The following is a 103715-nucleotide window of genomic DNA, read 5'->3' on the forward strand; positions in this document are numbered from 1 at the left end:
CAAGGCCGGCATGGGAAGAAATCACATGTTTCTTTTTACCCACATTAAGGCGTGACATTATTACCATACTTCAATGGCTCATTTATGAATCAGATTTGATTCCTACAAGTCATTTTCTGTCTCCCTGTGTTGGGCATTACAACTCATTCAAGAAAACAGATCCGAAACACACACGCTGGAGTATACAGAACAAACCACAAAACTGCTTTAAAAATTCTTTATTCTCATAAAATGCATACGTAATCAGCAAATGTTCCTATAAATTAAGCTTAGCAAGTACAGGGCAACACTGTAGCAAAAAATCCTGCTTTAACAGGAATAATTAATCTGCAATTTTAGAGAGTGGCTTTCAAGGAAACACACATTTTCACTTTATTGTATGAAACAAAACAAAGCAATGCAAAGTGCTGTTTTGGGCGTGTGCAACAGTTACAAACGACTCAAAAGTAGTTGTTCTTTAGTATTATCTTGCCAGCACCCTACAATTAGGTGGCACAAGAGCCCCTGTTTCACTTGATTTTTCCAAGTTTTTTTGTTTCTCAAGTTTATTTATTACTTACATTTATAAACTACTCACCATCCTGTAAGATGATCCCAGGGCAGATGATGCACAATAACGCAATAAATTTAAAATGTAATTAAAATGGCACTAAACCCATAGAAACAGTCCAGTAGCACCATGAAAAAAAGCTGTACCCGCTCAACAACTTCCTAATGCCTCTGTGAAGAGAAATGTTCTAAAATCTATCAACGGTGATAGGTCTGCCTTCTCACCTGAGGGAGGGGGAGAGTTCCACACATAGCAGCCCCCAAAGGCGGCCTTATCTTGCATCACCACACAGCAAAGCCACACTATTTCCCCTTCTTTCCTTCCTTGATTTGTCAAGTTCCATAACAGTAGTGCAGAAATACTTTGGGAGTCACAGAAATAAGACACCATTGTGGATAAAACAACTGCTGCTTTGTCCTACTTTTTTTGCCAGGTAAGGCTAGCAGGACTAGTTAAAAAGAAAAATTTACTGATGCAAAAATGAACCAAGGGTCTAGAGTAACCAATGATGTGGGAGAGGAAAAGGCCTCTTACCTTTGGTGTGCCTGTTGACTTCTAAGTGGCTACAGCATGGTTCAATGTGGGCAAGTCACCTTCTGAATTTCCACTGAAACCACTGTCTTCTAGACAGTGGGAAGTAGAGAATAGCGTATTGGACTGAACCAGGGTTTCAGCCCCTCTTCAGTTGCAAAGGTCATTGGAGAACCTCAGGACCACACACAGTTTTTAATCTCTTGCACAGGGTGGTTCTGAAGATAAATGGAATAATCCCTGTACTCCTCTGAGGAACGGTGGGATACAAAGGTGAAGCACACATGCATATAGTGTCAAGGTAAAGGGTTCAGTTTAGTTCCTTAAGCATTTAATGAGCAAAACAATTCTTATTAGAATCCAGTTCCTATTAGAATATAGACTTTCCCCATGGCTTACATTTAAGATACTTTAGATATCTTAATTCTGCCACTGACTGGGAAGATCAGGAGAATGTGTGAATGCATGCATTGCAGAAAATATTCACATATGAATATTTTGCTAAGCATTTCCTGATTTTAAATTTTAGCCAGCATCTAGGAGCAGTATTTCTTCTTCTTCCTGGGACTAGAGAAGAATCGCACAACAAACGAAACAAACAGTCCTGGAAAATGTCATATTAGTGAATTCACAGTATTTGACAGCCTCTCAGAGTATACCGAAGTATTAGAATAAAGGATAAATAATTGAGTAAGAGGGAGAAAACTGCACCAATGAGCTGGAATATCCTTCTGGAGATACATACAATTTCCTGAGATTACACTGTATTGTGTCCAATATAATGCAATAGAAGAAACATTACAATGGACATAGTAAGGAGTAAATTACTTGAGATTTCACTTTGCTGTTAGGTAAAAGTAGAATAGCAAGTCATTCCAGTTTAGTCGAGTGTATTCAATTCAGAGAGAAAATGTAAAGTGGATCAATAAAAACTGGGCAAAACAAGAAGTCAAGACTTGTGCAAAGAAGCATCACTGGGTTTTAGGGCAGATTTAAGCACACAGATACAATGCAAATACTAAGTTGAGTATAGGAACTGCCTATACTGAGGAACACCATGTGAACTGATGTAGTGATGTAAATTTCTGCCTAGGACTTGCGCTGTCATGGCTCTTTCCCACATGCAAGCCATCACCTGATGCCGTGATCCTGGACAGACATATATGCATGTATATAAACTCTTTCAGCCAACTCCCCAGCCTCCAAAATTCAGCAATCTAGAAGCAATAGATTTCTGGAAAAAATGACGAGTTTAAGATTTCATTATGTTCAAATGACAAACTACATTTTAATATTACATGCCCAAGTCCCAGGCTCATATGGTTATGAGAAGCTTTTGCTGTTGTTTTCAATTAACGGCAATTTATTGTTCAGGAGTGCCTTACCTTGTATACTCCTCCCTGGTCACTTCAAACCTGGGGATAGCTCAATTGGTAGAGCACAAGACTCTTAATTTCAGGGTTGTGGGTTCGTGCTCCATGTTGGGCAAAAGATTCCTGCATTACAGGGGTTGAACTTGATGCCCCTCGTGGTCTCTTCGAACGCTACAATTCTATGAAAGACACTCTTAGTACTGCCATGATTCCAAGGTTCATCTTATGTTCATTTAAGTGTGGTAGCACATGGAATTAGAAATGTCCTTCCAATGAACATTAGGAAGGCATCTAAAGTATTGACATTTAGGTGCCTGCTTAAAACTCACCAGTTCATTCAGTCTTTCTCTGAAATCTAGTTATGTTGGTGTATTAATTTGACCTACTGATTTGTGATGCATCTTTGTTTTATGGATGTGATATTATTGTTCACCACTCATGCATTTTTCTTGGTGAAACAGAAAATGCTAAACAAACAAACAAATGAATGTTTTGTCCAAACCTAAAACTGTGGTTAATTTTAAGTATGGTTTACGGAAACAAGCCCACTTCATGAACCATGGCTTGTTTCCTTAAACCATAACCACAGTTTATTTGGGTTCAGACATAAAGCTAAACTGTAGTTTGTATGTTTTCAATTCTCTTTTTATCTATCACAATAGTGCTGAAGGATTATTTTGCTGATGAATCCAAAGCTTGTTCAATTAACACTAAATTATGCTATTGAATGAGGCCATTAGTTCTCACATTATGCTTCTTAAAGGAAGGAATTTAGAGGATAATTTCTGTTATCTTAAACCATGTATGTATGAGGTACACGGACTATGGCACATGTACAGGCTTTGTGTATGCCATGATTTCACAGGAATGCAGTTAGGAGCAGAATGTGGTGGTGGATACAGAATCTGGTTGAGTGTCTCAGGTTATTTTTCAAAAAAGCAAATCTCTGGTTTTCGGGATGAAATCCCAAAAGCCAGAAGCTAAATAAGATTTTCAGAGGTTGTTGTTGGGCTCAAAATTTCTCATCCTCTTCATGGACTGGTTAAAAAAAGCAATATTATGCATAAGAAGCCATCATCATAATTGTTTCTGTCTTTATTCATCAGCTTATCCCACAAAGGGTTTATGTACAATATAAAGAAGTAATTTTTTAAAAATTACACACAATATTTTACACACAATATTCTTTAGTACAGACTACACACAACCCTGGGTAACTGAGAGTACCTGCTACTTTGCTAGAACTGCTCTACTGTGTCTCCTGTTCAACTTCTATTTCTTATGCTGTAGAAACTGATTTTAAGTTAATGTTAAACTTCAACTTGGAAAAGGATGTCATGGAAAAATATGTTTACATCTCCATCATGTTCTGTACACCATGTTCTGTACATCCTTCTGCTTCATAACTACACCTATATACTTACCTTATTTGCATATGGTCCCCACTGTCAGAACAGCACCCTGCCAGTCATGATGCAGGTCAAGAAACAGACAAAATGGGTTTTTTCCATTAAACAATATAAAGTATTTATTTTGTAGCTCCATTCATAACACAGCAGTAGGATTTATCTGAACTATTAAATATTTTATTTTAATTGAAATTAATATATCTCCTATGCTATATAACAGGTGTAACCATCTGCCCATTAGATTTAATGAAGAACCATTCTACTATAATGGAGCACTTGTTTATTGAAAGAATCAAAAGACAACATCGGCAGAGTTCACTACTGCAGCTATCAAATGTCACAATTCAGCCTAAGGCAATCCTAATGACTGCTCATTCCGTTATATGAGATTTGTAAACATAATATTGTCTATTTTTGAAAGAGCAGTTCCCAAAGAATGCAAGCTGCCATGGTTATTATAGATGCATTTGATCATGGACTCCCATGGATACTATCAATATGCATCAAAGTATCATACACAGTGAAGTCAATGTATGGCGAAATCATCCTCATCCTCAGCATGAGGATCACCCTTGTCTTCTCCTGCTTTTGGTCACAGAGTCTGGAAATAAGTGATACAGCATTGTATTCAACAGAGAACTAAGGTGAACATCCCATCAGTTAAAGGATTCCTCCTTGCATAGTGGGAGTTCCTCCTGTCCCTCTGTGCACCTCCTAAATCTGTTCTGGAGGTTCCGTAACACTTGTGGAGATTTGTGGACAGGGCAGGGCAAGGCATGCACAGAGGGAGGGAAAGAAATCCCATTGTGCTAGCACAATAATTTGAGTACCGCCCACACTGTCCCGATGGAGGTAGCATTTGTGTAGCTGGATGATGGTCACACCCAATTTTGGAATAAGGCCCTATGCTGCAGGAGGCAGCACAATCAAGAGTGAAGCATACTGTAACCGAATATAGAATATACACACTTAAAAGTAGTTGGGATGAAGGTGAAGGGTGGAACCAGCATGACAAGTGAGAAAATGTAAGGGGAAGACGTTGCAGTGTGCCTTCTCCAGCCCCAGGTAAGTAAATGTAAAGAGATTTGTAAAGTTGTAAATTTACACAGCAGTCAATGTATATTACCCTATCACATACACTCTGGCGGCCCACAACTCCCACAATTATAAAACTACAACCCCCAAACTAATGAAAATATAGTAGAGAGAAAAAAGAAGAAACCAGAAAAAGTAACGTGAGAGAGAAGGGTGTTGGGATTGTGTTAGTGCAAATCAATAGGAGCGCTCATGCTTAAAAACTGAAATAAAATCAACTTTTCTGCCAGATTAAAGCAAATTGAATGTGAAAGACACTTTGGTCAAGTGATATGTGGAGAAAAGGTTGGATTTTTGTGTGCAAGGATACTGGTTTATCCATCTCTGTATTGCAAAAACCATTTGTCAGAATGCGGAGAGGCTGTGAAAACACTGGACAGGTGTCTGGAGCAGTGATGGACTGGATGCGAAACAATAAACTGAGGCTGAATCCTGAAAAGATGGAAACACTTGGGTGTTTTCCATGAATCAGAATTAGGTGTATACCCTTTTTCTGGGAGATGTTGCACTCCCCCTGAAAGATCAGCCTGAGAGTGCTCCTAGCTCCCAACTTGTCACTGAAGTTTCAATTGGCTTCTGTGGCTAGGACTGCTGAAGCCCAACTTAGGCTGGTTTGCTGGCTTTAGCCGTTCCTGGGCTGGGATAGTCTGCCCTTTGTTGTCCATGCTCTAGTAACCTCCTTGGAGTATAGGTGGCGGCCATTTTAGGTGTGTTCAACTGACGCGCGATCGTTGACACGCAGGTTCTTTTGAACCCAAAAGAAGGCGGAATGAGGGCGGAACATGTTTATAGACACTCTGCCGACATGCACAAGGGCCAGGAGTGGAATTCCCATGAGAAATGGTCGGCACTGGTACTTGACGGTCCGGGGGCTCCAGGGGGTGCAGAATGAAACTGCTACGTTAACAAGCAGGGCAGCCGGATGGGACCGTAACAACAACAATAATGGTACTCAAGTGGTATGTACCAAGTCATTGATCAAAGCATTCGACCCTCCTACTCAGTAGTATACCAGTGAATTATAGTACTGACAACATTTCCCCACACTACTCATTTTAGGAAGCCAGACAGATATGGGAAGTATTCAGCGTTTCTCATAAACACCTCATTCCAAGCTCAAAGATCAAGGAGTCCACTAACTTTTAATACTAAGCTGATAGTAAAATGATGCGAATTGCTCTTAGTGAGGGCAACCAATGTGCCATTTACACAAAGAATATTGCACACATTATTTAATACCTACCCTGTTTTTCAATTACAATTCTACAAAGCTGTGACAGATTATTCAGAAGCTGAATAATTATCACTTTGAGGATGTCAAACATGTGGAATGAAAGCCTCCAGAAATTACTTTTATAATTCATTAGTTTATTATTTTTTTGCTACTATTCAAATAGTCATCAATGACCCAAGTACATGGGTCCAAGTACATGGGTCAAGACAGCCTTTTCAGAAGTGGTGCCCAAGATCTGAACTGCCTCGCAAGGGACAGCTGCCTCATCCCTCTTCTGCTTTTAGATAGACAGTGAAGATCGTTTTATTGCAACAAGCTTTTGTAGATTATTTCCCTCATATTATTTCATCCTGTCAATGCACTTTTAATCCATTTTCAAGACTGGCATGGTTTCATTTATTTCATCATTTTTTCTGACTATAAGTTGTCTTGAAAATCATTGTTAGAAATGCAGGACATACATGCTGAAAAATAAAGCCAAGGCAATGGGTCTCCCATGTGGTCTGTCCACAACTGTTCTTCAGAGGCATTCCATGAAGTCTCAAAGAAAGTAAAAGGAAAAAGAAAAGAAAACTATGAAAAAATAGGTGTCACCCTTGTTGGTCCATTGGAATATCCATTACATACTTCCAGTCATATTGGTCCAAGTAAATACTATTCCAATTGTTCGTCTCTTTCTTCCCCTTCTTGCCATTTCTCCCTTCTTGCCAAAGGGGGTGTATGGGGTGTTAGGGGAGGGGCAGGACCTGGAGGGGGGGGGAAGACACATCATGCTCCGTCTGGGGTAGTTTGTCCATCTTTGGTCCCCACCTTGCATTCAGCTCTCACATGTGGCTCCTAGAAGCTGTCAGCACATGACCTGGAAATGGCTTTGACTGGCCGGATAAACCAGGTGAGGGTAGCTGATGGGTCTCAAACCCTCGGTGAGTTAGGGACTTCTCCTGCATGTGAAGACAGGCTCCAGTGGATTGAGTGGACAAGACCAAGAGGGAACAATGGTCAAGAAGGTGGTTTCTGTATGTGATGTAGAGGGAAGTGAGGGGCAGATGGGGCTTGTCAGTCTAATGCAGCACATCTGGGAGAAGGAAAACACCTAAACATCAGCTTCCTTGCGGGATATCTTCGGGAGAAGAAAATTCTAAGGAGGAAACCCTAAACAAATCTGGAGTGGAGTCCCTAAGACAGCAGGATGGCATCTTGTATGTCTCTTTCCGGCAACTCCTGCAGCCAAGCTGGTGTCAAATGTATTGCTCTGCTTTCCATTGGGACCACATAAATGAGGCCAAGAGGGGAGTCTTGTTGTCTTGGCAGCCCAGGACCTCCATATATGCTGCCCACGCTTGTGCCCTGGAGAGGTCACTTTGGTGCTGCTTATGCAGCAGTTTGACTTCACCCTCAGGGGCGCACTCCACTTTCTCGCTTGAGATACAGATGCAAACAATCGCTACATATCGTATGTGTGGCAAGTTGTCCATAGGTGGTGCTATCAAACCACAGGAGTCAAGGAAAGGTGAATGAACACGTAGAACAGGAATAGAAGAATTGCAACCACAAATATATAAATGACTCCATGTAATGTAATGAACTATAGTATGATGCTTGGTAGTATCAAAAGGCACCAAAGTTGTGACTGAAAATGATGGTAAACCAGCAATTAAAGTACAGTACAATTACTTATATCCAGATATAGTATGACAGGAAGATTCAGACCTGAGTTAGACAAGATGCAGTGAGAATCTTAAGTCTTCCATTTCCCCTCCTTCATTCTGCAAAAGAGCAGTAAGCCACAACAGCCACCTTAACTAAGTACCATGCGGAAGTAAGTTGGTTTATATATGAAAGGCATCACTACATAAAAACTCACAATTCAGTCACCTCTGCAGAGTTCAAACATGAGATTCTCCTGAGCATCTTTATCTGAAAGATCCAGTTATTATTCCAGCAATGTAGGTTCCCTTTGTCTTCTCAAAAAATTGTGAGTTTCATTTAGAAACAAAGAGTGCAACTCTTGAACTTCATAAGGTCACAAGAGCTTCTAATTTCCCATGTCTCCTCATAATTACTGTGAAATGCAGGCCCACAAATAGCTTGCCAAATAATAAAAAGTCACAGTGCGACAAAATAGGAAAGTATACATATGAATAAGCTTTTGTAGCCATTTAACATTCTGCACTGTATCCAAATATTCTATTGTTCATTCTGGGAACAGTTTCCAAATTATACATAATTAATCAGACTAGAAAATGTCAAGTAAACAAATATATTACAATGATAAACCATTCATTAAATACTAAACAGTGGCCCTCCTTCAATACAGCAAAAAATGCCCTCATCATTACTAATGTACCCATGAATAAAAATAATTTGCTAAGCAATCACAAACTGATTGGCTAAGAAGAGTTAATGAAGCATCTTTCAAGACCACCACCACCCTTTTTCTAAAAGAAAACTAAGATAGCAATGGTCTCATTCAAACGATTTGGCACCTTCTCCATCCATATAATTCATAACACAAACCACTGAATTGGAACTCGAAAAGGACAAAAGCAGTTCATTGCATTTGTTCGTTAGCAAGCATGCAAAACGGAGCATGTAACAAGACAGAGAGAACATTGTATGTAAAATCGCTTGACCATCCTCCCTGAGGCAAATCATTTTCTCTCCAACATAAAATAAAGCCGCCTTCTTCAGACAGTTGAAATGGCTTTTAAGCTCCATGCACACACTAATGCTTTCTGGCATTAGTGTGCACATTTAATTTTTTGTGTGAAGAATAAAATTGTTTTGAACAGGAAGTTTATAAGGAACACAACATGTTAATGACCAAGGGCTCCGACATTCCGCAAAGAGTTGAAGGGATCATCTTTTTAAGCAAACCACACAAACACACACACACACACACACACACAAAATAGAGCAGCCTATATAATATATGGTCGACTAAGTCATTCACTAGGTTCGTAGTGAAAGTTTATTGTTCTGTTTTCTAGTACAATAAACTACAAAGTTTGTACAGTAAAAAATAACAACAGCCACAAAGCAACAATGCACTTGTAATGCTGACATTCTGCGACAGTACAGAAGAAGAAATGTCCATGGCCTCATCTTTCCACTCTACTGCAGGCATAAAAGCTAGAACTACTAATTTTAACACAAAAACCTTTCACATTTAGATGCAAGCTCCATATAACTCGGGGGTGCTGGATATCACCAGGTAGAATTCCAAGGAATGCAATAGGGAAGAACACAAAAAAATGAAGTTTCGAAATAAAAGAACCGCACAACTCTCCAGAGGGCGAATGACAAGTTCCACGTCACCCTGTGTTCAGCTCTCATCAAAGCGAACTGCCTGCAGGGAAAAGGAAACTGTTACAGAAAAGTAGTTAAGTTTTGGGGACTGTGAGAAAAAAAAAGCAGACTGCTGTTCAGTAATCAGGCTTTCCCTCAATTTTTTGAACTGTGGCATTCCAATTCCCTCCAGCTACCATGCATCATATAGAGGAGATTGGACACAGACATGCACAACTGAGAAGTCTATCTATGGCCTAATGTCCAAATTATTATTGAGCGGAGAATGCTATCATTGTTCATTCTTGAGGTCATTCTCAAAAACTCACCAAGACACAGGAGCTCTTACCTCGTAGGCAGAAAAATTCTACTCGACAAATTGCGTCAGATGTACTTTGTGCGATTGAGGGCTCTCTCAGCAAAATGACCACTTTCATCGGTGATTTTCTCCCAATCCGTTTGTCCCACCACAAAACCAATGGCCCTCTTTCTGTCTGCATCCTTTTTTTCTTCAAGGTCTGCCCACCTTACCTACGAATAACACAGCATTGGGATGATACTCAGTTCCAGAAAACGAAGCGAGACATTTTTGCCAATAATACGGTTTTGCGCTCAGCGAAGGCTTCGGACAACTTAGAAAAAGGGAAGGCAACTTTACTGGTTCAGCCTTCTAGAATGCTCAAAGATTTGTGGCCCTCACAAGTTTGCAAGTAGAATTTATTTAGTGTCATATTTATTTATTAAATTTAGATCCCACATCTTCTTCCGAAGAGCATAGGAACTGGTGCTCTGAATGTGCAAAGCAGGGAGCCTTTCACGAAGACTTTTGCCCCCTCTTCAGCAGATGTGAAACTGTTCACAAGGAATTCACTGGGGGAAAAGAGTGAACCTGTCCCAGTTGCCAAGACAAGAGAGATGACATTCCTTCGCTCGGCTCCATTTGCGTTTAGTTTAGTAGTTGGGCAGGAAGGGGATATGTATAAAGATGCACATCCAAATGTGCGCCTTACTACTGTAAGGGAGTGCAGATGATGTCCAGATGTGATTCTTCCATCTGCATGGCATTACTTTCAAGGGGATGCATGGGACAAGGAAACTGACAGCGCACTGTAGCAAGTTGTCCAGGCAACCAGGATGTGCTCCCTTCCCACCACAACGGATGCAGGTGCGAAAGTGAAAGAATATGTGGAAAGAAGTGCAGGGTTTTTCCTGTGTCCTCTCCCCACACCCCCTTCCAATGTTTGGTACAAAAAATCAAACATCATTAAAATTTGGCTTAGCACTAAGTGGAACCAATCCTTCTTCAGGGAACCTGTACAAACTTCAGCTCTAATGTGTGTACTCAAGCCATACTGCAAATCTACCAAATACCTCCATATTTTCCATTTCCCTACTTATTTACTGTTTCCTCATCTTCTTACTAAGTAGCCTCTGCTGCCTTTAGCTATAACTGTGTACTACTAAGCTTTGCTATCTTCCCTGTTTTTACAGGAGCATGACAAGATATGGATTTTCAGAAGAAAATTTCGAGAAGAGAAATTGAATCTAATGGACATTAAAATGAAAGCAATGGCTCCACAGTGCTTCCAGACATAGATTAGCTGAACTAAACATATAGTTCATGCTTTAGGGAAAACTTTCTGGGTGAGACCCTCTGAGACATTAAACCAAAATTACTTTATTACCCTCTTCTTTCCAGGTTCAGAAGCACGGGTATCATAATCATCTGGAAGCTGAAGATAATCTTCCATTCTGCTGGCAATTGCTTCCCAATCACGCTTCCTCTTAGCACCAGTTCGCAAGCCATCCAATTTGTCTGAGAACAAACATACAGCCTCAGGGTTAAAGGGGAAAAGCACACTTGTGTAATGCCCAATACAAACAAGATGCATGGGAATGCTTTCAGAAGGGCAAGCTGCTATCTTATAGCAGTGATATATGCAAGTTCTTGGGTGTCTTCATGAGCAAAATGGCAAAACCCATTGTCACTTTTTTGAAGAATCAATCTGTGATGATCTGGGAGAAAAAAATTGTGCTGGATAATGATACAACAGGCCATATCATGTAGCGATACCTGAACATGTTTTTGAAAACGATACAAATTTAAATACTAAAGGAAGTTTTTAATACCTTGCGTACCAGTGCACCTGCCAGATATCTACATTTATTTTTGAAAGACTATAAGATGGCTTTTGAACTGCCTGTGTTGGAGTCAAGGACATTTGACTTGTGGTGCAGAGCACCAGCCATAAAAGGAATAAACCCACAAGCAGTTTCTCACTTTCTTCCTTTGCCTGAACGGATATGACTGTCCTCATGTGAAGTTCAGTATTACTGTTCTAATAAACTTTTGGTGTGGTCAATTTTTCCTGAACATTAATCTTTAAAAATGTGTATTATTAGGAAGCAGTTGCTATTGCCGAGAAGCAAACTGTTATGAATAGGTGAAATTTGTGTCAGAGCTCACAAATATTTTCTATATGCATAATTTGCTCCCCCCCAGGTTCATAATGCACTACACAATTCAAATAACGTACTACACAATTTAAAATTATTTACACCAAACTATTTTAAGTGTACAACAGTATGTTTAATGCTATAGGTTGTCTAAATGGTTCCCAGAGATTGCTATTAAAAATTAGCAAACCTCAAACTATCTGTTTGTAGACAAAGCTTTGCCTTGCCTATTTGCCAGAAAGCAGAAAATATCAATTTAAAGAACTGCAAAAATTAGCTTATTTATTAATCCAGTGAACCAAAGTAGCAGCTATATCTAATTTAACATCAAATTACAAAAGAATTTTCTGTAAATCAGAACAAAAATGTTAAGTATTAAATAAATTCCATTCAAATAATCTAAACGCCATTTTTCTATTCTTGCTGGAACTACTTCAAGCCTGAATGATGATAAATGCTATAAAATTTACATTATTTGGAAGGATAATATTTATCTGTTATTCAGCCACACTTACATTAACCTGTTTTTAAAAGTTAAACACGCTAACTATATCCAATTAAAATGGCAGTTACAGCTCCAAAGATACCATCTGCCAGTAGTCAGATATAAGTATTGTTAACATTCTGCAATAATAGAAGTGTTTTGAAATCTGAGTGTTATGCACAACATTGCTCAGAAAAAACACATTTTCTATCAAAGAGTTTAGAATCATGAATAGAAACAATTAATGTATAAATGCCATGTTAGCAGATATCTTTACATATTCATTTAAGATTAGAAGTATATAAGATATGTTGGAACTTGTACAAAAGAGGGCCAGGAGCCAAAATGTGCTTGTGTATACGTTGCAGATTTTTCTTTCCATATGTGATTCTACAATGTTGCATGAAAATATGTTCCAGAACATCACCCCATCTTCAAAGCAACATTGGGGGCGGGGCTATAGGAGGGGAGAAAATCGCTGCAGCTCATGCAGCTCCTTGGACACTCATCCAGGAATCAAGTTGTTCTGAATGAAAGCATAAACTGGCATATCTGATCATCAACACAGAAGAGTTTATTCCCTCATTCAGGTGGGATATGAATGATGTATGCAATAGAAAAGCGAGAAAGAGGTACTGAACAAAAAGTCCTTGTTCATTCAGCAACCTGTTTCATAATATTTCGTTCCGTTTCACGGTGTATTTTTAAAATGTGATGTAATTTTAAAAGGTATTACGGCACAATTTCTCCTGCTTATTTCCAATATGGAAGCCCTTCAAGCTTCTGATCAAATGCCATTCACATTGATATGGCTGTATTTTTTTCTGACCATGATGCGTATGTCTTATACAAATATGCTATAGTGAGTAAACGTCTGCTTAAGCTTTTTTTCTGTAGTTATTCCACAAGCACATCCATAGTACACTGAGGATTCCAATCACTGAGGTTTTTTCACTGCTTTAGTGACCTCGTTGCATTGTTATGTGTGGTGTTCTTTCTGTGGCCTGCATTTAACTTCTTTGTAAAATAAATTTCCACGAGGAAAGAAAAAAGTGATGTGAACCTTAAAATGCAAAATTCAACAAATACTTACCTCAATAAACATAAAATAAACAAAGAACAGCTTAAGATATAAGGTGCCAAAAGTGATAGCCATTTCACACATCGTTTTTATAAAACAGTGGAGACGAACATTAGATCTATGTTTTCCATGAAGTTTGATTTGGTACCAAAATAACGTGGAAAAAAATGAATCAAAAGAGTGACTGCAGATGTGAAGTTGTTAGATGGACTCATGATCGCTTAGCAGCAGTTACATTTTTAGCTGAGGTAATAATTCATTTGGAAGCAGGTATGCAAGAAAATTTCAGGTACATAGTATTCAGATGAATGCCAATGCAGCATTTTATGTTATAGGCAACATTTACTACAATAAAAGGTTTAGCGTTTTACATATATCTATGAATCAGGAATCTAACACAGTGACATTTCATTGAGGTTTATGAGGGAGCACTCACAGGGGCAAACATTTGGATCAGATCGCAACATTCAACAGCATTTTGTTTCAGAGCAACTTGGGAGCAGTATTCCTACACTACCTAAATGATTTTCTTTCTAAGTTGCCCTCGTAAAATAACTTTCACCAGGAGGGATGGGAGGTGGGTATGTCAACTATGAATATCGCTGGCCATGGTACTTCTGGTATGTTAAGTTGGGAACGGGAGGGACTGTGCTTTTGTTCCTATGTGACCAATCAGTTCCGAAAGGTACTCTGCTCCATGGAATTTATGCTACAGGGTTCTAAAAATATCCATCTTGAGTTCCTTGCTGTGTAATGTGCGTCTGAAATGACTGAGAGAGGTCACCTGCAGACCTGGTCTGAATTGCCATCAGTATTAACATTTGACACACGATTCTCTTTCCATCTACATCAAAATGGACTACAGAAGCTCTGAACATGTGTTTGAAATTGGGAAAGAGGTTGGAAAAATAAAGATAGACCTTCTGATTCGATTTAATCAGATGAAAGGTTAAACATTCTTTTTGTCAGAGTGGTCAACCAGACACTTCAGGGAATCCCACCAGAATGGCATGAGGCCAAAAGCCCCCCCCCCACACCCCTGTTGCTGGTACCCAGGAACTGGTAGCTTACTGCCAAGTAAGACTGAAGTACTGTTGGCTGGTGATGTAGTTGAGCAATAAAGGATTTGGACAGTTCTTGGTGGGCTTGAATTCACCCTAAAGGATTGGGTTTGCAGCCTGGTGTTGTTAGGTCTGGTCTTGCAGATAACTTGAGTACCCTTCATGGCTCATAGCACCTTTTAAGCAACCTCACTTGGTACACAAACCGTGGTTATTTTTTTGAAAAACAAGCTCTGACCAGAGTTATGTTATGCATGCCTTGATAACCTCCAGATTAGATCAGTGCTATTTGCTTTAAGTGAGATATCCTTTCAAGATCATCCAGAAACTTCAAATAATTTAGAACAAAGTGGCAAGTCTTACCTAGAACCGATAAAGACTGATAGAAGGAACATTCTCAACAGCACTTAAAGAGGTTTCCTGTCTTCCCATTTGTTTCTAGGCACAATTCATGATGCTGGCTCTAATTTATAGAGCTCTAAAGCATTGGCTTGGGGCCAGGTTAGCTGAAAAACCACCTATTCCCTAACAAACCTGCCCAGTTATTGTCTTCACAGATTCTACTAAGCATGCCCCTACCTTTGAGTTGACATGGAGGGCAACAAAGGTGGTGCCTTCTGGCTCATTGCACCATCTGTAGAGCTCCCTCTAATGTCCATTTGCTTAGTACCCTCCTTCGACCACTTTCAAGATGCCAGCTAAAGGCACTGCCTCTTTGCACACCCTTTATTACCTTTGCTTTCATGGCTGTCTTAAAACTGCTTTGAGAGATGGTTAAAATTGCTTCTAACCCCCATCACCCCAATTGCCGACAGTTATGTTTCGACAAGGGACTGAATTATTTATTTACGTGAATTTCAATACCCTTGGAAGCTGCCTCAAATCAAAGCTGAGAGCTGAAGCACTAACATTTTAAAAGTAAATTAATGTAGGACTCTTCCTTATGTAAAAAATGTTACTTACGTAAAAAATGTTACTGCTGGAGGTTTTACATACAATGTTCTTATAAGACTATTGGTTTGTTCACAACAGTCACATAAAGACAAATTGTGCCTCTACAGTGAGTATGTGACCCCAACATATCAGTTCATGAACTTATCTACACACACCTCATTCAGTGTCCACCCAACCATAAGGGCAACACGGTAAGACAGATGTTTCCTACCATTTGTTACAGAGCAACGGTTAGAAATTACAGGAACCCCCAGGTACAGAGTAAGAAAGGGATGTTTCCTATATAATTCTGCCATTTCCTCCCCACTGAATGTAGTATGCACATCTGAATGTATTCTATGAAAATCACAATGTACTGCTATCTCCTGCTTCTCCACCTCCAGAATTACCATCAGAAACCTTGGCCACCAGTTCCAAGTCACTAAATATCTAATTTAACCTAATGGACTGAAAGCTCATGAAACTACTATAATACTGAGACGATAGTAAGGAACACTCTCTGAACTCGAACAGGGACTGAATATGTAAAAACTCTCAATTATGCGTTTGTATATAAAATTAATTGCTGAATGCAAAAGGAAAAACTTACTATAGTTACTATAGTTAGTCAGATATACAAGAGTATATGAGGTCAAAATGCACGCACTGCCATAAAAAATCATGTAACTATTTACGAACCATGTTAAATCCATCAAGATTTTACACTACGCAGGTATGACAAAATATGACACTGAATTAGAGAAAGTAATATATACATTTCTTGCATGTGAAGACTTTATTGGTAGATTCTTTTCAACTACTTAGCTCTCCAGCATGAGATTTTGGCTGATATTAGGAATTTATGATGCTCTTTTGAGATTTCAATAGCACATCCAACAGAACGTAGCAGCAGAAAAGGTGCCACAACTGAAAAGGCTATTTTATGCAAACAGTACAAGCAATGAAATAGTCTCTTTATACTACACCCTAACACTGAGTATGAGCGGATACACTATGTGTGTACGTCTTGTGAGCATGCACCAATATTCAAATTCAAACTCTCAAGGGTCACCATACACACTTTGTTTTCCAGCTTACGCTGCATACTCTCAGTGTAATCCAAAGCAGAGCGATAGCTTCTCAGATAGCATGTTCAATTAATCAATTCTAAATTGATTATGGAAACCCCTTTCCTGTGTTGTATGATTGACACCAACCCAGACTGATATAGATATCTGCTCTGCAGTTTAATATAGATGATTTTATTTACTGTTTCAGATGATTTTTTAACTTTAGTATTGCCATTGTGTATTACATTGACTTTTACAGCACTGAGACTGCTGTGATAAAAGGCAGGTTATCAGTGCTTTAAATACGTAGACAAATGCTGAATATGCCTGCAGTACCTAAAATCCTGGAAGTTAAAGGTATCATGGAACCTCGGAAGCCAAACGTAATCTGCTCTGGAAGGACGTTTGACTTCCGAAATGTTCAAATTCAGAGGCGCGGCTTCCAGCTGGCTGACAGCTAGGCTTTTTGCAGATCAGAAGTCGAACGTTCAGATTCCGAGGAATGTTTGAAAACCAGAACATTTACTTCCGGGCTTTCGACGTTCGGGAGCCGAAATGTTCGGGAATGAAGTGGTTTGAGAACCGAGGTTCTACCTTACAATGAAGGGAATGGGGTACAGTGGTACCTCAGGTTACATACGCTTCAGGTTACAGACTCCACTAACCCAGAAATAGTGCTTCAGGTTAAGAACTTGGCTTCAGGATGAGAACAGAAATCATGCTCCGGTAGCGCGAGGCCCCATTACCTAAAGTGGTGCTTCAGGTTAAGAACAGTTTCAGGTTAAGTACGGACCACCGGAACGATTTAAGTACTTAACCTGAGGTACCACTGTACTTTATTAGTATTTTGCCCAGCAAAGCTTTCAAGACTGATGCTGGAAAGCAGCACTAATGGTTTAATTCAATATGTTTAACAGAGAAACTGAAAAGTAATGGGAGTTCCTTTATGCCAACATACATCGTATTTTTTGGCATTATGTATATATTATTTCTTTGATTATTTCTTTCACAAATGTGCTAATAAAATTGATTTCAATGGTCAGGCCAATTTCCTTTTGAATAAGGTTTATTCCTATGAATCCTATGAAACAAAAGCTGCACTTCTACAAGGCTTTTTGATGCATTACTTAGGATGGTCAATTAAATTACTGCATTATGGCAGTAGTATATAAGGAAGCATGCTATTAAATGGTTGAAAATAAACGTAAGACAGAAACAAGATGAAGTATGGGCTTCATATCTTCACTCAGAAGTATTGAGGCTTAATTAAATGTAAAGAATGAACTGACACTTGATGTCATCACAAGTTGACCAAACTTTCTAGTAACAGTACTTAGACATGCTCGTGGTCATTTGTTGTCCCCAACGATGCTAAAGCAAAGCATAATGCCGAGCAACATATGAAAACTAATCAGATTAATATAAATGCCCCGTAAATAAAATTATAGTGTAAAGAAGAATATAAATTGATTCTATTATCCTCAGCAGCTCAGCAGGAAATGCAAATGCAACTCACTTATTTGAATGCTAGAATAAAAGTAACATCATTACGCAAACCACACAAAAAGCTACAAGTTAAAGGATTCGATTACCGTATTTTTCGCTCTATAACACGCACCTGACCATAACACGCACATCGTTTTTAGAGGAGGAAAACAAGGGAAAAAACATTCTGAATGAAACAGTGGATGTATCATTTTTGTGCTTCATGCTGTGGCCACAGACATGTGATCTGATGGTGAATTTGGGCTGACCCAATGCAAAAATCCTGAGAATCCCTGTGCATCCATGGTTTGTAACCACGTTTTTGCACCATTGCAGCCCCAGGCAACAGTGGGTGCGTGATTTTGGGGGGGCAGGCTGTAGCCATGGACATGCTATGTGCTCTGATGGTGAATTTGGGGTGACCCAATGCCAAAATCCTGAGAATTCCTGTGGATCCATGCTTTTTAACCACATTTTTGCACCATTGCAGCCCCAGGCAACAGTGGGTGCGTGATTTTTTTGGTGCAGGCTGTAGCCATGGACATGCTATGTGATCTGATGGTGAATTTGGGGTGACCCAATGCAAAGATCCTGAGGATCCATGCTTTGTAACCACATTTTAAGTGGGGAGCGAAGGAAAAACAAAGAAGGGACATTAGAGGGGTGTGCAGAGAAGCAGCTGGCTAAGAATGCAGGAGAGGGATTTAACGGGAGGGAGGAAAGAAAGGCAAAAGTTTCCCCCCACCCAAGCCAGCCATCTCTCTCTCTCTCTCTCCCTCCCTCCCTCCCCCCTCCCTCCCCCTCTCTCCCTCCCCCTCCCCCCTCTCTCTCTCCCTTCCCCCCTCTCTCTCCCTCTCCCCCAGCAGCACCGGAGCTTGCCTGGAGGGGAGGGGCTTTCCCTGCTCTTTGTTCCTTTTCAGCAAACACAGCAACGAAACAGAGGAGGGTGGGCAGTAAGACCCTGAGGCAGAATGCAGGAAAGCAGCCGCTTCCTCTTTTCAGGTTTCGTTTCTTTGTGCAGCGTGCAGCGCCGCGATTTGATTTTTGCATGATTTTTCGGCTCCAGGGACCACACATTCGCTCTATAACACGCACAGACATTTCCCCTTCCTTTTTAGAAGAAAAAATCTGCGTGTTATAGAAGGAAAAATACGGTATTTGTACCTTTTCCAACAATAAAAGGTAAGTGCATATTACACAGCTCAGAGATATTTGCATTTTCAGAAATGGCATACCCAATTCATATCATTTTGCCTTAGGCAAGTGTTCAGAGCTGCAAACAAGAGATGTGCAAATACTGTCATATATATTTTACTTGGAAAAAAGAAATGAAATACCCACCTAGTTTTGCTTCAGAAGTATCCATCTCCCATTTGCTTTTCGGAATGTAACCCTAAATCATATACAGAGAGAAGCTCGAAGGATTAGAGAGAGATAAGAGACATAACATACATTTTAATTTGCAAAAGCATTATACTGTAAACATTTCCTTAGGGCTACCTGAATGAGAACTGTGAATGGGAAGAATGTTTTTTAAAATGCAAACTATTGCAAACAAAATCATAATTCCATCATATCCAGTGCAAGATACCACTCTCAGTAAATAAAGGGCTCCTGAGTCAGTTTACAGCAACAACAGTAGAAAGACATATTACATACTTCTCAATGTGGCATGATCTGAAGTATATTTGTGACAAGTCACAGAGACCCAGGCACATCATGGCTCTCCAGATTTCCCCAACTCTGTGTGCTGCATCATAATGCCCTAAGTTTGGGGAGGGGGAGAGGGTGGAGCAGGAATGAGGCTTAAGAGGTTCTAGGGTTTGAGTAAAGAGTTTTACCCATTGTTATTTGCATTCTTTCCAGAGTATTTTCCACAAACATAGGATCAAATTGTTTATTCTGAAATAGGTATCTTTTTTCAACCGTACAGAAGAATTCTGCAATTTGTGTTCCGACTACATAGTGTATTTTTATTAAACAATTTTATAATGGCACAAATATTTAATATGAGAGAACATAAAAATGCCATGCGAATCCAGTTTTATTCCTTTGGCTAGCTTTAGATTATATTTTATATATGAGGATATCTCCATATGCTCAGCTTGAGTTTGATGATGTTTATGTTATATGGTGCTAGTCACAGATGGAATGCCAAGTGTAATGTGTGAACTTAAACAAGTCCGGTTCCGATCCAACGGAGCATGTCTGAAGTACTTCATGAGTAACTTGCTTTTTCAAAAATAAGAAGAAATCCCATCAACCAGCTATTTGGTAGCAAATGGGACTGAATACGGTGCATGTTCTTTCTCCTGAGCAGCTGACACTATTTCAGCTTTGTAAAGAAAACAATGTTTATGCAGCCCGGGCTGCTGGATTGGAAAGCGGTACTGAGAAATAAAACATGTTTTGTGAACAAGACTGCCCCATTCAGCTACCGACACACATGCACGGGCCCTAAGTGGACCAAAGTGAAAGTCTGTAATAACAAAAGTACAACCCTAAAAATCATTCTTTGTTAAGATTTTATGTGAACGGTGTGTCTCAACTGAATATAACAAACATTTAACTTCATCCAGATAGGACAGATGTACGGTTAGTTGGTAGAAAACCTGATCTAGAAGCAGATGTACAACCTGTTTTGGATGTACTCTGCATTCCTTTTGATGAATCAGGTTTGTAGCATGAAGAATGCTCCTTGATCCAGTGCTGATTTTCAAGGTTGTGACTTGGGAGTGTCATTTACCTACTTAGGCTGTTATACCAGCTGCTACCTTCCCTGGAAAATTCACATCTGGTTGTAGTCATTTATGCACCACAAAACTTTGTAACCTGCGCTACATGGGGTTGCCCTTGAAAAGTGTCCCAAGACTTTAAATAGTGCAAAATACCACAGCCAGGTTGCCAGCAGGAACGAGCCAGTCAGAGCATATTATTCCAAGTACTGGTTGATCTGCATTGTCTGCTGATTGGTTTCCAAATTGAGTTCAAGGTGTTTGTTCTTACCTTTAAAGCTCTACACATCTTGGGCCCTATGTATCTTAAAGGCCAATGTATCTCTGGTAAGTACTACCTCAAGGGCATGCACAATGCAAAGTTTGACGCTTGATAGGTAACGAGTTTGGTGAATGTCCACCAAATTTTTAGTAGTACTGCTAGTTCTATGAAATGCTCTCCCCAGAAAGAATCACCTAGCCCCAAAACGGTATGCATCCAGGTGCTAGTCAAAAACTTGACTCTTTGGGAAGACGTTTGGAGCCCGGTGATTCTGTTCTCTCATATATGAGTTATTCCATAGTCCCGTGCTTCCACTGAAATGACCATGTTGTCTATTTTTGTTCTGCCACTGAGTAATTTTGCTTTGGTTTTTACTGTGCTCTTTCTATTCACCATGTTGCTACCTGTCTGGATTATTTAAATAATAAAGCATGATATAAATATTTTAAATAAACAAACCTTGTAAACCCTTATAGGTAATTCAGTTCATCTAAATCCAATGAATGAGTCTGAATTCCATAAGTACATTTAGTTTCCTCATTTTAGAAATTCAGGAGTTTACTGCTTCTGTGAAGATGTTATTAATCTGATCCTTAGTTCAAACCATGAAAAGCAAACAACAGAGGCCGAAGACAGAAGTGAAAAAAGGCAGAGGAGGAACTCTTTCTTCTTCTGATAGCCCCACAACTGCTTTTCTCATTCCTTCTCCACCCACCCTTTTGAAATACTGCCCCGGTTGTTGCTTTTCCTTACAAAACAAATTGAGGGAAATGTACACAAAATTTTGTATAGTGTGTAATTTGGCCCTCACTTCTGCTATAAAGAAATGGCATAACACCAAAGGAGTAATTCCGATTTCAAGAATGAAAAGCAAAGAACCTCTCAAATGGCGCAATATCCCTATGTATTTAGAATATTTCCCAGCTATTAGCCATTGGGCCAAATTTCTTCAAGCTGTTTTCAATGGCGCTGAACCTTACCTGTGAGTTCTTCTCACAAAATGGGGCTCCCCTCTCCACTGCAACTTTCTGCACACCATGAAAAGCAGTTCCTGAGGGTTTGGAGACCCTCTGGAAGGGCATGAAATAAGCATGGAAAGACTGCAATGGGAAGGGAGAAGTGCTGAACATATGTAGTATCTTCCCTTGTGTAAGGAGAAGTACCTTTTGCTTGGCATCTTTGGGTCCAAACCATTGTCATAGTGGATCAGAAAATGTGGATCAAGAAGTGGTGAAATAAAAGAAAGTGCACAGTAAGAATAAATGGACTGTTATTCCAATGGAGGGCTGTAGAAAGTAGAGTCCCCTGAGATTTGGTATTGGGACAGGCACTTTTTAACAATGTAGAATTAGGGGAGAGACGTGAGGAGGCCAAGTTTGCTGATGTTCACAGTCATTAAAACAAAAAGAGATTGTGAAGAGCTCTGAAAGAACCTTTCCAAACTGTGATAATGGACTAAAATGGCAAATGCATTTCAATGTAAAGAAGAGTAAAGTGATACACGACGGTGCAAAAAATATAAATCTCACGTATATGTTCAAGCAGTCTGAACTAGTGTTGACTGACCAGGAACAAGACCTTGGGGTCGTAGTGCATAGCTCGATGGATATGTGAATATGTTGACCCAGTGTGCAGCAGCTGTGAAAAAGGCAAATTCCATGCTTCGGATCGTTAGGAAGGGAACTGAAAATAAAATTGCCGATATCATAATGCCGTTTCACAAATCTATAGTGCGACCGCATTTGGAATACCGTCTGCCTTTCTGGTTGCCTATCCTCAAAAAAGATATTGTAGAATTGGAGAAGGTTCAGGAAAGGGCAACCAAAATGTTAAAGGGGATGGAGCATCTCCCCTGTGAGAAAAGGTTAAAAACATTTCAGGCTCTTTGGTTTAGAGAAAAGCTGAGCCAGAGGCAACATGATAGAAGTGCATTACGCCATGTACGTTATGGAGAAAGTAGGTAATTCTCATCTCTCTCATAGCAACAGAATTCATGGACATCCATCCAACGAAGCTGAATGTTTCGAGATTGAGGAAAGATAAAAGAAAGTACTTCTTCACATAGTACACAAATTATGGAATTCTATCCATAAGAGGCAGTGATGGCCACCAACTTTAGAAGAGAGGCTTTAAAAGAGACTTAGACAAATGCCATCAAGGGCTACTGACCCTGATAGTTGTGTCCACTGCCAGAGGAAGTATGCTTCTGAATAGCAGCTGCTTAAGTGCTGTTGCTGGGGGACGGTCCAGGACGCAGGTGACCTTCCTTTGCCAAGGTCATAAGCCAGTCTTAGGCTAACAAGCTTTGGTATTTGTCCATCCATCTGGTGTTTGAAGATCTTCAGGAACAATGACAACCTCCAAACCGGTCCTCTCAGTCCCTCACTGAGCAGAAAACAACGCCCCAAAGACTAAACCAGACGCATCGATGACTACATATTTATGAACTGTTCTCAATAAACCTAACTTTTAGTTTAACAGTATAAACCACATTTGTGTGGATTTTTAATAGCTGCTATCCTTCATCCTAATAGTTGTTTCTCATTAACAGAAGGGGATTATTGGGAAACAGTCAGGAACAGACTGCCCTCCTGAGGAAGGCAACATCCTCATGGTCTTTTACATGGTCTGTAAAAGATCTGTGTCCCCCCCCACAAAAAAATATCTACCTGATGGTGCTGGATCTGCAGACTTTTAAACAAGAGAACTCAGTGGCTATACCAGATGAACAGACTTTGAGCATCTGTAGCTCTTACACCTTCTGAGGTAAATACTGAATACTCTATGAACATCAAGTCAAAACCACTGCTCTTTGAGTTGGAGTATATCATCCAAATAGTTCACCTTGCATATACATTTAGAGTTCCAAGCTCCAGCTTAATAGGAAGCTCAACCAGCAGTCCACTTTTGTACAAAGCCTTAGAACTGAAATTAAGACAGCAAAAATACTTACAATGATGAAGTACTACAAATAGAAATCATTGATTCTAGAGCATGGAAACGTCCTCATATAATTCAAAATGGACCTCCCCACAAGCATAATAATAATTATGTATCAACTATATATCTGATACACTCATTTCATAACCCTTTAAAATGGTTATATTCCTGTTTGGGTTCTGTAAACAAAAAATGATTTAAAATAAAACTCAAATACATTACTGTAAACATTCTATCCTTTCAAAAAATTTTTTGAAAAGTAAATAAACAATTTACCAACTTGAAACATGTCACTAACAAGCTTCTAAAAATGGCTCTTGGCCCAATATACCAGGGAGGAATTAGGAGTTCTGAATATATATGCACTGTCAAGCATTTTGATTATATCACCACTTAAACGTATCCACTATCATAAAGTTTCACTCATTTGAGTTATGGAATTATATCTCGTTGTACGTTTAACCTCCAGTATCTTTGTCTTGCAGGTTACCCAGACTTTTATTCTTGCCATCAGCAGAACTTCCAAAGATCTCAGGAGCCAGTTCCTGGATGCTTTGAGAGATATCAAAATGTTACCAGTCATTGCTGGGGCATCTCCTTTCATCTCTAGTTACTGCTGTTCAACTTCCAGGCAGATCAGTGAAGCCAACTGAATTCCAGATGCTGGGATTTGGCTGTTTGCGGCGCATATATACATATACATGTTGTTGTTGTTTAGTCGTTTAGTCGTGTCCGACTCTTCGTGACTCCATGGACCAGAGCACGCCAGGCACTCCTGTCTTCCACTGCCTCCCAGAGTTTGGTCAAACTCATGTTAATAGCTTGGAGAACTCTGTCCAACCATCTTGTCCTCTGTCGTCCCCTTCTCCTTGTGCCCTCCATCTTTCCCAACATCAGGGTCTTTTCCAGGGAGTCTTCTCTTCTCATGAGGTGGCCAAAGTATTGGACCTTAACTTCACGATCTGTCCTTCCAGTGAGCACTCAGGGCTGATTTCCATATACATATATGTGTGTGTGTGTGTGCGCGCACGCACATGAGAATAATCAAAGAAACACGGTCTCCATAAAACAGTCATGATCACCTCAGCTTTGCTTGTTCAAATTATTGTCACCAAAAAGCAGGAATATGTATCAAAGTCCAAAGAGGCCATTCCACTGGCATGCTGCTCGTAGTTTCCAGCTGGTTTTTCCAGTACCTTGAGTAACTCTTTTACCTTGATATTGGTTATTTCTTTGTCAGAGACGCATCAATTATTTCTTGACATGTCTCTGAATTCAGCACCTTCTCATGGTTCAATTATATATGAATCTCAGAAATCTCATAAGTAAGCTGCAGAACCCAAGAATAGTCAAAATCAACTGATGCATGGCACTCTGTCTTCTTCAGGAACTTCAATTCAGAATTCTTTTTGAGGTGAACTGGTTCAGGATCATGAAGTTCAGAAAGTGTTAATTGTGCCCTATTATTACTGAAGGGGAGGGAAGGTACCAGTGGAACTTCCTTGATGAGTTGTTCAACAGTGGAATGTAAGACCTGTAAGTGCTGTTCAACAGTCGAAACGACTACATTCCATATCTCAGAAATAAGTAACGGCACCAAAAGCTTAATTGGATTTCTTCTTTTTTAGTGGGGAGGCTTGGCCTGGTTAGGAAAGACAGAACAAATCTGGCACAATACACACAATCCAGCTGTTCTCTCTCTTGGACATCTTGGCTGGGGATTGTGCATTGCCATATGCTGTAGAAGAGCTGTAACAACAACCCACTTCCCACAGGCAACGGATTCTGTGTTGGGCTGTTGTCCGATTTCTTCCCGACTTTGGTGTTGCATTAGAAAGAAGGGCCTATCTGGTTGTCAGCTTCTTAACCAAGCAATCTTGGGTCTTCTAGCTTTCTTTAATCCATTAAACATGTAATCTCCACTCATGCAGAGCAAAGGAAACAACAACCTCCCTTTGGCTATGAGCCTTATGTTCCAATGTTCCATTCCATTGGAACACGTAATGATGGTGGTCAACAAAAGAGGTTTAAAAACTCTCTCAAGGCAAATGTAAAAAAATGTAGTATAAACACCAACAACTCGGAAACACTGGCCTGCGAGTGCTCTAATTGGAGAACAGCTTTTACCACAGGTGTCATCGGCATTGAAGACTCTCAAACTCAGGAAGAAAGGGAGAAAGGTGCATAGCAGAAGGAGCGCTTGGTAAACCCTCACCATGATCAACTCTCACCTGGAAACCTATGTCCCCACTGTGGATGAATGTGTGAATCCAGAATTGGCCTCCACAGTCACTTACTGTTACTCACTGTTAAAACCATGTTTATGGAAGACAATCTTACTTGGCTACGAGTGATCACCAAAGAAGTAGTTCAAATGTTTTAGCCATAAGTTTCTACAGAACACATTGCCCAACATGGAACATGAAGAAAACTATCCTTATCTGCCATAGTAAAGTTATGCAGGTCCTCCCACAAGTGCTTATGACCAGTCTCAGTGAAGATTTTTCCTGTCTCATTCCCATCTTTAAGAGCTTTTAACCTCAGGTGATAGAGATGACATATACGCTTCTGGTAGAAACATTCAGTACTACCACAGTCTTTTATGGCACAGTCTACAGCAGAGATTGCAGGGGACTGTTCATGCCCTTTTAAAGTATCTGAGAGACTCATGCACTTGAACAGCAATGACATGAGGAACATCTCTCAGATCTCTTTGAAGATATTCTTACCATTTGAAATCCAGTTGATTTCCAGTTGGAAATTTTGGTCACTTGGGACCATGCCCTGATGTGCCTGTGGAATATACTATCTGCATTTCGCCTAAAATGGCTACTACTCCAAAGCAGTCTCCATGCTAGGCTAAAAAGAGCATGTTTGTGGAACTTTCCTGCCCTTCAACCAAGGTGCTAGCAGGATGTGAAGATGGAAAGAGGGGCATAGAATTCAAGAAAGGATCGTTAGTGCTGTGTTTCAGCATATCCTAACGTTTTCTACTTTGTAGTCCCCTTCAAGAGGAAAGAGTGAAAGATGAAGATCAATGTCCCCCTCTCAGTCATCGGTGACTACATTAATGATGTGTCTTGCCTCTGCATCAGAGTTCCAGAGGAGAATTTGCCTCTTTGCTGACTGCTCTCTTATCAGCTGAATGAGAAGGAAATATTTTACTTAAGATCTTCAAAGGCTGAAATCCTGTAGTGGGGGCTTGCTTCTGAATAAACAAGCACAGGATTTCAATCCAAGAGCTATTTCTTATAGCTAGAAAAAGTTTAGTTAAGAACAATTCTTCAGAAAACAGCAAAACAAAACTAACAATCTGAACATCTCTTTCTACATTCAGGATTTCAAAGAAATTTTCTCCATTCTAAAATAATGAAGTATAAACCCAGAACTCCCATATTGTTGGAAATGGTATCAGCCGGGGGGAGGGGATTTGGATTTTAGTGCAGACAGAATCCCTGTTAGGCACTGAAATATGATAAATTTGTTGATGGGGTTGGGCTGATGTGTTTCCTACCAGTTCACTCTCTTCTTCCTCTGCATCTTTTTTGTTTTCGTCTTTCTGATCTTCAATGTTTGCATCAAAATCCTCCATCTCCACCTAGGACAAGGTACAATTTGAAAACTACACATTACCTGTTTGTTAGAGATGTTGCAGCACTAACTTTGTACTTAAATAAGAGAGACTCAAAAACATTTTTTTGAACCAAAGATATGTATATACTATACAAGTAAGATTTATCTTTTCTACAGAACTGTACTGTATTTATTTATTCTTCTATTTCTCATCTCAGAAATTGATGAGAAATTTGCAACTTGCCTTTCTGTTCCACACACCTTCTTTAATACTGATAACTTTACATTACAATACTTCTCTTTCTCTCCACATATATGCAAATATGTTCCTTTTAAAACCCCCTCAAAATTCCTACGCTTTCTTACAGTGGCAGACAACTTAAAAAGTCTTGAGCAGATGACTTCCTTTAGACACTTGTTTTGCCTGTATTAAGTGTGAAAATGAGTATTTGTACCCATAGTATACTGTATAGGATCCTAAGTCACTGGCCCATGCAATTACAGTAATCTCCTTCAGAAAGCTAAAATATTTACTCAAGAGTGAAAGAGAGAAAGACTTTACTTTATGGAATGATATCAGTCAAACCACTATGTTTTGCTGTGTGTTTCCTCATGGGAGCCCTGTGGCGGCCTTGGGAGTGTACAATTCTTCCAGATGTCTACTACTTTTCAATTTAAGATTTCACTAACAATGAATCTGTAGTCAAATCCTGTACCTGCTTTCTACTTTAATAACTACAGTGGTACCTCACTTACATACGCTTCAGGTTACAGATTCCGCTAACCCTGAAATAGTACCTTGGGTTAAGAACTTTGCTTCAGGATGAGAACAGAAATTGTGCTCCAACAGCGCGGCAGCAGCGGGAGGCCCCATTAGCTAAAGTGGTGCTTCAGGTTAAGAACGGAATGAATTAAGTACTTAACCCGAGGTACCACTGTATTCATCTTTTCTACAGCCATGAATATCATATACATGGATAAGTTGGCTTCTTGGAAATCTCACCTCTTCAATAGCAGCATCTTGTAGCAAAGAGCGAATGTCTAAACGTATCATATGACGGGGTGCTGTTTCCCAATGATCAGCCATCTGGAATTGGGAAATGAGAGTTGGAGCAGTTTCTACAATATTCAGTATAAAGAATGCTTGGGCTACTAGGACCAATGTGGTACCATAAAACGTAGTACCTTCAAAAGAGATAAGTTTGCCTCCCCTACCCCCCCCACCAGGATGAGTAATTCTTGTAGCTCTAAGAAAATGTTAGTTACCTCTGTGCCTCCAAAACTTTATAAAGTTACCTTACTGATCTCCTTGAGCTTGCGTCCATGGACATTTCTCTTGCAACAAGTTTGGTTGTCTGCAGTAATTTCAGCTAGGTAGACCTAGAAAGCATGGTGTTGGGGGGGGGGGGAGAGAATGTGCTCAGAAACATTTGATTCATCCCCAACATATTTTCCAAAGTAAGCTTGGTGAACTAAGGAGAAGGAGTGTGTGCAAATTTAAATGGAAAAGGCAAGGCTAAAAGAAAACACGATCAGCGCCAAGGATCCATTTGGACTTATATGTGGAAAACTACTGGCCTGTGTGCTCGTGCCCCTCAGTCATTTCTTGGATTTTATTGCTCTTTTCTAGAGAGGCTTTCAAAGTAATTAACAACAAAACAACAAATATATTATAAAAACAAAGCACTGTAAAGGCAGCATTAAACTACGTGGCAAACTCAAAACAACAATTCCCCAGTCAACTACAGCACCTGGATCAGGAACTTTTTATTGCCTTTCTTTAGGTGGAGACAAAAAAAAAGGTACTCTGATGGCAGGGAATTCCACAACTGGCTGCCATTCTAAATTGCAAAAGGGGAAAGTGGGCTGTATTATTTTCTTTGGATTCCCGCACAGCTTCCTACCTTCCACCTGCCATCATCCTGCTAGTTTTTTCTATCATGGCCTGGTTAGATATGCTTCCAAGTCAGGCCAGGATCTCTGCTTGGGCAAAAATCTAGTTTAGACCTTGCCCTTATGTTTCACTAACCTTGCACTCTGCTTCCAGCCTGCTTGTTGCCCCCCTTACCGACTGCTTCAGGGCATCTTAGACCCTTGAATGACACCTCAATTTCAACTGAGGCAATTAAGAGAGATTTAAGAGGCTACCTAACATGAAATCAGACAATTGGTCCATCTAGCTCAGAACTGTCTACTGGCTGAGGTTTGCCAGGGTGTCAGATAGGAATAATTCCCAGCCCTACCTGCTGATATCAGGGACTGAACCTGAAATTTTCTGGGCTCCAATCACACCCTTAACATTCTTGGCAGTACTGTCCTTATATCCTACAGGTACCCATGGTTTGAGTTTGCCTTGGCTGCCAGTGGCCTGGTGTTAATGCTCAGGGTTCAAGGGCATGGAAAACCTGTTTTAGAGCAGCTAAGAATGACAGAGATTATCCAATAACGTTTACCTCAAAACCTTTTGTTTTTGCAGCACTCCAGAACTGCTCAAAATGGCGTACTCTGTCATTAATGGCATCCAGGATGATAAAGGGGAAAAACCCATCATCCAAAGTCTTTTTGAAAGTTTTGAATAAGCTGGCACGATAGATTTCTTCCATATCAGCTTCATATTCATACTCCAAAATCTGCTCCAGAAAAAGAGAAGGTTAGCTAAAAGAAGAACAAGCCTTCTTGGTAAAGTCTGAAATTCAGTTACTGCTATCACATATGCTGGTAAATATATCACATATACTGGTAAATACTACATTATAAAATTGTAAGGATGTCATCATACTGCAGTTCCCATGACTGCCAATAGGTGGCCATGGGAACATTCAGGACTTCAAAGCACAACATGGTGCTGTCTGAAAGCTCTATGCAGCCCAGCTTTCCTATCTGTGCCTCCTGTTGTCATTGAACACTACTGCAGTGGTCCATAAGTAATGGAGAAGAAATATGTTGCAAAAGTTGGATCCAGACATGTGCTGGAGGAAGATGGCTTTTTGTGTTTTTTAAAAAACCAATTATTCCTCCCCCCCCCTACAGTCCCCCATGTCCTAAGAAAATATGTTCCAGAGGATTGGGAGGAAGGGCAAAGAGTTGAAAAATCACATTTCCCCTTCATCTATGGAGAATATCTGCTGGATCTTAGTGCCTTCCACAAACAGAAGGATCCTTTCTGTAGTCAGGTGGGACTCTATGGATCTAACACAATGAGTTAATCAACAACTGAAACGGAGTACCTTCTTTTTAACTCTTTTCTTTGTATCAGGGTCTCTCTCTTCTTTCTCTATTTCAGTGATAAAATAGTCGTCCAGGCTGAGCACTCTGGGTGCAGCTCCTCCACATTCAACTTCCTTATCCTGGGAAGGAAACACACAATTAATAAATAGCATGCATTTATGGTGCAAGTGCTTCAACTTAGAACATACAGCAGCCCCTCACTGTTAGTAAGAGGGAATTTTGTTTCCCCCTCTTCATTTCAAGTCAATCCAGCCACTATATATTTTAGAGCTCTGAATGATTAAATAAAGGAAACTGTGCACTCAGACAGCTGCGACCAAAATGCAAGTGCGTTCCACTCTTCAGTGAAGACTGAAGATGCCAAAGAAAGCTGCTGGTTATTCACTCACCCTGATAAGCTTAGCAACATGAGTCTTTCCACTGCCTGGCAATCCTCTCATGATAATGACAATCTAAAACAAAGAGAGCATAAATTAATTGTGTTATTATTTACATATTCATTGCATTTATACACCGCCTTTCTGCCAAGGCACCCAAGGTGGTTTACACTTCTTTATTGTAACAACTTCACTGTTCTCTCACTGGGAGATGCTGAGAGAAACATTTTGCAACCACAGAATCAACCAGGCACCACATTTAGCAGCATGAGGAATGGTAATGGTAGACCAGTCAACTCCTTTTCTTGCTTGCTACTCAAACGTGGCAGCCCCTGTGTGGGGATTGCTTTCACCCTCACAGGATAGCAAGTAAGGGGAGGAGAGATCTGGCTGTGCTTGGAGAGCAGAACTGCATCCAAATTCAGTCAAACTTTGGAAGGCATGTGAATCTGTCAGGGGAGATTACATATTACATAAACATTAGCTGAAGTGCCTATTTCTCATGCATTTTGTTGCTTAATATTAGAAAGCCACATTCACACTACTCACCCTCTCTGGTCTACTCTCCCTTCCAGGTGGCTTCAGTATATCATCCACATTTTTAGATTCTGGTTTCCTCTCTACACGAGGGGCAGGTGGTGGTTGTCGGGGTAATGATGGAGCAGAAATAGGCATTCTTTCTTCAGGGTAATTTCTGCGATCACCTTAATACGAAGTTCACACAAGAGGAAAAAAAAATTAACTAAAATTATGCACTGAATTAAGAGACCATTAGTTCCTAAGAGACTTCCACTACTGTTTCGAATATGCTTTGTGGGCAATTTACTCATTAGTCTGTACATTTCATTCATTTATTTTAAAGTGAAGTTTCTGAACTGGAACAAAAACAAAGAAGAACCCCAAAAGATGGCATAGTGCAATACAATAAAAATGAATAATATTTTCCCTTCAAGCTACAGACTTTGATACTGACTTCTTCAGTGGTTTAGGAAAGTTAATTAACCTTTGTTTCAGGAGAAAAAATGTGCTCCTTTGATTTTAGCCACAAGGACAAACAACAGAAATGATTATGAGAAAATAAATCTCTCAGAAATAGGATAAATTAAGGTGTGTTCTCATATGTATTGAATAACAGATATATTGCTTGAATTGGAACGTTTATCTAAGAACATGCAAGGGTCTAATTAGGAAAGCAAATGCCAAAAAAAAAAAAAACATTGAAAGGCATAAGAATTTTCTATTACCATGTGTAGCACAATTTCCAAATACAACTTTGCATAATCCTTTTTTTTTGGGAGGGGATAGATAAATAAAATCAAGAAATGCTTAATGTGCAGCACCTGCTTTGTACATGTGATAACCACATTGGGTGATTCATGAATGAAGAAACCTAAGAGTCTATCTGCATGAAAGTCTTACTACCTCGGGTTAAGTACTTAATTCGTTCCGGAGGTCCGTAATTAACCTGAAACTGTTCTTAACCTGAAGCACCACTTTAGCTGATGGGGCCTCCTGCTGCCACTGCACTGCCGGAACATGATTTTTGTTCTCATCCTGAAGCAAAGTTCTTAACCTGAAGCACTATTTCTGGGTTAGTGGAGTCTGTAACCTGAAGCGTATGTAACCTGAGGTACCACTGTATAAGAATGAGATAGATTATTCATATCCTTGTATATAGGACAATGGCTGCAATTCTACATGCATGTAGCTACAAGTAAGTCACAACGAACTCAGTGGGACTTACTTTTTAGTAAACATGCATAGGATTGCAATGTATATAATTATAATGGACTGTATCTAATGTTGGGTGAAAAGAGTTCTACTTGTGTAACAGGAGTTCACCTTTCTCTCCTTTCATTGTGCACCCCCAAAATCTTCTCCAGAGGGTCCCCCAATCCCTATAGCAGAATTTGAGGGTGCATGGGAAGACTGCAGGGGAGAAGAGGTGAGGGAAGTTCTGTTGCACAAGAGGAAGTTTACTGCATGAGCAAAGCAGTGTACTGGATGCAGCCCAGTATCTATTGAGCACATGCAAAGGCTTCAGATATTGAAAATGCTGAGTCTCAAACTTCATACTTATTGCAGGGAAGGGGAACCTGCGGCCTTCTGATGTTGTTGGACTCAAACTCCTATGATTCCACACTAGCCTGGCCAATAGTCAGAAGTTGGGTCTTACTGATATTAATAATTAGACAGACTGAACACAGTTCTTTATTTATTATAGATGTAGCTATACTGCCCTTCAATCAAACTCCTGGGGTGCTTCACATAAAAAAGTTCCATTGCATTGGAATGCAAATATGATTATTCTTAAAACCCCTCTCTTTAAACCAAGGAGGGTCAAATATATAAATGAAACTTCAATCACTGATAATACTTTTATCCTTAATTTTAAGGAACAACTAAGCAAGTTCATATCCCCAAATTCATTCTGAGACCTCAATATTCTAATATTTCTTCAAGGTTGAAGATTTATACCTCCAAACATCGGAGGCCCATGATCATAAGGTGGACGGTCAGGTTTTCTGTCATATGATTGTCTTTCAAATCCTCCCCGTCTTGAGTTTGAATGGTCTTTGTCCCGATAGGACTGAGCTCTTGAAGGAGATGGCCTGCTAAAGGAAGACAGCATATTGTAACACAAACTGCATGATTTCTTTGAATATTACACATTTAACAAAAATGTACATGAGATTCTCTGATAAACCAATTTCTGGCCAATCCTATACTTTGCTGCTGGATGCAATGACTATCCTTGATTAAGCACACCCCAAGTAATATATCCCTGTATGAAACAGTTACAATCTCAGCCATACACCTTTCAACCAATATACACCTTTCAACCAAGAGGGGAAGAAAATTGTAAATGTCTGTCCTGCCATGGCACATGCTCACAAGGCTTCAGCTCACAAGCAGGACATGAGTACAACAGTGCTCCCTTCACTTGTGATTCCCAGCAACTGGTATGCATACTCCCTCTGAGTGTGGAAGTAAAACATGATACTCACATGTACAAAAATCAAAAAGGAGAAGTGACAGTTCAAAAACTCAGCACCGCAACCTGTATGAAGACACACTTCTGAATCCTACTTATTCCTCCTATATTACATACCTGTCATCTCGTTGATAGCGTTCTTTGTCAAATCTTTCCCGTTCGTGTTCTCCAGCAATACGGTCCCTGTATGGCTCTCTCTCTCGCCTGAAGTCTCTGTGATCAATATTGACATTATTTTGCCGCTCAAAATAAGCATCTCTTTCCTTGAGATATCGATCCCGTTGGCCTGGGTGTTCTGGAAAATGAAGTCAAAATAATTTTAAGAGTTATTCTACAGGATCACAGAATGAGGTAGAAGCATCAAGTAGCAGATTTCTTGGGCTGAACTACTTGACTACAGTAAGCGATTGCATGTTTGAATGCTCCTTCATTTTAAACACGCCATTCAAGACAAAACACAAACAACAAGGAGAAGGCTATTCTAAACCTCTCTTCCCCAACGTGCTAGTTTTCTACGTACAGGGAGCTTTTTATATGAGGGGGCATTCCACCCTACCTTCAGTCTTGAATTCTACCACCTTAGTCTACATCAGCCATCCTCAACCTGGTGCCCCAACAACCATGGCCAATAGGAATTATAGATGAAAACATCTGGAGCGCATCAGGTTGGGAATGGGGATGGCTGTTGTTCTTCATAGTATCTAGAACAACTCTTTTGACTATTTACAAGAATTCAAGACGTGGTGAAAGCCATATTGCTTTAAAAAGGAGGTGGAATGCATGTATGTTTTAACAAGGAACCTACCAAATATCAAACTGATGCCTGCCTTCTACTTAAAAGAGACATCTCAGAGACACCAAAGTACACCCACCTTTTGAAAAGGGCTGCCTCTCATGAGGAGCTTCTGGACGCAGAGTTATACGCTCCCCATAAGGAATTTGTCCACCTTTACTACTGGTTATATCTGTCAAATACAAATTAGCAATAATAAAATTAAGAGATATTGCCCCAGATACCATCTTTGAATAAATGCATTCAGACCATCACCAGCAGCTTGGAAATCTTGGAGGCTGGGGAAGATTTACCATCCACTGCCCTCCCCAGCATTTCCCTTTGGCTTTTGTCAATCTCTGCAGGACGAATGATTATGGTAGTCAGCTGCAAGCCATATAGCCTGGTGAGGAGACCCCTCCCAATCTAAACTGCATTTACTGAATGCCCTTGGAGTGCAGTAAGACTAGATCCAAAAACTGGAATTTTATTGTCAGTTAACTTTTGTTTTGTTCTGTTCTGTAATGTATTTAAGTCCAGCTTATTTCTTTTGCAGTACTGAATTTATTCTGTTTGCTGAATTGTTGGTTTTTGTCCTATTTGAATGTACCAATATGTTTTGAATACCACTTCTCTCCATCCTGCCCCATTAATGTTTTGTATTCTGAAAATAAGTGGATGCCTCTTATAATTTGGTTTGGGTGGGCACAACTTGGTGTAGAAAGGCAACCAAAAATAAATTAAGCCAAACTAAATTAGCCAACCAATAAGTGTCATTTCTTCAACAAAGACATTGGCTCAGGGGACAATAACAGGAAACAGCTGCTTTTTTATTTTAAAGAAGAGCTGTATAAACTGCTTAGTCATCAAACAGCATTTGCCACAATGTGGTACTGTGCATTACTTACAAAGCTTTAATTAAATTAAAAACAGGCATTCCCCAGCTAAAGCTCTCATGAGAAAAACACCACGGGGAGAAAAACTAGCAATGCTGTAATTTATTGATGGCTAATTGTTTTGTTTCCAAAAAAACAAAATAACAGATGCCAATAAGGAACCTTAAGTAGAAACACACACACACACACAAAAAAAAAATCACAAAACTGGTTTTGATTAGTGGGTCCCCCACTTAATCAAATCTTGTCTGCAAGGAGGAACTGGGGTGTTTTGATATAGCAGCAACCTGGCACAACAGCATATGTTTCAACATAGCAAAAGCTTTAAAAAAGCAGAACTGCCTCCCTCAATCATTCCAATGTCAAACCAGTCCACTATTCTGTTTCCACGCTGTTCATATTTTTATAAACCTCCACCATGTTATCTTTTCTCTAAACATTTTAGCCTGAAATGTTTTAGCTGTTCCTTACACAGAAGATGCTATTAGGTTTTGTGAACCTTTCAGACACGCGATCAGTTTATGAATACCTAGGTAACAACCCATGTTACCAATATCTTCTCCTTTACATCACATTCTTGCAGTAAAATGGCAAGTTCTGACTGAACAATGGCAGTTATAGAGGCTGCAAATTGGCAGTTTATTATTTATCTGCATAAGGCCCAAAGTATTATTTGTTATTTCTATTGATTAGCCATCTCATAACACAAATACTCTAGATCATATTCTGTATAGGATGGAATAAAACAAGAGCCCTTTCTCATTCTAGTTCATAGACAGGCTAGACAATTTAAGGATCAGGGAATCAGACATAACATCAAATTTCTCTATTAAATTATCAATGTAAAGATGCCCCAAAGGGCCCATTTTTAATGCACAGAATGCAGACCAGCACACTCCTTTGATGAGAATGATATTGGCTATTTTTTTTATGCTACAGGCATAATCATTCTGTTAATTAGCATTATTAAGATAAACAGTATTCACCTTGCCCATGGCCGTGTCCATGCCCGTAGTCAACAGTCTGATGAATAATTGGTGGCTTGGAAAGTTGTGCTATACCCGACCCAAAGGAAGTTGTGACTGTTGATGAAGGTAATGAAAGATCTGGTGCAGGTAAGTCATTCTCGGATTTTAACCCTTTATCTTCACTGCTATCCCAAAGTCCCTGGAAAGAATCCTCATCCCAACGTTCTTGGCTCATGGCAGGTGATGATTTGACCATAGCAGCTGGACCTTGGGAGGCTGCTGCAGTTGAAATGGGAATTGGAGCACTTGGCTGTGTTGGTGGACCAGGCATTTTTACCGATGGGAGGGGGCCCTTTGTCGCTGGGACAGATGGCTTTGCAAGTGCAGCGCCTGGCTTGGCTGTTGGGGCAGCTTTCCGAAACATGACGGGTGGCTTTACTATTACAGCTGGCGTAGGCTTAATAGATTGCTCCTCTATTGGTATCTCAGCGTGCATTTCAGAAGAGGCCTAAATAAAAGGATATTTTAAAATAAAAGGTACATGAAATTAATAGCAATTTAAAAAATGTTGTCAGATACTGTCATAGCAAATGTGTACTTTGATACTTAAAACAGGCCTTTTGGGGTACAACATCGATAAAAGGGTACAAAGAAAAGGCTAATTATTTTTTTTAAGGTGGTTACATGGAATTTACAATATTGAAACTTATCATAAGGAATTTGTATACGACTTGTGTCTGTTGCTGCCTTATCAATCTCAGTTGCCCAATGCGCCTTCTCATCTAAAGTTCTTTTGTGGCCAGGTCAAGTTTTGTAAATCACCCAAATGTGGAGCAGCCATAGTAGTGGAAACAAAATATGACAAAACACAGCTACAGATAAAGTTGCGGCTACCTGGTGGTGATTTGTTATAAATATTATAAAAGTGCTGTTTTCCTTGCCATGAAGCAGTGGTAAGTCATTACTTCCTCCACATGGTTGTGTCTTTGAGATTTCTCTAAGTAGAGAAATTTACAAATGTTCAATCTAGCCCTCAGTTAATGTGCTTTTTCTTAGCTACATCTGACAGGCACCCAGTAACGCCCATCCATTTTTTGATAATATCAGGGATCAGCTGCTCTAGCATGCTCTATGTGGGGCCACTCCCTTTAATGCAGTGGAAAACTTGCCACCAGTAGAAACAAAGTGGTCCAGCCGAATTCAAAATGATGGTGATTTCCTAAAGTCCTTTATAGTCCAAATCCAGTACATCTTTGGGAGACCCTGCTCCTAGACTCTCCCTTGTCTCCTGAAATTTGCAGGAAAGGTGCACTGGAATCACAGTGAGAGTTACGAGGATGAAGATCTGATTTCTTCATAATGATGCCCCATTCTCAAGAAAGACCTGCTGCAGAACCACTGCTGCCTCCGACCAGGGATACAGAGCATAGCCATAATGACTGGTAACTAGTCCGGAGGGGTGGGGAAGCAAGCTCAAGCATAAGTTCTTAAAAGCTTCCATTTAAAAACCATTTAAAAACAATATTTTCCATAACAAGACTTAATTTACCTGAAAGTTATCCTTCCTAGCTCTAGGAATTTCCTGTGGTGGCAGTTCAGGAACAAATTCATTCATCTTCTTCATATGTTCTTTCTGTTCTCTGCAGTCAAAAAATCATATTATTCATCTTAAATGTTCTTTTAAAAACCACAAAAAGTATACGCATTTGTCTTAAACAAGATTTTAAGAACCACCAGGTTTACTTATGTTCATCTGTGGCACCAACACTGTGGAACGCCCTCTCTAAGGAGGCCTGCCAGGCTGAGAAGCTAGTGAATTTTAAGCAACAAACTAAAAATTCACTATTTTGTAAAACATTTAGACTAGTATTTCCAAAAGTTTACACCCCAATCCACCTAGAGCACTTGAAAATTGCTGAGCATCTTGCTGGACCACATAATTATTGTTCTGCTTATTATCACAATTGTAATGCACGGTGAAAGATTATGTATGCTTCTAAATTGGGTTCTTATTGTTTCTTTTGTTTCTTATATAATATTTTATTGTACTACAACTTGGATTTTATGGAACTGATCTGCCCTTAAATATTTTTCATCTCGTTTTGCTTGGCAGTTTGCAATTTTAGGATTTTGGCAGGTTTTTTTCTGCTTCAGTTGATTATTTTTAGCACATTTTGATTTGTTACTCTATTGTTTTAATATAGTACCGTTAGCCACTTTAGGCTGTCATTTGGCAAGCAGGAAACACAAATGTTTCCAACAAAATGTGCTACTTTCCTCAGTGCCAAAAATGAACATTTGATCCTTCACAGAGAGCATTTAGCTCCCAAGGTACATTTCTTTTTCACACCAGCTCAAATCTCATTGCAATTTCTGAGGATATCATTTTGGTGTTAAGAGAGAGAATTCAAGCCTTTGTGATCAGAATTCTCACATATTCCAAAAGGACGTCTGCAGACCACTTTCCTGCAGTTCAGTAAATGGTGAAACACACCACTGTTGACAACAGGAACTAGCAAGAGAGATTTTTCTACATATCAGTGGAAGCTGCATTGTACCGATTGGCAGCAGCTCTCCAGGGTTTCCCAGCCCTGCCCAGAGATTCCAGGGATTGAACCTGGGACCTCTGTATGCTCTAGCACTTGTTCCTGTCTCAGAGTTATAAATGTCACAATTACATGCACTGCTTGAAAATCTAGATTTGATGTATCAATGGAGTGCAGTGTAATAGGACTGCCTGGCAACTTTACACAAGAGTAACTTAAAACCAAGCACAAAAATATGAAGTGCCCTCCTTTAAGGCAATATTAGTGTGAGTGGACTTTGTACTGCTTCGTGTGAACTGATAGACAATGCTGGGCCTTTTGTTTTCACTGGCTCCCTTTTCTGAATTTCTTAAAAATACTGCAGGTCTGCATGAACAAGGTTTTCCTGCCTGAATATTTACTACTCAGTTTTAAGGATAAGCATGATCACAGGGACGCGGATGGCGCTGTGGGTTAAAGCCTCAGCGCCTAGGACTTGCCGATCGAAAGGTTGGCGGTTTGAATCCCCGCGGTGGGGTGCGCTCCCGTTGCTCGGTCCCAGCGCCTGCCAACCTAGCAGTTCGAAAGCACCCTTGGGTGCAAGTAGATAAATAGGGACCGCTTACTAGCGGGAAGGTAAACGGCGTTCTGTGTGCTGCGCTGGCTCGCCAGATGCAGCTTGTCACGCTGGCCACGTGACCCAGAAGTGTCTCCGGACAGCGCTGGATCCCGGCCTATAGAGTGAGATGAGCGCAAAACCCTAGAGTCTGGTAAGACTGGCCCGTACGGGCAGGGGTACCTTTACCGTTACCTTTATGATCACCGCCAGCTATGTTATCTGACTTTTTTCTAGCAAAGGTATGCTATGCGCAGAACTGTTCTTGATTCCATGGGAGGTTCTTCAACATTAAAAACACACCTATTTTAACTTATTAGTTTAAGACTGATAAGAAGTCTGTTTAAAGCATAGTTATCTCAATGACCCTTGACTTATTAAACTTGCATACCCTTCCATCATCTAAGCTGACCAAAATGTTCAAAGCTATTTACCACCTCATTATATGCATTTTTGCAATTTGCAAGAGGGAATGCAAGGCGGAGGGGAGATGAAAAAGCAACGTTTTTGCAAAGCAAAATAAACAAGAACAGCAGCCAACTCACCGTAGCATTTTTAGCTCTTGGGCAGCCTTCAGGATTATTTCATGTTGCCTTTGACTAAGGACCATTACACCTCCCAACGAGGGTTCAGAGGCTAAATTTGGCTCGTCTCCCAGCAATTCAGATGAGCGTGGTGGCAGAGGTGGTGGATCCAGACGATCATCTAAACGTGGGAATCTGTCAATTTCATCTGAATACCACCTATCTGAAAATCTTTCCCTTTCCCAATCACCCCTGTCGGGTGGGAAATCAGATGGCTCCCTCCATGTGTCATGTCTCTCTGGATACTCTCGAATTCTGAGCTCCCCCCGGTCTCTGGAATCTCTGTCGTAGAAATCCCTCTCTCTCTCCTCCAGCCATCGCTCCTCACGGTACCTGTCTAAAGGAGGAAGTGGAGGAAGGGGTGGCAAAGGTGGGAGAGGAGGGATGTCCAGATCACTAAGCGTATCTCTGTCGCCCAGTGGTCTAAGGTAATCTCTGTCCCAGTCTCTTTCTGAATCACGATCATACATATCCAAGGGTCTTCGGACCCTGTCCAGATCTCTGTCTATCTCTCTCTCTCTCCCCAATGGCCTTTCCCAGTCATCCCAATATGGTTCTCGCCTATCAAGATCAGCAGATATTGGAGGTAAAGGAGGCAGAGGGGGAAGAGGTGAAAGAGGTGGCAATGGATGACGGTGTGCTGACAAGTCATCTCTCTCATATGGATCAAGAGGATCATCATGGTATCGCTGGTCGCGCTCAACCCAGTATCTGTCTCTTTCCCAATCCTCCAATCGCCTGCGCTCTAGAGGAGGAATATCTTGGTATTCAAATGAGCGCTCCTCTTCCATGCCTGCCTCTCCATAAGACCATGGAGGCCTGGGTGGTTCTTCACGAAATGGAGGCAAATTATCCATACCACCTCCAAGGCCTGTGTCACACCTGTGCATATCCCTCTCCCGGCTACTAGGCCTTCTGACTGGGTCTCTCTCCCGGCTACCAGGTCGCCGTCCTGGTCCCCTTTCACGGTTACTAGCCAGCCGGTCCAGTCCCCTTTCCTGACTACTGGGTTGCCTGCCAAAGCCCTTTTCCCGGCTATCTGCATGGCCTCTCTCTCTGCTGCCCATCTGGGGAGCTGGTTCCCTGTCTCTAGCTGGTAACCCTCTGTCTTGGCTTCTCAATTGCCTTTCCAATGCCCCTTCCTGGTTGCTTGACTGTCCACCCACCCCAGATTCCCAACTGCCCGACTGGCCCTCTGGCATCCTGTTGTGGGGTCCTGGCCCACTGTTTACATCTCTGCCACCTATATCTCTGGTCAGACCTCTACCTCTGTTTGGTACTCCCCTTCCTCTGGCATCATCAAATCGGCCTCGGCCCCTACCTCTATTGTCTTCCATTCTACCCTGGCCCCTGCCCCGACCTGCTGGCCCTTTGGCCTGGTTATCTCCCAGCTTGAGTTGTCCCCTCTCCCGGCTTTCCAGTTTAGATGGCTCCTTGCTCTGATTATTTTCAGAAGAAGTCAGTTTGTTTTCTGCAGAATTCAACTCTTTATTTCCCATCGGCGCTGGTAGTAACATTTTCTTCTCCCCTGGAACAGTGGAACCTGGTGTCTGATGGAGAACACCCGAAGTAAGAGGTTTTTTTGATTCTTCTGTTTGCAGTTCAGTCTCTGCAGAGCTTGGTTTCTTTGTTTCTGACAATGTTTCTTTGCCCTCTTTTCTGGATGAATTTTGCTGTGCTTTAGACATGACTGTACCTGGCTGAACAGAACCAATAACCTTTGTATCTGGTCTAGGTTTAGATTTATTTGCCACTGTCTGATTATTGCTCATATCAGTAAAAGATTCCTTATGTTCTGTCTGATGGTTCTGTTGTCCCAAAGGAGGCCTAGGCCCCCGCCACCGTGGTCCACTTGCTTGGGAAGCCTGCATTTGTGAAGTGCCTGAGGGAGTATAAAATGCTGCTGCTGGGCCCCGGGGGATTTTCCCCTGTTTGCCTGAAGATCCATCGACAAGCTGATTTTGAAATCTTGGCCTTGGACCATCGAAACGTTGCCCTTGAAAATGAGGTCCTTGCTGTCTTGCAGGTTCAAATTTATCGAAATCTCTTCCTCGAGGTGCATCAAATCTGTGTATTTAGAAACGAGACATTTTATTCAAGTAATAGATTTTGTGAGACTTCTATATATAAAACAACTCCATAAATCCTCTTGGAAACAGCTGCCAAATTAAAATCTCATTAAGTAATAACGATACACAAAATTCACCAAAATATTAGATTTGCTGCATGCAAATGGAGCATGACAGGAACAAGTATTGGATTCACCCATATCTATGCTCATCTTCTCCATCTCTTCCTCAGATAGAAAGGAATGTCTGACTCAAGGGTTAGACTCAAGAACCACCTTATTTGGTTCATGGGGTGAAAGATGTAGACACATGCAGTATTCTACTGAGTCAGGTGTCTTCATCCTTTGGGAAAAGCAGATAGAGGTTGAGGCACAGGTAGGTGTGAGCCTGGGATTTACTTCCTGTCCTTTTAGGTGTAAGAAGTAGTGTCCGACCAAGTTCTGGGCTTCAGAGAGCCTAGAAGTCTCACACTTCAGAAAACATAATTTAAAAGCATTTATTAAATTATAAACTGAAGATGACAACTGAGATTACACTAGTGTTACAAACAATAACAATTTGCAATACAATATCTCCCTCTTATCTCTGTTTTGTGTGTGCAAACAAGACACCTGCAGAACAATCACTTTTGCTGCTTACAGGTGGGCACTGAAGATGATTTTACTTAGGCAGACTTTTGCTTTGTTAGGTAGCTTCTAGTTGTTGGTTTTTTTGTTTTTTAAAAAACTATATATAAACTGTTGCTAATTTTGTGTAAAGTGGGATATTATTAAATAGAGCAGCAGGAACAAAAGCACAAACTCTGCTTTTGGTTTGTTTTTTGTGAGACCAGAATTATACATTTGGCAGCAGACCTGAGTGCCCTGTGAACAGCAGCAGTTGAGTGACTGGGAGAGGGGGCTTAACTCTGGCCCCAATTCCCTTTTCACTGACAACCTCCCTCGTGCTTTCCCCCAAGATGCATTTGAGGCATCATGGAGGAAAGTAATTGCCATACTGGGATGTGCATGGATTTACTCCTTCCTTCACCCTGCAGCCCACACCTGAGTACACTCTGCATGTAAGTTTTATTTTTAATTCTCCATTTCCCCTGAGTATATGGATGCCTCCATCTTGTTTGTGAGTGAAGCTGTTTTGACTACAAAGCTTCTGGCACTTAACCTCATTAGCATTATGAGGACTGGTACTACAGGCTCCCACAGATTTGGTTCAAGCATTGCCCCTCACCAAGAGAATTATCAAGTAAAGAACAGACAATTCTATTGGTTTCTAAGGACACTCATGGTGGCTAAATTCCTAATGCTTCAATATTGGAAGGAAGAGTCCACCTGCCACCCCTGTGCACCATAATCATGGACAGAGGACATGACAACAGGCAGCATATGAGAAGGTGACCTTCTGTAAACATAAGGAAGATGGGGAAGCCTCCAACTAAAGGTCTATTTACTTGAATATCTGGTCACTGGGTTTGTTCTGGACCACCAGTTGCTCCCCCTTTCCCTTTGGAACATTCAATTAAAAAGCTACTAACAACACACAAAATGAAAAAAAAAAAAGACCTGGCTTTGGGTATTTCAAGAAATACTCTGGAAGAACGTATGAGGTTAAAATATGGTAAAGCATAAGATTAAAATAGGCCAGGGATACCATTGGGCGGGCAACAACCACTAAATGAGCACAGTCACATGAAATACCATGTCCTACTGGCAAAGCACACAGGATTACATAACAATATTTAAGAGTGTTTCTACTGTACTATCATCCAAAACAGCATTGCTATACAAAAATGAGACAGAAAGAAAACCTACCTTGACACCCTTGGACCTTCATGGTGCTGTCCCCTGGCAGAATCAGGAAACCCGGCTGGCCTCCCTGGTCTGCTCTGATAGGTAGTAGTGGTGCTGGCGGTGGATGCAGATGAGAAGGACACTGTAGAGTGAGGTTTTACTTCAGCAGAAGTTAGTTCTGATGAAACAGAACCAAATGGCATTGCCTGTTTGCCCGGAGGCGCATAAGAACTGCCTTGGTCTGAAGTGCTAGCAGATGATGTCACATTTGAGTGGTAATTCTGGGTGGCAGATGTATCAGTAGTTTTAAAAGAAAAGGAAGCAGGGGTGGGAAGAAGAGGTTGCCTGGTTGCATCCATTGTAGCGTGGGTCATGGCAGGAGAAGCCGTAGCCTTAAACGAAAAGGAAGAAGCAGAAGGGGTGGGAAGCAGGCCTGGCCTGACAATATCCACGGGTGTATCATTACCTTTAAAAGGAAAAGCAGGGGTAGGAAGCAGAGGTGGCCTGGTTGCCTCCATGTTCTGGGAAGTGGCAGGAGACTCAGTTACTTTAAATGAAAAAGAAGCAGCGGTAGGGGTAGGAAGCAGACCTTGCTTGGCCATCTCCGTAGTCTGGGGAGTGGGAAGTGACTCTTTAAATGAGTAAGAGGCAGGAGAAGGAAATGGAGGTGGCCTGGTTGTCTCTGAGGCCTGTGAGGTGGCAGAAGACTCAGTTACTTTAAATGAAAAAGAAGCTGCGGAAGGAGTAGAAAGTAGACCTGGCCTGGGCATTTCTGTACTTTGGGTAGTGGGAAGTGACTCAGTAACTTTAAAAGAACCAGGAGTAGGGTACAAATTTGGCCTCGGTGTTTCAGTGCTCTGGGTGTTCTGAGGACCAGATTCTTTTGAAATAGGCATATCAGACTTTTGTGGGCCAGAAGAGAATCCAGTGGAAGGTGGAGGCAGCACAGCTGAGGGCAAAGGAGGCTGCCCAACGGACATACCACTTTGTACTGTTTGAGAATATGCAGAAAATGCAGGCGGCAAAGTTACACTCCCAGTATACTGACTGCTCATGTTCCGAAGAGACTTCACTTTCTCCTGAAGGTGGGTGTAAGTGACTTTCATCTGTCCCTGCCACATTTTCCACTGTTTCTCACACTCATGAAGTTGGTCTTTGTGAGGGTAGGCCTGAATTTGATCCTGCCACTGCTGAAATTCACGTTCCCACTCCTTGTAAAGTGGCTGGAACTGTTTGTTCTGTGTTTCATAATGCTGTAGCTGCGTATCCACTGACATTGTCTGCCAGAAAGAAAAAGTAGTAAGGAACACCCTTTACGTTAGTTCAATGTACTCACAATGCTTTAGACACAAACATATCTTAATTGTCGCATAGCAAAGCACAGGCCTGTACACTGAACACTGTTCATGCTTTCCAACATCTTCCATGAAATTGTTGTGCTTTAAAGGTGAAGTCATAGATTTGGGCCTTTGAACTTTATTTTTCTTTAATATCACAGATTCACCCCCTACCAAACTAAAATGATTCTACACTCTGACTCTAAATATATTGCATGATTAAACCTACTGAAAAAATGGAAATTCTTTCTACATAGTCTATTTAGATTAGTGAACATATTTTTTAGTTTTCTTCTCACAAGGAAGATGCTTCAATATACAGTATTACTTTTCTTCTTCTTGGTTCAATTTCTTGCCTACTCTTCATTGATTCACTATTACAGGGCAGGTTACAACATAAAACAAGACTGTAATGTTAGCTTCTTGTCTGCTTTTTCAGAAGTTAACATGTAGTCAATGAGCAAAGGTCCACATCAGAGTTGGGGAACTTTCTTCTCTGATGGTTCAGATCTGTATCTGCCTCACGGGTCAAAATTTCGCAGTTTGCCCATCAGTCATAATGATGTCAAGGTGATGATGCTCTTTGAAGGCGCACCCCCAGAGCAGCTCCAAAGAGGCTTGCTCCAGCATCACAAATGAGTTTGCATTGAAAGCCCTGCTTAAATGGAGATCCCTCCCTCCACTTCAGCAGGGGCTTCAGTGCAAGTCCTAGAGCAGGGCACAATCTAACCACTCACTGGTAGATCAGGATCGGCTGATGGGTGATTGAAGCATGCCTTGCTCAAAGCAAAAGAATAATCGGGAGCTCACTTTACTCCTCCAGTTGTTCATTTGGAGCCACCTTGGTAACTGCTCCACACCTGAGGTGTCATACAATGTGGTGGGACGGAAGGCTGCGCTTTACCAAGAACAGCTTGCTGGGCCAAACTGGGACCTCTAACAGGCCAAAGCTGACCTGTGGACCACCATGAAGAGTCATGAAACTCTGTTAGCACCATTAAATTGTATTAAGTATCTCACTCAAGTGGGAAAAATATGGATCAAATCATATTACTTTAATGACTCACTGGCAAGTGCGACAACTGTATGATCTGTTGGTAGCGCTGTAGAATTTGTTGCAACTGTGCATGCTGCTGCATTATTCTCTGATACTGGAAACCCACTCGCTGCTGGGGATGCTGTTGCCATTGTGTGGCTGCCGCCTGTAGCTGCTGTAATCTCAAACTTTCCTCAGGATCCTCTGGTGGTTCAATGCTCAACTGGAGGAATAAGCAAATATCAAATAATAGAAAACTTGTTCAATCATACAGCACATCAGTTATACAGCTCTAATCATTGTCAGTACTGGGGAAAGTAGTTGTACATGCCCGAAAGCAAGCAAATACAGAGGGTTTTGTCCCATCCTCCCCTTCTTCAACAAGTTAAATAGTCCAGGCACAGCATAATGTAAGTGCATGCCTATGGTAGAAAGTATATCTGACCACAAGTCAGAGCAGGATTATCCCAGTTCCTCCTTTTCAAATACAGATTTTTATTTTTATTTTTATTTTTATTTTTAGTGAGAATCTCCGACCAAAAAACAAAACAAAAAAACAAACAAAACAAAACAAAAAAACACACAACACTACTTCCCAAGAGCACTACTTTTGGTTGCCAGAACACATAAAAACTAAACAGGTATTTTACAACTATCAGAATTTATTGCACTATCATATCTCTAGATATGCTAGTGAAATAAATTCTGATAGTTGCCCTATTCAATGATCTGTTGTGCAAGATACTGGATGATATACAACTAAGGACTCAGCTATACAGTTACAAATAAAACGTTTTAAGTGTGTTTCAAGTGCAATATACAATGTGGCACTATATGGCGATGGTGAGCCTTATGGAAAATTCAATGTATTTTTTAAAACACTTTTTTAAAAAAGGCATTTTCAGAACAGTTTTTATATGTGTATAGATTCTACCTAAGTCATATTCAGAATAGACCCACTGAAATACTGCATTTTTCGCCCTATAGGACGCACCGGCCCATAGGACGCACCTAGTTTTTTTGGGGGGAAATCAAGGAAATTTTTTTTATTTCCACCCCCAGGTTTGCACAGCCATCCCCAAGCTAGAAGAGGGAGATGGAGCGCTCCGTCTCCCTCTTCTGCCTTCAGGGACAGCCTCTCTAGCCTCCGTGGGGCAAGCTTGCCTCTCTCCACCCTCATAACCAGGTCGGGGAATAGCGGGATGGCGGCGCTCCGCCTCCCCGCTCTCCCCCGAGCTTGTGGGGCTCCACCCCCAGCCTCCAAACTGTCGGAAATCAAGCCTTTATCGGGAGAAACTGGCAACTCTCCCAGGCACCCGGCTTGGTCTCCTGTTGACCTCCCTGGCTGCATTCCCCAGCAGGATCCAGGCTAGGTCACGATAGGCAAAACTCCGCCAAACGTGGGAAGAACACCCCCCCTCCCTCCTGCTCCCCCGGCAGGGAAAAGGAGATAGACAGAAACGTATTTACATGCTCTTATTTCTGTCTTTGCAGCATTACAGAAAACATGACTGCTCTCTCCAAACTCCAGCAGTCAGGTGACAAAAACTTCCTGTACTTCCTGTACAAGAGCAAGAGGAAGAGCTCAAATTACACTCTGAGCTAATTCCGGTGCATTGCCCTGTGAACTGACTGTCCCTCTGTTTCCCACGGAACAGTCCCAACATTCCATCATGTGATGTTTTCAAGCTAGCAGTTTGCAGCTGCATTGCTTCTATATCGTAACACAAACTAGGTCGGGGGAATAGCAGGGTGGCGGCGCTCCTCCTCCCCGCTGTCCCCCAAGCTTGTGGGGCTGGCAATGGGGAGAAGCAAGCTTGCTTCTCCCCACTCCCAGCCTCCAAACCAGGTTGGGGAATAGCGGGATGGCGGCGCTTCGCCTCCCCGCTGTCCCCCGAGCTTGTGGGGCTGCCCGATATCTGCACCAATTGGGATGTAGGCTGCTATCCGCAATCCTGGAGAGCCTGCGGGGCTCCCCAGGCTTGCAGATAGCTTCCTGAAGCCTGGAGAGTGAGAGGGGTCCGTACGCACCGACCCCTCTTGCTCTCCAGGCTTCAGTGAAAGCCTACATTTGCCCCATAGGATGCACACACATTTCCCCTTCATTTATAGGGCGAAAAATATGGTAAGTAAATTAGTTACTTAAGTCTACTGATTGCAAACCATAAATCCTCACTCACAGGGGAGTGGCCTCCACAAGACACCAGGGCATCACATATAACCCAGAATAATTGCAATTAGATTACAATGGTAAATAGCTGAAACATAACTCTGTCCAATAAATCTATGCATAGCATATTGACAAAACTTTAATTGTTTAGCTTAAATAAGGACTTATTGCCAGATACAAACTTAGGTAAGTACAAGCTGTTGGTAATCTGAGATATTAAGACACATCCACAATGCTTTTATATTTGTTGGAAACCACCCAAAGTGGCTGGGGGCAACCTAGTCGGAAGGGTGGGTTACACATAAAAAAAAAAAAATTATTATTATCTAGGTTGTGCTCACAGTAAAAGTTACTACACAGAAGCAGAGCCAGTAAGGTCCAGATCTTTTACTGTTGCAGACTGAGCAAAAAGAAAAATAACTTCCAGTTTGCAGGCTTTTCATATACAGATACAGAGTGTCCCTGTTGCTCTAATTCCAAGGCTTCAACTGCAACAGTAACATCAACACAAAACTAGCTAGCATACGTTAATCACATCAATATAGCTAGAGTTCCAAGGCCATTACCACAGCAACTGGCTCATTTGACCTTACACCTCACACATCAGGTGATTTATGCCCATGAAGGAAATTCCTTCCTTCCTATGCCCAGCTACTCCAACACAAACCTATACCAGTTAGCATAAGAATCTCATGCACTGCAAGGACTCACTTAACTCAGACATCCTCAGTTAAACTAATAGGTGGCAGGCAAATTCTGATTCCAAGGAAGATGGCAAAAATCCTGACTGAATAATCTTAACACTGTATGGACACCAACAGTTGGCCCCAAACTAAGGTTGTAATCATATACACATTTGCCTAGAAATAAGACCCACTGAAAACTAGCTAATGGAACTAGCTAATAAGTAGATCTGTTTAGCTTTATGCTGTTAAGTTTGTTGAACTTTAGTTGAAGTACAGTCCCATTGATTTTCGTGTAATCAAAGTATTGTCTAAGTACAGCTAAATTAGTCTGGACCCCTGACTATTAAGTCCAGTCACAGACGACTCTGGGGTTGTGGCGCTCATCTCGCTTTACAGGCCAAGGAAGCTGGCGTTTGTCCGCAGACAGTTTTTCTGGGTCATGTGGCCAGCATGACTAAGCCGCTTCTGGTGCAATGAAACACCGAAACCAGAGCAGCGGAAACGCAGTTTGCCTTCCCGCTGTAGTGGTACCTATTTATCTACTTGAACTTTTTGGCATGCTTTTGAACTGCTAGGTTGACAGGAGCTGGGACTGAGCAACGGGAGCTCACCCCGTCGCGGGGATTTGAACCACTGACCTTCTGATCGGCAAGCCCAAGAGGCTCAGTGGTTTAGACCACAGCGCCACCCGCGTCCTGCCTTGGGGCTATAAAATGAGATAAAAGTGTTCCAAAAAAAGAACAAACAGATGCTGGACCAAGACTTTAGGATTACTGGGGATATTTAATTCTTCCAGAGTAGTCAAATTATCACTTTAGAACCATACTACTTTTAATGATGGCTGATGAACTAATTAATTGGTGATGTGCCCAGGAATTTATTTGCCTAACACTTGCCCTTGTAAGTAGTACATCATTTTAAGTCTTAGCAATTAAATCCAATCACCAGAAATAACAAGTCACTCTTGTCAGAAACTGTAGGAGAAATCCTACATACACTGGATGCTTCAAACCAAGAGAAGAGATGTATTGTATCTTCGTATTATTTTATGCTATTTTATGCTTTGTTGTATTTGCACATTATGTTGTATACTTCCTTCCTATTTTAAAATAAAAATACAGAAATATAACTGGCCTATCACAACATATGAAATCCATAGAATGGTCAGAATAGAATGTAAAGGAGGTGTTGGTGCTTTGTGTGTCAGTTGGATACAGAATCCAAAATTGAGAAATAGAAAAACAAACTTATGGGTAGAGAACAGCACACCAAAAGAGTAAGTAAAATATAAGGAACACACTTAACATTAAACCATAGTTTAAAATGAACTATGGTTTAGCACAATGTGTATGCTGTTTAAAAGTCCACACCACAGCTCCCCAGCTCACAGCTTTATTGCACCAGGGAGGAAACAAACCAGAAGCTGGCTTTGCATTATGTATAAACCTACTCTCATGGTTTGTTTATCTCCAGACAAATTATGAGTGCTGGTTCACATGCCAGTCTCTGCTTTGTTTCCCCCTTGGCACACCGGTCAAAAGTGGGGGATCAGCATAGTGAGGACTTCTGAGTAGCATGCAACAGAATTTATTTTTAACATTACATGCAAACTGGGCTAATATCACTCCCCTATCCCAAACTTTGATGGTGATTTTTAAATGCAAAAGGTACTTAGGTAGGCAATTGAAACAGAAGATGAAATAATAGTGGGTTACTTCAACCACCCCTAAACTGGCTGGGTCATGGCAGAGTCCAAATTTGATAGAAAGAGTTTGGATCCTAATTGCCTGGGACTGGCAACACTGATCAAATCTCTGTCAAACTCAACATTCAAAAGATCAGAAAACTGCCAACAAACTCAACACAGTCATACTTAATTTAAAACAAAAAGATCTGCAAAAACAAAGAGGATTCCTATTAAACTGAAGACAGAACAAACTCTGGCAAACTGAATGCAAATCAACAATAAAACAAGCAAAAATCAACAACCTGAGAGACACACTGAAGTTATTAAAATAAATATTAAACAAAACTAACACACAACAGAATGTTACAATGTGGAGTGCTCAGTCTCTAAACTGTTCCCTCCCCCTTCAGGGACACTCCATTCTTCCCCTTTTCAGATATTTGTTTAAACCTAACAGATGCCCCTCAACATTCTGCAATCACTGAACATGCTCAGTCTTCACTGGGCTGTTTTTGGGAAAGTTCCCACTAAATTTATGCTCTTTTTCCTAAAGTTTTTTTTTTCTACCTCTACAATCTTTGGATACCTTTGAACATGAAAATACCTCCATCTTAGTTTGCAGCTGTCCCATTTTGCGCAGGGGTCATGCTAATCTTCTCTGTATCGTTCCAATTTTAGTATATGTGCAGCCGAAGCGAGCACTCAGCTGTCCCATTTTGATTACAATCCTCTCAACACTCACCAACTGAGATTGTGATATGATCAGAACACACTCTACAGAGAAAACCAACTAGTGAAGGTAGCAGAAACATTTAAGATGATAAAGGTGTAAAAAGAATACTGAAGGACTATAGCAAAACTGCAAAAAATTTTATTTCTATTGGTCAAAATTGTTGGTCAGTTAATTAAATATGTAATAGTATTAAAGTCAACGTTCTTATCTAAAATGCATTTTGATATAAAGAGGGCATCCAGGTAGTTACAGACCTTGCCAGCCCAATTTCAGTTCCATATAAAATGAAAGAAAGCATTAAGAATTGTCAAACATAAGAACAAGAAGTCTTACTAAAAGAGGATAAGTATTGCTTCAACAAAGGGAAATATTAACTTTCTGCATTTCTTTTGAGGATACATATTACAGATGACCAAAAGGTTTTTGGCTAAGTCATTTGGTCAATGTATAAGTGGAGAGACTCTTACAGATTAGGATAAAAAATAAGGAAGATGAGGACGTTGTGATAAAATGGGCAGGAAGGGACATAGGAAGTTGCTTTATACCAAGTCAGAACACTGGTCTATCTACCTTAGTACTGTCTACACTGAATGACAGTAACCCCTCCAAGCAGGAGTGTTTCTCAGTCCTATCTAAAGACTGAAAATGCAACCACTTGCTAGCAAAACATGTGCTCTACTACGGAGTCACCATTTACACAACAGAGGGACAATGGATCCCACAGAGATCTTTATAGGGGCTTGCTGGGTTATATTATTAATAATTCATCTGCAATAGGATTGAACAATGTGGCAGTTACGTCTGTAGATGACACCTAATTAGTTAGGATGGTAAAATCCCAGGCAGTTGTGAAAAGTTTTAAAAAGAATTTATCCAAAATGGAAAATAAGGATTAAAATTCAAGTACCTAAGATTCCATGTAAGCAAAATGTGATGCGTATGATTTCAAAAAACTATAACCTTATTATATGCATACTAGTGGCACCCAATCTGGCTGCAACTACTCAGGAAATAAAGACAGTCACTGGTTGAGATGACTTTATAAAAGGAGAAGACTAATTCATGGAGAACAAACTTATGAAAGTGTAGTATCTTGACAAGTAAACAGTATCCATGATACAGAGTCAGTCAGTCTCTCTCTCTCTGTATGAGATGCTGCCAGGCAGGGTGGATAAGGTCCCTATCACCAGCATTGTCTGATCCACGGTGGATAAATAAGACTAGACTTATCTCTGTGAATTATGGTTTGCTCCAGCATGGCAACCCTTATGGTCTTAAAGCTTGATCCTAATATGGAGATGTTACTGTTTTACAGTGTTGGAAATATGTAATGCAACTTCTTCCTGAACGCAAAGTCAACACAGAAGCACAAATAATTATACTGTGTTATCGTTTGGTACCTTCAAGTAATGAAGATACCCCAAGGAAGCTTTGAATAGCATTACCTTCTTTGAGACTTTCCACTCCCCATACAGATATCCCCCAATGCACACGGCATTTCCACAAGATGATTATAAACTCCACATGACAGAATGCTAAACATTCTGAACTGGACATCAATACGGCCAGCCATTTGCTAGCAAAACATGTGCTCTACTACAGGGTCACCATTTACAGAACAGAGTGACAATGGATCCCACAGAGATCTTGATAGGGACTTGCAGTTCATTTCTGATTCATTTACATTTATCTCCTCAACCTATGCTGAAGATGCAAGGAAGATTTATACACTTGCTATGAAATGTATTTTTAAAAAACTTCAATACTTTGTTAAGAAAAGCACATAAACCCAATGACTGTTGTCTTTAAGGCTTGCATCAGGGCCATAGTTGTTCTGATTTTAAGTGGAGTGCCCTATCTGGGTGGATGGAGCAGCCAAGTAATTTCGTTGTCCCTGAGAGGGGGCAATGACAATAAAGATATTATTATTATTATTATTATTATTATTATTATTATTATTATTATGTAAACCACAACTGATCAGCAAAAGGTCTCATAAATCATCCCTGTGTTCTAAGCCTACTGCACCGGGGCCCTATTTTTTTCAATCAGTCCTTCCAGACAATCTGAAATGACAAAAGAATGAACACAACACATAATGACACCTCTGTGCACAGCATACCTTGGGCTCAACAGATGACAAAGGAAGGTCATCACCTTTGGGCTGCGGTAATTTGGGCTCAGAAAGCAAAGGGGGGTCAGAAAGCACATCAGAAATGGGTATTTCCCTTTCTTCTTGCCTCTGCTCAGGAGCATCATTTACCACTCCTAGACCTGATGGCAGCTGCTGTCCCAGTGCATGTGCTTTTGCCTTTTGCTGCAGAGTAAGCAGATGCTGTTGATACCAAAATTGCTGCTGTTCCTATAACAAAAAAGATGAGAAGTACAGTAGTATCTCGGCTTAAGAGACAAGGTCATATCCTAGAAAGAAAGCTACATTAACCACTGAAAAATGGCAAATGTGCCTCATTTTCAAAGGACACTTGGACCTACTTTCGAAAAAAACAAGAGTAGCATCCAACACTGCAGTCTCGTTTGTTCAGCAGACTTCTGAATGAACAATGTAAGTTATCCTCCTTCTTCTGCCACACCAGCAAGCCCCTGTGTGCCCTCAAAATCTGCTTGAGAGAATTGGAGAACCCTCTGAAACAAATTTTGGGGTTACACAGAAGGAAGGGGAGGTCCCATTCCACAAGAGGAAATTTTCTGGCACAGCACTGGATACGACCCCAGGTTGCTACAGCTATTCCTTTGGAGTAAGGATCAAAAGGCACAATGAAAATGTAAGCCTTTAATAGGATTTTAATTATGGAATGGTTTTGTAATTGGTGGCCTTTAATCTGTCAATAATCATAACATTTTTATCATTTTTGCTTAAACATCGAGTGTCCATGTTTCCTTTATTTTACTTCCTTTCATTATGACTGATTCTGTTTTTCAATCTGGCCTAGGGTACAGTATTGTCAGAAGGGCAGGGTAAGAAAGTTTCAAATAAATTCATATATAAATAACAGGAAAATGGGGTTTATAGTTTTAAAATTACTTTAGTACTGTGATTTATACTGTTTTATGTACATTGTTTCAGAATAAATCTCAAGGTGGAACATCAGATAAAGCAATTCAGAATAAAACAAATTCAAGATTTAAAGAAAACATTCCAGATCCTTCAAGCGACATTTTGATTTCCCCAGTCACCAATCTAGTATCCAGCAATCTGCATGTGGTTGCAAATGGACCTGTAACAGTCGCAAAATGCGCTTGGCTAATTTCTAACATTCTCAGAAGCGGGCTGGTCTGGCCCATGGTGACCCTTCTAAGGACGACTTGCACAAGTGGGGACATTAATACTTACACCCCTGTCGTCCCATACATGCAAGAAGCTCAGGAAGAACCCAGCACCAAATTTTAAAGCATTACAATGACCTGTACAAACCAATGATATCAGACTTGTGCTTATATGCTTGCTTAAGCAAGGAACATGTTTCCCCCCCAGATTCTACAGTAAAAAACACCATTGTGCAGGTTATATTTTTATTCTGCTTCAGATTAAGCCTTTTGTCTGCCCTGGGTCTGTTGTAGCCCAATTTTTCTTCAGCATCTGTTGGTGCTAAAGGCACCAACTATATTTGTTTTCTATCAAAATATGTATAAACACAGGGAGAATCTTATAACATGTTGGATGTCGAAATGCTACGTAGATGAGTGCTAAAATATGGAGAAATGCATACAACCATGATTGGCTTTGTCTTCATCTGTAGTTGCTTTGTAGCTTCATTCCAATTAATGTACTCTGTAGCTACAAAGACCCATCTCTGCTGTAATACTAATTTTTCACCATTTCCCGATTCTTTGCTTAAAGGAAGGTGATGTTTAAATAAATTCTACAAATATTTAAAAATTGTATTTATGATAAGTGTTTCAAAGAGGTCAATAAAACATTTCTCCCTTTCTTTGGAGCTATTCTCATTCTCTTGTAGGGAGGATTCAGGTCTTTAAAAAAAAAAAAGCCTGCAGAAATTTTGCTTTCTTAAGTTTTGAAAGCAAAATTATATAGAGAGAATCCTCTGCTGATACCTCTGAACTCATCAGTTATTATAGATTGGCCATTTCTGTTTTCTGGTTAATTATTTAAAACTGTGATTGCTGTGATGTGTGCACATGTCCACAGGCACTCATTTCTAATAACATTTATTTATCTGTGAAACTGATTAACATGAAAAACCCCTCTTTATTCATTTTTCATAGTAGACTACAGAACACATAGAATATGATTGGGTCACATAGATATATGGTCTCCCTATCAGGATTACTTACACTATATAAAGTTTACACTGTAAACATCTGGGCAACTACTGATTGCAGAAAAATTAAAGATGTGCCAGTACAGCCAATACTGCATATATCTAATTTCCCTTTTCCTCAAAATTCCTGTTTTCTGTCTGAGCGACCAGAACAGCCCCAATCCCCTGTGTTGTTTATTGAGAAAGTCTCACTGAGATCAATGGGACATACAATGCAATCCTTACCCCCAGATACAGTAGTTAGGAAGTGGTATATCTCCCCAAATTAAACCAGTAGAAACAATGTCAGTGTAAAAGACAAAAGAAGGGTTCTGTCAAGGGGGGTGGTGAATGGGTATGTTGAAGGCATGGAGAGAGATAACAAAATTGCACTGCATCCTAACACTGTCTAACCATTGGTTCCACTCCCACCCACAGAACCTGACATAATTTACATCACCCAACATGCAGGTATAATAACTAAATTCACCCCAGGAGACAATGGAAGGGCAGAAAATGCAGGTTTAGACTGCTACCCCTCCTTCTACCAGAAGCAGTAAGAATACAGCTGATCTGCTGACTAATTATTAGTAAGATTTGACCTCCTAATAGCTTAAGAAATGATTTTATCAATATGATAAAATGTTATGAGTGGCTGGGGAAACCCAGCCAGATGGGCCCGGTATAAAAAATAAATAATAATAAATTATTATGATGACTCAACTAACAGGTCAGTAATCTACCCCTATCACTTGGTATAGAAATCTTACAATTAAAGATCTGAAAACTGGCTTGAGAACTGGCTCACAAAATTACTCTCAGCAATCAAAATCTTAAACAAATACAAATGAAAATGTACTGTACAATGTAACAAAATTTAGGCATATCCCCTTTTCTCCCTGCCTTACACATAACTGAGCTTAAACAAATTGCATAGAAGGAGAAAGAAGAATCTGAGCATGCACCATTCTGAATCCCTGCTCCAACCTCACACAGGATACTAGCATCAATGAAGTATACATTTTTCATTCTTTCCATCTTAGAAATTTTCAACTGTTACATGAAGAAATTACAGATCTGCTCTGCAAAAGGCTTCAAAGAAAGGCACCCCTTTCTTTTCCACTTCTTATATACTCTCATGTATTTTCACAGGAATTGTAAAATTAATGTTAGATCATCATGGGGTGAAGTCTGCCTGGATATGTGTGCCTAAGTGCTAATTCCCTTTTGTACAGTTATAAACAAAGCACCACAATAATTATTAATAGTAGCTATATATGCTACTAACAAGAATACCACAGAGTTCAGAGAATAGTAGAAAACACACAGGCAAATAGCATATGTGTTATTTTCCCCTCCAGCATTCTCCCTTATGGTAAACTATGGACTGCAGTTGCATGGTATACCACTGACAGCAATCATATGACTATTTATCAGGTTGAGTTACCTTTTTGAAGGTAACTAAAAAGGAAAATAAAATCACTGCTGTTATTCCCTCATCAATTGTGAGCGACTGAAATGGACATGGGGCCCCAGGGAGTGAAATGCTTACATCACAATCCAAGGTAATTCCATACCAGCCCCTTTCAAATGCCACGAAAAACATAGTTAGAAACAAATTATGGCTTGCTGTGAATGAGCAACATGTTTAAATCATACCCACTCTGCTCCTAAAGGAGGAAATGAATCTTATTTCAAATCAAAAAAGGAAAGGAACAACAGCACAACCCTTCTCAGAAGTGCTCTTGTAGTCCCCAACACATAGGACTGCCTGTGATTTTCAGAGTTGAAAAGCATTCTGCTTAACTCTGAGGCACTCAGTTTCTTAAAAATAAAAACAAAAACCCAATGTTCTAGGCCTGAGACTTCATAGCTTCTATTAAGCCCCCCTCCAATCCACTCCTGTTTTGAAACAAAAAAATAAAGGTGCGTTAAAGCCAATAAAAAAATAAAGGTGCGTTAAAGACACAGGTGGCGCTGTGGGTTAAAGCCTCAGCGCCTAGGACTTGCCGATTGAAAGGTCGGCGGTTCGAATCCCTGCGGCGGGGTGCGCTCCCGCTGCTCGGTCCCAGCGCCTGCCAACCTAGCAGTTCGAAAGCACCTCCGGGTGCAAGTAGATAAATAGGGACCGCTTACCAGCGGGAAGGTAAACGGCGTTTCCGTGTGCAGCTCTGGCTCGCCAGATGCAGCTTTGTCACGCTGGCCACGTGACCCGGAAGTGTCTCGGGACAGCGCTGGCCCCTGGCCTCTTGAGTGAGATGGGCGCACAACCCCAGGGTCTGTCAAGACTGGCCCATACGGGCAGGGGTACCTTTACCTTTAAAGCCAATTTATTTGTTACTGTTTTCTAAAATGAAAGCACTTCCTTCAAAGAAAAGATATGAACTTATGCATGCTTGTCCAGGCAGACTTAGCGCCCACATGGCACTAACCTGTGAGTTTTCACATTTCTTACACAAAGAAGTCCTTTTTTAGTTTAGGAAAAGCATAATTTATCAAGCAGCCCCAATATGACAGTAGAAAAGAAATAACTCTGCAAATAAATGAAAGTAGGAATGCCAGCAGCTCCTCCCCACTCATCAGATGGCCATTCTGATAACCAGGGAGGAGATAATTTGCATCATCAGGGCATTGGATTGGGTAGTTTTAAATCCCTCCTCTCTTATCACCCAGGATTGTGTGCACTTTTTACCACCATCAAAACTGGTGAGGTCTCTCTCATGGGTCTAGTCAAGACTAGGCTCCTGGGTGGAAGGTCAGTCATCTTTGCTTTAGACCCTATGGCCTAATTTTAACCAAGATGCCTGCTATTTAAATGAGAACCTGCTATTCCATCTCGTCAATTTTATCTTACTCCAACTCCCACCTATGCACACCTCAACCCTGGGTCCTATGGAGCTATTCAAACTACAGCGGACACATCATTCTTACCTGGGCGGTCATTGTGGAGGGGTCTGCGTGCAGGGCGGCTTGCTGTCGCTCACACCTAATATCTATGTCTGGACCACTGCCCTGTCTTAACTCCTGAGGTTCAAGAGCAGGCTGAGGAATCTGGGATGGGGCAAAGCGCGAGTCGGATGGAGTAACGGGCTGGCCCGGTTGGCAAGCTGAGGTCTGGGGCGTGGGTGGGTAAGCCTGGGACTGGTAAGGCTGAGAAACGGCTGGAGGAGGGTGGTCCGAAAAGGTGCGTGGAGCTGCCTTAGGCAACTTCGAATGGGGTTGGTAGGGCTGCGACGAGGAGTTCTGTGGCGGCAGAGCCTGAGACATGTAAGGGTCCGTCTCAAGGGAGGGTCCCGAGGGCATGTACGGCTGGGCCGATGACTGTGGCGGAGAGGACAGGTCCATGTCCATATCCATGCGAGGGCTGGCCGCGGGGCCATGGGGCTTCCACTCATCCCGAGGCGGCTCCTTGACATCCTCTCCGAGAGGCAGGGGAGGCCTCTGGGCATTGTGGAGCAGCGCGTCCCGCGGGAGAGGCGGCGGCGGCGGCGAGGGTTCGCGGTGCTTGAACGGCTTCGGGTAGCTGCGCGCCGAGGGCGGCCCTTGGGGCAGCGGCGGCTGCCAGGAAGCGGCGGGGGGAGGAGGAGCGGCGCTGGGCAGCGGCGGCGGCGGCAGGCTCGGGGGAGGCCCGCCGGGTGGCGGGGGAGGCCCGCCTAACAACACCGACTGCAGCTGCTTCTGGTGCATTTGCTGGAGCTGCTGCAGCTGGACCAGGTGCTGCTCCTGCAGGCTCAGGAAGCCGGACGTGCCGGCGGCGGCCGTCGCGGCGCCAGGAGCCGCCGACGAAGCCGCGTAGCTGCCCAGAGCCGGCGGCGGCATGGCGTTGGGCAGCACCGCCGGAGGAGGCCCGGCCATTGGCGGCGGAGGCATCATGGTGGGCGGGGGAGGGTAAGCCCCAGGGGCCGCCCCGTACAAACCCCACGCCGGGAACATGGAGCCGGGAAGCGGTTCTCAGCAGGCGGCAGCGGCGGCGGCGGCGCCTAAACACAGGCCGCGAAAGCGGCGGGTGGCGACGGGGGCGCGTGCGGTCCACTGCGCCTGCGTGGATAACCGGAGTCATAGAGAGCGACTTCCTCAAGCTAGAGTATTTCCGGTCCGGCCCCAGGCAACTGACTCCACGGAGCAACAAACTCGGAGAGCTCCCTGCGAGAACGCCTTGGCCAAGGCAGGACTAATGTCGCCCGGAACAAGGGGGAGCCTGTAGCCATGTCGCAGCACTTCAGCTTTTATAATAACGTCCATCAAATATGCCCCTCCCCTTCCATACCGTTTTTTTATTGGTATGATTTCATTATTTGGAAATATAAGTGATGCCAACCTTGTGGAACTTGTTCAGCATGTTGTTCTGGAAGTGGGCAACTAGATGCTTCTGAGAAGCCCACAAGTAGGACCAGAGCAAGATGGATCCTGCATTAGTTTGGCAACTGAAAGAAACAAAAACATTACCATCCTTCCAACTCACATGGGCCACCAACCTTTTGGGATTAGTGGGCACATTTCAGATGCTGAGGGAGTGCTGAGGTTGGCATTTTCCTAAAACCATAGAATTGTAGAGTTGGAAGGTGTTGGATTGAAATAAACGACAGATGAGTGGTTGGTGTCATCTGGGAGGCATCTCACGAGCATGTCTCGGGGAGTCCCTTTTATTGAATATTACAGCATTGCCACATATGTGCTTATTGCTGATTGGTTAACATAAGTACAAAGCAAAGGTTACCTATAGCCATTAAAGGGTGGGAAAGGGAACACAGGAAAGGGAACACAGAATTGGACAGGCGTGAAAGCTTCCTTATTAAATTATAACTAGTGATTAATATGGCAAGACTTAAACATTTACTCAGTGATTGATAATGCAAACCTTAAAAGGACATAACAATCACGTTCCATAGATGTGATAAACTATGCATTAAGAACAGGTCAGAATACCATGTTTTCATGAACTCAGTGTGAACTTGAACATTTTAGGGTGATGAGAAGATGTCGCAACTTAGAACGGTTTGTGCAGAAGTAAAACTTTCCTACAGAAACAAAACTTTCCTACAGGAAGGGACCCCCAAGGGTTCTCCAGTTCAACCCCCTGCAGTGCAGGAATTGCAGCTAAAGCATCCATGACAGATGGCCATCCTACCTCTGCTTAAAAACCTCCAGGGAAGGAGAGCCCACAACCTCACGAGGGAGATCGTTCCACTGTCAAACAGCTCTCAATGTCAGACAATTCTTCCTGATGTTTAGTTGGAATTTCCTTTCTTGTAACTTGAAGCCATTGGTTCGAGTTCTACCCTCCAGAACAGGAGAAAACAAACTTGTTCACTCTTCCCTGTGACCCTTTAGATATTTGAAGATGGCTATCATAGCTCCCTCTCAGTCTGCTCACCCATCTCCTTTCAACTGATCCTCATAAGGCTTGGTTTCCAGACCATTGATCGTCTTGGTTGCCCTTTTTTCAACTGCAATATCCTTTTTGAGATGAGGTGACCAGAACTTTACACAATATTCCAAATGTGGTTACACCAAAGATTTCTATAATCACAGTTTTATCTTCAATTCCTTTCCTAATGATCCCTAGAATGGAATGTACCCTTTTGATGGCCACCACACACTAGGTCAACAACTTCATCAAGCTATCTGGTCTGTCACCTCCAGTTCATCAAGCTATCTGGTCTGTCACCCCTAATATGCATCACTTTACCCTTATTTACATTGAAAGGTGCTTGCCCTTCTAACGCCCATTCGCTCGGTAAGGAGAGGTCATTTTGGAGCTCTTTTCAATCTCTTCTTGTTTTAATGACCTTGAACTATTTAGTATCATCAGCAAATTTGGCCTCCTCACTGTTCAGTTCTAAATGAACAAGTTAAAAAACACTGGTCCCAATACCGATCTCAGGGGAAATCCACTTTCTACCTCTCTCTATCCAGAGAACTGTCCATTTATTTTGACTTTTTGCTTCCTGTGACTCAACTAATTCCTGATCCACAAGAGGATAGTCTTATGACTGACTGCTAAACTTACTCAGGAGTGTTTGGCAAATTACCATATTTCTGCATAACCCCACCAAAAGTAACCTTCCCAACTTTTTATCATGAGAAACCCCAACTGAAACATTTGCAACTTGAGAAAAGACTCAGATAAAAAAAGAGAAATTCTCAAAAGCCAATTTCTAAACAATAATGAATATTTATTCTGGAACACAGAGCAAGGGTACAGTTCACATGATTTTTCTCGAAGAGACAAGTTTGAAGAAATCAGTTCAGCTTCAAACACTGCAGGAAATAAATTAGAAACAGGAACCTTGCAACAGGCCCAGTGTTTTAAAAACTGGCAGTTGGTCCCAGCAGACATATCTTGGATGCTTTTCAACAGGTGGTTAAAATCGGGGGGCTCCATAGTCATCAGGCATCCGCTCAATGTTATATCTAGAATGAATGAAGCATTTTGGTAAGTAGTCTATCAGAAACCCACCATGAAATGCAGTGAAAACACAATAAGGGTGCCACTGTATTTGCTGGCATTATTTGATTGCATTTGATTAAGTGAGCTCGAATCCATAAAACCCTTTGCTATAGTGACCTGAAGGCCCACAAGGCAACCATCTTTCTGAAGGTAAGCAGGCAAGGGTCTGGTCACCACCTGGAAATCTCTTGTATGCCACCTTCCACTTTGATGGGAAGAGAGCAAACAATAAACAAGGACATGAGAACGGCAAGCTTTTGGAGCCAGGGACCAGTCTTCTTGTTTTTTATTAGTCTATAAAGAACTATATAAATAGTGATGTATCAACTTTTACTTGACATAGCCCTTGTTATTACTTATATAGCATCACCAATGAGTAGTTCTTTAAAGAGTAATAAAAAGCAAGAAGACAGGCTCTGTTCAATGGAGCTTGCAAATCTTGACTTAATAGGAACATAGGAAGCTGTCTCAAACTAAATCAGACCATTGGGTCCATTTAGCTCATTATCATCAATGATGACTGGCAGCAGCTCACCAGAGTTTTGGGCAAGTTTTTCCTAGCCCTACATTAAGACACCAGGAATTGAACATGGGACCCTTTGCATACAAAGTATGTGCTCTACCAATGAACTACAGTGGATAACAGAGTTAGGGGCAGAAGGGAGTGGTAACACCAAACATGTATGGGTATGAATAAATGCAGTTACATATACACAGAGGTTACGTTCCAGCCTCATCGCACATAAGTGAAATGCACGTAAGTGGGGAGCACCCTGAAATGTCCTTGTGGCTAGCGAGGAGACTCCAGAGCTTGAAGAGAACATCCTGTTTGGGCTCTGGTAAGAGTCTCCTTGTTGAGGCTGCTCAGCCTCCACACGGAATAGCTGATGTACAGGGTAGTGCAGCAGCAGCAACTTTCCCGCACGTCAGCTGTTAAGCGGGGGAGCCAAGCAGCCTCAACAAAGCCCCACTGCGCCTCTGGCTCATGAGAAGACCCTCCATGGACATCCTACTTAGGTTCTGGGAAGGGTCTTTTCAGATGCCACGTACTTCCAGCCACTTCTGGGTTCCTGGCGATGTGCCTGTGTGCAGTAACATACAAAAACATACAACTGCCTGTACTTAGGCTTTCTTTAAGTTTGAGCAGCAGGATATGAACACAATAGCATTCTCGCACTCATGTTGTGGTTTTCTTATTACTATTAAGCCCTTCCTTTACATAGGTAGACTATCTATAAAACGACAGGCAAAGTTTCAAAATACACTATAACAAAGTAAACTGCAATTTAATTTTGTCAGAATATTACTCTCAAGTGGGAGCTCACCTACCTGTGGTTTGATATATACATTATTGGGACTCCCGGGATCTTTCGTATTCTCCTCTTGAGGTCTCTATCTACAGTAGCCACTATGTAACACTTGTGCTGCAAGAAAAGAGGATAATCTCGTAACTGAGAAACGAATCAAATGCTGTCTTTCCTTTGGCCACAGAGTGCCAGAGGATACAAATTTCCAGAGGGAACAAGTTTTTAGACAAACATCAAATCCCCCTCCCTTAAAATACAGGATCTCCAAGGACATGTCCTGAACAGCTGTGGAGACAGGATCTCCTTTGTTACTATCAACTGTTTGTAGCAGTGGAATCTCCTTCCAAAATAGGCAATATCAGCTACAAGACAGCTTAAATTGAATGTCAGCTTCATTCAGGTCATAAATTTCAACAAATTAAGCAGTTCTACATACATCTACATGCCTACAGAACAGACATTTCTAGAGTTAGAGGTACCTGAGTGACCCTCTGCACCAAACAGTCATCAGCATAGGTCCCTTTGTGAGTGCAGGGCAAGCGTTCAAATCGTGGGTCTTTTGCTATCCTGTAATATAATCAAACAGAGAATTAAGATAGCATTGGGCCAACTGACATAATTAGAAGAATTAAAAGATTCCTAGAAGAAAAACAATTTCTGTCTTTTCCTTGCTAGGTATACCCCAAATCTGCAGGTTGCTATTCTCAGCTTAACGTTTATTTCTGACTGTCATCCTGCCTGTCAGATGTATTGCCTGGGTATGCTAACCCCACTCACACCCTTAATATCAGAGTCTGGAGGATTGCAAGACCCCCTGAAGCAGATTTGGGGGCATGTGAGAGGCGGAGAGTAAACTGAAGTGCAAGGCAAACTCCATTCAGTTCTCTGCCTGCTGATGGAACACAAAAACCTTGAATTCTTTCTCAGTCTCCTTTGTGTAGCACAATAAACTGCTTTCTTGAAACCTTGATCTAACTGGTGAATCTACAAGCCAGTAAGTTATTCTATGAACTTGATCATTTACTCAAGCTACAAACTTAGGAGGAGGGCAGAATTGAATTCTGCCTGGAAGAGATTGGGAAGATCAATTGCCTTGCTTTCTTCAAAAGGTACATCCAGCCTGGTGAACAAAAGAAGTGAAGCAGTGACAAGCTGTCCAAGTTTAATGATTTGGAATCTAGCTCTTGTACCCCAAGGAAGAGTCCCTGTTCTCCACATTCATAAGTTAGACTAGATAAACTCAATAACAGAGTCCACTTATAGGTCCCTACCTTAGGGCAACACGATACTTTTGCCCCAGTTTCTCAATTTCAGCCATGACACAATCTGTGATACACGGAATACCTACAGGAATACAATAAATATTTAATATCACCAAACTGAATTGCAACAAACTCCTGCAGGTGCCTAAATCAGAAAATATTAGGTTTCAAAACTATGAATATTCATACAGCCCTCTGAAAGTCAGTCACATCATTGACAATTATCAGAACAGAAAGCACACTCTTAATTGATCTGCTTTTCATTTCTATTTATATTATTCTGTGCATCTAACTGATATTTTGAGTAAAACATTAATAAAGACCTCTTTGACAGTTATGGTAAAATCTGATAATCAGTGAACTTTTTTTATTTCATTAATGCAACAATAAAGTTAGCAATAAAGTAGTGATTATTTAAACAGCTGGTAGTCATGATGGATACACTTGTTAAGTCTAACTGGAAAGCATTTAGTGGCAAGCACTAAATGATGATGATGATGATGATGGCAACAACAATAAGAATAATGAAAGCCAGAACCTTATTCATTACTGCTACTTTAGTCTTAACAATGTGCCACCATTGATGGAGTTTTTTATAGTCTCAACTTATCACAATGATGTTACCCTGGAACAAGATGTAACAGATCTACATACTTACACTTAGCATAGAGGCAATCCATCATTGACTGCACCAGATCCAGTTTGGCTTTAATGGAAAAATTAATGAAGTTGGTATCAACCAGGATGTAGTAGGGAGGCCCCAGTTGTGTATTATATTGGAAGAACAAACAGGAAGGATATTTAGGGCTGAAATGACAAACATGGGGCAAATCAAGTTACAAAGGGGAAAACAAAACATACTGTCCACAAATGGCATATAACTTCAGAAGTACTTTTTCTCAGCTTACAAACTCTTGAAAATGTATTGAAAAATGTGTCAAAATGCTCAGAGGACAAAACACTCAATAAATCACATTTACTGCTGAAAGTGTGCTCAAGCATTCTAGTGTGTGTGTATGTGTGTGTGTGTGTGGGGGGGGTGCTTTTACATTTCAACCACCATCTCTTGAGGTCTCACCACATGGTGTTATTCTCAGTACCATCTTTACAGCAGGGAAGAACATTTTACAGCAAGAGAAGGGCTTTTAAAAAGAGTTCCTCAAGTTGTGGAACCTTCTCCCACTAGATGTCTTTTCTTTTCAAGGCAGCTAAGCCCTTCTGCTCAAAATATTTTGGCAGAACACCAAAAATCATTTATTCCAATTATTTGTATATGTGCTACTTGTAAGAAGCAAAACACTTAAAATAAAGAAAGTTTGACCACTTTATCACTGACTTGCAATGTGCCTCCCACTACCTGCTTGATCAGCTCTAGTTTGCTAATGACCCAGATAATAACATGTGTTTGCCAAGCCAAATTAAAAGCACCCACATAACAGTCTTCATGTTAAGACACAATTCTGAGCATGTTCACCTGAAAGTTAACATCTACTACAGGCATAGGCAAACTCGACACTCCAGATGTTTGGAGACTACAATTCCCATCATCCCTGACCACTGGTCCTGTTAGCTAGGGATGATGGGAGTTGTAGTCCCAAAACATCTGGAGGGCCGAGTTTGCCTATGCCTGATCTACTATAATCAATGGGATTTATTTCTAATTTTGTATTAAGGTAGCCAACAGAATTGATGGGAAATCATTAGATACTTACACCTCTCTCTCTTTTATCGCACTGGAATCATCCTTCTTTTTCTCTTTAGGTTTTGCTCGGTCTGCCTCTTTGCTAGGGGTGGCAAAAAATTTTTTTTAATCATTTGTACACACCATCTACTCAGTAAACCACTGTAGATAACCAAGGGATATTATTGTTGGGAAGAATTGTATCAATATAGGATAACAAGATTAAAAAAAAGTTTGGAGATCATTTTGGAGCACCACACAATCCTACCATTATGAATTTGACTCAATGGGACTTACTTAAGTATAGGATCACTTTGTTAAGTGTTTCAGTCTTGTTAAATATGCAAAACTCTTAGAATTTACACTTCAGTAGTTTCTACTACAGTGGTGCCTTGCAAGACGAAAAGAATCCGTTCCGCGAGTCTCTTCATCTTGCGTTTTTTTCGTCTTGTGAAGCAAGCCCATTAGCAGCTTAGCGGATTAGCGCTATTAGCGGCTCAGCTGATAAGCGGCTCAGCTGATAAGTGGCTTAACAGCTTAGCGGATCAGCTGATAAGCGGTTTAGCGGCTTAGAAAAAAGGGGGGGGGAGGAAAAAAAAACCCGCAGGAACTCGCAAGACATTTTCGTCTTGCGAAGCAAGCCCATAGGAAATTCGTTTTGTAAAGCACCTCTAAAACGGAAAACCCTTTCGTCTAGCGGGTTTTCCGTCTTGCGAGGCATTCAGCTTGCGGGGCACCACTGTAATAAATATTATCAAGAGACTTACATGCGCTGGTCACGGAGGCTGATCATGCGTTTCATGGCAGCATATTTCTTTGCTTTCTTTTGTTTCCCCTTAAAAGGGAAAAATTCATAATGGACCATTATTTTTTTAAAATACTATAAAACCTGTCATCCTCTTCCACGCACACTACAGTCACAGCCAGTGTTTAATATCTAAGAAAGGAGATGCCAAGACTCAAATCTTTTACCAACAAGACCCAGTTCCTGATCTGTGTAGGTGGTAGCTATGGTAACTTATTGGTAACGGAAAGGCACTCCATACATTCTGTTCCTTATTATCTAACATGCATAATAACGTCTTTACTCAAATTAGGTTCTCATCAAAACACTCCAAAGTTGGCTTCCCCAGGTTTTAGAGATACAATTGCAGGATCCGCCAATCATAACCACTGGATTGACATAATTCACATACATATTGCTTACTGACTTCAAACCTATCCTCACCAACAGTGTTCCATATTACTCTAGGATTCACATACCCCAACAGCTGAACTATCCAGAAATGTGAATATCTATAAAGAACATAGTAGCATAGGAAATATTTGGTATATTGACTAGAATGGGGCAAAGACAGGAGCATATTAAAAAATAAATAAATGTAAGGGGCAGACAGGAGCGTAGGTTTTTTTTTTAATGTAAGTATGAAACTATTTTTGGATAGCAGACTCGCCATTATTTCTCCCCCACAACCTCCAGCACCCGTTCCTCCCTCTAACACTTTCTACTCCCTCACAGCACGGGTCCTGAGAAGCACCTTCCCAACAACAGAGATAAAGCTAGTCATTTCATACGCTCGTAAGTGGGAGCGAATTTAAAAGCACGCCTGGTGGGATTTTAAAACACTTTTTCAGTTTCCCCCTTGCCCCCGTCTCTGTCCAACATCTAGCATGGTGAGCCGCTCTGGCGAACTCGAGACGTTTAAGTTATGCCCAACGAAGCTTTTGCTCAGCAAAATGGACAATGGAGAATTAATCGACAATGGAGAATTAAGTGGACTGTGAGAGGACCGCGGGTGAGAGCAGCCAGTTCCCTGCCATGCCACGCCACAACCCCGCACCCGAGGTAAAGCGCTCACCATTTTGGTAGTCCCAGCCACAGCGTTCTTCTCGCCCACTTCCGGCGCGCGCCATGTTCGTTCGCCCAACGCTTTGAGCGTCACTTCCGGCCACTGGCGGCCAGGGGGGCAGGGCGAGCGAGTGAGAGAGAGTGTTGTAGCTGAAGTGCGCTGTGGCAGAGCAGGCACGGAACCGACACTGACCGTTAGTCCCATGACCAGCGCGGCTAGTCCCTGACTCGCCTCAGTTGCCTCCCATGAGCGCCGCTTCCCCTTCAGAGAGGAGGCAAGAGAAGGGAGGCATTATTCGGCGGTGGGTTGGGGTTTCGAGGCGCAGAAGGAAGCAGCCGCCGCCGGCGGGAAGGGGGCGGCGCCCTTGGGAAATCTTCCGCTGCCCTGCAAGGAGGGGGAGCGTCCCGGTTCCTTGAAGTAAAAGCGGGGTGTGGGGGGGGAGGGATAAGATGTAAAGCGGGCGTGGTGGTCCGAGTCCCGCGAGGGCATCGGGCCCGGTGGTGGGTTTCGTCCTAGTTTCCATTTGGGGCTAAGAAGTAAGTTTGGCCCTCAAACCCCGTTCTTCAGATTGCGCCGGGCCAAATACTCAGGTTGCCGAAAGCCCTGAAATAATTCGGCACCATCTCGTTTTTCCTCTCCCCCTACCTTCCAGAATATTCTGTTCCCCGCCTTTCCCCCTGACGGGACTCAGGTTTACCTCAGGTGCTTGTCTGGCAGAGGGGAGAAAGGGTGATCTTGTGGCCACTTGGTATAGTCAGCGTCTGCCTGGCACATAGTTACTGCCCTCAAATTTTTGTATGCAGAGTTTCTCTCCTTCCTATTCCTTTCCCACTTTGATTTTATCCTGAAGGGCAAGTTAGGAAGGAGCCATGCTTCTTACACTGCTCTCACATGGGAGTTTCCGATTCTAGGAACCATCCTGTCTTCAAAGGTTTCCTGGCTGTCCTGTTGTAGCTAGTTTTGCTTTGTTTCTGTTCCTCCACACTGAAATGTTTGTTCTTCATTGATCTGGAGGATGGTGTTCAGTCCTGAATATGCTTCTCTTCCTGAAAGATCCGAATCGTGAAAGTGTTTATCTTCTTGCTCCTTTTTCTTTTGGATTTTTGTTTGTTTTTTATTTTGGTTCCAGTTCTGTCAGTATTGCCCTGTATATTAATCCAGTAATAGCCTGTAGAATTCTGAGTTTGTATAGGAGATCTGTACTTTCACGCCTTTTAAGCACATCCTATTGATGAATTTCAAACCATTGTAAATACAGTGTAGCTGATTTCACAGCTGTTGTTAAAAAAATGATAGTGATCTTCCAGCTGATCTTTGAATAAGCATTTTGTGGAAACATGCATACAGAAAGTCTGGAGTTACGTGGTTCATTGGATTCCAATTAATTGCTGATTAATTTCTAATCTGATTATTTCAGTATCTTCTGTTGTAGTAGAACAGTTTGGGACTTGCTGGTCAACGGAGGAAAAAATTGTTTGCAGGTGTGATGCACTGTAATTACTGATTATCTGATCCATATTAAGCGCAAGCCCTTTTGAAGTTATCAACTCATATAATAATGATGTTAGGTGGGTTGCCTTGCCCTCCTTTCAAAGTGGGCCCATAGAGGTGGGGAGGTAATGGGCTAGTCAGATCCCCATCTGTCTGCCAGAGGTAGGTAATACATTTAGAGAAAAACAGTTTTCCTGATGTGAGATAAAGGCACACTGGTAAATTGCTACTCTTATCTGAATGGCTGCTTTTATAATACAAGCTTATACATAATTGTTCACTTAGTCGCTAATGCACATATGCCTGTTTCACCATGTACATGCACTGCAGATAGCACACATCCAGTGAAACAGGAGTGTGTAAATGCATTACATGTGACAAAATGCATAGGGAGTTTCTGCACCTCTACATGGAAGTGACTTCTGTGTAGGGAACATTGATATAAGCAAAACTTCCCTCAGTTGCTTACATAATTGCTAGCTATAAACATATGTGTAAACTGAGAATGCAATTTTTAAAAGGACAGCTCTTTAAGACGTTAAGCGTTATCAGGAGCTTTAAGATTGAAGGGAGTACTGTGTCTGGTAGATGATGTGTCTTGGTAATTATGGGTATATGGGCTGTTTCACCTTTATCTATTTTTGAAGTATTTAGCTTTAATGATTCTTGTAACACTTTTATTTATTCTGGCCTACAAGTGAGTTTTGTGCTACAAGAACCAAAACAAAGCTCTCCTTTGTCTACCTTATTTGATTTGAAATGGGATTTAGGGAGGAAGATGAACTCATGGATAGTGGAAACAGTATGACTTGTTAATGGAAGATTGGTTTGGAATATTTCATGTTCATTTTAAAAATAATCCTTATTTACATTTAGCATCTGTAACAGTTTTTTATAGCATGCAAGAAGAAAAAATGCTAGTCATGTTTATTTTTAAAAATTGTTCTTATTAAAGATCTTCTTGGGTTACAAAAGTACATGCAGTTTCTCTGCTTTCAGTTCATAGAGTTCTTTCTACAGATCATTTATATTTGATGTGAGACACTAATGTTATAGGCAGTATAAAGTTGGGGGAAAAGAGGTGGGGAGGGAGAGAAGAGGGGTAGTGAACTTTCATTCTTTATAGTATATGTGCTGTAAGACTTTTGTGTCAGCGTCACGTGGGTAGGTTTTATTGCTAGTAAGGTTTATAAAAGGTGGAATTTGGTGGGGCAGTGTAACCTGGCAACATTACAGAGACCTGTTTTTTTTTTTTTTTGTACTGATGTAGGCAGCACTTACCTGAGAGTAAATCCCATTGTGGCTTGCTTTTGAATGGATACGCATAGGATTTCATTGTTAATTGCATTCTGGATTATAAATTTACATGTGATGGGAATGCAGGTTTGTGCTAGCTGAGCCTGCTAAGTTCAAACATTGCTGCTTGCTTGTGGTCTGTGTGCAAATTATTTCAATGTGACAGAACATTTCCCCTCAGATTATTCTGTAACACTGCACATGGGGAATAAAAAGTTGCTATAGTTTGATGTGGAAGGGGAGTGGGTACCACTGCAGGATTCTAAATATAGAAATCATGATAGCAGTTTACAGGAAAAAACTTCCCAAGTGGATAGCTCAGTTGGTAGAGCATGAGACTCTTAATACCAGGGTCATGGGTTTGAGCCCTACATTGGGTGAAAGCTTCCTGCATTATGGGGGTGGGGTGGGTTGGAATAGATAGATGATCCTCATGGCCTCTTCCAACTCTACAATTCTATGATTTTATAAGTTTAAATAGTCATATTAGAATGATGGGCTTCAGCTCTAATAGTATTTCAGAATCCATATTTATTTGTGCAAGCTGAGGCAGAATATAATTTGGACATTGTTTTCTGAATTTTTGATGTTTTCCGTTAGCTCTGAAAGCAAGTGTGTTGATTAACAGTGCAGTATCCAGAGGAGAAGGGACGCGAGTGGTGCTGTGGGTTAAACCACAGAGCCTTGGACTTGCCGATCGGAAGGTCAGCGGTTTGAATCCCTGTGACGGGGTGAGCTCCCGTTGCTCTTTCCCAGCTCCTGCCAACCTAGCAGTTTGAAAGCACGTCAAAGTGCAAGTAGACAAATAGGTACCGCTCCGGCAGGAAGGTAAACGGCGTTTCCGTGTGCTGCTCTGGTTCGCCAGAAGTGGCTTAGTCATGTTGGCCACATGACCCGGAAGTTGTACGCCGGCTCCCTTGGCCAATAAAGCAAGATGAGCGCCGCAACCCCAGAGTCGGTCACGACTGGACCTAACGGTCAGGGGTCCCTTTACCTTTATCCAGAGGAGAAGATGGCACCCCGCTACCCTTAGCACTGCACAGAAAGACATGGGTATTCTTTAGGTTGAGCTATCCGATAAAAACACTAACTAAAAAGTGACTTCTGCAATCATTACCACTGCAATACTATCCCTCCCTGTACTTTGAATGGCCTAGTACTTCTTTAACTATTCTAAACAACAGTCTTTGCATGCAAATGATTTTCCTAGAGTGTATTATGGAGTAGGGCTTTCAAAGTTTTTGGATTTACAAATGGGTTTTATCATTCATGTTATCTTGGGATCAAGGCAAGATCAGGTTATAGAGGATCTGTAAAATTGCCCACTGTTTTGAAGAAAGGATATCTAAAACAAATGCCTTCTGAATGATTTATTCATTCCTCTGGTCATTACCTACCTGTTCTAAGCAGTCTGATGATCCAGATTAGCTCACCAGTCTAATAATTAATGTCATTGTATCCTGGGAACGGGCTAAATAAGTAAAGCAGCTTGCACCTCTGTGCCCTAAGTGTGTTTGATGGCTGCTCCCAGTTGATGCGCTGCATAGGAGAACGTGTCAGCTGTTTTTGCTCTCTTTTGTCTGTCTAGCTGGCATCTTGCCTGTCATTTCATATAAAACAAATGAATCAGAGTTAAATTTACTGAGACTGCCTTTCAGGCAAGGAGAATTCTGAAATAGTGCACCTAAGAACAGTGACAAAGTGCTGAGTTGTCACTAACCTCACCTCCAAAGATTAGAAAGGATATTGCCAAGTTTCAGGTCAAAATTTATCCAGAAAATATCGTGTCATTTGATCTTGCATGGAGGATGCTAATGGAAGGGCATCTCAGAATGACAGTTTTGTCTCTTGCAGTAGTTACGTTTATCACTTCAATGGAGAGAATTCTAAGCCCATATTTTAGTGTTATGGGATTTCTTTGGAAAGAAAAATGCACACATAACCTTTAATAAGGTTCAGTAATGGAGAATTTGGGGACGCAGGTGGCGCTGTGGGTTAAAGCCTCAGCGCCTAGGACTTGCCAATCAAAAGGTCGGCGGTTCGAATCCCTGCGGCGGGGTGCGCTCCCGCTGCTCGGTCTCAGCGCCTGCCAACCTAGCAGTTCGAAAGCACCTCCGGGTGCAAGTAGATAAATAGGGACCGCTTACCAGCGGGAAGGTAAATGGTGTTTCCGTGTGCGGCTCTGGCTTGCCAGAGAAGCGATGTCACGCTGGCCACGTGACCCGGAAGTGTCTCCGGACAGCGCTGGCCCCTGGCCTCTTAAGTGAGATGGGCGCACAACCCCAGAGTCTGTCAAGACTGGCCCGTACGGGCAGGGGTACCTTTACCTTTACCTTAATGGAGAATTTTGATTGAATTTCCAAGCAGCTCAATAGAGAGCTTGTTTTTGAAGATGGACTTGAAGAAGATACCAGTTTCTTTGCCGTGGGGGATAACCCTGCCATAGAAATACTTGTTTAGGCTATTCTTAAGTTCTCAATTTCTGGAAGGTTTGGAATCATTACTATGAATTGACAATAATAGAATCCATATCATGTGAAGAAACTCTTATACTTAGACAAGGGTTACCCAAGCATGACTTTGATCTTTAGCAGGCAGTCCCTAGACTTGATGAAAGATATTGGAGGAGAGGCAATTGCTTCATCTGGTACTCCTCAATACTGAAATGAAACTTTTTTCACAGCCTGGATTAGAATGTAGATGCTAACTAAATTTCCTGGCCCCCACTGTAAAATATATAAGTAGAGGGGGTTTCTTGTAAGTAAGGAGGATCTTTACTCAGGCAAATAATGATACAGTTTCTGCAGCAAACATGAAACGTAAGGAGTAACAGTTCAGGAGTCAGAGCAGGGCAATAAGTTGATAACTGAATGGAAGCAATAAGGTGTTCCCACATCTTGCTCATCTGGCCTCCCCTGTTCAGCTAGGAAAAGAAGGAATGCTTGGGCAAGTGGGTTTTCCTCGGATATGTTAAAAGGAAGAAACTTGAGACATTTGTTAAAAACCAGTGAAGGTGTTCGATACAATTTCCTATCTCAAAAATTTGGAAATGTGTAACAAACAAAAGACTACTAAAGCTACAGACCTCTTGAAGTTGGGGGAAATCTCCAATACTTAACCATGTAAGATTAGAGTAGTAGTTGCTTGATAGTTTAAATGTTTTGCAGGCATTGGTAGTGGTGTATTTTCCCCTTTCCTGTTTATAGGTGGTTTTTTTTAAAAAAAATCCCCTTTATAGTTCTCACTAAAGAATAATTGGATGACGGTCAATGTTTTGGATGAAACCGAGCATGGCATTTCTGAAAACAATTATTTTTGAGGCCCTCCTTTTGTTTCATTCTGAGTAAGAAGACACACTGTTGTCATTGCTAATGGATATAATTGCTGCTGAGTGTCCCAGGTCCTCCCCTCCCCTGCACTTTGTTGTTGCTGCTTTGCTACCACAATCTGATTTTGTGAATGCTGTGGATACAACACATCTGTCCTCTTCCTTTGTCCCCTCTCCAATCCATTATATTTTCAGCTGCATCTTGTGAAACATTATGGTACACGTACATCTTATATATAAAAAAGACATTTCTACATGCCCATCATCTTGGGCAAAGCTGCTCTAAGTTTCAGAACATAAAATCTGGTGAGCATATATATATATAAAGCTCTAGTGCTGTTGAAATTATATGATGTGGTCTATTTGCTGATGTCATGCTTGGATTTTGGCTCGTTCAGCTTCAGACTGAAGTGGTGCTATTGAACTGTTTTCTTGTCCAGATTTAAAAAAAAAAAAGATGCATGTATTGATTATGTATTTATGTTTCACTTTAGGTGATCTCCTAGCAAGCTTTTTGAGGGCTGCATAGTGTGACAATGCAGAGTGCCACTACTTGGAATAGTTGTCTAATCGTCGTGTTTGACTCCCGAGCTGTGAACCTGTATTGCAGGTTCCAGGATTATTTGTCTCAGTGATGACATTCCCTTCTGCTGTTTTTTCCCTGGATTCTGTATGCTGAACAAAGTTCCTGATGAATGGACACTCCCCTATTGTCTTTCAGGGCATGGGAGCTGGTGTAAAGGTATGCCCTCTCTTCCCAGCCAATCAGTAGAAAATGGTGGTGAACCGAGCTGTGTGGGCTGTGAACTGCAGCTTGATAGAACTGCCCATCAGAAAGGAATAAAGCTCAGTATAGACTTTCAGCATAGTTTATTTGCTACTTCTGTTAGCTGGCAATACTATAAAATATGTTGCTCTATTAGATGACTGCTGTCTTTTTAAGACTGGACTATTGGGAACAAATTGCTAATGAAAAAATTCTGCATTTACAATAACACTAGTATGTAGCACAATATGGCCTAGGAGCTGATGTGCCATAAAATTCAATATGCCAACCTACCTGGTACCCTTTCTGCAGGGCTGAGGTGGGTGACAACTGAGGAGACAACCTTTCTGGTAGTGATGCGTGGTGATGACCCATTTATGGAATACTTGTCTCAGAGAGACTTGCCACAGGTTAAGACCTCTTTATTTGCCCAAAGCTTCTTAATAAAACATGATTCACTGCTAAGACAGTTGTACTTATGGTGCTATTTGCTGGGTTTTCTGTTGTTGTTGCTGATTCTGCTTTTATACATTTATTCCTTTCTGCTGTTCTGGCATTTCATTTTTATTGTTTAAATTATTCTAAAGTTAGTTAATATTGTGAGCTGCTTTGGAAACTTGTTCAAATTTAAAAGTAGGATATAAGTAAGTTCTCTAAATAAAACTGGCCATGTGTAAGAAATGGACTTACCTATGTTTGTTTTTCAACCTTCACTGGATAATTTCAGTGATCTTCAATTTCTGATACTCAAAATAACCTGATATATAGTGGTGCTTCTAATTCGTTTGTATTACCTTGCTTTGTAATTCTGTGCTGCAAAACAGCCATACATTAGTTTTATTTGTTTTTCTTTAAATGGAGGGCAGATTTGAGAAAAAAGGAAGTTTGGGGGAAGTTTGGTGCATTTTCTTAGGGACCAAACACTTTATTGCGAGATTTGCAGTGAAAGGGATATTGAACTAAATCTGCTTTGTGTATTCCAGATGCAGCTGTGATCCTCGGCTGTGTCTCTCATTGAAGGGACCTGATGTTTTACGTTATTGGTAAGCAAATAAAGTATTTTTACAAAATCCAGAAGAAGCCTGTAACTTCTTTTAATTCATTCATGTGGACTTCATTGTCTGTTTTGCTAATACTGTGTTTGTTAACTTACATGCCATTTTCTCCTAGCGTTATCATTGGTCCGAATCTTCCTCAGTTTCTTTCCTTAGCTTTTGTTGTGGTGACAGCAGTCTTTGAGGCAGACATTTTAGTGGCTGAGGTAGAACATTAAAATGATACTTCCATGCCATGGGGGTAAAATATACCGGTAATAAACTATGTGTAATTTACAATTTGTTGTCTCAGAATCAACTGTCAATGGTAGAGCTAGCCCTTCTGAGATCTCCAGGGTAAAATGTTGTAAACTCTCAACTAGAGCCTCCATGGTGATTGATTTTCTTGGATTAATAACTACAGTGTATTTTCCCCCTTTTGTATAGGTGGGATCACAGTATCTGTGGTAGCTTTCTTTTTCACCATTAAGTTCCTCTTTGAACTTGCCGCACGCGTAGTCAGCTTCCTCCAGCATGAGGACCGGGAGCGCAGAGGAGAGCGGACAATTTATGACTACGTGCGAGGCAACTACTTGGACCCCCGCTCTTGCAAAGTCTTCTGGGACTGGAAGGACCCATATGAGGTGGGCCACAGCATGGCCTTCCGAGTACATGTAAGTGAATATTTTCTATTTCCATGAATACCTGAGGAGTGGATCTAGGTTTTATTTCAAGACAAACCTCTTTAGAGATTATGGGACTGTTCCTTGGAGGTTTTGTGCCAGTTTTGTTACTTCGGCTGAACAGCTTAATGCTGGTGGTTATCAACAGCACAGACTAGGCAGTATATTGAGGCTATCTCCTACGTTTTGCTTTTGCAGTGAGTTTGGGTGAGTTTCTGACTGCTAAGTTTAGACAGGTCAAACCTAGTATTGCTCTTCTGGGTTTGTTTTTGTTGAATTTGCTTTGTATGCATATTTAAAATTTGGTGGGCACATATCTTGAAGCATGATTGGGCATGATGTTTTTTTTGCAAATGGTGCCAGCATTTATATCAGGGATGTTGTAAGCGGAGAGGGAATAAGCTATCAGTGATTACTAGTCATGTTGGCTGGTATAATACCTCTAGGATCAGAGGCAGCAAATCTGAATAACAGTTGCTGGGAACAACAAGAGAAGGCTATTGTGCTCATGTTCCACAGGTATCTGGTTAGCCACTCTGGGAAACAGGATGCCAGTTTAGTTAAGCCTCTGGTCTATTCCAGAAGGGCTCTTCTTATGTTCTTCAATAATTACAGAACCGTTCATCACCTAATATTGGGCACTAATTGTGATATAGCATATTAAGATGCTGTTTTGCATTTATTTTTTAAATCCCCATGCAGTTATTCTATAAGAATGGCCAGCCCTTCCCTGCTCTTCGTCCTGTGGGCCTGCGAGTTCACATCTGCCATGTGGAGCTAGCAATGGATATTCCTGTGACCCAGGAAGTACTTCAGGAGCCCAGTTCCAATGTGGTGAAGGTGGCATTTACTGTGCGGAAGGCTGGGCGCTATGAAATCAGCATAAAACTTGGAGGCTTGAATGTGGCATATAGCCCTTACTACAAAGTCTTTCAGCCTGGTAAGGCCTTTTGGGGCCTATAACAAACCAAGGCACAGGAAGGAGAGCATGTATTGTAATACGCCCCTTGTAATATTACATGCGAGTCTAAGCTGGGTGTTGTTCCTTATTTCAGGAATGGTGGTTCCTTCAAAAACCAAAATTGTTTGCCATTTCTCCACTTTGGTGCTGACATGTGGGCAGCCTCACACACTGCAGATAGTTCCCAGAGATGAGTATAATAATCCTACCAGTAACTCGGTATCACTGATAGATGAGCACAACTACAGCCTCTCAATCCATGAGGTGAGTTCATCTCTGCTCTATCTTCTCTAAGACTGGAATACACTGATATAGTCTAACTTATATTCATTTTGTCTAGCTTGGTCCCCAAGAAGAAGAACCTTCTGATGTTTTGTTTGAAAAGTCTGTGGTGTCTAATCGACAGACTTATCAAGTTTTCCTGAGACTCACCCTACTTCGTAGGGGATGTTTCCGTGCCTGCATCTCCTACCAAAGCCAGCCTATTAGCAATGGAGAGTTCGATATAATTGTTTTAAATGGTAAGTTTAGAAAAATACATTATTTTTACTGCCATGTTAACTCTTTCCCACGATGCTGTTGCCAGCCATTGAAAGTTTATATGTATTTCATTTATTGCATTTGTATCTTGCCTGTTGTCCAGAAGTATCAGTCTGACATTTTAGCCTCATAACAACTAAGGTTTGTATCTTGCAGAGAGTGAAAAGAGTATCGTGGAGCGAAATGTTTCTACCTCAGGGGTCAGTATCTATTTTGAGGCCTACCTTTACAATGCTAGTAGCTATGCCAATACCCAGTGGCAACTTCCACCCCTGCATTGGGGTACCTCTCAGCGCCGACCTTCCACTGCTACTGAAGATGAGGATGAAGACTCTCCTTCTGACAGCCAGACCCCTGAGAAAGTGAAGAAGCCAAAAAAAGTGTATTGCTATGTTTCACCCAAGGTAAGACTAGTTCGTCTATTCCCTAGTTGCACATGATTTATTGCTATTATGTGTGACTGTGTTAGCAATCGGCTTCCAGGAACTATTTCCCTATGGTTGTTGGCCATTATTGCTGTTGTGAGAGACTGTGTATTGTGCTATGAAACAGCTGGTGTATGTTTCCAAGCATATATTGTAGACAAAATTGTTCAGGACTTCTTGGATTATTGCTCTGCTAACCAGAGAACTGACCTGTGGCTACATTTTATGGTGGCTGCTGGGTTGTCAGCAAAAATGGAGTTGACCATTGTTCAAGTTCTTTCAGATTGGTTCATTTTTTTAAATATGTGACTCTCCATTGTTTTTGTTCTTTTACTTCAAAGCAATTCTCAGTAAAGGAGTTCTACTTGAAGATCATTCCTTGGCGCCTCTTTACCTTCAGAGTGTGTCCTGGCACCAAGGTATGTTGGTAAAATTCCCCAGTGAATAATTGGATTTGTTTTGTGAAAGGTATATTCCGTTTGTCAGCCTAATCACATAAGATTGAAAACTTTCACTGTTAGGTTTTTAGATTTGCTTGGGAGCCTGCTGTGGTTTTCTATACTGCATCCTGCAATATACCGTATTTTTCGCTCTATAACACGGACGTAGTTTTTAGAGGAGGAAAACAAGAAAAAAATATTCTAAACAAAACAGTGGATGTATGATTTTTGTAGTTCATGCTGTGGCCACAGATGTGATCTGACAGTGAGTTTGGGGTAGCCCAATGCAAAAATCCTGAGGATCCACGTGGATCCATGCTTTGTAACCACGTTTTTGCGCCATTCAGCCCCATGAAACAGTGGGTGCGTGTGTGTTTTTTGGTGCAGGCTATAGCCATGGATATGCTATGTGATCTGATGGTGAACTTGGGGTGACCCAGTGCAAAAATCCTGAGGATCCATGTGGATCCATGCTTTGTAACCACGTTTTAAGTGGGGAGGGAAGGAAAAGCATTCAAGGGACAAGAAACACGCGTGGGGTGTGTGGAGAAGGATGCTGCTAATAATGCAGGAGAGGGGTTTAAGGGGAGAAGGAACACACATGGGGTGTGTGGAGAAGGATGCTGCTAATGATGCAGGAGAGGGGTTTAAGGGGAGAAGGAGCTCGCGTGGGGTGGGTGGAGAAGGATGCTGCTAATGATGCAGGAGTGGGGTTTAAGGGGAGAAGGAGCTCGCGTGGGGTGGGTGGAGAAGGATGCTGCTAATGATGCAGGAGAGGGGTTTAAGGGGAGAAGGAGCTTGCGTGGGGTGGGTGGAGAAGGATGCTGCTAATGATGCAGGAGAGGGGTTTAAGGGGAGAAGGAGCTCGCGTGGGGTGGGTGGAGAAGGATGCTGCTAATGATGCAGGAGTGGGGTTTAAGGGGAGAAGGAGCTCGCGTGGGGTGGGTGGAGAAGGATGCTGCTAATGATACAGGAGAGGGGTTTAAGGGGAGAAGGAGCTTGCGTGGGGTGGGTGGAGAAGGATGCTGCTAATGATGCAGGAGAGGGGTTTAAGGGGAGAAGGAGCTTGCGTGGGGTGGGTGGAGAAGGATGCTGCTAATGATACAGGAGAGGGGTTTAAGGGGAGAAGGCGCTTCCGTGGGGTGGGTGGAGAAGGATGCTGCTAATGATGCAGGAGTGGGGTTTAAGGGGAGAAGGAGCTCGCGTGGGGTGGGTGGAGAAGGATGCTGCTAATGATGCAGGAGAGGGGTTTAAGGGGAGAAGGAGCTCGCGTGGGGTGGGTGGGGAAGGATGCTGCTAATGATGCAGGAGTGGGGTTTAAGGGGAGAAGGAGCTTGCGTGGGGTGGGTGGAGAAGGATGCTGCTAATGATGCAGGAGAGGGGTTTAAGGGGAGAAGGAGCTCGCGTGGGGTGGGTGGAGAAGGAGCTTTTCGATGAGCTGAGGGGGGAGGGAAAGAGCACTGTTGCTTTAAAGCAGCCAACCGGACAGCAGCCACTTACAGCAGTGTAAGCAGCTCCTTTCCTCTCCCGCTTTGCTCCTTCTCTCCCTCTTTGCTGCTTTACGCAGCTAATGGCGAATCCCCTGCAACCCAAGTCCTGCTCAGCGTATCAACTGAGACGCTGGGAGAATCGTAATTTCCCCCTCTCCCTCATCCCGTGCCCTCCTGTCCCCAGCAGCCTTTTAAAAAACTTTTTTACTGGTTTTCACTGCGCTCGTGGCTCAGAGCCCTCCTGTGCCCTGCCGTCCCTCTGCAGCTTCATTGCTCCGTTTAGAGAGTGCACGGACCTTTGCTAGCTGAGGCTGCAGCAGCTGTTGCTGGCTATGCAGCGCTTTTTCCGGCTCGCTATGGCTCCTGTCTGTCCCTCCTCGCGTGTAAGCGGCTGCCGCCCGCTTTGCTGCCATGGCTCTCCTTCCCTCCCTCCTCCTCGGCTCCTCCCCCTCCTCCTGGCTGTAAAGCAAGCAAAGCTAGAGCCGTGCAAAGCCCTGCAAGCGGCTCCCGCTTTGCTTGACTGACGGCAGCCATGGCTCCGGTCGAGTGCATTAGCTCCGTAACACGCACAGGCATTTCCCCTTATTTTCTAGGAGCAAAAAAAGTGTGTGTTTTGGAGCAAAAATTACGGTAGCTTTCAGGTTCTTTTTTTCTTGTAATTTTCCTCCTCCCCTAATGAAGCATGTACTGAGGCTCATTCTACAAGAATTGAAATTTATAAAACCTTCGTCTCAGCTGTAGGCTTGCCAGCAGCTTTGCTATTAACTGGTTCTGAGCAGATAGAGGGGCAAGGAAATGTGCCCAGAGGGTAACCTTGCCACATCTGATCAATGTGCTGTGCTTTCTGGTAAATGATTCCCTGCCCTTTCCTGCATTTCTTTGCTGCTAGTTTTCTTACCACGGGCCTGACCCTGTGCACAAACTGCTGACGTTAGTGGTGGATGATGGGATCCAGCCTCCTGTAGAGCTGAGCTGCAAGGAGAGGAACATCTTGGCGGCAACTTTCATTCGCTCGCTGCATAAAAATATAGGTAAAAAGAGTCTGGGGCATAAAATTCTGTTGCATGGTATCTAATGCATCACAGCTTGCATAACACATACTACGGAGGACGGCTGCCATTCTATGGTGTAGACTGCAAGTATTTTCAGAATGGATTGCATCCTTTTTATGTTGTGGTGTGCTGCTTAGCTCAGTGTTTGTTTATAAATGTTGAGTAGTTCAGTTTGATTTAGGATATTGTAATTATTATAGAGCAATCACACATGCTTCCCCTGTTCTTGATAAGTTTCAGTCTGTTGCTCTCTTCCTGATATCTCTTTAGAGGAGTTCACATAACTATCTACGTATGTGTTGAGGTTATGCATTCTCTCCCTCCCCCTCCTATCTTCTTTAGTGCTTCTAAACAAATATATTTATTTAACCTCTCCAGCTTGGTCTCAGAATAGGGAGGTTTAAACCCTGAGCCCATGTGTATGTGATAGAGCCAGTGTGTGTGCGCAAATACAAATATGAGGAAATACTAGAGACAAGGAAATGATAATGAATGCAATGTTTATGGTCTGTCTCCACAAAATAGTCTTTACAATTTTTTAAAACTATGATATGTGTCCCTTTGTTTCCTCAAATCCTTTGTACTGATTTTTTTTTACTCCTTTTGGGATGATAATCTGTCGTATTTTATGACATTTCTGAAACAGATATGACCTTGTAAGGTGTTTTGAAGGAAACAGATATGACAATGGGCTTGTTGGTTTCAGGAGGCTCAGAGACTTTTCAGGACAAAGTAAACTTCTTCCAGAGGGAGCTGCGCCAGGTGCACATGAAGAGGCCCCATTCAAAAGTTACTCTAAAAGTCAGCCGCCACAACCTTCTGGAATCGGTGAGTGTGTCTGTGATACAGAAAGCTTGGAGTGTACATAGTTTTAGAGAAGTTCTGTAGATCATTTCCTTCCTGTTCCATGTTCTTTCACCTTAAGCTGCAGAATGGACTAGAGTGATATGAATTCAGGGTGATAGTGTATTCACACATACTCTGATTTTACACCTTCTTCTAAAATATTTAATTGCCTATGACCAGAGAAGCCTGCATCAAACCAACTATTAGTCATTTTTAATGTGGCAAAGCCTCAATGAGAAGCGAGGCAGCCCAGGGCAGGAAGCACAGAAACCACCAGCTCCTGACAGAACCATCAGCAGCCTGAGAGAGATGCTTGGGCAGCTGCTCCCCCACCTCTGCTGGAGCTGCTAAAGACCCGTATTATGAGGGAACCCAGGCCAGGGAGCATGCATACCACCAACTCCCAGTTTGCTGAATGATACTTGCCCTCCTGCATTTTTTTTTTTTAATAATATATTTATTAGCAGTTTTTTAATTTAGTTACAGTTCCAATAAACAATACAATATAACATATCTTTTGACATAGTCTTCTTAACTTCTTTGGACTCCCTCACATCTCCCGCTCCTGCGTTCCTAGCCAAGAAAATTTTTCCAGCAAATTTATCCCCTTATTTCGATTCTTATTATCTAATTTTCCAATATTATATCTCTAATTTTTGATATCCTTTATTCAAATCTTAAAGAATTAAATATAACTTAAAATTTTTCCAAAAAATTTGTCTTTTCTTAAATTTAACTTATCTTCATATATCACTTCCTCTATCTCAATGGTGCCCAGTTGTTTATATTCTAGCATCCTCCTTAACATTCATATAATTTACAATATTTTTGTAGATAAATCTTAAATTTCTTCCAGTCTTCTTCCAACGTCTCTTCTCCCAGGTCTCGGATTCTGCCAGTCATTTCAGCCAATTCCATATAGTCTGTCAGTTGCATCTGCCATTCTTCCAGCGTGGGTAGATCTTGGGTTTTCCAATGCTTAGCGATGAGTATCCTTGCTGCTGTTGTTGCGTACATAAAAAATGTTCGGTCCTTCTTTAACACCTTCTGGCCGACAATACCCAAAAGGAAGGCCTCTGGTTTCTTAGGGAAGGTATACTTAAATACCTTTTTCAGCTCATTATATATCATTTCCCAGAAAACCTTCACTCTAGGGCAGGTCCACCAGAGGTGAAAGAATGTTCCTTCATTTTCCTTACACTTCCAACATTTGTTGTCAGACAAGTGGTATATTTTTGCAAGTTTGACTGGGGTCATATACCATCTATATATCATTTTCATAACATTTTCTCTCAAAGCATTACATGCAGTGAAATTCAGCCCAGTAGTCCACAACCTCTCCCAGTCCTCAAACATGATGTTATAACCAATGTCCTGTGCCCACTTTATCATAGCCGATTTGACCGTTTCATCTTGTGTATTCCATTTTAACAGCAAGTTATACATTCTAGAAAGTACCTTAGTCTTGGGCTCTAGTAGTTCAGTTTCTAACTTCGATTTTTCCACCTGGAATCCTAACTTTTTGTCAAGTTTAAAAACTTCTTTGATCTGAGCGTAATGCAACCAGTCTCGCACTTTATCTTTCATTTTCTCCTGACTCTGCAACTTCCAATTATCTCCATCTTTTTCTAAAATTTCCCAATACTTCGGCCATTTGGCCTCCATATTGAGTCTTTTCCGGGCCTTAGCTTCCAATGGTGAAAGCCACCTTGGAGTTTTACTTTCCAATAAGTCTTTATATTTTGTCCAGACATTAAACACTGCTTTTCTGACAATATGGTTCTTGAAAGTCTTATGAATTTTAACCTTGTCATACCACAAATATGCATGCCATCCAAAAGCGTTGTTAAATCCTTCCAAATCTAGAACATCAGTGTTTTCAAGAAGCAGCCAATCTTTCAACCAGCAGAAAGCTGCTGATTCATAGTACAACCTTAAGTCTGGCAGGGCAAAGCCCCCTCTTTCCTTCGCGTCGGTTAATATCTTAAACTTAATTCTGGGCTTTTTGCCCTGCCAGACAAATTTGGAAATATCTCTCTGCCACTTCCGAAAGCACTCCATTTTGTCCACAATCTGCAAAGTTTGAAACAAAAACAGCATTTTTGGCAATACATTCATCTTTATAGCAGCGATTCGGCCTAACAAGGAAAGTTTCAATCTTGACCAACTTTCTAAGTCTCTCTTAATTTCTGACCAGCATTTCTCACAGTTGTCCATAAAAAGACTCAGGTTTTTTGCTGTTATGTTTACCCCTAGGTACTTTACTTTTTTAACCACGTTTAACTCTGTCTCTTTCTGAAACCTTTCTGACTCTGTAGCTGTCAAGTTTTTCCCCAATACCTTAGTTTTCTGCTTGTTCAATTTAAATCCCGCCACCCGACCAAACTCTTGGATTAATTGTAATACTCTTTTCGTACTGGGTTCTGGCTCCTGTAAAGTCAAAACCAGGTCATCTGCAAAAGCTTTAAGTTTGTACTGTTTCGCTCCGACCTGAATTCCTTTAACCAACTGGTCTCCTCTAATCATATTCAAGAGCACCTCCAGGACTGAAATAAATAACAATGGGGAAATAGGGCAGCCTTGTCGTGTCCCTTTCTCAATTTTAAACTCTTCTGTAACCACATTGTTAACTATCAATTTAGCCTTTTGTTCTGAATAGATTGCATCTATCCCATTTTCGAACCCCCGACCCACTCCCATCCCTTCCAAATTTTTCTTCATGAATTTCCAGGAAATATTGTCAAAGGCTTCTCCGCATCTATAAAAATTAGCACGGCTCTTGTATTAATGTTTGTTTGCAAGAGTTCCAAGATGTCTATAATATTCCTTGTGTTAGCAAACAACTGTCTGCCTGGGAGGAAGCCTGCCTGGTCCTTGTGAATTACTTCATTTAAAACTTTTTTAAGTCTACTTGCTAAAATGTCTGCAAATATTTTGTAATCCACATTTAAGAGGGAGATGGGACGGTAGTTCTTAAGTTGTGTTTTTTTCGTTACCGATTTGGGTATCAATGTGATAAAGGCCTCTTTCCACGATTCCGGCGCCTTCTTCCCCTCCAAAATTTCATTGCCTACCTCCATCAGTGGTTGTATCAAATAGTCTTTCAATGTCTTATAATACTTGGAGGTAAGCCCATCTGGCCCTGGAGATTTGCCCAGTTGCATGTTCTGAATGGCTTGTTCCATCTCTTGTCGTGTAATTCTGCAGTTCAGGATTGATCTATTCTCTTGTGACAATTTTGGTAGCCCATTCTTTGTCAAAAATTGTTCTATCTCAGCCTCATCTTGTGGCCCTTGAGTGTACAGTTGTTTAAAATACCTCTGGAAACACTTCCTAATCTCCATAGGGTTCTGTACATTTTTTCCTTCAATCTCTAAATTTGTAACTGTGTTCATTTTTTGTCTCTTCTTCAACTGCCAAGCTAGCAGTTTCCCACATTTATTTGCCGATTCAAATGTTTTTTGTTTCATTAGTTTAACTTTCCACTCGATTTCCTGGTTTATCAATCTGGAATATTGTGCCTGATAAAGTTTAATTTCTCTCAGAATCGGCTGTGACTTCGGTTTTGATCTTAATTTCTTCTCACATTCTTTAATTTTCTCCAAAATAATGTCTTTTTTCTCATTTTGTACCCTTTTCTTAACAGCATTCTGTTGTATCAAGAACCCCCTCATCACAGCCTTACTTGCATCCCAGATAGTTCTTTTTTCCACCGTCGTTTTCAAATTTATCTCGAAATAATCTTTCAGAGTTTTTTGGGCCTTCTTGGTAATTTCCTGATCTCGAAACAAGTTGTCATTCATCTTCCATCTGAAAGAGCCAGCTGGTTGTAGTCTCATATCCATCTTTAGTGCATTATGGTCGGAGCAGGTCTTTGGGCAGATTTCCACCTTTCTGATCTTAGGTGCCAACCCTCTAGATATCCATATTTGGTCAATTCTTGTCCATGTCAGTTGGGCTTCAGAAAAGAATGTTCCCTCTCTTCCCAAGGGTTTCTTTATCCTCCAAATATCAATCAAGTCCATATTGTCAGTCAGTTCGAAAAAAGTCTTAGGTAGTCTGCCATCCTTTGTTACACTTTGGCTTTGTGACTTATCCATGTTAGTTGATGCCACCCCATTCATATTGCCCATCATTATGATGTTGTCATAGTCCAGATAATCCAGCATACTCTCATGCAACGTCTTGTAAAATTCCGATTTCCCCTCATTCGGTGCATAAATTCCTAATATTAAAATCTTCTTTCCTTGATATTGTACCTCAATTGCCAAAATTCTTCCTTGCTCATCTTTAAAAATAAATTTTGGTGACAGGCTCTCCTTTGCATAGATCACCACTCCTCTTTTCTTCACTTTGTCCGAAGAAATAAATTCTTGGCCTAATCTTTTATTTATTAAAACTTTTTTATGGAGCCTAGTCACATGTGTTTCTTGCAAACAGATAATGTCCAATTGTTCTTTTTTCAATATGTGAAAAATCTTCCTCCTTTTTTCCGGGGAGTTGCATCCATTAATATTCCAGCTCAAAAGTTGCAGAGACATCCTGAATAGATCTGTTATTGCTCTGGTGGTGGTATCTTTTTCTCTGGATCTTCAGGTTCCAAAGGTGGGGGTACAACTAATGGTCCAGGCCCCAAGGGTGTTTCAATCCCTTTCTGAAGGTCCTCTCCGTAAGCAATCAAAAATTTATCTCTATCTTCTGCTGTTTTAATTTTAACCTTCTTCCCTCTGAAGGTAAAGGATAGACCCTGAGGAAATTCCCACCTAAAGATGATTGAATTGCTCCTCAACAATTTAACCAATTCAAGATAGGTGGATCTAAGGTCCAAAAGTTGTTTCGGGATATCCTTGTAAATTTCAGCTCTTCTGTCCGAGATGTCCAGTGACTTTTCGTAATGAAGGCCTAGTATTTTGTCTCTTTCCTCCTTCGATCTCAGGGTTATCAAGCAATCTCTGGGCTTGTCTTTCCTTGCAAACTTTCCAAGTCTGAAGGCCGACACAATTTTAAAATCCTTTTCCTCTTCTAAAGACCAAAATTTAGAAAGTTCTTTAGTCAGGAACTCAATTAAGTTTCCTTGTTCAAGTTCTGGTATCGACCTCAATCTTAAGTTATTTTCCCGGTTCCGAAGTTCTATCATAGACAAATACATCTGTTGCTCACCTACTTGTTTGTGCAGTGGCTTTACCTCTTGTTCTAAGTTTTCAACTTTTTGGCTAGTTGCCTCAGCCAATTTACGATTTTCAGCAGTGGCTTCAGATAACTGTCTGTTCGTTCTGGGCCACTTGTCCAGTTATCTTATTTAGACAGGCTGCATTTTGGTCAATCTTGGCCGTTTGCTCATCTACTTTCTTATCCAAAGTCTCCAGTTTTTCCAAAATTTTCTCTAAAGTCGAACCCAATGCTCCTGCAGCCATATCTTCCAACTGTGATTGCTCAGGTTCTTCTTCTCCTGCCACCGGTAGAGTAGGAACGGAAGATCTACGTGCCTGTGAGGCTAAGGCTAAAGTTGTTTGTCTAGTTCTAATTCTGCCCTCTTTTTTTCTTGCGCCTCTTTTTTTCTTGCTCCTGCATTTTATATACTGTATTAGTTTTAAAATTGTAAATTAGCTTGGGTGCCTTGGCAGAAAGGCGGTACATAAATCCAAGGAACACATAAATAATAAGTTTGGGGAAGGGGTAGGAGGACGTGAATCCTAGTCTCCTGGTTATGCAAACTCTTACAACATAATTAGTTTTAGTGCGGCAGACAGATAAAATCAAGGGAATTCAACTTCCAAGGGTGGGGGAAACTAAAACATTTTAAGTGGAAGATGAAGATTATCGTGAGTGTGAACCAGAGGATGTGCTGTCACTGGTAAGCAGCAAATGGCTTTAAATCATTTGACTGTCTACTATATCAGAGCCAAGAGTTGCCATAGGGTTTTTTTTTTTACTTTTCTGGTTTTGCTGTAGCTATAAATGGAACAGAGATTCTATGGCTTGACATTTCTAGTCGTTTTAAATATTTTGTTCAAAGCAAGCTTAGTCTTGAGGGAGCAGTGCATTAAAGTGATAGTATGTGTCATGAGGGCAAGTCATGAAACACTTTTATTTGTGAGCACTTAGGAAATGAGGACGAGAGCTCTTCAAAGATTTATAATAAAAAAAACCCCAGAACTTTCAGTCCCTATAGCTCAGTAGTGTGGATCTTTTTCATGTCAAGAGCCACATTACCTCAGTGGGGAGTATTACTTATAACTCTTAAATTGTGCTTTATAGATCCAATAATCTCTTAGATCACAGCAGGTGGGGTCAACACCCAAAGTAGGCAAAACCTTTTCTTTGTGTCATTCCCTCCAATCAGTTTTTCTCTCACTCTCCTCTTCTCCTTATTCTCCTCTTTTCTGCAAACAACTGCTTGCACTGTCCTTGCACAAAATACTGCATATGAAAGGCAATCAGGATTAGTTAGCATGGAAATGCTGCAGTCTGTTGTGGGATGAACAAACTGCTCTGTTCTTCTGCTAGCAGCTCTCTGGTAATGGAAAGAAGCTTTTCTCTCTCCCTCTCCAGTATAAAAATGTAACAGACTAAAAGTTTGCAAATGGAAAGGAATATGGATTGGTGCCTGAAACTAGTGGTTTCCTACAGCTCCCATAAGGTCATCCTTCTCTCACTTTAAGCTCCACCTTTACAATGAGATGATAGCAGTGTTCTGCTTGTCATCCTACAAGAGGGTGGAGGCAATCCCCACACTAGGCCTCAGCCCTGTATACCAGAAGGAGCATCTCCATCCCCATTGTTCAACCCAAACACTACAATCCAGCACCAAGAGCCTTCTGGAGGTTCCCACACTGCGAGAACTGAAGCTACAGGGAACCAGGCAGAGGGCCTTCTCAGTAGTGACACCTTGTGAAATGCCCTCCCATTAGATGTTATATAACATTTAGGAAACATCTGAAGGCAGCCCTGTATAGGGAAGCTTTTTGAGGTTTAATGTTTTATTATGTTTTTTTACGTGCTGTAAGCCACTCAGAGTGGCTGGGGCAACCCAGTCAGATGGGCGGGGTACAAATAAGTATTCATTCATTCCAGTGGCGTAGCGTGGGTTGTCAGCACCCAGGGCAAGGCAAGTAATTTGTGCCCCCTAACCCGTGGATTTGCGCCCCCTAACCCGTGGATTTGCGCACCCTAACCCTAACCTCCAGGTGTTGCGCCCGGTGCGCCCGGCCCCCCCCATGCTACGCCTCTGGTTCATTCATTCATTCTGTATGCATATACATAGGGGGCGAAGCATAAACCCAATGTGGCCAAGAGGTAGAATCCTTGGGCTGCCTTTTCTATACAGATGAGAGAGGCAGTAGAAAGAAGTATTGGAGAATTGCCTGTTCCTGAAAATGAGATCTCATGTTAGCCCTCTTGGTTGCAAACATCAGTTTATACTGCATTTTCCTTATGTTCCTAGTCACTGAGGGCAACAAGGAATTTTTCTGTTTCTGACTGGAGCAAAAACTTTGAAGTGATTTTCCAGGATGAAGAAGGTGAGTTCACTTGTAATTGCATTATTGCTGCCAGAAAAAGAGAGTTTGGTTTTCTACTACTAGCAACCAATTTTTTCTGAAGTTTCCATAATATCTCACAAGCATCTATAGATTTATTCCCCAATCACCTTCATACTGGCTAAGTGAAAATGCTATTGCACTTAAGTTCTGCTTGCAGGCTGCCATGGCCACTGTAAGAACAGGATTCTGAGCTAGATGGGTCTTTAGCCTGGTCAGGTTTTGTGAATCCCAATCCAGTTAATTTACATTACATCCTTTTATTATCTTGTCTGAGTATAAGGTGCCTGGTGTGCTAGAAAGAACTAATGGGAGGAAGAAGTATATGGGTGTTACATTTATCCCACTTTGTGTAGAGGACCATGTAGTATGATACTCCCTCTAAAGTGAAGAGTTTTTTCTTGACAGGTGTGTTTTAGAAGGCATAGGATTACCTCAAGATCTAACTGGTCTCTGATTTGTTCTGTCTTGTAGCCTTGGACTGGGGAGGTCCTCGCAGAGAGTGGTTTGAATTGATATGTAAAGCTTTATTTGACACTACCAATCAACTTTTTACCCGCTTCAGTGACAACAACCAAGCTCTGGTTGGTATTTTCCCGTCATTCATTGGTGGAAACAGGAAACATTGCAGCTGTTCATGTTTTCTGTAGAGAATTCACATTCTTTTTCAGACTTTTTCTAGTTTCTCCTGTAAGCAGAAAGAGAATTGGTTTGCCTCTTTCATGGGGGTACTAAAAGGCAAACTTAAACAGGAAGATGAATTCTCATGAGTAGTACAGATAAATTCTATGGCAGGTATGAGAAGTGCAATCTGTAATTTGATTTCCTAAGTCATATTTTCTAAAATATAGAAAGTAACACTGTTTCTTTGCAAACTATATATGCCATGCTCATGTACCGGTGCATGCCTGTTTCAGTGCTGTTGAGAATACACTCAGAAAAAGTCTTTAAAGGATGTGAAGATCTTTGACCACAGGGTACAACAAGAAGAGTACATGGGGCTTTTTCAGGTGTTAAATCTAATTCTAAGTTAGAGCTAATTCTAAGCTGTAGTAACTGTGAGCTGCCTTGTTTGTAGGTACATCCCAACCCCAACCGGTCACCTTTTCTGCGGCTGAAAGTGTATGAATTCGCAGGGCGCTTGGTTGGAAAGTGCCTCTATGAGTCATCTTTGGGAGGGGCTTACAAGCAGCTGGTGAGAGCTCGTTTCACCCGGTCTTTTTTGGCTCAAATCATAGGATTGCGGATGCATTATAAGGTAAAATTGCCTGTGGGTTTTGTTCTGCTTTCGAGTATAAAGCAGAGACCAAGCACGATTCCACAGCACAAACTAAATTTGTTTTCTTTCCTTCCCCTTCTCTATCTCCTTTTCCTCTTAGTATTTTGAGACAGATGACCCAGAGTTCTATAAATCTAAAGTTTGCTTCATCCTGAATAATGATGTCAGTGAGATGGAGCTAGTCTTTGCTGAGGAAAAATACAGCAGATCAGGACAACTTGAGAAGGTAAGAGCCATTGGTTAGGATGGTGCAATTTGAAATCCCTTTATCCGCAATGGGGAAAGGAGCAATGTCTCAATAGGAGGGGAAAGATGTGAAGGGTTCATCATTGTGTGGATTTATAGAGTAGATGGGACTCCACTCATAAATTCTCTCATGCCTTGTTTTCAGGAGGTTGAGCTGGTAACAGGTGGTGCTCAAATGCCAGTTACAAATGAGAATAAAATTTTCTACCTGAATCTGCTTGCACAGTACAGACTGGCGAATCAGGTTAGAGAGGAAGTGGAACATTTCTTGAAAGGTAATGTGTATGGTCTGCACTTTTTTTTATTAATGTTGTTCAAAATTGTGCTTTGTTGATGCCCTTGCCTGGCTGGCATGATTTTTATCTATTCTGCTCTCATCTTCTAGGTCTCAATGAACTGGTCCCTGAAAACCTCCTTGCTATTTTTGATGAAAATGAACTTGAGGTAAACTAAGATATTTGCTGTCTTTGATCCTGTTGCACCTTCCTCAGATGAATGTGAGATAGCTGGGGGTAAGGAAGAGTGGGGAACCCCCATTCACAAGCATTCCCTGTACGGATATAGTAACAAAAATAATTTTAACCATACCAATTTTTATGAGGCTTTCCATATAAACTAGATAAACTTTTACTCAGCACAAAATATATGTTCACTCAAAACTCTTAGTTTCTACTGGTTTGCTAGGCAATTTCAAGTGCCTTTCCAATCCAGTTGAATCTCTGCTCTTCCCTTCCTCTGCCTTGTAATAATAAAGAATCAATTGCCTGATTCTATGACCCCAGCACTAAAAAGTCTCCTATCCAACCCTGCAGCGTAAACAACACTCTGGTGCTCTAGTTCAGATTGATTACTTCTCTGTACCTTACCTACTGTTCCCTACAGTATATGCCACATCCGAGATATAATGTCATTAGACTTCTTTTTTTCCAGAAGTTTGCATACAGTACTGTCATAGTTAACAAGGGTAATTTGGACACATGTTTGAGTTACCAAGTCCCCAAAGCTGCATTAGAGCAGAAAGTTTTAAAACCTAGAAGGAGTCATAGCTCTAGCTTTTAATCCTTAGCATCAAAAATACAAAGCTGACTGTGTTAATTGAATGGTACCTAGTTTAAAGGAAAAAAGACAACTGTACTCTGACTGAAACTTTATTTTCTTCCAGTTGCTGATGTGTGGTACTGGAGACATCAGTGTCTGTGATTTCAAAGCACATGCTGTAGTAGTGGGAGGTTCTTGGCATTTCCGAGAGAAGGTAGGAAAGATTAATTGCCTGCTCTCTACCAGACTGGATTGGTTATACTTTGTGTTGGTCATGACTGAGACAGTGATTATGTATGTCTTCATGAGGAAATACTACTTCGTTTTCCTTTGGCTGGCTTTTAGCATCTCATGAAAGCTCTTTATACGTGTGTCTTTTACGCTTTCTCAGTTAAGGGCAATGCTTCTTTTGGGCCAGACCTTTAAGTTACTTAGCAACAGCAAACATTTGTGCACGCCTGTAATTTTATTACATAGCCTTTTTGCTGTTGTTGTAAAAAGGTCCCAAAGTAACATCAAAAGTAGCAGTGGAGCTTAAAGTGAAATATCGCTTTGGGAGGTGTGATTATGGTAGCATACATTAATTCATTTTCTGGCCTGTCCTCAAAACTGGGTGGTTTGCAATAAATTTGGTAGCTTTTTCCCCTGTCCACTGTTCTTGCTTCCCATACCTCTTGCTGTGTCTTCCAGGTTATGCGGTGGTTTTGGACAGTGGTCTCCAGTTTCACACAAGAGGAATTGGCCAGGCTGTTGCAGTTCACCACTGGTTCTTCTCAGCTGCCTCCTGGAGGATTTGCTGCACTTTGCCCATCTTTCCAGATCATTGCAGCTCCGACGCACAGTACACTGCCAACAGCCCATACTTGGTGAGTACCTGTCACTGAGTCTTCTGTTATCTGCAGCAAGCTGATCATGAACAGCCTTCCACTGATCTTGCCCATGTGTTTTTTGAGATAATTTTTAATGCCGTATAACTGCTCAGGTGGGTAACCCTTGCCTATGAAATGCTGAAAGCATTATGTGTACATGTCTCATGCTATGTACTAGTTTTGTTCTTTCTTTCAGTTTTAACCAGCTGTGCCTCCCCACTTACGATTCCTATGAAGAGGTGCACAAGATGCTGCAGCTGGCCATCAGCGAGGGCTGTGAGGGTTTTGGCATGCTCTGACTCCCACAGGAGGAGTCCATCTCGCTTCCTTAATTCTTCAGGGCATTGCCCAGCCCCACTTCACTACTCCAGACTCATGCCCAACCTAAGGGCAATGGAGAACGGAGCAGAGGCACCACGCAAACAGAAATGTCAATCTGCAATGTCACATGGAGGCCTCCCCATGTCTGAAGTACATTATTGGGAGCACATATTGCCCCTTCCCCTTCCCAGTATGGTACATGAAATGGAGTGGAGTTCTTCTCTCGAGGTGACATGGTACTTGCATTTCACAGGACGTTACTTGTCTGGTTTTCTGAAGGAAGAAAGCTCGTAAGCAAAGAGTTCCAATTTGTTACAGGAAGAGATTTGTAACTTACAATATTCCAGTTGCTTTGGGGATGAATGGACCACTATGGAGCTCTAAATCCCCAGATTATGGGAAGCCTTAATACTTTTCCATGCCTTTGCCCAAGTTTTCACACAAGTTAATCCCCTTTCCACTTGGATGTTACTGGAAGGCATAAAATCACCCTCACCTTGCTTTTTAATTTTCTTAGCCACTTTCCCCTGGATGCTGTCAGCACTTATTCTTGCAGAAGAGGGAAGGCAGCATTTATGTCACTGGATTACTAGTGCTGATATTGACAGTGACCTCGTTCTACCTCTACCAAGAGCTGGCAACAGGATATTATTTCTGCAGTGGCAGCAGCTTCTGTTGCCTTTGCCACGGAACTGGAAGAAACTTGTTTCTCCTCCCATCCCTATTTCTGACCATGGTCATGAACTTTGGCAGGAGCTCGTTTTCCCTACCATCCAACTAATTTCCCTTCCTCATAGGATAGATGAATGTATCTACCTGAGGTCTGATGCATATGCTAGCACTGACCTTTTGGGGTACTTTGAATGCAGTGGTGGTAGGCCAAGAGGCAGCTATGATTGTATGCATCAAACATACATTTGTATGCAGGTAGAGTGAGGTGATCAGTATTGGATTGGGCCCAGTAGCTCATTCTCTCTCCTATTCTACACAGACAGGCGTCTACCTCTCCCACATGACAGCCAGAGTATTCTCTAGCATGCTTTGGGCAGAGAATTGTTAAATAAGGTATTACTACCTGTGTCCTTCCCCCAGCCCCTGATAACCTCCTTTTTTGTGTTCTGAGCATTCCATGACATTTGGAGTGGGGTGTGGTTAAACTGCGGGTGCTTATCCAGGCAGTCATGAAGTGGGTCTGCAAGGCAACACATTGCACTACTCACACTTCAGACTACATGAGGAAGCCAAGATGAGCTTTCATGTACAACTGACCTCTTAATTCTGAACACGTCCTTTCCACTGCTCCCGTTTCCTTGGCAATGAAGGAGTGGGAATTCAGGGATCTCAGCTGGCAGTCTAGCCATTTTTTTGTCAGCAAAGCCAAAATCTGATTGGATTGTGAACTGAATATTTTGTTGGCACCGGAAGTGCATTTCTCCTGGTCAGGAGAGAGATGTTGGTGGCTGTTACTAAATGGGAAGAGCCTACAATATGACTGCTTGGATTGAGGGAGTCCCCCCCCCCAGACTAGACTCTTAATTGGATGTCTCATAAGAACAAACTTAGGAAAAATACAATTTATAGTTGTGCCAGCATTTTTAGTTCAATCATTCTGCCATAGATTGGGGCTATAGCATTGTTCAGATGACACATTTTGCTATTATTATTTTTATATAGTTGTACTCCCCCCGCCCAACATAAACAGAATCATTTGCAGATCAGAGGGGAAAAGACAATTTGCAAACTTGCTTAAGTAGAAGTTCAAGCCATTATTTTGCCAAAAATGTTAGAACTCTGAGTATTGGGACAACTCAGGAATCCCTTCCTTTTGGGGCATTTTTAGAGACCACCACTGTATTTTCCTTCATGGCAGGCATATTTCCCCTCCTTTAAGCAGTTGCTCTTTTTAAAAGCATGTACATGCCATCTTATTGCACTAAGGGCGGCTTCTGTAATCAGTGCAGTTAGGGCTCCTGAATGCCTTTTGATGCTACCCACTCCTCTCCCCAGGGACCAAAAGGAGGTTATGCTGTGCAGCTCAGCCAGTTGATGGTTGTAGGGTGCTGCTTGGTGCTGTTCCAGTCCTTTGTCTTGTTCCCTGGTCTACTGGAGGCTTTTCCAGCCATGGCTCGAGGTTGGTTCTGCTACATCTTCCTCAGGAATCCCCTCCTTTCTTCTTTAGAGCTCAGCTGTTTTTATACTGAGGACTGAGTGGCTGGATATTCAGCAGACATCCTCTGCTTGAAACCACTCACCTAATAAAATGTATTTGGCACTTCTTGCCTCTTTGCAGATGCGAAGGATTTTCTTTTTACACAAGCACAGTCAGAGCAGTGGTGGATGCTGCTAGTTCTTCGCTTAATAATGCACTTGTGTGTTTTCTCCTACTCTTGCCCCCATCATCAGCAGGTCCATTCTTCCCAACGCTTTATAATTTCAATGCACAGGTTCTGATTTTCCTAAATCTTACTTGTTCTTTCCTAACCTTGTGTGTTGCCCTGATTCCCGTGCGAAGACATGGTACGGGCTGTGCTCTAGCCATCTATACTGTGTGTATGCGTGTCTTCTGCGGAGGTTTGTTCCTTTTCATTGGCCCTAATTTGTTCCATCTAATGTTAAGTGCATTGGTTTCTAGGATAGCAGTTATGCTCATGGTACAATCTCAAGTAGATCTCTTTCACCTGGAGCTGCTGTGGATACCAGAGGACTTGGCCTGCATCTGAGAACTTATCTTGCATGTTTTAGAAACCAAGACCTATTACTTTAGTTTGGCCAAGGCCTGTTTCCAGATAGCCAGCTCCAAAAGGAATTAAGCAAGATTATGTAATCCTCTAATAGATTATTCTGTAAATAGTTTGTACAATAAATAAAATATTTAAAATTTGGTGTGCTTGTCATATATAATGAAAATTGCTCTTGTATTGTTTTCCATGCAAGGCTTCTCTGAATAGTTTCCATCCCATTTCTTAAGACAATTTTATTACTGACATTTTGGCACCAACTCTGTTGTAGTGCAGACTATGGCTTCAAATTACAAAGTTTCAAAATGAATGTAAGCAACAGTGGTGCTTGCATGTTTGAAGCCCACTCCCAAAATAATTTTGCTGAGGCACTTGCCAGAACTTGGGTAGGATTGAAGTGAAAAGCTGGCTTCACAAAATAAATTGGGATTATCCTAGCAATTGCCTGGACACAGCAATTTACATGCTATTATTGGACATGTATTTCAAACTAAAAAGGAGTGATTTTTGTGATCCTAACTCCACAGATCACTTCCCTCTATGCCTTGGACAATGCTATTAACATAACATTTTAAAAAAATACTTTAGATGCTTGTGTTTGATGAAATGACAACATATTATTAAAATAAGAGAGTATAGAAACACACTTTTCAAAACAACTGTCTTACATTCCAGTCAATGACTACTAAAATAAAATCCAATAACCCAAATGCACAAGAAATACATACTTGAGTAGCAAACAAACTCGAGCCAGAGTGAACCTTTGAAACAGCTTTCTCCAAACAGCAAAATTTTAATTAAATGGTAAAGGCGAAGAGAAATACACGAGGCTCTCTGGTTGGGGATTTCCAAATAGATGTGGCAGCTAGGGAGAAAGCCCTGGTCCCCACTAATTTCAACTCTGACGGAGCAAATGTCTCCCAGTCTGAGAATGGGAAGAATATATGGGAAGGTACTTACTTAGGTACACGACTCAAGTCATTTTGAGATTTATAGGTAATAAAGGTCCTAAACACTACCTGGATAGATTAATATACTATACTTTACAGCAGGGATGGAGAACCTACTTGTAGGCCTCCAGATGTTGTGTGCAGCTCCCATCTGCCAGCCAGCATTGCCTGTAGTGGATGATGGGAGTTGTAGTCCAGCAACATTGGGAGGGCCATAAGTAGTCCACTCCTATGTATCTATAGTATAGTATGTTTCTCTGCAGCCTTAATGTGGATTTAGAGGAAGAAAGGGGATTATAATTTTGTGAAATGGTGCTTCATCTTTCCTGAACGTCTGCAGAGAAGATTCAATACCTATTTGTGGCTTTGGTTTTCATTCCGTAAGGCATTTGGTTTCCAGCAATCATCATTTCCTTTTGCACATAGTGATCAAGAAGTTGATTAGGGCAAAGCAGACTACCTGATTTCCCAGGATTTAAAGGAAACAAGCACATTGCTGCTTCTTGGCCACTAGAGGGAAGCCTACACTTAAAACTGCCAGTGTCTCCATACCCATCATGATCATACATCTGAAATGTACATCCATAAGATGGCTTTACACAACAAAACTTATTTTTAAATTTCTATCCTGTTCTTTCCCATGAAGGAGCCCAGGATGTCAAAACTACAAAACAGCAGGATGATACTTAAAATACACATCTTAAAACAGTTGCATATCCTCGCAGTTATAAGTTTCAAGGTGGGGAGGAACAGTATACTTCAGCCACCAATTCCCTGGGTGAACAGGGATGTTTAAAAATTTCTCTTTAATTTTGTTAATGATGGACAGGTGTACCTCACCAGCATGGGCATTCCATAAATGGGGGACCATTACTTTAAAAGAAAAATGTCACAGGTCAGCGCCAACTGGGCAGCACCCACAATGGAACCTCCTCTTCTGATTGTAGGGTGCAAGATAATTGGGGATAGGCTCTTCTTTAAGAACTTAGGTCTCAAGCTGTTATGGGCTTTGCATGCTTGTACTAATGCCTTCAATTGGGCCTGGCAGCTCACTATAAGAAGGTGGTTCTTGCATCCAGGGGAAATCAAGAAGAATGGGGGTGGATTTCTCCCTCTGGTTTCATTTCACATTTATAGATGATAATAGGGACTCTGATCTATCTCCTTTGTGAATCTGGAAGCAGGTGGTGTTTATTTTTGTTATATTGCATATTGAAAGGCTGTGGTCATCCATGCTTTTCCAGGCTCTCAGTGTATAGCCTATTACTACTGCAACCCAGACTTCGGGTGGTTTTCATGCATTTTTGACACTTAACTGTTTTAAGTGATTTAAGCGTGGTTCTTCTAACAGATTCCAGGACTTGTCTCATTCAGATGCAATGCAAAAACATGGTATAGCATCATAGGAACAAGCCTGGCTATGCATGGCACCAAGAAGACCAGAAGTTTATGCTTCCATTTTTATCTAATCTGAGCTTACTGTTATGTCTGAATCTGGACAAGCTGTGGTCAGCCTTAACTGGTTTATTGAAGCAAGTCAACTTCAAAGTGTAGTGGAGCTGGCTTAATAAACTGTAGTTAAGTGCAATCAAAATGAACAGCGATCAACTGGGCACTTTAACAATACAGCTGGTTTAAATTTGCCAGGGCTGCAATGTTTATATGGCTAGCAAAAAAATATGAATCAACTTTGCAATTCCATAGTAAATAGAAACTAGTAAGAATCCACTTTTGAACAAGATAACAGGAGGCAATCAACTTCAGGGCACTTCCAGACAATTGTCTTCTGGTGCTACTGAATCATTGTTCTTTCAGTGCTCAGAATTGCAGTTGACTTTCTACCCTAGTGCTGTGTGAACATGGTATGTTTTTTCCACACCAATGGGCAAGACAGCTCTGTGGATGGAGGCATTTGAAACTTGGAGTTTTAGAAAGAAACAAGATCATAGAATCATAGACTCATAGAATTGTAGGGTTGGCAGGGGCCTCAAGGATCATCTACTACAGGGGGGGCCAACTCCCAAGAGACTACGACTACGATCTACTCACAGAATTAAAGGTCAAAGTTGTTGAGGTGGGATTGAATCCATGACCCTGGCATGCTCTAACCAGCTGAGCTAGGAGGAGGAAAATATTCGTCAATTTACTCAGGACCGGGCCTGATTTTATTCAGCTTTATTAAGGCTGCATTCAGATCTAGGGCTTATTGCATTTGTTTTATTGGTTGTAATGCTAGTGCTTCTATCCTGATTATGAACATTCCTTTTGTACGGCAGTACCTGTTGCAATAAAAAACCCTGTGGCTTTTTGATAGATACACTAGCATGTCATGCTAATTTTTTAACAACTGGGATACGGGCCAATTTTCATCAAGTGTGCGGCAGTGGTGTGATCATGAAAACCACAGGAAAATTACAACACCAAACTTCTGTGACTTTCCAAGATAATGTAGCTGCGAATGGGGTTTTTTCCCCCCTGGAAAAAAATAACATGGAAATGAGTGCTAAATGTTTGCTAGATTCCACTAAATTTCCAGAAGTGACTTTTACATTGTGTGAAAGATCCCATAAACCTGAAAACCAGAATAAAGTGCTGTCTTGTACAGAATCTTGTTTTTCTGGGCCAAAGTGCTTCACTTCCACCAAAACAAAATGTGGTCAGTCCCATTTTATGAACACAATTTGTTCCCTGGAAACTTTTCGTTTGGCAAGCTCTTACATAATGAATTAATTTTGTTTGCATAACAAGTTGACAATTTCTATTGATTCCTATGGGGGAATTTCTAATGCGTTCTCAACAATGGACTTCATGGTGTGTATAGTGAGGTTTGGGTACTAATTCCTTGTGTTCAGATAAACGAATATTCACATAGCAAGCATTCATAAAGCATGACCAGCGTATATATGCCCCTTATATTTTTAGGATTTCATTTAAAAGAAAGAACTTGATTGTAAACAACAGTTATACATGTATAATTGACTGGCTGTGAATCTGTTAGGAGTGGTGGTTCTCTATTGAATAGCTTTGGTGTATTCTGCATTTAGAAGGAATACTGAGTTTCACTCTGTTTGACTTGCCCACTTTATCCTCCTCTGGTTCTTTTGGTCCTGTTTTAAATCCCTATGTGGGTCAAGCTAGAGGTTGCACTTAATGCCTGGATGCCTGCATGCTTGCACAGTTGAGTGCATAAGTGTTCAGGCCCTGCTAATATCTCCCTGTGTTGCTTCCGTTTTTACTCTTTTCGGTTACCTCACTTTTAAAGGCTGAAGCTGTTCCCTTTTCCTCTTCCACTGTATTAAGTTGACCTTCCTTCTGCAATTAGAGACATTAGAGCTTGCGCTCACTGGCGAGAGCCAACTTTGGCATGGTTCAGCCTGAAAAAGGAAAAAAATCCTCGCAATTCTAAGGCTACTTGCCCTGTTCTGTTCTCTGATGATCTGAGCAGTGTGTGTTCATTCCTCCTCATTCTCCCTGGATAGCGCTCACCTTTCCAGTCAGTCAGGGTAATTTGCCCTGGCACCATTTTGGCACAGGCTGGACCTCAGCATCGCTAACAGCCAGGGTCAGCTGTCAGCCTCGGAGCCATAAGCCTAATTCAATATTACACATGTAGGTATTTTTTCCAAGTTCTCTCTGGGCTGCAGGCTTAAAGTCTCTGTTCTCAGCTGGGGTCCTTGATGCAGTCACTTCCCTTGCCGTTACACAACACCCCATTAGGAGGAATGGCACAAACAGGCTTGAAAGGGGCCCCTCCTCCTGCCCAGCAAAGCCACAGCCCCCAGGTTCGCAGAATGGAATGGATTTTCAGTTAGGCAGAAAGCTGCTTTCTTAAACATTTCTGTTCCTTCTCCCATCTCAGTTTTGTCATCGTTTATCAGAAACACGCTGCGGCTCTTTGCCCTTGGGAAGCAACCTGGCTCTTCCTTACCTGCCTAGTCTGTACCAATGCCTAACGGTGACGTAGGGCCTGCAGGAAACATGCCATGAAATTGGGGGTTTGTGTTGGAAGGTAAAACAAAAACAAAACCAGGATTCTGCTTGAATATTTGGGTATTAAAATACAATTGCAATTTATTACCAGGGTCCATTGTGGCTTGAATATTTGGGTATTAAAATACAATTGCAATTTATTACCAGGGTCCATTGTGCTTTATTGGCCATGGCCATGTAAATGTACAATTTCATGAGCAAAAAAAGAAAAAAAGCTTACATTTCTGTCAACAGCAAAAAAGAACACGGGGAGAGAGAAACAAGGGCACCATTCATTACTAAGGTCATGCCCAGCAGCCCATGCAAAACTGGATTTTTCTCTTAGTCAATGTAGAGTCCAGTGGTTGAGCAGCCGCTGTGGACATTGTGCCCAATTAGCTGCAACCTGGGTAGCACATTCCTACCCGCATATTTTGTGGTCAGGATGATTCATTATGACGATTATACAGAGGAAACGGCTCTTGGGAGACTTCACTCAATATGATCCCCAGAACTGGCAATGGGTATGCTGTAGCAAAGGCCATAAAGAGACAGTTCCCTTTTGGAAAATTCAAGTTTCAGACAAAACAAACAGTTTTAGGAGAGTCTGGAGAGGTCATGAATACTACAAAGTGTTGTCATATTTTGCTGGACTGTAGCATTGACAAGACTTGTATGTTTGTGTTGGCTGTCGCTTGGTTGAGCTTACAGCAAGCCTAAACATCCATGTGCTAGAATGTTACTGTACAATATTACTTCAGCTTTCAAAAATTAGGTGCACTCCCCCCCCTTTACTCTTGCTTCCTCTTCCATGGTACCTCATCCATTAACTACCTATGCAACATCTGTACATGCATTTGGTTCTCTTTCACATTGGTGGTTTGCAGAGTAGACAAACTATGGGACATGACAATCTCATTTCCAGAAACAGACAATCCACAAGCCTGTAGAGTAGAGAGGGGAGCTTTTGGTCCTCCGGCTATTACTAGACTACAGTTCCTATCATCCCTGATCATTAACCATGGGGCTGACAGGAGTTGGAGTCTAATAGCATGAGGAGAGCCATAAGTTCTTCAATCCTACTGTAAAGAATCCAGCTAGTTTTTAATATTTCCTACCTTCAAGAATAGGGGACGTGGGTAGTGCTGTGGTCTAAACCACTGAGCCTTGGGCTTGCTGATCGGAAGGTTGGCGGTTAGAATCCCCGCGACGGGGTGAGCTCCTGTTGTTCGGTCCCTGCTCCTGCCAACCTAGCAGTTCGAAAGCACGTCAAAGTGCAAGTAGATAAATAGGTACCGCTCCGGTGGGAAGGTAAATGGTGTTTCCGGGTGCTGCTAAGCCAGAAGCGGCTTAGTCATGCTGACCACATGACCCAGAGCTGTACGCTGGCTCCCTGGGCCAATAAAGCGAGATGAGCTCCGCAACCCCAGAGTCGGTCACGACTGGACCTAATGGTCAGGGGTCCCTTTACCTTTACCTTCAAGAATCTCTTTAACACCTGCTGTTGAACCTATGTGTGCTTCAGAAGACTGGAGTATGTTCTAGGGTGCTTTCCCC

At 41.5% G+C, this 103715-nt stretch overlaps 3 protein-coding genes and 2 long non-coding RNA genes across 11 annotated transcripts; 1 reads left to right on the forward strand and 4 right to left on the reverse strand.

The window, feature by feature from the left end:
• Positions 1 to 9145: 9145 nt before the first annotated feature.
• On the reverse strand, positions 9146 to 60362 carry YLPM1 (YLP motif containing 1). 7 transcript variants are annotated; one of them, XM_083740620.1, is made up of 21 exons: positions 59239 to 60360; positions 54150 to 54389; positions 46783 to 46974; positions 44400 to 45658; positions 40484 to 42589; positions 38347 to 38437; positions 36816 to 37305; positions 35034 to 35126; positions 34279 to 34456; positions 33645 to 33781; positions 31716 to 31870; positions 31179 to 31241; positions 30789 to 30908; positions 30015 to 30191; positions 28858 to 28941; positions 28565 to 28648; positions 27503 to 27586; positions 19393 to 19444; positions 11166 to 11296; positions 9830 to 10011; positions 9146 to 9541 (listed from the first exon to the last, which is right to left on the reverse strand). In XM_083740620.1, the coding sequence occupies exons 1-20, from the start codon at positions 60238 to 60240 to the stop codon at positions 9865 to 9867; spliced, it is 6885 nt and encodes a 2294-aa protein (XP_083596746.1). In that variant the 5' UTR covers positions 60241 to 60360; the 3' UTR covers positions 9146 to 9541; positions 9830 to 9864. The 7 variants fall into 7 exon arrangements, 4 of the variants coding, with proteins under 4 accessions (XP_083596746.1, XP_083596747.1, XP_083596748.1 ...); XM_083740621.1 differs by having other exon boundaries at positions 33645 to 33778; positions 59239 to 60351; XR_014564818.1 differs by lacking the exon at positions 19393 to 19444 and having other exon boundaries at positions 33645 to 33778; positions 59239 to 60348.
• LOC310846143 lies at positions 13458 to 17495 on the reverse strand. The gene is made up of 2 exons (XR_014565161.1): positions 17394 to 17495; positions 13458 to 17156 (listed from the first exon to the last, which is right to left on the reverse strand). It is a non-coding gene; the product is annotated as an uncharacterized lncRNA (long non-coding RNA).
• LOC310846151 lies at positions 22511 to 24081 on the reverse strand. The gene is made up of 2 exons (XR_014565164.1): positions 23718 to 24081; positions 22511 to 23687 (listed from the first exon to the last, which is right to left on the reverse strand). It is a non-coding gene; the product is annotated as an uncharacterized lncRNA (long non-coding RNA).
• A 2100-nt stretch (positions 60363 to 62462) lies between the features above and the next one.
• On the reverse strand, positions 62463 to 69062 carry FCF1 (FCF1 rRNA-processing protein; the record flags this gene model as incomplete). Its single annotated transcript, XM_083741864.1, has 8 exons — positions 62463 to 62721; positions 64088 to 64182; positions 64545 to 64632; positions 65337 to 65409; positions 65986 to 66134; positions 67040 to 67111; positions 67776 to 67843; positions 68868 to 69062. 8 exons carry the CDS (start codon positions 69060 to 69062, stop codon positions 62673 to 62675), a joined length of 789 nt encoding a protein of 262 aa, XP_083597990.1. The 3' UTR covers positions 62463 to 62672.
• Positions 68950 to 97382, forward strand: AREL1 (apoptosis resistant E3 ubiquitin protein ligase 1). Its single transcript, XM_083741103.1, has 20 exons — positions 68950 to 69132; positions 75468 to 75715; positions 76723 to 76782; positions 77221 to 77447; positions 78159 to 78396; positions 78512 to 78681; positions 78758 to 78938; positions 79114 to 79361; positions 79724 to 79801; positions 82202 to 82343; positions 83071 to 83192; positions 90655 to 90730; positions 91223 to 91332; positions 91827 to 92006; positions 92128 to 92253; positions 92419 to 92548; positions 92659 to 92717; positions 93436 to 93525; positions 94002 to 94177; positions 94377 to 97382. Exons 3-20 carry the CDS (start codon positions 76767 to 76769, stop codon positions 94477 to 94479), a joined length of 2472 nt encoding a protein of 823 aa, XP_083597229.1. The 5' UTR covers positions 68950 to 69132; positions 75468 to 75715; positions 76723 to 76766; the 3' UTR covers positions 94480 to 97382.
• The last annotated feature ends 6333 nt before the right edge of the window (positions 97383 to 103715 follow it).

This window comes from Podarcis gaigeae, assembly GCF_964106915.1.
Source record: "Podarcis gaigeae genome assembly, chromosome: 1".
In the NCBI taxonomy this organism is placed as follows: domain Eukaryota; kingdom Metazoa; phylum Chordata; class Lepidosauria; order Squamata; family Lacertidae; genus Podarcis; species Podarcis gaigeae.

Excerpts from the sequence above, each read along its gene's own strand:
- YLPM1 (XM_083740620.1), bottom strand. The coding sequence starts at position 60,240 with ATGTTCCCGGCGTGGGGTTTGTACGGGGCGGCCCCTGGGGCTTACCCT. Across the intron at positions 46,975-54,149 it reads TGTCATCTGTTGAGCCCAAG|TTGAGCATTGAACCACCAGA; the intron begins GTATGCTGTGCA and ends TTATTCCTCCAG. Across the intron at positions 31,242-31,715 it reads GGGAGAGTAGACCAGAGAGG|ATTGTCATTATCATGAGAGG; the intron begins GTGAGTAGTGTG and ends TCTTTGTTTTAG.
- AREL1 (XM_083741103.1), top strand. Across the intron at positions 79,802-82,201 it reads GAGTGTGTCCTGGCACCAAG|TTTTCTTACCACGGGCCTGA; the intron begins GTATGTTGGTAA and ends CTTTGCTGCTAG. Across the intron at positions 92,007-92,127 it reads GATTGCGGATGCATTATAAG|TATTTTGAGACAGATGACCC; the intron begins GTAAAATTGCCT and ends TTTTCCTCTTAG.